A 144,179-nucleotide genomic window follows, 5' to 3' on the forward strand; every position below is an offset into this window, starting at 1 on the left:
TACAAGGCTTAATTCATTGGAATTAGGTTATGACGCCTTCAATGTTTACGTTTTGCCTCACCCGTATGGCAAAATCGCGTCCACACGTACATTCAATGCTCGCCCGAGGCGCCTTTGAGCACGCCAAAATACCGACAGGGTTCCGGTTCGCCCACATGCCTCAGTGAACAGTGTCCACACGTGCGAATGCAAGCCCATACACGTATGCTCACCCAATAATGGCAAACGTACGTGTGTACACCGTTTAATATGCTACCTCCATCTGTGCGTCATTTGAGTGACAGTGAGTTCAAGAGGAGACTAAAGTCCTGGCTGCGTGCCAGACCATACTAGCCCTACTCCTTGAGTGAATTTTTTCAGGAGTCTATAGTTGACATTTAGCGGTCATCACCGTGTTTAGCCATCTATGCCATTATGTTTTATTTTTTGACGTGACAGTGTTGTCACAAACTTTTGTGTGAAATTGTATATTGACGTGATGACCTACCCAGCTCATCTGGCTGGTTAGTTAATGGTCCTACAAATGAAGATTGAAGATTGATACGCACCTTTAAAGGAGATTAGCTTTTGATGCTACACAAACTAGAACAAAGTAGCTTTCTTCTCTGTGGAGGCTATAGTGAGGTCCACGTTATAATGGCAGTATTTGATCAACTTTGGTTTTGCTATCCTTGTCTATCATTTGACAAAGACGGTGGTACTATCCTTTTCTAGGTCCTCAACGATGACAATTATGTTTTTGACAGTGTAGAAATATAATTAGTTAATGCAGAGAATGGGCATCGCTATTCTTCCATCTTTATCCACTGCCATTATAACGTGGACCACACTATAGCATTTTTGATACACCAACCCCAACAGCCATTAGCCGTTTTCACTAATATTTATGCACTAATTCTAATAAATGAACTATAGATTGCATGCAATAACACATGGTAAAAAACCTAAAATAACATAGTATTGTCTCTCGACCTTTCTCTGCTTTGAAGTTGGGCTGACCTGTTGCCAGTATGTCTTGATTTTTTGTTCTATTTTTCTTGAGCATTTTTGATACACTAACCCCAACAGCCATTAGCTGTTTTCACACCGATATCTCGTCGACACGACATACAGACAGGATTTACTCTGATGGACAGTATAAGAGGAAGCTGTGGCTTATAACTGCGCGAGGTCTACTGTTCACAGAACTGCTAGTAGAAATAAAAATAGAAATCTCAGTACCCTTTTTTGAATTATTTTATCACAACATGTTACAACATTGATGCCATTTTCAAGTGATATGAAGTAGTGCGTTTTTACTTGATAATGGCATCAATGTTGAAACATGTTGTGATAAAATTATTCAAAAAAGGCTGGTTGCCTGTAAAGTCGGTATACGGGCGAAAGTTTTACGTGACAACCACTTAGAGTGGTAAAATAATTTTAATGTGAATATTCATTCGTATAGTAGGAAGAAGGATGAAGTAATAGTAACAATTTAAAACATTTATTTATACAAAGAATTATATTTAAAACATCAATTTATACAAAGAATCTCGCACTGAATTCCATATTCGTGGCGCAAGTAGTGGCGCAGTCGCAGGAGATTGCTTGCGGCGCCTGCGCAGGTTGACAGCTCCGTTTCACTCTCTCTCCAGGTGAATGCTTCGGGTCGCTGCTGGTTGGTGGTTGCTCGCCACTGCTCCTATTCGTGCTCTTTCCAGACGACCGTAAACCGAAACGAACGCTCTCACTCGCTCTCATTGTGAGCGCATAACGTGGGAACGTAACACAGTTTCTTGAAGTGTCACCCGGCAAACCAATTTATAAGACGTTGTCACGTCAAAAAGGCTACTGAGATTTCTATTTATAGAAGTAGCCTTATACAGAGAAGAGACTACTAGTAGGTTATGTTACAAGTTTTGATTTTGATAAAGAGGTTATGTTGTGTTTTCTTACATTGGTGAATCAGTTGCAGTTCCACTGAATGCCAGTCACAGCTCAGAAACAGATATCACAGTGAACGGAACTGCTCTAACAAATAAGTTAATAGCACATGCGCAAACTTCTCTATGCTAGAGGAGAATTCCTACAGCGAGACGCGCGTCTACGCACCTGGTTAGTAAAGAATTCAGTGCCTGGCATTGCGCATTGAAGTTCTTTGTGTTTCTGTTTCTGTTTCTCATGTTATTCAAATTTCAACGTGATGAAATGAAATGAATGTAAAGAGTGTAGTGTGTTAGCGGTTTTGATTAAATTTGTGTAACAAACTTTTGCTGCAGTATTATTTGATTCACATTTCATCTCTTTTGATTAATTCATTTCATAAAGTGTATGTTTATGTTTTTGTGATAGAATGCTGTAACAATATCATAATACATTACAATAGTAGGCTATATTATAAATCCTTCATTGGGTTTTTTAAAAGTTGGCTTAAACTAACAATGTTTCCGAGCGAGAAAGTGTTTGTTCAGTTTGTAGATGTTCAGGAGCAATACTTCTTGGATAAGATGTATTTGCCTATTAATTATGTTCTTGACAAAGAGGTAAGAAATAAAATAATACAAAACATTTAAGCTTCTATTGTGATAAAAAACTACCTAGGCTAGTTTGAATCAGTTGAATCTACTAAACAGCATCAAAGACACAAGAAGGCCAAATTTAAATTTGAAATTGAAAATTTTAAGTCCTAATGTTGAACTTGCAATAATATTTTACTTACCAATTCAAAAAGCATCCCATACTTTGGTACTTCTGTTAGCCTATTACATTTTTTCATAGCACCCCATATTGATAAATAACGTAAAATTAATTTTTGCTTGTAACCCTAAACTAAAACTACTTACAATACCGTAAACATGCTCCGCGCCCCTAACTTTAGTCAGTGCTTAAACCTTTCATTTAATTTTTATATTTGTTTATTGTGTTGAATTGTTTTTAAAACATAAAATTATTTAGTTAGTTTTATTTTGAAAGTTATCTGACATTTCTGCAATCGGTGATTTATAGTGAGGTCCATGTTATAATGGCAGTTGATAAAGATAGAAGAATAGTTGAATAGTGATGCCGATTCTCTGCATTAATTACTTAATTATATTTCTACACAGTCAAAAACATAATTGGCATCGTTGTGGACATAGAAAAGGATAGTACCACCGGTTTTTTCGAATGATAGACAAGGATAGCAAAACCAAAGTTGATCAAATACTGTCATTATAACGTGGACCTCACTACAGTAGCGTTGAAGTTTTGTTCTCTCTGTTATTTACCTGTTATCAATTAATTTGTAATACAGTTTATAATAGAAAATACATTAATTATTTTTAAAAATAAATATAATGAGTTGGTGCTTCGTGTCTTCATAGAAGGATGCATAAAATTGTAGCGTATTCAAGCAAAATGCAGAAAAAATGAGGCATTTTTGCTGTATTAATCGTATGTGTTCCATTTTACTTTCCTTGCCCTATTACCATACGTAAGGAAAGTAGCCTATTGCTTTCCGAAAAAATTAAGCTACACCAATTTCCAAATTTATATACGTTTCAAGGTCCCCTGAGTCCAAAAAAGTGGTTTTTGGGTATTGGTCTGTATCTGTGTGTGTGTATGAGTGTATGTGCGTTTGTGTACAATATATCTCATCTCCCAATTAACGGAATGACTTGAAATTTGGAACTTAAGGTCCTTACAATATAAGGATCCAACACGAACAATTTCGATCAAATGCAATTCAAGATGGCGGTTAAAATGGTGAAAATGTTGTCAAAAACAGGGTTTTTCGCGATTTTCTCGAAAACGGCTCCAACGATTTTGATCAAATTTATACCTAAAATAGTCATTGATAAGCTCTATCAATTGCCACAAGTCCCATATCTGTAAAAATTTCAGGAGCTCCGCCCCATCTATGCAAAGTTTGATTTTAGATTCCCAATTATCAGGCTTCAGATACAATTTAAACAAAAAATTCCAAGTGGAAAAGATTGAGCATGAAAATCTCTTTAATTAATGTTTAGTAACATTTTCAACTAAAATTGAAAATAAGCTCGGATTCGAGAAAATGTTATTATTTCAATTACAAACTGTTGGCAACTGTTGATTCTATTAAATCATTCACTATGAAGAGATACAGACTTCGTGTGGCTCCAGCCTTATTGTCCTGTCACCAGCTGGATTGCTTCCACGTTCACATGTTGATCAAGTCGTTTCTCATGTTTTTCTGCAAATCTTTGGATTTCACTGATGACTGTCGCCACTCCCAGGTCGCGGTGGAGATCAGAGTTCCTGATGTACCAAGGAGCGTCTACACAACTTCTGAGTACTTTATTCTGGAAGCGCTGGATGATGTCGATATTGGATGGTCGGGTGCAGCCCCAGAGTTGAATTCCATAGGTCCACACCGGCTTGAGAATCTGCTTGTAGAGAAGCAATTTCTTATAATTTGACAACTTCGATGTCCTCTCAAGTAGCCAGTACATTTTCTTGAATTTTATGCCAAGTTGTTCTCTTTTCTTCTTCTTCACACGCTCCTTCCACCTAAGCTTGGCATCCAGCGTCATGCCTAGAAACTTTGCAGTGTTGGACTAGGGTACAATATCCCTATTGAGTGTTAAGGGGATATATAGAACTCGTTTGTTTGTAAAGTTGTCTTGAACTGACTCTGCTTCATTCAATTTTATAAGCCAGAGCTTTGTCCAAACATTGATTCTGTTGACTGCCATCTGCAATTTCTCTGTAGAAACGTCAACAGTTTCAAACTGCTGTGTCATCAGCAAATGTTGCTACTGTTACGTTTACGGGTTGAGGTATATCAGATGTGTAGAGGAGGTACAAGAGGGGACTTAGCACACTTCCTTGAGGAACTCCTGCCCTGATTTCTCTAAGAGATGAAAAAGCATCATCTTGTTTTATTCTGAAATAACGGTCTTGAAGATATGATTTCAGTATCAGACTGTATTATGTTGGTAAGAGCTGGTTCATTTTGTAGAACAATCCTGAATGTCATACTTTATCGAAAGCCTGTGCAACGTCAAGGAAAATTGCAAAGCAAACTTTCTTTTTCTCCAATGTATTTTCAATAATATTTGTTATTCTGTGCACCTGATCTATTGTACTATGTTTATCTCGAAAACCAAATTGATGGGTTGGAATTAATTCATTATCGTCCAGATAAGGCAATCAAGATTGCTGGGCAAGGAGCAATAAAGAGAAAGCCGATTTGCTTGCTGATCATCTGGAAAAGGTTTTCTCACCTCATGAGGAAAGAATTATAGATGAGAATCCTCATCATCTTGAGCAGGAGTCATCACTCCAAAATCGCCAAGGGAGAATATGAGATTAAAAATTTGAGCAGAAAGAAAACGCCAGGTTTCGCCATTAATCTTTTCAGTAGAAGTTTCTCAAATAATTTTGATATTACTGGCAGTAGTGAAATTGGCCTATATGAGGTTACATCATGTGGTGACTTTCCAGTATCATGATGACATCGGCTACCTTCCAGAAACTTGGCACATATTTCAATCGGAATGAAGCGTTGAAGAGATGGCATAGCTTCACAATTGCTTTTCTTGGGAGCTCCTGTAGAATCTCTCCAGTTATTAAGTCGAAACCTGGCGTTTTCTTTCTGCTCAAATTTTTAATCTCATATTCTCCCTTGGCGATTTTGGAGTGATGACTCCTGCTCCAAGATGATGAGGATTCTCATCTATAATTCTTTCCTCATGAGGTGAGAAAACCTTTTCCAGATGATCAGCAAACAAATCGGCTTTCTCTTTATTGCTCCTTGCCCAGCAATCTTGATTCTTCCTTATTGGTGTAACTTGTTCAAGAGGTCTCTTCAGTTTCCTGGTTGATCTCCATAATGAAAAATTTGTAGTAGACTCATTGGTTAACTCTTCTAAGTATTTATTGATATCATGTTTTCCAGTTTTTCTAACCTACTTAAAATTAACCTAGATTTAAAACTAACCTAGATTTATTGAGGCCTTGATTCTATTGATTCTTGCACAACTAGTTTCTCAAGAATCAATTCAAGTTGAGTTGTAATGCTCAGTTCCAAATCTTTACTCAAGTTGAAATCTTGAAGACTTGACTTTTCGTTATTGTTGATAGGTACTTCATTTTTTAGCTTATCAGCATAACTCTGGTTCTCCTTAACTCTACTGTCATTTATTACAGCTCTCTGTGGCACAATAGGATCGTCTCTTTTGTTGGCTGTCGAAGTAGATTCTATTGCTTTTTTCTTATTTCGAAGTGCCTGCAACTCTTGTGCTACAATACATCCTCTATAATTAGCAGGTTGCTCCATCCCACAATTGTAGCATTTAGGCTTAACTTCTTTACTCTCAGTACAGTTGATAGTGATGTGGGGACAAGCGCATTTCACGCACCTAGGGTCCTTCTGGCAGTATTTTTTAGTGTGTCCCCAGGTTTGACAATTTTTACATTGCGGTAGAAATTTCGATTTTTTCAGGGGGACTACTTCAACCTTCATACCCATAATTACACATATTTCATAAATTCTATTTATGCTCTCTGTGTTTTCAAAGGTTAACATGAATATTGGGAGTGGCTCTTTTGTTTTCCATTTAAGAATGTTTACCACATCCAAAATTTTAAATCCTTTTTCCTGAAGTTCCTGTTTTATTTCCTGTGGATTGCAAGTGCTGTGTAACTTCTTCACAATTACTCTAATGGGTCTCGTTTGCTTGTTTTCAAACGAAGACCAATTCATTTTTTTTCATTCAGCAATGATGTAGCTAGTCTATAATTATCCTCAGATTCGCCCCCTGTGGGTTGGGGGAGCTTTGATTCGATCATCGTACTCAAGAATGTGTTGAAAACCAGAATTCACCCACAGTATCCATGCTTGTCGTAGGAAGCGACTAAAATGGACCTCAAGGCAACTCCAGAAGTTGCCTTGCCGTCAAACCCACGGGATCTGCCCCATCAGGGCAGTTTCGGAGGGGCAAAAAGAAAAACCCAAGACACCAGAGATGGGTGAAACTCCAGGCACAAATGTAGGTGAAGAGGCTAATTCGAGGGTGGCCAGGTGCCCTAGAGGCAATTTGGCGACCCCTCCTTCAGCGGAAGGACCTACAAAGAAGTCAGGAGTGGAACTCACGTAGGTCACGAGTTTGTGGGTGGAGAGACCAAAACTCACCACTGCTCAGAGAAGGGCGGCCATTCAGGCAATACTTCTTGGTAGAGGTGAGGCTTTACACCCTGCAGAGTTTTGGAGGGGCAAAAAGAAAAACCCAAGAGACCAGAGATGGGTGAAACTCCAGGCACAAATGTATGTGAAGAGGCTAAGTCGAGGGTGGCCAGGTGCCATAGAGGCAATTTGGTGACAGCTCCTTCAGCGGAAGGACCTACAAAAAGACCAGTAGTGGAACTCACGTAGGTCAAGAGTTTGTGAGTGGAAAGACCAAAACTCACCACTGTTCAGAGAAGGGCGGCCATTCAGGCAAAACTTCTTGGAAGAGGTGAGGCTTTTCACCCTGCAGAGTTTTGGAGGGGCAAAAGCAAAAACCGGAACAGGAAGGGGTGGCCGGGTGCCCTAGAGGCAACTTGGCCACCCCTTCCTCAGCGGTAGGACCTTCAAAGAAAGCCAGGAGTGGAACTAATCAGTCTGAAGAGACTGTCAGCATATCGCACTGGATTGCAACAAGCAACCTGGTGATGAATGGGATGTTAGTATAGGGAAAAACTCCTGGTTCTTGTAAGGAACACAGGTATTGGTTTACCTAACTAACATACTACTTGGGAACACAATAAGCTTCGGTTGACGTGTGGGGTTCTTTGAACCTTTGGATCCTTGAATCCGTCCCTTCAAAACAATAAACAATAATAAACAATCCTCAGATTCAACGTTTAGTTTTAAGCTACCAATAGTGTGATCTTATAAGAGTCTTTTATTTTTTCATTCAAAATCTTATACACTACTTGATAGTCTTGAGTTATACCCATTGTTATCGTATAGTAGCAGATACAGCACTTAGAATAGTATATAAGCTCTAGTAATTAAGATTCTTTGTCTCATTTCTGTATTTTGGGCAGTCACTATGCCGGTTTGTTTCTTGAATAAATATTTTTATAAAGGATGTCACGTGTTCCGTTTACTTAACTGGCGCCCGAACAAACGGGACCGCAGACGTTTCGGTAAAGTTCAATTAACTTTTTTTTCGCGACCAACTGTCTCGAATCCAAAACGCGAGTATAACTCCTCATCTGCGACCTACCCTCATCACTCTGGAACCAAGTGCACAGCCTTTCATCCTGGCAGAAAGAAACAAACCGGCATAGTGACTGCCCAAAATACAGAAATGAGACAAAGAATCTTAATTACTAGAGCTTATATACTATTGTAAGTGCTGTATCAGTTACTATACGATAACAATAATTTTGGATGTTGTAGAGTATAATTGGAGGAGGTCTCTTAACTTGCTTGATACTAGGAGTATTTTTTGGCTCAAAATTCTCTTGTAGTTCAGTTTCTCTACGTGAATTAACTTTCTGCTTATTGGATGATTGTGTTGGAGGTGAGTCAGATTGTTCTCTCTTCCTCTTTCTTTGCTTTTGACGAATCCATTCTGTTTCAGTAGATAATTCTTCTTCATCGGTATGATAATTATCCGTATTTTTTTCTTCATTCTTAGATTTAGTCTCTAACGCTGATAATCTAGTTTGAAGCTGCTCAAGTTGAATTTTAAGTTTTGAACTTATTTTTTCTGATTGCTGGAATTTTTTATTAGCTTCGTTCCAAGCTTTAAATAAAAGTTTTTCGCATTTTGATTGAAATTTTATCAGTTCGAACCTTGTAGGAGACAGGTTTATTATCTTCAGTTATAGTAATAATAGTCGTATTATCGTCACCGTTCATAGTTACGATAGTTCAGTTCTCAATAGAATTACCGATTCAGCACTCACCGAAGCAGCAATATCCGAACTCGGCTACAGTCATAGTTGCTGACAACGCGCGCGTGCGCACACACACACACACACTCACACTCACTCTCACTCACAATTCGGCAATGCCGTTTTCACTGACACAACAGTTTGATGGTATACTTTTTGAATAATAATTACATGAATTTCTCAAAACACGTCTACTCGCTTCGGCTTCTGAAAGCAGACTGATCATCTAGATATGTTTCAAAAATAAATATTTTTTGAAATCTGATCTTGAGTTTTATGCATTGAATAGAAGTAGTTTTTCAATCATCCTTTTTAAAGTGATTTTGTGTTGAAGCACAACTAAAACATTGAACACTGATGTGTCATCACAAGTCGGTCATAAACTAGTCATCTAAAATATAGTTAGGCCTACAGTATATTCAATAAATAATTTATCAGTTGAAACAATCAAACATCTTGTCTTTGCTAAAAAAATAGCCTAGGTACCTACATTTTCAATTGTGGAAAGTGTCTATGGTAACTTTCGTTTTCTATTTATGTTACTTCAATTATCGGAGTGGTCGTAGTCGAGTGGATTTAGATGCTGGCTTTATAACTCAGAGGCCCGGGTTCAAATCTCAGCCCGGGCAAGATATTTTATTGGGCCACTCCCGGGTTTCGGATTGGCATTTTAAGACGTCGGTCCCGGCTGCCTAAAAAGCAGTCGTTAGTTCATGTCAGAGGCTCTGAAGTTGATCAGTGGTGACCTGAAAACTCTGACACCAGACCTCTGCTCAGCTCACTCATTATAATTATTATTATTATTACTATTATGATTATTACTTTAATTATGACCAGTTTCTTTTGCTCACAGTACAAACCCACCTCCAAGGACTTTATTGGAATTTTTCCTAGAGGTTGGAGAGAATTCGATCAGATGATTTTAGGCGACTACATCCATCCAAGATCAATCGGATCAAAGGATACTAAGATAAGTTATCAGTTGCCCTTCAGTTTTTCAGAGAATAGAATGACTTGCTTCAATGCAGATTATCAGCTTGTATATGTCAATTCTGACCGCCAGGTAAGTTCCAGAATAACTCATCAATATTGATCATATGCATTAGCAATTATTAGCCTCTAGGCTGATTTTGGCTTGTAACCTAAATTAATTGTGGCTATTTTATCACACGCTGTAATACTTTATTTAATCTGCTACTCCTAGTACCTTTCAGATGATGGAACAGAAACAAGCTCTTTACACAATCACCGTATAAATTAATAATATGCATGTCCAGTGTTTAGGGAACTTATCACTGTTGCTTTCTTATCCCACACTTGTTCATAAGTGTCTCTACTTGCGCCTTGCAACGTGCAATGTGCTTAGCATAAATTTATGCTCCCATTAAAATTGTTCTTATAAGTCACATGTGCATGGATTTCAACACTCGCCAAACTTTAGACTGTCCTCCAACTAACTTATTCAATACTTTTCTCAGTTATATCAGAGAAAACTTCTATACTTCTAGATTGTTTATTCTTTGCCTATATATTCAATCTACTGTATTTTTTGACCTGTGATTCTACCTATGGATCTCAATTTGAGTTAATAACCATCTAGTACTTTTTGCTGGGTCGCACATAGCTAGATAATTTTATCTTAAATGATCTCTATGCCAAGCGAGATTTGCTGATTAAAGCTGGTTAATCCGTGTTGTTGCAATCCAGCATTATAATGGTTATGCGCCGGTTTCACAAAAGCCGGTTAAATTTTAACCGTGATTAATTCCACGAGAAAAAATCAGAAGAACCGTCTTTTTCAAAAACACCTCTCTGATTGGTTTTCGTGAAAATAATCACGGCTTTTGTGTAGCCGGGCCTTTGTGTAAGTTCCAATCTGTCACGCTGCGTTTACACCAAAGTTATTAACAAAATGTTAATAAGTTAATCCTTATTGATTGAACATAACTTATCATACACATGATGAACATAATTATGAGTTTGTCAATTTCCGTTCAATCTAATAGAGTCTATAAGGATTAAGTTATTAACATTTTGTTAATAGCTTTGGTGTAATCGCGGCTTTATGAAGTTTTTTCTTTCCTAGGTACTGGGTAGAAGTCCCTATTTTAAAATCTACAGAACTAGTGAGGATAGAAACGTTGTTTATGAGGGGCAGGGAAGTGCTAATGTTAATCATGCTGCGATCTCCAAGAGTATTGAGTCTGAATTAACAAAGATGGTATCAAAGATGTCGGTTGAAGTTAGAAATCACAGGGAAAAGTGGGAAGAAAAGGCCAAAGAGCAGCCAGTATTTAGACCAGCCATAAACTACGGCGGAAAGGTAAATATGCAGTCACATTTCTATGCATTTAGTACAAAGATTACGCTACGAATACATGCAAGCTTGAGAATCCTTACATTTTACTGAAAAGCTATTCCTATTTATTGACTGGCGATTCCATCATCTTAAATTTGAATAATAATAATATTCATTAATTTATCTCCTTGGTTGTGGATAAGCCTATATCACTAGAGAAATCTATTTTAAAATCAAGTTACACTATTATAATCTTTATTCTTAAATAAATACTCACTTGATAATTGTAGAAATCCCACTAGTATCGCGACAGCGCCGTGGTCGTCACTGGTTGGCCCTGCGGCTGCGGAACACACCGTCATCATAGAATTGCTGCAGGATATAGTATGGCTTTTGTTGTAGGTGTCTCTTCAGGAGGTTCTTGGAGGCGCCTATGCTTTCAAATAGTGAATAAATAGTTTTAATTCTGCATTAAGCATCTCATATTATCTTCATAAATGTAGGTCGAGCCATGCATTCATGTTAACTAGTGTGTTTAATGATTAAAACTATCTTTGTTTCAAAACAATTGTTATATTGAATTATTCTTTATTCAATTATTAGTCGAGTAAAACAGCAATCTTTTAATAAATTATAATTTTATTGAAATTAAAAAAATAACTGAATTATTCAGACTTACTGAAAATTCAAAAATTATAAGACGTCTAAAAAGCTATACTGTAATATCAAAAAATAATTTAGAAAAGAATAAACAAAAATTCAACTGAACTATTACTAATTTTCAGACACCTAGTCCATTCAAGAACCGTAGGCCGTTGGGTGATAGCTCTCCGCAAACGTCTCCTGCTGGATTTTCTCCGAATTTTCGCAAAAATTACACGGCCCCTCGCTGCGAGTTCTGCCAGCGAACGGGCGAACTAACCAACGAGAATCGCAAGCTAATCGAACAGGTCAGAACTACATTACATGTAATCTAATCTCGTCAAATGCATAATGAGCTCACTTGATTTCGGTCAAGCTCAAATCGGGCGATTTTGGACAATTTCTGGCAACGCCTCCACGAATGCTCAGCGAGAGGACGTAATTTTCAATAAATGAACCGTATTGTAAATTAATGAAATAATTATTTTTTCTTTGCAGATTACGGTGATACGAATTAAATTTTTGTTAAAAACTTTATCGATTTTTAACAGTTGTTTCAAAATGGCCCGATTCACTGCTGGGACCTATATTTAAAAACTACCAAATCTATCAATAGATTGAAGCCAAAGAAAACTCACGCACATACATAGAGATTAAGTAATCATTTTACTCTGGAAATCTATCAAATAAAATATAGATGGATCCATCATGGTAGATGTGCCTATTTTATGCATAAATGGGGAAGGCCCATTATCTGGCCCAGACTGTGAGGCACATCGTGGAGGAGTGCCCTATGCCCGAGAACAGCTAATGAGGGTGCACGGGAAGATTTCCAAATGGCTAAACCTCCATCAATAGCCTACAGTCGAACCTCTGTATAACGAAGTCGATTATCCCGAGGAAAAATTCGATGCAGAGAGGTATTCGTTATTGAGAGGTTATTCTGTCAAGAAAACTGCCACGATCTTATGGATCGATATTACAAATCGTATCATGGCGGTGAATAAATAAATATGGTGCATAAAACATATCATCGCGAACTTAGGTAGGGTACCTATTAGGCCAATATTTATATGGAAATTTGAAAATTCATGCTGTTTAAAATAAAAAAACATGTTTTTTTGAATTTTTATAAGATGTAATAAGTAAGTAAACATACCAATTTATTTCCAGAAAGCTTGATTTGTACTATTAGTAGAGTTTAATCAAAGTAGCAATATTTTTCAACTCTATTCACCAAAGTTATTTTACTACTTTTTACACTACTATTAGATTGAACGCAAAATACGGTAATTTTGTCAATAACTTCACTATAAAAACCATAATAACTCAACTTTCCCATTTTTCATGTTTTATTTGAAAAAGTGAGTAATTTTTTGTTTAATTTTGCATTTGAATAAAACATTATGTTCAATAAATGACTCACATCTATTCATGTTGTTTGGTACACTATTTTTCAGTTTTAATCCTTGCCTGGTAATTTTGAAAGCTTCTATTGCTCTTACAGATTCTTCTCAGGTTTGTCACAGCCATCATCATCATAGTCAGCTCAAAGAATTGAAATGTGTGTCAAAAGCAAGAATGGGAAAGTCCAGTCGTTCACTTGAAAATTCTGTATCGAAATCATGTATCTCATGACCACCTTCCCATTTAAAAAAATAAAGTTGCATTCAACATGGCGGATCCAAGATGGCGGACCATATTTTCAAACTCATAGTAAAGTAGTATTTTCAATCTGAGTAGGATCCCCGGTCAAATTATCTTAGTGTATGAGATATTAAGCTGCTCTCGGACCCACCACCGTTCACCCACCCTGAATGCTAAATAAATATGTATCCACAAACTAAAAAATAATAAAATTTTGATTCTTCGATATGAGTGAAAGCATAATTTGGATTCTTGAAGACAGATTGTTGGTTGAATATTGATGAATAATGAACAAGTGAGATTCTATAAATAAATTAGGTAAGCTGAAATGAAAATCTAGAAGAAATGAGAAAAAATAGAACCGGTAAACGCATGTGCTCTTCATGAATGCTAATCACGCTCACACTAATTTTGAAAATCCAAAATTTTTGTATTAATCGTTTGTGGTTTGATATAGGTTTCATCATAGGTTTTGTTTGATAAATTGTCCTGAGAAGAATGCCCACTTTATCTGATAAAAAGGTTTAGAAGGAATAGGATGATTTGAGAAAAAGATGAAAACAACATTTAGATAAAATCTGGACACATGTGATTGTAATATGTGTTGAGCTGAGATTGATTTTTTTCAAGATTAATAAAACTCATTCTATTATCAGATCAATTTGGATCTATTTGCATGCATGACACTTTCAATGAATGATATTGATTGTGTCGGTTCGATCATCGTTTTTTTGTTGATATGATCGTTAAGGGGCGTTTTCATTAGTCAGGTTCCCTTGAATTCTAGTTTTATTCACTTCAATAAAACTTGAAACAGTAATTTTTGCAAAATGTACGACTTTTGCAAACTTGAATTCAAGTTTTCATAATCTCAAAAGTCTACAAAGTAATAATAATAATAATAATATCGAGTGACCTGGCTGGCTCAGGTCTGGTGTCAGAGTTTCCAGGTCGCAACTGATCAATTTCAGGGCCTCTGACATGACCTAACGACTACTTTTTAGGCAGCCGGGACCGACGGCTTAACGTGTCCATCCGATACACGGGAGTGGCCCGAGATAAATATCTTGCCCGGGCCGGGATTTGAACCCGGGCCTCTGAATCACAAAGCCAGCATCTGATCCACTCGGCTACGGCCACTCCCAAGTCTACAAAGTGAAAAGTTGTTAATCCAAGAATATAAATCGAATTTATTTTAAAGTTAAGTATTCTTCATCTGCATTGAACTTTTATATTCAGTTGCTCTTATGCATTCTACATTGATTGACAACTGTTTTTATCTCATTCTCCGATTATAAGTTGGATTGTACCTTCAAGTTGAATGCAATACTCAAGTTTTGTTGACTCAAATAGATGATGAACTTGTTTGAGTTTTGCATGTTTTGTCGATTCAAAACTTGAAGAAGAGTTTGCATTGGTATAGTGAATTCAAGTTTCTGTAGTTTCCTTTATTTCAAGGGAACTTAACTATGTAAACCCTACTTTAGATAATGATAACGTTTATTATCATAGAGATTTGTGAGATTTCATTGAGGTTTCTGGCTTCGTTTTTTGTAATTATTGTATTATTGTCAGATTGAAAACGTGTTATTTTTAGTTCAAGAATTTATGTTTTGATTGGAATATTAGTGAGTATTTTTTACTTATAATGTATAAATTATGATTACACAAGTGTATGTACGATATTGTATTAATGTAGTGTATTGTTTTCAATTTGGTGAAATAAATTTGAATTTGAATTGTGATGTTTCAGGTTAAGAACCTGGCTGAATGCAACTACGATCTGAGAAAGAAATTGCATGATATCCAGAATGAGCTGGAGTTGTCCTATGCCAGCCAGAAGTACCAGAGGCTTCAGCTTTGTCGCCTCTTGTTCCAAGTCGAGTCTTATGAAAACGTTACCAAAAATCTGGTCAAAAATTTGCAGGGCTATTCCACTGTGTGTATTGATGATTCAGGGAAAGAGGTACTCTTTAAATTATCAACTTTTCTTTTGATATAATTTCGTGATTAATATTGTGAGAATAATAATGTTTTATTGTAGAAATTTGTGAGGTCATTAGAAGCAGTACCTCCTTGTATATTGGATAGTATCCCCCAAATTGGGGTAGAATTTGAGCTTCTTTGGAAGTGATCAAGATTGGAACTATGAGATTCAATTTATAAATAATTTCAAGATTGATCATATTTGCTCTGGAACTGCAGTTCACCGTCGAGAAAACGATTTCATATTCTGTCTTTCTATGTGTGAATAGTCAGGAAATTTTTTTAATGGAAACTCGTAATTGAACGAACATTGAAATTGAAATTGAAATTTATTGCCAAAACAAAATTACAATATTACAATATATTAAGTTACAAAGTGTTAAACAAATAAGCAAAACTCAAACTTAATTATTAGATCAAAACTTAATTTATCTTTATTTTGGCGACTGCTGGCATAAGTAAGAACTTGAATAACTTTGCATAATAACATGAACATATTAATGAGCTTGACATTCAAACTCCTCAAGTACAATACAGCAAGCTAGTGAAATTCAAATTTTTCATTCAACTTGAACTGCAGTTAAACAATAATGGCCAGGTTGCTCAAACGTCTGTTAAGTTTCAATTATGATTAAATGCCACTAGAACCAATCAGAGACAGCTGTTTTGAAAATAAGAATGATTTGATTGATTCTCGTGTAATTTAATCACGGTTAAAATTTAACAGACATTTGTGCAACCAAGTCTATTGTTTTGTCATGAAATATTCCTCTTGCTGTTACTGAATGAATAAATTGACAATGATTAAAATCATGATGAAGTTCAGTATCGTTTCTACTCCATGTGAATATTAATAAATACACATACACCTATAAGAATAGATTTCAATAAATTCTAATGCATAGCTTGACGTGATGAACCCTAAATCAAGCGTTATGTCCTATCTGACGATGACTCCTTCATCTATTGGATTATAAGTTGGCTGGAGAATTAACTCACACGATCTCTGTTGGCAAAATTGTATCCTCTCCTAGCAGAACAAATCTGTTCTGTTATGACAAGAATATGAGATATTGTTATTAAAATTTAATTTTAGAATAACAATTTTAATTCTCAAGAGTTTCCATACTTGAATAAGAGGAAGAATCTTTCAGAAAGCATGCATGCTTTTTATTTGGATAAGTGAGAATGAATAAAGAAGGAAGGCAGATGTAAGGAACTGTAGTTTGCATCATCTATAGAACGAATAATGGAGGTGGATTCCATTTAAACAAATCTCGATATCATAATGCTCGTATATCTAAAAGTGACTTTATGAATTCTATTTGTATGCCTATTTCATACTCAGATTACTTCTGTGCAAAAAATGTGATAGAAGTATTTGTTAGGACAGTGATAGAAGTATTCGTTGAATATTTTTAATAAAGCATTTAATTCACTTGAAGCATTGATTGTTACAAGTTGCCATAATATAATATAAAAATAGCATTGTCGGTATCCCTGTCCCATTGTACAGAGCGGGTGAAAAATTTGAAAACTTCCATATGTTTCAATATGCAAGCTAACAAGGATTATTTTAGGATTCTATCATTGGGGAACTTACTCAAATTAAAAATACTAATTTTCTTAATAAGATGGTTTTGCGACACATCATTTCAATAGAAAATTAAAACAAAACACCAATGCTAACTAAAACACATTGATATGGTTATCTCAAATTGTTTAGAAGATATTCATGTTATTGTAAATACCAATAAATCAAACAAAAATGAAATATTAATGCATGAATGAACAAGACATTGTGAATTTCACATTTTGATTTTACAATATCTTGTTCATTCATCACCTGGAGATGAAACAGCTCTGCAACATGTCTGTTAACTAATGTATATTTCATAATTATGATGAGCTGTTCAAAGTTTAAAAACAACACTCATTGTTACATTTCTCCACATTGTTAAGACTTGCATAGTTGAATTTATAGTACAAATTTTTAATGTACTTATTTATTTTTGCTCTCAAAAGCAAATATCGCAAAATGGTTTGAGATATACCAAAAGGAAGCATATAATAGAGTTTTTAATGCAAATCACGTTTCAAATTCTTTCTTTTGGTCTCCAGTATCTTGTGAAGAAGTAGAATTATTTATAAAGGAGGTACAGCGACAGGTGATGATGGTATTTCTACAACTCTGGTCACGACAATTTCACATGTTATTTCTCCTCTGCTGGCTTACATTTTCAACAAATCATTCGCAGAGGGCATTTTTCCACAAAATATGAAAATCGCTTGAGTTATTCCCATCTTCAAGAAGGGTCAAGCTACTTCGATTGGCAATAAATTACCGACCAATATCTTTGTTGTCAGTTTTTTCAAAGGTGTTTGAAAAGATTGTAAAGTTTAGATTGATTAATTTCATGGATAAGCTGAATGTGATTTCTGATGTCCAATTTGGTTTTAGGGAAGGTCTGAGCACTGAGATGGCAGTTCGGAGGTTCATGATGCTGGTTCATAATAGTTTGAATTCTAATGATAAAAACCGAGTCACAGGTGTCTTCCTTGATATAAGAAAGGCATTTGACACGGTTAATCATGATATTCTTCTCAGGAAGATTGAAAGGGTTGGAATAAAAGGACTGGTACATAAGTGGTTTGCATCGTATCTGGAAGAAAGGCATCAATATGTTTCCTCAATAGTCAAAAAAGCTCAGTGAGGAAAATTAATAGTGGCGTACCACAAGGTTCGGTCCTTGGGCCAATATTGTTTCTTATCTTCATCAATGATCTGTACTCTTCATCATTCAAAGGCGAGTTTACAGAATTTGCGGATGATACGGCCCTAACCTACGGTGAAAAACAACCCAATTGCTGATGGAGAGTGTTACTCACGATGTTGAAATGCTGTCATTGTGGTTCACGTGTAATAGGCTGAGTCTGAATATTGAAAAGTCTGCTATTGTTAATTTTTCACTGTCTCAAGGTTTTCAAATGCTCTCTCCCATTAAATATCATTCAATTGATTGTCAGGGGCGGCATTCAAATGATTGTCCTTGTAGCAGTTTTCCACAAACGGATGTTGTGAGATATTTAGGTTTAATGGTCGATGAAAAGCTCAGTTTTAAGCAGCACATCCTATTTCTTAAAAACTATACATGTTCAAGCGCAGATTCTATTTTTTGAGGTCTCTGTGTCTATTGAGTGTCATGAGGCAGATTTTTTTGCATTTGTGCACTCCAGACTAAACTATATAGTTTAGTTTATGCTATTACTTGCTGGGGTAGTACTTATCATACTCATGTGAAGCCGCTATCTGGATTACAGAAGTCTTTTGTAAGAATAATGATGAAAAAAAACAAGATTGCATGAATCCTTTCCTCTCTTTTTAAATTTAAATATTCTGCCACTTACATAATTATATGTACGTTTTTAGAGTTTTGCAGTTATTCTTTAATAGGAGTGGCAATGCTGGCGCAGTTGTGTATACTATTCGATCATCATCACGACATGGTAATAGAGCTCAATTGCCAAGACCAAGATCCACCATGTTCCAAAAATCTTTCTTGTTCTTAGGTCCAAAATTTTTCAATAGTTTGCCTGACAATGTAAGATCTTTCCAATCGTACCCCTTGTTCAGTAGATTGATCAGAGAGTGGCTATTCGGTCTTCTTCCAGAGGCGGTCGAAGCTATGTTTTTTGTTGTTCAGTGAGAGATCACATTTCTCAAATTCTAAAAGTTATTTTACTTACTATTTTTTCTGTTGATAGCCTTCATCTTATTCTTTATTTGTTGTATGACTTTTATTTTTTGTTTCTCAAAGACTTGTAATTCATTTCCTAGTTCCAATTACTGGATACATTATGTAAGGAATTCTATGATCAAATTGATTTTTTTACTATAAGTGAGTTTCTAAGATCTGCAGCAACTCCTCCATGCGTACAGGGAAGCTTCACTTGCATGAGAGTATTTATTGTCAAGAGAATTAAATATCGATGTGTGGCTTTCACCACTCATTTTTCCTTTGAACTTTGTATTAGAACTATGTATCTCAGGACCACCTTCTCATTAGAGGCTCCATCTGCATCTTTTCCCAGGTTTGGTCTTGAACCTACCGTACAATAATGATCCACTAATATCATTTTTATTACAATATAGCGCAGAATCCAATAATTAGCAATAGTTTTCTGTCCTAAATTACTAAGTTAAATTGGATTGCACTTTCATCTTGTTGGCTACTATATTTTCTTATTGAAATGCTTTGAATTGCTTACATCGTTTTGTATAGAAATGTTCTTCTTTCTTCAGATATGGCTCAACATTATTTGTTCCATTGCTATATTGTATTATTGCATTTGTTTTTACAGATCATGGTGCAAAGAGTGAATCCTGATATGGAACGAAAACTGATGGTTTACACAGGGAGACCGTCTCATCAGAATGAGCGATTCTTGAAAGCCATTATTGGCAATCAGGAACAGAGAATCCAGGAGCTCACCAATAGACTCTTGGAAGTAAGGTGTAGATCTGGTTTAGTAGTGTTTTCATTCATAATTCTATCATAATTATACTCTATTCGTTCGCTTCATTGATTAGTACATTTGATTGTGTAAAGTTTATATTATAATTTCTTGAAAGTATCATCATTATCGTATTGCAACTGTTGTATTGGTGGTTTGTTTTACCTCTTCCATTCAACTATTTAATAAAAATCATTATGAATATTATTCATAACATATATTTAATATAGAGTGTTAGGAAAATCACTGTGTACTTGACTTATGGAAATGAAATGAATTACTAAAAAAATCAATATGTTTCTTTATTTTTATTGTTATGATTATATGGGTTGTCAATTATGCTGGGAATGGCCTCCGTTCACTTCAATACAGCACTGCATTTGTTTGTTTTTTTTTTCAAATACTTTACGCAACTCTACAGCAGTGATTCCTCGAATGTATTCTCTTATCACGGTTCCAAGTTCAATGGTGTGTGATAGGTTGCGATACACAGCTTGTTTACCGCACCCCATTAATAGTAATCTAGGGCGTCAGATCCGGAGTTCGGTCACCAAGTGAATAGAGGGGATAATTCCAGTTGAAAACGAGGGCAGTGATGTAACCAAATGCCATAACCCATATAATTATAATTATGTAAGTGACGAAACAAATTAAATTAATTTTATGTTAGAAATTTTCAGTTATTCAGTTCATTTTCATAATTCAAGTGCACAGTGACTTTCCGAACACTTTGTTTAATGCCAGTAACCCCAATATTTGATTCCCTCGATAAACATGCAAGTCAAACTCCCATTGTAACCGGTGTTTTTTTTTAGTTGTATTGAACTTTAAATTGCAATAAAACAGCAATGGGTTATTTGATGACATAATTTGTTTTTTAATCGAGAGTTAATCTTGTGGCAATACATTTTGAATATGATCTCTGGCATCTGACTGCCACGGCTAGCTCGGATGTAGTCCAATCTGGACGTACAATTTTCTACTGTTTTTCCAACATTTGTGTCCATATATTGGCGAATGTTGTCTTCTAAATGGTCAAGCGTTTGTGAACTTTGCAATATTTTTGGAACTCAATCTAAAATGGTTGGGAAAGGTGTAACACTCACAAGTTTGAAAGTGAGACAATTAAAAGCCGAACTCGAAGAGCGTGATTTGGATACAAATGGCTCAAAATCGTCTTTGCGAAGCATTACTGACTCAGGGTGAGGACTCACATACCTTCTTAGTCAAAATAGATTCCGGAGCCCTGATGTTGAGTAAATTAGAAGAAAATAAATCATCATTTGCATCATTCGAAAGTAAAATAGAAGAAAATAAATCATCATTGGAAAGTAAATTGGAATAAAATAAATCATCATTGGGAAGTAAATTAGAAGAAAATAAATCATCAGTCAATAACTACAATGGGCCTATATTTATGCCAACTCAGCACAGTGGACTATCAACTTTTGATGGTAAAATGCCATGGGAGGATTACTGCGCCTTGTTTGATACAGCTGCAGGTATACATGGATGGACACCGGTGGTGAAGGCTGCAATGTTGGGGCGCATGGAAATGAGATTCGGCCACCGACATAAGGATCAACTGTACCATTCCCAATTAAATAACAGAGTTCAGAAGCCAAATGAATCACTCCAAGAATTTGAAACCGACATAGCTTGCCTCGGGAGGAATGCTTACCCATCTGTGGACGATGAAGTTTATGAGAGCTTGGCAGTTGGAAGATTCCTGGAGGGTCTTCGTGAGGTAGAAACTCGATGAGTTGTTGAACTTGCTCGTCCTCAGACCCTCAGTGAGGCACTCACTCACGCTTTGGAATATGAAGCAGTGACGCAATCGGTAAGGGGCCATGCACGTGTTTGAGCAGTAACTGTGGAAGATAATAATGATGAGTTCATGAAGGAAATAATAAAGAGGATATTGGAGAAGCTCAGGACCGAGGAGAAGGAGACAAGGTGTTGGGGTTGTGGAGAGAGAGGTCATCTTCGAAACAAGTGACCAAAGAAGTCAATGTTTGACAATAAGCAGGAAAACTAAAAGGGTTGATGGAAAGGGGCAACCATCAACCTGTAGGCAGAAGGCCCCAGGTTCATGAGTAGTTGCAATGGGCTGTCAGTGTTCTTGGGGAGATGGTGTCCAGTTTCGAGATTGGTAGAGCCTGTTTCACACATCAAGTGCTAATAGCAAAAATCGGTGAGGACATCATACTGGGCTTGGATTTTCTCTCTAATTTTGGACTAGTGCTGGATTTAATGAAGAAGACAGTGACCATTGGTGAAGAAGAAGTCATTCTACAGCCTAAAGAATACTGTACAGCACAGGTGCGTCTAGTGGAGGAAATCACCATACCAGCAAGGAGCCAGATTGTGACTCAGGCGAGGACAACAGAGAAAGTTCCTGGAGGGATGAATGCAATTTTAGAACCAGTAGTTCTTGAAGAAGAGCTTGGTCATAATGTCCTAGTGGCCAGAATTCTGTTTCTCACCAGCTCAGCATTCCCAGTTCACCTGATGAATGTGAATAACTATGGAGTCACCTTGAAGAAAGGAAGTGTGTTGGGACATTGTTCACCTGTGAAATCAGTAGTGCATCAAGTACAATCAGCACAGTCAAAGAAGAAGAAGCTTTGTGAGACTACAGAACTTTTTAGATGAATCTTGTCGGGACTTCAACCAGGATCACAAAAAGGATGTGAAGAATTTAATAACCTCCCACCAGGATATCTTCAACACTGGAGAAGGAACAAAAGGAAGAACCAACATTTTCCAGTGTACAATAGACACAGGAGATGTCAAATCTATTCAGAACCCAGAAGACTTCCATTTGCCAAACGAGAAGAAGCCAGGAAAATAATCAAGGAGATGAGAGTGAAGGGATAATTGAACCATCAAATAGCCCTCGGACATCACCAGTGGTGTTCGTGCAGAAGAATGATGACACACTTTGGTCTGCATGAACTACCGTCTTCTGAACAATATCACCAAGAAGGACAGCTACCCTCTTCCTCAAATTGATGGCACACTGGATAGCCTGGAAGGTTGCAAGTTGTTTTCAACTGGATTTGAAAAGTGGATACTGGCAAGTTGGGCTTGAAGACAAAGCAAAGGTTAGGTTAGAAGACTGCATTTTTAATTGTTCAATTGGGGAGGAACTTTGGCAATCTACTGTGATGCCTTTTGGGTTATGTAATGCTCCGGCCACTTTTGAAAGACTTATGGAAAGTGTGTTGAAGGGACTGTCATGAGAAACACGTTTGGTTTACCTGGATGACATCATTGTTCTGGGTAAGTCTTTCCAAAATCACATGAAAAATCTGGAGGAAGTATTCCAGAGACTGAGAGAGGCGAACTTGAAACTGAACCCAAAGAAGTGCAACCTGTTCAAGAGACAACTGAATTATCTGGGACATATGTGGTTTCTGATAAAGGAGTGTCAATGGATCTTGAAAAATTAGCCTGTACCCAAAGACAAATCAGAAGCACAGAGTTTCCTTGGTCTTTGCACATATTACCGGCAATTTGTGATGGGTTTCTCTGGGATAGCCAAGCCATTAACAAATTTGACAGAGGAGAAGTGCAGAAGGATGGAGGAATATAGAGGAGTAAAGCAAGTGGTGGAGGCCAGGAGAGAGGGAAAAAGAAGGAAAGGTAGACCGATAATGAATTGGGAGAGTTATCTTGAAAGTCTGGGTCGCGAGAGAGGGAGTTCCATGAGGAAAATGAGGAGAATGGCTGAGGACCGGGAGGTGTGGAAGAGGTGGACCGAGGCTGGGACCCCTAAGCTGTAGCGGCAGAAGGGGAAAAGAAAAAGAAGAAGAAGAAGTGCGGTTTTCCACTATTGGTAGAATACTTTTACAGGAACAAGATTGGGAAGAAAAGGTCATCAGATATTTGAGTAAAGTGCTATCAAAACCAGAGCACAACTACTGTGTCACCAGAAGAGAATTGTTGGCAGTAGTGAAGTCAATTAGCCACTTCCATAAGTACCTATATGGATGTCACTTCCTGCTAAGGACTGATCATGCATCCTTGACTTGGCTTCAAATCTCCTGAAGGACAAGTTGGCAGATGGATCTAACACCTGCAAGAATATGACTTCAAATCTGTTCACCGAGCTAGAAAAAGTCATCAAAATACTGATGCTCTCTCCCGGAGACCCTGTGACAAGGACTGCAAGCACTGCTCATGCCAGGAGGGAAAGGACGCAGCTGTGAACAGGACAACTGTAGCTACAGATTACTGGGGAGGAGAAATGCTGAAGGACCTCTGGGTGCAATTGGATTCGATTGTGGAAGATGTAGGAATCTTGAAGAGGGTGATGGAAAATGCAGCAGGTGATCAGAGACGACTACAAGTCATTGTCCCAAGAAAGAGAATTCCAGAAGTATTGAGACAGCTACATGATGGAGTTTCTGGTGGGATTTTGAAGTGCACAAGACCCTGGAAAAGGTACGAGAGAGGTTCTACTGGCCTAATTCAAAAGAGGATGTCAAGAACTTGTGCCGAAATTGTGCATAAGTATATCTTCCAATGCCCCTATGCAGAAGTACAATGTAGAAGCTCCATTTGAGTGGATAGCAATTGACATTGCTGGACCGTTTCCAATTACTGATGATGAAAGCAAATATATCTCGGTTGCAATGGATTACTTCAGCAAGTGGCTAGAAGCCTATGCCCTGCCAAATCAGGAGGCAGTTACTGTAGCTGATGTTTTGGTGAAGGAGTTCAGTCATATTGGTATTCCATTGGAGTTACATTCAGACCAAGGGAGAAACTTCGAATCTGCTGTGTTTTCTCGGATGTCTGAAGTATTGGGCATCAACAAGGCCAGGACAACAACATCACTGATTCCTCAATCTAATGGAATAGTGGAGAGGATGAACAGGACCATGGGAAAATATCTGTCAAATGTTGTATCCAGGTATCAACAAGACTGGGATCAACATCTCCATTTCTTCCTGATTGCATACCGAAGTTCAATGAGACTATGAGAATGGCACCAGCAAATATAGTTTTTAGGCGAGATATACAACTACCCTGTAACCTGGAGTATAGATGCAAGCCTGGAGAGGACCTGGAACCGGAAGAATACATCACCAACCTCCGGAAACGGATGGATGAAATCCATGAGACCGTCTGCACAAACACCCAGGATGCCAGTGACATGATGAAGCAAGGCTATGACATCAAAGCAGACCATGGAGGATACCAGGCTGGTGACAAGGTTTGGTTGTACAACCCTCAATGACGTCGTGGATACTCTCCCAAGTTGCAGACTTCCTATAATGGACCTTATGGAGTGGTTACAAGGATCAATGATGTGGTCTCTGGATCAAGAAGCCACGAGGCGCTCCACGAATTGTCCACTTCAACCGGCCTGCACCCTATCATGGAGACGATACTGCAAGGGAAGCTCAAGAAGTGCAGGTTCTTCAACCAGCCAGCAATGACTTTAAAGATTTCGTAGCCAATCTGGAGATGTCACTGGAAGAAGGGAATGTCACCGACATTCGCCGGGACCTGTTTACCCTGCCAAAGAGCTATGCATTGACCCATTGTATAGGTACGGATGAGGGAGCATCACGAGGGATTGCTACAGTCTTCAGGAGGAAGATTGGATGAGATGAATCTCATTGGATGAGAATCCAACAGTGGGGAAAGCATTTCTTCTCCAGGATGAGAACCAAAATTTGTTCTATTTTGTAACAAAGGACCAACCCCAGGAAGAATCCACATATCAGGCTTTGTGACAAAGTCTAATGCACCTGCGGACTCTCCAATTCCTGGGAGTGGAGCAGCTTGGGATCCCCAGATTCGGCTGTGGCTATGATGGATTGGACTGGAAGATTGTGAGACCGAATGAATGGAAGAATTTTCAAGGACACTGGAATCAGCGTCACCTGTTGTGTTTACAATCTATGGACAGCCACCCCAGCGGATCCATCGAAACCAGCTTCCGCTTGCCACACTTTCAGGATGGATCTCGACTGTTCCGGTTTTTAGTGCAGGTCCATTGACCAATGGTAAGCGCGTTCTCGAACTTCTGGCGGTTTCCATGCACTATGATTGGTTGGACGTTTCGCCATACCTTTCTAGATAGTTTTGCTCGCCTTATATTAAGGCTGTTTGGTACACTTTTTTCAATTGGATAATCTTTTTCAAGATAATTGTTAAGATCATTATAAGAGTTAGAAAAAGTGGCAACTGAAATTTTTAAGTGGTCTAATAAGCGAGTTATGGGTTGTTGAAGTGCTAACTCCAATTTCTTTCCAGATCATGAACGTTTTCGACTATATTAACAGAACTTCTCTTAAAAATTGAAGAAAAGGAATCTTTCCAAACTAAAACATTTTATTCTCCATATCGTTCATAAATAAAAAGTAGCATTTCTTGTGAATTCGATAACTTGTTTATTTTGGCATTAATCGCGAAAAAAGCATTTTAGAACAAAACAATGATATACTGAATGTATTAAAAAAAGCTCCAATGGAAAATTTGAAACCGTTTATGATCTGGAAAGAAAAAGGATTTAGCACTTCAACAACCCATAACTCGCTTATTAGACCACTTGAAAATTTCAGTTGCCACTTTTTCTCACTCTTATAATTATCGTAACAATTATATTGGAAAAGATTATCCAATTTAAATAAAAAAAGTGTACCGAACAGCGTTAATGGGGCGGGGCGTATCTCAGTAGGCAAGTCAGTTGACAGACTACAGTCGTATTGTTCGCTTCTTCTAATCGTGACAGACTAGTGATAGTCATAATAGACTTTTGGTGACTTTTGTAGTTGTTTATACAGTTATTATTCTTGGTGACAGTTATTCTTATACATTTAATTCTACTAGTTAACGTATGCTTGTGATAATTCTGTGTAATTCATTAGATGTAAATCATTATCAGTTTATAGTTGTTTCTAGTTTACCTCCGTGTGTTTTAGCGTTATAAGTAATAGATCCAATTTGTATAAATCGCCTCAAGAGTTTTATTAGTGTAGAAACCCGCAACAGAATTATTTATAATTAATCAGCTGTCAAGTAGATTATTAATTGCATGCAATTAATAACTCAATGTAGCTTAGCACACCATCCTCAACCTTTCTCTACTTTCAACTCGGGCTGAACAGTTGCCAGTATGTCTTGTAGGAAATTAGCTTTAGATGATAGTAGTTGTTTATAACAGATGATTAGCATTGTCGATACACCAACCCAAACAAAACAGTCATTAGCCGTTTTCACGCCGATATCTCTCCAACAAGACAAGACAGACTTTACTCTGATGGACATTATTAGAGGAGGCTGTGGTTTACAACTGCGCGTGGTCTACTGTTCTCAGAACTGCTAGTAATGAATAATTCTATAGTCTGATTTTTACAGTTATATTGGATAATGGAGGAAATTCCTTTTCCTTTTATGTTATCCTTACAATACAACATTTCAAAAAACCCACTAAGTTATATACGTCGACGCGCGATTCAAAATATTCCAGTCAAGGAAAGGTTATAGAGGGAAAAGTTTGCAAGACAATTTTTGACCCCGTAGTTCTGTTTAGGGTAGTAAGGAGGTAAACATATCAAAAGTCCCCAACCATACCCCTTGTGCTTAGGGGGTGGGGGTGGTTAAAAGGTACCATTTTTTGGTTTCTCGCATATAACACGAAAACTATATATCTTACGGACATAACTGTTATATACAAAATTAAAGCTTACATAATTTCCTACAATAGTCATTTTACAACTTTTTCTATATCTTATCTAGTTTTCGAAATATCCGACATTTTGGAAAAAACCCTGTTCGCCCACAATATTTTTATATTTTTACTCTTGTAACTTTTCAAAAATCGATGAGAAAAATCCATGGTGATTATGAGCTTATAGAGCATTTAATTTTAAATTATGTCCGTAAGATACATAGTTTTCGTGTTATATGCGAGAAACCAAAAAATTGTATCTTTGAACCACCCCCACCCACTAAGCACAAGGGGTAGGGGTGGAGACTTTTGATATGTTTACCTACTTCCCTTACCTACCCTAAACAGAACTGCGGGGTCAAAAATTGTCTCCCAAACTTTTCCCTCTATACCCTTTTTGAGCATTGATTGCCTGGACTAAAAAGGAACATACCTGTCAAATTTTATTGCCGCGTTTTGCCGTAAATGCGGAACATAAATATAATCATAAATACATGAAGAGAAATGCAAAACTGTCGACTTGAATCGTATACCTCACTTCGCTCGGTCAATAATGATATTTCTTTCTTCTGACTGTACAAAAATTTCAATTGTTACTTAGCATTTTTAGTTGTTCTAGCTATAGACATTGCACTGCTATTTTGCTTGATAACAGTATTTTTTCCAGCTGGAACTACCATTTAATGCTTCGGAGAGCTGCAATGATTCAAATGTATGTGAGGGCAGAGTTAGAGAAGAAGATACCGAGGACAATTGAACAAGAACGAGGAGAGTTTGAACCACAAGACTGATGTCTCATCTCTTTACTCTACCACCGATATCTGATCAATCAGATCAGATTGGTAGTTCAATCTACCGTTAGTTTATAGTGTTTCATAAACATGCAATTTAAATTACCTTTGTTGAATTCATTCTTATTAGCAGTAATACGGTTTTGTTTACTTTTTCATATAATGTTTATGAAATCAGATATTCTATCCAAAGTCATAGATTAATCTAGTCTAGACTAGTTTTTGTTCTGTATTGGAAGTTCTACCAGAACTTCACGAGCTTTCGATTGTTCTACGGGAGTTATAATTTTAGTTCATAGTACAAATTGTTTAATCCACTTAATCGTGGAATTTATTATGTTTTCATTAATCGATAAATAGTAGAGAGCTCATATTATCAATAATCAATTTATTATATGAACTACTTATCAATTATTTTCTGAACTTCTACAACATTCCATTATTTGTATCGTGTTGAAGGGAATTTTCAGGGTCAAGGTATAGTTATTGCAGTTTCTTCCTTGAAGCAATTTTTCTGCATATATGTACTTTGAGAAGGAAATGCAATAGTCAATGCAAATGAAAGGCTGTGAATTATGTGCCTTGAGATACCGAACAATATTATAAAATTTAGAGGTGGCTATTACGATTAACATTGTGAAAATGAATTATTCTCTTGATATCACATTCAATATTAATTCTTACCATTCAAATATTGATTTGGTATTAGTAACTCATTTAATGTCACTCAGAATACAAAAATACAGTATTTTATTAATGCTTCTTGTAGTTATATTGTTCATGCATATTCCCAAATTAAGCATTGTATGGGAATCATAAAACATTTGCTGTTTCCATTGGTGCAATTACATCATTTATCCGGTATTAACAGTTTAGTATTGTTCATTATTACTTTCAAAAGTATTGAAGTATTACGCTTGTAAGATTTATTTGTTCCTCTAATTGAAAATTTATTAGAGCATTAGCAGTATTAGTGTAAAAAAAGGAACTTTTATAAATCAATTGAAAATAAAATTAAAATAAGTTTATTTTAATAGTATAAATTGAAAATTATCATTTGAGTACCGTAACCGGAATAGTTATTGATTACAATCAATGAAATAGTTGCAATTTTTAATCAAAACTATAAATTACCGATATGATTTTCATTTCACATTAATTTTGTTTTGTGTCATCTCCATGCATAGTTCAATCATTTTTCAGAGCCTGACAACTGAACTCTGAAAAGAAATTGCAAAAGAATCTGTTGGAAATTCGCTTTTATAATCGGTTCTTCAAAAATCACAAACTATGATGATTACCTTATACGCTGATCAAAAACTTCCATAATTATAAATGCATTCAAGTATCTTAAGGCCAATTTGTAAATTGTAATCAAATCATAGATTATTTATGTTTGTTTGATGTAATAATGGTGTCTGTTATTCCACAAGATTGTGAAGAATTTTTCTTTTCTCATTTATTTTATCATCCAGATTGGATTTTATGTTTTTCTTTGATACTCATTTTATATTAAAAACCAGAAAAATAAATATTTTGATATTTTTCAATTTATGTTTTATTCTCTCGCCTTCTGTGATTCCTAGAATTAAAGACAGGTCTTCTATTAGATCAGTCTAACTTTCGAATCAGTTACAATTTTTCAAGTAGGCCTACTGTGATAGAGGATAGACTGATCCTTTGTTATTATCAGAGTTATGGTAGACAACATTCAACTTAATTACTTACTGCCATGGCCATACATATCTAAGTAGATATTTAGCCGCACCAACAAAGCCCCTCCACCTCTCTTGATTCTCCGCGTCCTCCTCGGTTGCTCCAATTCTCTCCATATCGGCCTTCACTTGACTCCACCATTTCCGTCGTGGTCTTCCTCTCGGTCGTCGTCCTTCTGGATTTCTTTTCAACACTTGATTGAGATTGCTGTCCTCTTTTCTTCTCAAAACATGCCCAGCCCATCTAATCCTTCTACACTTGAACTCGCATACTACATGTGGCTCCCTATAAAGGTCTCGAAGTTCTCTGTTGTGTCGCTTCCTCCACTCTCCTCCCTCATGCCTGTTACCTTTTCCTACTAAAATCATGTTAGTTAAAACATTGATATTCCCCTTTTTTCTACTGTGACTTAGTGACTATGGACATGAATGTTCAACTTACTCAGAGATTGCAGCGCGCTCAGAATTACTGTGTGCGCTTCATCTTTGGTTTACGACGTGACGAACATATTACTCAATACTTTGGACAGCTCAAACTTCTAAGACTGCACGAATACAGGAGTCTCCATGCACTCATGTTCCTCTTCAAACTCTTGAAATCTCGGTCTCCCAATTACTTGGCAGCGGGGTTTCGCTTCATGGGTGATGTTGGCAGGGGTGGGACGCGTCATGGAGCTTGCTCATTGTCCGTTCCAATTCACAGAACTGAGCTATATAATAAGTCATTCCATGTTAGTGCGATTAGATTATGGAACTCACTGCCAGCTCATATTAGGCTGCTCGACAGTCAACGCCGGTTCAGTGCGGCTGTCGTGGCCTGGATCAGGGGGGAGGGCTTAACTAGGTGGTTTTACTCTATGTTCTTTAGAGGTGTAAGTGTGATTGTGTGTGTGTGTGTGTGTGTGTGTGTGAATGTTTTGTGTGATTGAGATTTATTCACTATTAAGATTTCTTGCTTTTAGTTTTCTCTTTTTTTCCTCTTAATTTATTCAATTTGTAGCAAATTGATTATTAGTTTCCTTATAATTTTTAATTATCATTTAATTTCAAATTGTAATGTATATTATTATTTTTATGTAACTCATCATCGTGGGTTAAATGGAAGAGGGGGCTTCTATTGCCTCAATTTCGCCCACATCACTTTTATTGTAAAGTGTAAATAAAAGTCATTTATCTATCTATCATGTATAGGTCCCTAGATTTTTCTAAGGACCTAGACAACATTCGAGTATAGACAAAATCCATAAAAAAAACTGAAGTCATTGAAAATTGAAGAAAAAAATCTGATCAGGTGGGGAATTCAACTTCCTTATTATCTTCAAAATGTTACTCAAATTGGCGATCTTTTCACGTATATATTTAGAAATTATTATTTTTCTACAAATATGAATTGAGTAATTAACTCATCCCAGGTTGAAATGAAAAAATAGGTTCACGACGTTTGTAAGATGATATTAGTATAATAGTTGATGATATACAGTATCTTAATTATTGTTGACAATTACTTCACATCTCAATTACTTCTATTTCTATCTCTCAATTAGTTTACACTTTTATGATGATAAATAGTCAGAAAAGATGACTAGTGCTATGTTTCAGTGTTCTTGAACGTGCAGGGTACAGATTTGTATTGTCTCAGATCTCAGAAATGAGACATTAGTTTTGTTAGTTTAAGTTCTATGCTCTATTTTTTATTATTCCTATAATCTCAAATTTGATTATTTTAGTTTCGGAGGCTTGTACATTTTCGAGATTCTTGGTGCTGGGACCAAAGCTAGTAATCATCATTTCAATAAATCAATGGTAAAGACAGCAGTGAAGTTTTGTCACTTATCAGCCTATTAAAAATATTTTTAGTGAACAGTAAAGTGATTTTTTGTAAATATTTACTAGATTATTGATATAGATTTAAAATTGTATAAAACTTATTGGAAGACTATCCAAAGGAAGGACATAAAACTTATTAAAGTCTTAAAAATGAATAATCAACTCTATTCTATTCGATTATTTATCACATTCTAATATTAACTTATTACAAATAAATATGTAACTATTGCAACCGTACCTATTCCATATTTTTGTGTTGAAGAATAGGCTATACAGTAGTATATCATAATAAAAATGCTTTAAGGTAAATCAACCAATTGAGTTCATTTGAAATTCGTTGCTTCAAATTTTTCTTGAGGAGCTTATATTTCAAGTTATATAAAAAAACTTATGCGTCAAACTTATATTTTTATATTCAAGATTCAACCATTTTCAAAGAAGTTATTCGAGAGCTATAAATATTGCAATTTCCATTTGCATAGTAGTTCATTTCTGCTGTCACATATTTATTCAAATTGACCCTCCACTTATTATTTCCAGGAATGCCATTGATGGAGGTATGCTACCGAGATGATCCAAATCTCAATAAGTGCATAAAAGATATAATACAACACCTAGTCCCAAATGTGAAATCAGGTATGATTGCCATAATACATGCTGTTTTATTATTTTGTAAATCACTATAAATTATCAAACGATTCACGTTTAAAACTGATTGATAAATATTTTTCCTATTGCAAATATTTAAAATCTGTGAACCTCACTTAACACTGATATTTAATCAAGTAGCATATTTTATCTATCTACCTTGCTTTGATAGAGCTACTTGAGGATTTAAGGCTGTGCAAAGGCTAAAATTGAACTTTCTACTGGTGATATTTTTCAAAGCTTTTGATCAAGCTATCAAAATTAAAAAGTTTTCTCACGAAAACTTTTTTTTGATCGTTACTTTTTGAGATATGAGCGCCTAAAGTTCAAATTTTTGTGCCAGAACATTTCAAGTTTGGTGAAAGATAAAACCATGATATTTTAAGGATATATTCTTCATTATATTGTTGATCTAATAAAACAAACATCTTCTGAAAATATCAATTTTTGATAAAGTTATTCAATTTACCGAAAATAACTCGACTAAAAGTTATTTCTGGTCATTTTTAGAAAATTGACTTTATCAAAAATTTATATTTTCAGAAAATTTTTGTTTTATTAGATCAACAATACCATGGAGAATCTATCCTTAAAATCTCATGGTTTTATCTTTCACCGAACTTAAAATGTTCTGGCACAAAAATTTGAACTTTAGGCGCTCATATCTCAAAAAGTAATGATCGAAAAAAATGTTTTCCTGAGAAAACTTTTCAATTTTGATAGCTTGAGAGTATACAAATCGAAAAACTTTGAAAAATATCACCAGTAGAAAGTTTATTTTTAGCCTTTGCACAACATTAATTATAGAGAATTGCTAGTTCCTTTATTATATTTTGCCCCAGTGTATTATATTCCACTATATTGTAGTATTTCATTTTAATGTTTAAAATGAAATAATAATGATAAGGATCTTGCAATTCTTTACATTCGAACACAATTGGAGGTACCTATCATTAGTTCAATATATTACTGATTCAAATCTCTTGTCAATTTATCAAGCAATATTAATTTTTATTTGACAATTTTTGAGCTTGAATACAATAATCATTACCGGTACCTTACTAGGCAAATTTTCTGTCAAGTCCTAAAGCATTTCCTTTGTTAAATTCACATTGAGAAGGCAATTATTGCATTCTTGGCCAATTTTCTCTTAAATCCTAAAACATTTTCCTTCGCAATTTTCACATTGCAAAGCCAATTATTGTATTATTCCCATACATATAGACCTACAGAGTTCCCATAGTCACTTTTATATTTTTTGTTGAAATATAAAAGCGTTCTGAATGATATTTTTATTCTACTTCAATACAGTATTCATGTTTGCAGTTTTAAATTTTTTAGATATTATGGTATTTAATAGGTATTCCTGAATTGGGACTGCCATCATTAGACCCCATGGAGATGGATGACATGGAGTTCACATACAAGAGCAGCATGGTTAGTGGGGATACCAAGGTCAAGGATGTCAAGATTTACAAATTATCAAACATCAAAGTTGTGGATGCCAGGTAATTCATTACAATAAATTACAAGTTTCTAGTCATTCATCTAAGTATTAAAAAATAAAATTGAAACCACTACCACCAGTCTCTAGTATCCTCTTATTTATTGATATGTCCAAAGCTCCGCCAATTTATGTAGATTCATAACAATATTATCTATAGTTATTCCAAATTGTTCTTTCCTTATACGTTATATCATATACAGTAATAATTATTTTCTTGGTTTATTATATTATGTAAATTCATCTAAAACTTTGCTGTATTGTAAGCTATTGTATATAAGTGCATAAGCCAGAATATATATTAATCTACAAAAATGAAGTATAGGTACTCAATCAATCTTTTTTTTTATTTAGTTAAAATCAATGGTACATGGTTTTTAATCTTTGTTGCTAGGTTCTTTTGAAGATTTCTTTCATTGCGGTTATATATTGCTAGTGTAGAGAATATTAATTAGCCCTTCCAATATTTTAATCAGAATATATTTATTTCAAATATAAAACTGAACGAAGAAAGAAAAAGCTGCTCATGCTACGTCAATTTTTTGTTTTTAACAAAGCTGTTCAGTGTTCATCTTTATTCTGAGTAATAAAATTCCACTAGCAATAAAAATGGGATTTAAACACACCAATAAATTGTTATTTGTTGAATTCTAATAAGATGAATGATTTTTTTTCTATAGGGCAAAAGTCAATGATCCCACCAAGCTTATTTTGGAATTTGAAGCTCACTACGATCGCTTGGAATCTATTGGCAAATATGAATTAGTGGGAAATATAGCCAGGATACCCATCAATACACAAGGACTTTTCAACCTTACTCTTTGTAAGTAAAAAAACAATCAAATAGAATATTTTTCTATTTTGGCAAAATTGAAATATTATCCTTTACAAGAAAAAGTAATCAAATAATTACAAGATAACATTTTTGATAATCAGAACCAACTACCCGCAACAGATTCCATTCTTCATAGATAAGCAAAACTGTATTTTATAGCCTAATAAAAGTAAAGATAGAAAATTTAATTCATTCATTGGATTCACATTCCAAATTCACGAAGAACATGGCTACGGTACTTTCTATAATACAATGATAATAATAGGGAAAAGGTGTGATTTATTATTTTAATTTAACTAGTCTCGTTATCTGCCATTGAAAAATAAAATTATTCCAAAATCAGATCTATGAAAATCTAATCTAATCTCTCTCTCCAAAATTAGTTGATGCTCTTGAAGTTTTGTGCTCTGTTTAGTAGGCCTACTAGTATATCTAGTCTAATATATTCTATCAAGTGAACTTTTTATTCAACCCTTTCCAAAGTCATGAATGCCTTCAGACATATTTTATTTTCAATATTATTGTTTTGAGTATTTTTTATTTATTTATTTGTTTCTGCTGAGGGTGATGCTCACATGAGCTTTAGGCTTTTGCGTGGGTAATGAGACAGATGATGAAGAGAGATGAGTTGACCTACAGCTTGATGAGCTTGAGGTGGGTTCCGAACCCTCTCCAAGAGGAAGGAGAGGGAGAGAAAGGAAGAGAGGGTTCACTTCAAGAGGTCACCCTTACAACAGGAATAACAGGCGCATGGATCTTAACTTATCTTCAGGGTCAGTTATTATTGTTTGATTGGAGAAACAGCAGAAGAATGTGATATATTAGAAGTGTGATAATGTGAATATAAGCAAAGGTGATGAAAATAATCTATTCCTCCAATCTACATCTAATACTAGTAGTTCTGTGAACAGTAGACCTCACGCAGTATTCTCATCCACAAGTACCAGATGTCAACTGTTTTAAATGTTAACAAACTCAGTTCACGTTTGAATTTGTATTCCATATGATATAATTCATCCAGTTCCGTGATGATCTTTCTATCTGATAAAAATTGATTTTTTAGAATCAAAAATATTATAGTTCTCCAGCGTTCATTTGTTTATTTTTATTCACCTATTAAATTAGTTTTTTCGGATGCGAGAATATTGATACTGATGGGCACGCATAATAATACCATGACTGCAAACAAAATATTGAAACCAAAGACCTCAAAGCTGCGATTAGACCAAATTTATTTAAAAAAATGTTAATAACTCAATCCTTTTAGATTATATTAGATTGAACATAACTTATCATACACATGATAAACATATGTGTTTGTCAACTTTTGTTCAATCTAATAGAATCTATAAGGATTAAGTTATAACCATTTTGTTAATAACTTTGGTGTAAACCCAGCTTAACACGTTGACTGCCAAACAATTTTTCATGACACTTCCATTCATGCCACAGCATTTTTTTCTCAATTTCTTAATTTATTCCTTTGAATTTAGCTTTTTCCACATTCAAATTTTGCTAAAATGATAAAATTCACCAATTTCATCAAAAAAAGTGTGGGACACTTTTGGTGCACATGGCCTGATAGACTGATTGGTACACTCCAAAGCCATGTGTACCAAAATTGTGCCACACATTGTATAGTAGAATAATATTGGAATTTGATCTGTTACTACCTCAGAATTGAATGTATTTTATTTTATTTAAATCAGTGATTGATTAAGATAAATAGGCAAATGAATAATAAATATAATTGTTACTAAGTCAAGTCATAATTCATTTTGGAAATCCATCACAAAATTGATTCTGCTAGGTAGTGTAAATGAAGTGAGAAATTAGACTCAAAATAGCTTGAAACATTATAATTATGGAATTTTTATGCTACAAAAAATATATAAAAAAGTGATAAATGTAAAAAAATGTATGAAAATAATTTATTAAAGAAAGAAAAAATCAAGTGAATAAAATATATGGAAACGTCTATGCATATTCAAATGTTTGATTTGTGCAGTTTAAAAAACAGTCTTTGCACATTGTTTGATTGCAAATGTTGCATTTTGATGCAACTCTTTTTGTCTTGTTCACAGCAACCGCTCTCCCGAAAGTAGTCGTTATATTGTTGTAGCAGCTTTTGCAGCGTCCTCTTGTGGTTGCTATGAGTTTGTGGGTTGCAGTAGATTGAGGTGGTATTGGTTCAGGATTTTCTTCTGCTATTCCTCCTCTGTGTTGCAGCCACTGATCAAGCCAGCTGTTGACGATTGCCTCCTTGAAATCCGTTGAATTTATTTTTTTTGTCACTGTCTTGTAAATTGACCATGCATTTACACAAGATGTGTTTATGAGCAGGTCGAATACAATTTTCACATACCATTTTACACTCTTCCTGAGGCAACCAGAGTGATATGCACTCATTTGGTCCGATAGGTCAATAAAATACTTTCCTTGATTATAGTCTACTACAATCTGTGGCTTGGTAGTCTCCTTCCCATTCTTCACTGTTGTCACCAAGTCATCAACATGCTTTGTGCTGAGCATGAGTACTTTTCTTCTATCCTTCCACTTCAAAACAACCACATTCTTATCATTTTTTTGGGCCACAACTTCACCTTTCCTCAATTTTTTATCAATCACATTTTTGGGATTGAACTTACGATTTTTTCTCAATGTTCCCACAACATGACTTTCATTTTGGAGTAGGGTTTCAGCTAGTTTAACACTGGTATACCAGTTATCGATATAAATTGTCCTTCCAAAGTTCAAATAAGGGGCACTCAACTCTAATACCACTTTTGAAGAGACTTCTAATCCTGGTGTTGCCTCTTTTCCAGCATATATTTTGTATGCTATTGTGTAGCAATCTTTCACACATAGCTTGAAGATTTTAATTCCATAAGCATGTGCTTTGGATTTGTTGTATTGGCGAAATATGATTCGCCCTCTAAATGGTACCATACTTTCATCTATGCACATGGATCTTTCTGGGGTCATAACAAGAGTGAAATTTTCAGACACCAAATCAATCAGACCCTGGATTTTATGCAAACGATAACCTACTGGAGCTTCATCATTGTTAGCACAGTGGAAGTTTGACATCAACAATTCAAACCCATTACGAGACAAGTATTTGGGTAGCACAGATATAAATTTGCCTTTTGTCCTCCAATAATGTCCTATGGTTGGCATTTTATTTAGTCCCATAAACATCACAAACACTTCATCTCATGCCTGTTTGTGTCTGTCCATTTCCTTATCCTAGCATACTTGTTAAGGCCTGGTTTAGCTTTACGAGCATTGGCATACCTATTAGTTTCACACACAACAAATCAGTATCATCTATAAATAGTTCAAGGAAATCTTTTGGTTCACAGTTCATTATTGTTTCAATCATATCACTATTTACACCTACATCTTCATTGTTTGGGTTGTAAACAAATTTCGTAAGATGATTTGACTCACCCACAGGGCCCCAAACACCCCTCTGTTGTCCCCTGTCTTCTTCTGCACGAGGTTCTTTGTTATTGACAATCAAATGTCCATCCTGTACAACTCTTCAACTTCCATGTCATGATCTGAATGTGCACAAAGTTCATTGTCAATCAAATGTCCATCTTGTTCAACTTTGATGTCATGATCTGAATCACTAAATGCACTATTGTCAGGTTCATAAGCAGGATCATTATCACTGTCATAATCTAAGTCGAAATCTTCGTCTTCATCTTCACTGTTATTCAATATTCTGTACAGTTCTTCATCGGTAATTGAATTATCCATCTTTTCTAGGCTATTATTTACACAAAAAAACTTTACATAAAAAATCAGATAAGTTAATAAGTTCACTATAACACAAAATTATTCCATCTTTTCTAGGCTATTATTTACACAAAAAACTTTACATAAAACATCAGATAAGTTAATAAGTTCACTAAAACACAAAATTATATTACTATTCAATCACATAACTTCATTCAATGTTAACATAACCGTAAAACATTTTGCATTTTGCTCAAGAAAGACAATGCCATGTGTCATGCCAGGGCAATTGGTCAATGCCTTTCAAATTATGCATTATATGTAATTATATTCACAAGAAAAAGGCTATAAATATGATGAGTGTTTAATATCAACAATGAGAACAAATATTTGAAATAAAAAATCCAAGTTTTAAAGAAAAATAGCATGGATTATAATTTTTCTTCAAAAATCATATAATAATTGCAACATAACCTAATAGCACAGGCTAAGCGCATTTTGTTACTCTCTGAGGCCATGACTATCGATTCATATGGAGAAAACCAATGAAATGTGGACCATTTTTATACCACGCAGCTTTACACATAAGATAGTCATGTGTTCAGTTTTTGGTACACACGGCATGGTGGTAAAGTTCACTGTGGCACAAACATGGTACACATGGCAGTCAACGTGATGCATACCTCTTTAATGTCTTTGATTGAAACTATAGACCTTACTAGACGTCAGGCTCGCTTCGCTCGCCATATACGTCTAGCCAGGGGGCTCCGCCCCCTGGACCCCCGACTAGATCGTCCAAGAATGAGATCAGCTGGCTCGCTTCGCTCGCCTGCATTTTTCATTTGAGCATTTTTATCATATGTTAGGACAATCCAGTCGGGGGTTCAGACTAAACGTCTGGCTAAACGGATATGGCGAGCGAAGCGAGCCTGACGGCTAGTAATATAATATTCCCAGGATTGAAGTAGCAGTGCCCAATCAATTATTTTTCCGCCATAAATGCATTTAAATCTTCAACTTGGTGCCAACCTAACAAAGTCAACTCAACTTAATACCAACCTGACAAAATTATTAATTTAGTTGCCAGTTAACAACTGTTTCGAAGAGGTACTCTATCTAGATTATAGTTCTATAGTAACATATGATATGGAAATTTCAATTATAATTAAGAGATTGGGAGGAAAAGAAAATACATGCTAAAAGACGAACTTTAAACCCTTAAAAACAACCTTAGAGTTAAAATATTGCCAAAAGATTTCTTAGTGCGCCTCTAAAGGGCCAACTGAACATACCTACCAAATTTGAACGTTTTTGGTCCGGTAGATTTTTAGTTATGCGAGTGAGTGAGTGAGTGAGTCAGTCAGTCAGTCAGTCAGTCAGTCAGTGAGTGCCATTTCGCTTTTATATTATACTAGCCGTCAGGCTCGCTTCGCTCGCCATATCCGTCTAGCCAGGGGGCTCCGCCCCCTGGATCCCCGACTGGATCGTCCAAGAATGAGATCAGCAGGCTCGCTTCGCTCGCCTGCATTTTACATTTGAGCATTTTTATCATATGTTAGGACAATCCAGTCGGGGGTCCAGACTAAACGTCTGGCTAAACGGATATGGCGAGCGAAGCGAGCCTGACGGCTAGTAATATATTCCCAGGATTGGAGTAGCAGTGCCCAATCAATTTTTCCGCGATAAATGCATTTAAATCTTCAACTTGGTGCCAACCTAACAAAGTCAACTCAACTTAATACCAACCTGACAAAATTATTAATTTAGTTGCCAGTTAACAACTGTTTCGAAGAGGTACTCTATCTAGATTATAGTTCTATAGTAACATATGATATGGAAATTTCAATTATAATTAAGAGATTGGGAGGAAAAGAAAATACATGCTAAAAGACGAACTTTAAACCCTTAAAACAACCCTTAGAGTTAAAATATTGCCAAAAGATTTCTTAGTGCGCCTCTAAAGGGCCAACTGAACATACCTACCAAATTTGAACGATTTTGGTCCGGTAGATTTTTAGTTATGCGAGTGAGTGAGTGAGTGAGTGAGTGAGTCAGTCAGTCAGTCAGTGCCATTTCGCTTTTATATATATAGATAGATAGATAGAAGATAGATATAGATACAAATAATAGACTGGCTTCTCCACACATCTGTGTAATCACTTGTCAGCTGATTTATGATAAATAATTCTATAGTCTGATTTTTACTTTCCTTGCCCTATTACCATAGGTAAGGAGAGTATTGCTTTCCGAAAAAAATTAAGGTACCCCAATTTCTAAATTTCTATACGTTTCAAGGTCCCCTGAGTCCAAAAAACTGGTTTTTGGGTATTGGACTGTATGTGTGTGTGTGTGTGTGTGTGTATGAGTGTATGTGCGTCTGTGTACACGATATCTCATCTCCCAATTAACGGAATGACTTGAAATTTGGAACTTAAGGTCCTTTCACTATGAGGATCCGACACGAACAATCTCGATCAAATGCAATTTAAGATGGCGGCTAAAATGTCGAAAATGTTGTCAAAAACAGGGTTTTTCGTGATTTTCTCGGAAACGGCTCCAACGATTTTGATCAAATTCATACCTAAAATAGTCATCGATAAGCTCTATCAACTGCCACAACTCCAATATCTGTAAAAATTTCAGGAGCTCCGCCCCATCAATGCAGATAGATTCCCAATTATCAGGCTTCAGATACAATTGAAACAAAAAAAATCAAGTGGAGTAGATTGAGCATGAAAATCTCTACAATTAATGTTCAGTAACATTTTCACCTAAAATTGAAAATAAGCTTTAAATTCGAGAAAATGTGATTATTCAATTGCAAATTATTGTTGATTCTATTAAATCATTCACTATGAAGAGATAGCAGACCTCATGATTATGTCTCCAGTGTTATTGCCCTGTCACCAGCTGGCTCAAATCTTTGAATAGTAGACTTGAGATGCGCGGGAACACTAGCGTCAGGTGATCAATTTTCATAACGGCAAGGAAAGTTGTGTGAGTGCGCCACATCATATTTTTTCAACTCAACTCGTTTGTATGAGGAGCATAATGTGCTTGAAACAAATAAATGTATTTATAATTTTTGCAGATGATGTAACATTCATGTACACAGTGAAAGGAGACCTGATCACAGGTCGGGACGGGGAGGAGTACATGGAGCTCAAGCACTTCCAGTATCTGCACAGCAACAAGGGAATTGGCAATCTCAAACTACATGCTACAAATCTTGTCGAAAAGAATGCCTTTCTAAGTGAGTTTTTATTCTTTTATTCTACAACGCCCATTTTTTTCTTCCTTGATTGTCAGCGAATATTGCGTTTTCAATTGTTTACTTGTATTATGTGTTAAGAGAGCAATTAATTTATTTATTCATTGTAAAAATACTACAATCATAATATAATTATGACATTGAAGGAAAAAATAGGCTGAGTCTGTTAATTGTGGGATATTATTCTTGTGCTCTCATATGTATCTCAAATAAATGAATAAATAAATTATCAAAATCATATATATTAGTCAGCCAATAAACTGTACCAACTACCGTACTCTTATTCACAATCCAGATGAATATTTATTCCATTTTTTCTATTTTTATTCATATGAATGTGTTTGATCGTGCAGTATTGAATAAACCTTCAATATAATTATCACATCAACTGTCTGTTGGCAAGTTAATGTCAAAATAATTTACAATTATCATTCTGATTAGTTGTTGATCTGTTTCTGATTGGTCGAAAGCAGTTAACCGTTACACCAATTTTAATTCTAGAAGAGCTGAACCACTTGAATATTTATTTATTCATTCAATGACACTCAAAACACAATTCATTAGAATGATTGAGGAAGGGCCAACAAGCACAGCCCAAAACTGTTCCTTCCCCGAATTTCGATTCATACACTAGTCCAAAAAGTTGGCTATGTTTCTTTCACTTTTGAATTTAAGTTCAATTGAAATAAAAACGCTCTACGCTGATCTTAAACCCATAATGGAATTTCTCTGTACTTTCTTTTCATACATTTCTTACAATAATTTACCATTTAATAACTTAAGCTGTGCTTCTGAAGAACCTACCGTCCATCATTATGTATCAACCTGCTTTCTATACAATCAAGCACCGTCTGTTTTGATACTTGGATTAATAAAGGATATTATTCGGAATCAATGCATTCAGGTAACAATATCATGACTACCATATTTTTCAATTTCTTCATTCAATTATTTTCTTAGGGGTGAAGCTAGGGTGCAACTACGGCCGGCCCTTTCCATAATTGACTCCAATGCGGTACCTTGTTTATTTACTAGGCGTATGGCACAACCCATATTACACACATAAGTAAATAAAATCTCATTTATCAAAAAAAGTGTTTTACATGTACCCACATTCTGAGTACTGAAAAATGCATTCACGCACAAATTTAAGTCTAGCAAGCCAAGTCCACCTTTTGTGGGACTATCCATTCCTGACTTAGGAGCCCAGTTATGTAGTAGGCGTTCGACAATTTCCGTTTTGATATTAACTGATTCTGTGAAAACGGCAATTGTAGTGCGTCCTCCGACATTGCCACACTCTCAACACTGGATGCATACCCACTAAATTGCCTAGTGTTCTCCAAAAGTAAATCTGGAATCCTCACAGAGAGAAAATGCTTCAGTCTACTCATGGTATATGCCATCTGGAGGTACAGATAGTCTACATCCCCCCACCTTTGTGAGTCACTTTGGACAGTAGGATCTCTCCTTTCCTCCCCAGAAATCCCATTCACATTCTGAACTACAACACAGACTGGACTAGCAAATGATGGTTATCACACAAACTTATGTTCTCCTCACCAAACAGAACACACGTCAAATAAATGGAGCACCTCCAATGGGTACATATTTTAACTTGAAATACGAATAACAATTTTATTATTTAATAATACGCTTCATTACAATAAAAGCAAGTTGAATACAAATTATACAATTCACATTATATATAAAATGGATAATACTCTCTATGATATGGATAAAATGTATCTACTCTTTCCATATTTTTAATTTAAAAAAATGATAATATATCAAACTATCCTATTCTGTTGCAGATATGTTTGCTATCAGATTCCTGAACCAATTCTGGAAGCCGATTTCGAGGGAACTGATTCCTATTATTGACCCAATGATTGATCGATTCACCACCAGATTTTTCAACAATATTTTCTTGAGGATACCATACAACATGCTGTTTCCACAATCAAGGGATTGGATGCCTGGTTATGACTGAAAATTTTATTATTTATATCTTTTGTTTCTACTAATTTATTTTTTCATTCTATGAATCACATAGAATAAATTACTATTCAGCTTATGAGAGCTCTATTTACCTCACTTGAACATGGAAAGCTGTTATAACTTCTACTGTTGATTTACTGATGGTCTTTATTCATAATGATCTATGAAAGATCATTTATTATTGGTCTTTATTCATAATGATGTATGCAAGATCATTTATTATTACTTATTTTCTATTCGAGTTTATTTGGCTAAATCAATTTCAAGCTTCCAACCTATTATTGGCTTTGCAATTGTATTATAATTTGAAGTTAATTACGACTTGTTTATTAATAATGTATTCAAATTGTAATCATAAATGAAGTATTCATAATCCATTCTAGGGAGACTAAATTATAAACATGAATTGATTTTTTAAATGATCGAGCGAATTCTCCCTTGACAGTTTCGTCAAATAATACAATATATTATAAAACTAGAAGTAAAGAATTAATTTTCTTAAATATGAGAACTGTTTCTTCTATCAAATTGATAGAGTTTTTTTTCTGTCCTCTTTCAATTTTTTACTGTTTGCTGTCCTCCTAGACTCATAGATATTGAATAAATTTTCAGAAAGATGTGTTAATTTGTTGTTAGTAAAATATCTTATTGTATTTCTTTTATACGTCTCATTTCAATTTTAAAATGTTTAAGCTCTGGAGCTTTTTACAGGAGTTTCTGCACCAAAATCTCGGATTTTCAGTTCCTTTTCCAGTTTTCTGTTATTTTCGCCATATAAAGCCATCGGACTTGGAAAGATCACTCTCGTCTTTTTTTTAGATTTTCAATAAAAATTCGAATAAAATGAAATAACTCTGATATCTTCTCGGAATTCTTCTCGGCACGTCAAGGCGGTTCAAAATCACTTATCATAATTCAAATTAGGTTGAAAAATGGAAAATATATCCTTCATTGTATACAATATAAATCTAACCTACATTTCCATATATATAAGAAAGGGCTGATTTCTCTATTCAAAGGTGCTTATTTTGGAAACCCCTAATTATAAAAAAATCTACATTGTAAATTGAATTTTAGAGCAGAATCTTTTCTTTCATGTGAAGTAAATAATTAACAAAATAGTAGGTTGTGCAACTAGTGCGCAAAGTGGCACTTTTCTGCACCGAGAGAAACGTTTACGCATGAGCCGTAGGTGAGTGCGGAATGGTTTCTTGAGTTCAGCAAAGGAACTTTGCACACGTATTTCACATTAAATGTTTCCTACAGTTACCATTAAATATGAAAAGTGAGTAATTGTTATGAGTAGAATGTCCTGTAATCCATCAAATGTTTGTCTGTTTGATTTTGTAATTAATAAAAAAATTAATTAATAATTGAATTAATTCAATCGATTTGAGAATTTAATGAATTTCAAATCATTTCTAATTTTTAAATCTTTACATTTTTGAATTTTCAAATTGAAATATTTAAATTTTTAATCTTTTGATTTTAATTTTTTTTTCTATCCATTTTTTCGTTGTCATCTGAGTCTATACTATTTCAATTCATTCAGGCGAACGGGTTAGAGTCAGGAAAACTACAATAAGTTTTTGCCATGCCTGATTTAATCGCAATTCACTATTTTAACACTACAATATTCTAAAACAAACAAAATATCAACAATACTGACACAAAAGAGAATAAGAATCATATTAAATTTAACACGTTACATTACCTTTATTCTCTGATCTGGGGGCGCATTACTATCCTTACGTTAGATATTAATACGTCTCCAAACCAAATAATACCAGTTGCAAATATTAAAATTTCAGAACAAAACTCAAAACAGAAAAATCCAAAGAACCCATACACCAATTTCAAACCCGCACTTTGATTGACATTTTTTTATGACCCTTTGTTTCACTGAACTGCACTTTGTTGATGGTTTCCGTCGTGTTTCCTTTCGATGTTATTTTGTTATTTCGGCGTTTTCTTCTAAGAGTTGAGTTGATGATGTCGGGAAGTCATCTTGCGATGCGGAACCTCCGTCTCCCGAAACGGCCTTACGTCAATTCTGGTCAGGTATCATCCTCGGGACCTCTTACGACATGCCTTGCTCGTGGAGTCCATGATGGTATGAAGTTGTGTCTTAAAGCTGGATTTTGAAGGGGTGAAACATGAAGTTGGTTTGGGGTCACACATGAACCGCTGTAAATAAATGTATTACAGCATTAATTTCTAACTCTTCCTACAATTCATCAAAAGCTTAAAAAGGAGTTATCTATTAATTACAGATTATTTGAATCCTCATTTTATATAGATTTTTATCTTTAAACTACTGATTCTCTGTATCAGAACTAATGGATCTTCCTTCACAAATAATTCAAAAGTTCTGGTATAATTTAATAAATTAGCGTTCAGTTAAAAGCCTTAACGCCATGATAAAAAACAGTCAGAAAAATATAAAACTTTAGGAAGTCTCAAACTCAACATAATATTCAAAATAACATTCCAATTTAAAGACTATCTTACTGACTTTCAGCAATACTCTACAATAATACAGGGTGATTCATAATTATGGTAAAATATTTTAATAGGTGATAGTAGAGGTAAAAATAAGAAAAAAAGTTCATATAAACATATATCCATAAACGCTTCATTAGCGAGCTATACAGAGTGAAAGATTTCGCCCGGAATTCAGTTCCTCTGGTGAAATACACCGATGCTGAATTGTTTGGGGACTAGTTTTTTAAAAACTTATGCTGGATTCATATGGAAAAATATCTGAAAAATTGAATAAAACTAGTCTGGAAGCTGTAGTGTGAGTAGATTTTGAGGAAAAAGTTGAAATATGCAAAAAATCCAAGTAGAAAAACACAGACTTCTACGTTTGATGCCCAATAACTTTCTTTAATAACCAGTGAACAAATAATTTTTCGCAATAAAAATTGTAGAGAATTTAATTCTGAAAAGAATTATGTAAGCTGTGTAAACTAAATTTAAATAAAAGTTGAATAAAATGTATTCTTATGTAGTACATTACACCACAAAAATTTGCTGTTTTATGAGGAGAGAACTAATAACTCATAGGTTGTAGCTGATTGCAAATAAAACATGGATTTCAATAATAGCTGTTCCAAAACAGCTGATTTATTATGTTTTAAATAAGAAAATATTTAAAATAAATTATCAGCTGAAAATTATTTTCAGAAATATTTTAGTTCACTGTTGAACAAAAAAAAAAAACTGTAAGTTAGGGCTACTGTAACCACGCTGTGTTTTTTGTTCAATCTATTAACCAGTTATTTGTAACCATTCCACTCTGCTTTTGTGTTAAGTGCTAACTTTTAAAAAATGGCAGGTAATCTTAGACATTATTCATACTCCGAATAAGCTGACATGCATTTAATGTATGGAATGGGACACTACTGTAATAGTACTGAAGCAAGACGTTTGTATCAAGAGAACTTTCCCAACCGAGTATGTCCAAGTTCAAGGTTTTTTGCCACTATTCATCAACGTCTGTCTGAAACAGATTCTTTGATATCCAAAGAGCACATTTATGCAGGCAGACCCCGATCTACTATGACTGTTGAGTTAGAAGAACAAGTTCTTAATGAAATTTATGAACATCCAGAGAAGAGCACAAAAGAATTGTCAGTGCAGTTTAATGTCCATCAATCTATTATTTGGAGGAAACTAAAATAGCAACAATTACATCCATACCACCTCCAGAAAGTTCATACTCTATTGCCACGAGACTGTATTCCCTGTGCTGGTATTTGCCGATGGTTTTTAGTAAAATTTGTTTACCCAAACTTTTTAACAACCGTTTTATTTACCGACGAGGCACACTCTCCAAGAACAGCTATCGTTAACGTCAACAACCAACATATTTGGGCAGCTGAGAATCCTCATTCCATCAATCCCAATCTTCCACAACATCAGTTTTCAGTAAACATTTGGGCAGGAATCATAGGAGATCATCTACTTCTGTTCGAGCTTCCTCCCAGGCTTAATGGCATAATCTACTAGTCTTTTGGTATAAGTTTAATGTCATTTAGATATGCTACTTTCATATGAAAAAACTTTTCATAAAAAACCGAATATTCTATTTGCAATCAGCTACAACTTAGGAGTTATTAGTTCTGTCCTCTTTCAATTTTTTACTGTTTGCTGTCCTCCTAGACTCATAGATATTGAATAAATTTTCAGAAAGATGTGTTAATTTGTTGTTAGTAAAATATCTTATTGTATTTATTTTATACGTCTCATTTCAATTTTAAAATGTTTAAGCTCTGGAGCTTTTTACAAGAGTTTCTGCACCAAAATCTCGGATTTTCAGTTCCTTTTCCAGTTTTCTGTTATTTTCGCCATATAAAGCCATCGGACGTGGAAAGATCACTCTCGTCTTTTTTTAGATTTTCAATAAAAATTCGAATAAAATGAAATAATTCTGATATCTTCTCGGAATTCTTCTCGGCACGTCAAGGCGGTTCAAAATCACTTATCATAATTCAAATTAGGTTGAAAAATGGAAAATAATATCCTTCATTGTATACAATATAAATCTAACCTACATTTCCATATATATATAAGAAAGGGCTGATTTCTGTATTCAAAGGTGCTTATTTTGGAAATCCCTAATTACAAAAAAATCTACATTGTAAATTGAATTGTAGAGCAGAATCTTTTCTTTCATGTGAAGTAAATAATTAACAAAATAGTGGGTTGTGCAACTAGTGCGCAAAGTGGCACTTTTCTGCACCGAAAGAAACGTTTACGCATGAGCCGTAGGTGAGTGCGGAATGGTTTCTTGAGTTTAGCAAAGGAACTTTGCACACGTATTTCACATTAAATGTTTCCTACAGTTACCATTGAATATGAAAAGTGAGTAATTGTTATGAGTAGAATGTCCTGTAATCCATCAAATGTTTGTCTGTTTGATTTTGTAATTAATAAAAAAATTAATTAATAAGTGAATTAATTCAATCGATTTGAGAATTTAATGAATTTCAAATCATTTCTAATTTATAAATAATTCATCAATTAATTGATTCAAGAGATATCATTTAATATAGGATGTATAATTGAAAAATATTTTTATGAATAATATTTTAAATACACTATAAGTATTTATTATTAATCAATAATAATTCAACCAAATTGAATTTTTAAATCTTTACATTTTGAATTTTCAAATTGAAATATTTAAATTTTTAATCTTTTGATTTTAATTTTTTTTTCTAACCATTTTTCCTTGTCATCTGAGTCTATACTATTTCAATTCATTCAGGCGAACGGGTTAGAGTCAGGAAAACTATAATAAGTTTTTGCCATGCCTGATTTAATCGCAATTCACTATTTTAACACTACAATATTCTAAAACAAACAAAATATCAACAAGTAAAATTATCGGCTCCAGGTGTTGCTTTATTTTTTAATTGACCAATATTTTTTTTTGTATTTCGGTGGCGTTAGTAGGACTGAGGAAGATACTTTTATCACATGGGTTTGAGATTGAGGAATGGGTATATTATTTATGTCATCAGAAATTTTCCTGGCAAAAGTCTCTCCTACCTCGGCAAAGTATTTGTTAAGTACTTTGGCATATTGATTGATTTGGTATTTTTTTAGTATCTAAGAGCTCGTTGATATATTGCCAAGTTTTTTGGAATTATTTTTGTGTTCGTCAAATTTTTTATTGAAGTAATCAGTTTTGGATTGTTTTATTAAATTATTCAGAATATTCCTATATGTTTTGTACTGGTTGTTTAATTGAATATTATTTGGCTGCTTTATTAGCTTCTTTTGCAGCTTATCTCTTACACGAATAGAATTTACTAAGCTGGGCTTAATCCATTTTTAAGAGGCCTTTTATTATTACTTAATTGATTTTTTTTGTTCTTTTATGTGTCAAGTAATTTAATTTTTCAACTAAAAGATCCACCATAATGTCTCTATTTGAAAGGAAAAAATAGTTATGATAGCTCTAGTATCAATTCCAAACTAATTGCTCTAATGCCAATGTCAATCTTGTAACCTATTGACATTATTTCTTCACGAAGAACAAACAGCTATGCAATCCAGACTACTTGTAAATGAATACCTTGAGGTCTAGTCATATAAGGGGCAGCATTGACTGCTGCAGTAAGAGTGAGTGAGATAAATATGTGAAATTATGATTAATGCGAAAAAGAATCAGGTGCAATTACAAAAAATATAATAAATTGTTCAAACACACTTCCAAGCATGATCAAAGAGAGGCTTGTTCGAAAACGGCGGTTGCCATGTAAATTCCAGAGCAAGTTTTTGACTGATGGTTCATCACGTCACGTGTCGTCCTATAATAATTACTGCGTTCCAATGTATGCGTGAACGCACGTGCGCCTGGAGGAGTGAGAGAGATAGAGAAAGAGTGAAATAGAGTGAGCGAGAGAGACAGAAACTAATGACATGAAGGCCTGCAGCCTCCTCTCAAGCTACCGGTTCCTCAAAGCAGAGCCTGTGTTATAGTCACATTCACTTCAATCTGTCAGCATTGGTTGAATGGCAAACATAGATCTTATTCATAAGGAATGCTGACAGTTGAAAGTGAACCTCACTGTTGTCGACCACAATAAGCTCAGTGCATTAAAATCTAATCTCCATAGGCAAGGATCGATCTTTAAAAGAAGTGGAAAGATTTTTTTTAATTAATATTTTTTTCTTTTTAGAGAAATAATGTACCGTGGCGCGAGTAGGCTAACAGAATGTCAGCCTATTGTTGTCGATTTTCTTCACTTCAGTTCGAAATTATGTTTTATGATTTCTACAGTAGGCTAAAATTCATTGCTGGTTTCCAATTCTATTATTCCATTTCTAAGTTCAGATAGAACTCGCTACAGGATAGTAGCATAGAGAAAAGAAGTACCGTGAAGAAAAGAAATAGTTATTTGTGCAACTAGTGCGCAAAGTGACAGTTTTCTGCACCGAAAGAAACGTTTACGCACGATCCGTAGGCGAGGGCGGAATGGTTTCTTGAGTGCAGCAGAGGAACTTTGCGCACATATTTCACATTAAATTTTTCATACAGTTACCATTGAATATGAGAAGTGGTTGATTATGGGTAAAATGATGGCTGAAATCCATCAAATGTTTGTATAGTTTTGTTATTAATAACAACTTTAATCTATTTTAAACTTGATAATCCAATTGAAAATTAATAATCGATAATTTATTCAAATTAAAAATTAAATTAATCCATTTAATTTGAAAATTTGAATAATTTTTAGTAAATTTCAATTCCAGAATAATTTTTCAACCAATCAATTTATGAATGAACAAATATTTGAAATAATGAATAATTAATAATATTAAAAATGTATGATTTAAGGAGCTCTCATTTTTATTTGAAAATCAGAAAAAATATAGATACAACAAATTCGCATTCAAAATACACGCCAACAATGTCAACAGCTGATTGGGATGGCTGCAAGATAATACGCAAAGTATTAAGAGTACGCAAAGTAATACTTTGCGCACTAGAGCGGAAAAGTGATTCTTTGCGTTCTGTAATCAGTGCAGGAATGGTCACAATCGTCGCTGTTAGTGTGTGTAATTAATTTTGTGGTACTTTCCAATCTTCTACAATTTCTCCCTTTTAGTAGGAAGGCTGAAGCATAGAAAACGATAGCATAAGTGTTTAAGCATAGAATAGGCCTAAGTGCACTATTGTTTCTCAAGGCTGAAGTTTATGAAAAATCAGTATTCACCACGCCTTGTATAAAAAATATATCCTATGACCCTCGAGAAGATGAAGTGATAACTTGACTTGTGATAACAAATCAGCATTAGGCTCCCTCATCCATCAGCTGTGCTCATAGCTGTGACAATGATAACTTATGTTTTCTAAAGTGCAGGCAACGAATGCTCAAATAAAGGTATAGAGGGAAAAGTTTGGAACACAATTTTCAACTCCACAGCTCTTCTAAGGATAGTAAGAGGGTTAACATATCAAAAGTCCTCACCCCCACCCTCTGTGCTAAAGGGGTGGGGGTGGTTTGAAAGTACCATTTCTTCATTTTTCGCATATATCACGGAAACTATGCATCTTATGAACATTTTGTATTCTGTGCAAAATTGAAGCTTACAAAATTACCAGCAAGTTTTGTCCTTTATATTTTTTCCATATCTTTCATAGTTTCTGAGATATCAGCTCTTGGAAGTGAGACATTTTTTGAAAAACACTTCTGCCTCAAATTTTTTTCATATTATCGGCTTTATAATTTTTGAACGATTGATGGAAAAAATCCGTGCTGATCGTGAGCTTGTAGAGCATCAAATTATCTTCAACTTTATGTATATTTTCACTATTTTACGCATTTCCCTACGACTGTTGCAGCAGTTTTAGTGTTTAGAGTGAAATTTTCTGTTCAGCAACAATAGATCAGTTGATAATCAAATTTGGAGGGAACGTTTGGAACACAATTTTCGACTTCGAACACAATTTTCGACTTTGTTGAGACTAGTTTGGAGGTGAGCATATCAAAAATCCCAACCCCTACATCATATGCTGAAGGGATGAGGGTGGTTTGAAATTTGCATTTCCACTTATTTCTTACATGCTTATATCTACATCTTGGCAACAATATGTTCTATTGACATAATCACCTGCATAAAAATGAAGCTTGATCAATTTCCTTCAAGTATTGTTTAGTAAAGATTTTTGATAAATCCGATACTTTTCGAGATATTTTTGTTCTAGTGATGCATTTTCGAAAAAAATATTTTTTCGCTCTTTCAAGTCTTAAAACTTTTCAAGAATTGATGAAATAAGAATGTGATTATTACGAGATTGTAGAGCATCAAATTATCTTCCATTTCATGTATAATTCATCTATTCCACGCATTCTCATAAGACTGTTACAGCAGTTTTAGTTTTGAGTGTCAAATCTCAAGATTTGCAGCAATTGACTTTCTTCGAATATCACACTATTCTGTCATCATAAATTGGCAGTGTGCTCTAGTATGAATATTCATATTGAGTACCTATTCGAACGTCTGCGGAACTAAACATAGGGGGTGTTTCTAAACTTCCAACCAAACAAAGACTCTCAAAACTGCAGTCTGCAACAAAAATCTGCAGTCAAAACTGCAACAGTCTTATGGGAATGCGTGAAATAGTCGAATTATACATGAAATGGAAGATAATTTTTGATGCTCTACAATCTCGTAATGAGCACATTCTTGTTTCATCAATTGTTAAAAAGTTATAAGACTTGAAAGAGCGGAAAAATATTTTTTTCGAAAATGCATCACTAGAACAAAAATATCTCGGAAAGTATCGGATTTATCAAAAATCTTTACCAAACAATACTTGAAGGAAATTGATCAAGCTTCATTTTTATGCAGTTGATTATGTCAATAGAACACATTGTTGCCAAGATTTGAGCATGAAAGAAATAAGTGGAATAATTGTGTTCCAAACTTTTCCCTCTATAATCTTTCGTTGACTGGACTATACAAGAATTTATATCTTTCTATACTCTCTATTAGTGCAGTCTCTATTCTTCTATATTTTCTATATTCTCTACTGCTCTAGTTAGTTATCTCCTATACTTTGCATTCTTTTTTCTGCAGGCGATCTATATTTTTCATCAGTGTGTATGAAGTGCACTGTAGCCTATTGAGAGTGTTTACCGGTACTAACTGTGTAAAGGTTATACTTGCAATACAGTTTTTTTTAAATATATACATCTTCCAGATCTATATCTCCTATGGCTGAAAAGTGTACAGTGTAATAACTTACTATGATATCATTACAGACAGTATATCCAGTTCTATTTCTGAAGATGACCTATTCTTTGTATGTATTGCCCATATAGCAGTTATGCATACTGTGTGCAATTTAGTATAATATGTGTAAATTAGTGTACTCAGTCAGTTGATTCAACCGAACTCATTCTAGTATCAGATCAAATACAGACCATATTCAGCCTACAAATACCGTTGCTAACTTCCAACATTTATTTTATTGCCCACCCATTGCTGGCTTGCTGCCGACCTAACCCATTATGAATATGGATTACGACCAAATAAACCCGAGAAGCTGTTCTTGAATGTGTATGGGTCGCACTTTTGGCACTCTCCTTCAACTCTATCTTACTCTATCCTCATCTTGAGATAAAGGGGTTGAAGGGAGAGAGAGATAGAGAGAGAGGAGCTCCCGAAGAGTCCAGTTGTAGAACCTGGAGTGGTCACCGAGCTTGCCTGACCTCCACACCTTCGCGGCGATTGTTTTTTTGCGCGAACTGTAGACTTGACCATCTGTTCTCTCAAAAATCGAATCTCTTCTCGCGTACTGATCGATTTCCAATCTGATCGGGCAGTTGGTGCACGTAGAGTGGCAGGAATGACTGCATTCCAACTGGAGCACCAACAATTGGCAAAAGAAGTGCATTTTTCGCTCCTGTTAAGGTCGCTTCTCTTTGCCCCATTGTTTGTTCCAGCTGCGAGCTCTGCTTTTAAGCTGACAGAGAAATGAGACGGAAAAACAATTTTGTTGCCAAATTGGAAAGGAGGTTTTAGGAGAATAGCCTCTAAAGAGCATAACCGCAATCAGATGTATTTGATGCACATTCAAAAATGGTGTTGTAGTCAGGATAGGAATTGAAGGGTTCAGCCGCAATCATAACGAATATAGACCTGCATATGATGCAAATTTGAAATCAGTTTTGTTATGTCTTCGAAAATGAATGTTTTAGAAATACACATTACAGGATATGACCCTTATAAAAATATCTTAATTCAGAATGGTACCGGTACTTGTTATAGTTTGCAGAATTACTGCAATACATTATCTTCAATCAAAAAAATATAAATGATGCTTGATGCACATTCAATAGCAAGCTATAATAGCGGTAAAGTAATTCTAAAATTAGTCTATCTCTATCACAGATTAGAGTCACATCCAAGGTCTAGTTCTATAAGTCCAAATTCCTTGTTGCCTACGACATGTAGGTAGGCTACCTTACTTCACAGTAAATTTTGTGTGAACAGGAATTTCAGTTCAATCACGCTAGTGCCTTGTCTATATTAGGTTGACGAAGCTCCTCATCAGAAGTGAAATTTATTTGTATAACATTTGCAATATTTGCAATAGCAATGTGTTCTACATTTTGTGAGGAATAGTCTCTCATGTAGAAGATGATTGAAGTGATATTTTTCTTCATCATTCCTTCATTTTACAAATGATGAATAAGCAGTAGGCTACAGTTTTGGGCACGTACTGTTCATCAATGCTATTTTAAAGAATAACAACACTAGCTATTCCAAATTTAGTTGTAAATAATAAACAGATGTTTTTAACAGTCAAGGCAAACTTTCTGATTATTTTGATGCTCTTCTTGGTTCGGAATGTATTATGATAAACAATAACACTTCTTCCTTGATATGCATAAAATCAAACTTAGTCTGATTTGCCCTTGAGGTATTAAAAATTGCTCTCTGGTTGGGCACATAGTGAGTTTTAAAGAATATTTGGAGCAGAGTGGTTCTTTTGAGAGAGTATGCTAGTCATTTTTGAGAGTTTGTTCTTTACTAGGAACTGAGCATTGTTTTCGCCAACACAAACCATGCAGTTGGGTTATAGTCTGAAATTGTGTTGACGAGAATTTTGTCCTTTAGAAAGGAAAAGGTCTTGCTTTCGAAAATTGCGAAGCTCTCTTGCAATCCAAAAAATGAATACGGTAATTTAAAAATATTCACTGTGAAATATAATATGTCGTAATCTATGATAGAATTTCAAGTAGTAAATCGTCAAGGAAAAAGCATCAAATTCCATAAATTTACAATTTCTCCTTCACATTAGCTTTTAATAATTGAAATAAAAACGCTTTCTGCTTCCAATGAAGTGAAATACATGTGATGTTTCATGTCTTTATCAACATAAAAATCATTTGACCATTGGAAGTCACTCAGTTGCAATCGTTTTGTAATTTTTTATGTCATTCATCCGGAAATGTGATTCATTCAATAAAAAACAAGGTTGCCCATTAAAATTTCATTGATTGTTCAATAGTTTAGGAAAATACAATAAATAATTTGCCCGGAAACTTTATTTGACACTATTCTAAGATAACAGAATAGAGTACTTTGAATATTTTGGTTAAATATGATACAGAGTTACAAATTTATGGATAACTTCTATTGAGATTTTCCCAATACAATGATAGGCCTAATCATTAGAGTAGCTTGTTCCGATATAAAGCATGAACGAACGTAGCTGCAATTTATATGGAGTACAATATCTACATCTACACCTTCTTTATCCAATCGTACTATATTGATAAGCAATGTGAGAACTGCTCCAATTGATAATGTCTAACCACATTTGACTTGTTTGAACATGATTCACCACAGTTTCACACAAGAAAAAATACGAAACACTTCTCAAGTCTGTGAATGCATGAGAGTGGATTATGAAAACCGACTCTCAGGAAGTGGTACGTATTCTATAAACGACGGTGGCAATAATAATAAATTGCTTTGAATAGTTATTTTATTTTATTAATTGGATTGAATATATTTATTGGGTAAAAGCGTCTATGAGGTGAGGGAGAGAAGTTTTGAAGGAGAGTAGTTGATTTTAATTGCTCTAATAATAATGAATCCCTTTCATATGTTAGCATATTGAATTTTCAGAAATGACGAATACTTGATATTCTGTTAACAAACATTGCATATTCATTGATCATGAAATAAGTTGATTTTCTCTAATAATATTGGCCTAATTTATAGTTACAGTATAATACAGTCTTGCGTTAAAAATGAAGTAATCAAATGATCCAATTTGACGCAATCAAATAATGAACTGCTTCATGAACTCGACGGAGTTCCAAGTGCCGAAGATTAAATTATTAATTCCTCACAGTTATAACTTCTCTAAATTCGAGGCAACTCAAAATATATTTCAAATTTATATTTTGACTTATATTAAAACTAAATATGAAGTAAGAATGATTTCACAGAGGATATATAGTATGGATGGGTTATTTATTCCAGAACAATAGGAATAGGCAGGCCTACAAAGTATGTTTTTTCACTTCTGATTAAAGACGAATATACATCAAAGGCACAAAACCCCAGTTTTTCTATAGTATATTATTCATTTGGCGGGAAATAATTCTAGTAATTTCAAATCCTAGTTCAGGTGGGAGAGAAGTGAATAATAATAGAACAGTTTTATAAAATACAAATTTATTTGAGATCAAACAAATATTGCTAGAATAACATTTCACTTTCAACAAAAAATAAGGCTTATATTTCAAATAAGAATAATACAATCTATTGCTATTAATGGAATAATTATAGATGTAGTCTGCTATTTCATTTGTTACTATTGTTTTAAAATAAGAGGAAAGCAATTTCGGAATAAATATCTGAAATAAATAGATAAATGTATAAAATATTCAATCTGATGATAACATCATATATATTAAAATAGAAACCTTTTCAAATAGAAAACGGCAATGTTGATAAAAATGAGACAAGACACAAACATATATATTGTATAAATATTTTCTAATGACAATAATATTGTGAATAATAATCTATTGATTTGATTAAAAATGTTTCTGTGAAAAAACATAAATTCGTCAGGTTTACAGTTTGACAATTAGATTCACTGGATTTTCTCTATTCCGAAAATTAGTAAAATTCTGTAATATTAATAATACATGGATTTATCATTTTACTAAGGTTGATATGAAAATAATTTTTGAAGTTTAGTAGAACATTTTCAAAGTATCTTTTAAGTATATCTAATTTCTCTCATCTTACAAGTCAAGATGAACATAATGGCACAATAGAATAAAATCAACATAGCCTGAATGGTTCTTTTGAAAATTAGGTTAATGATATATTAAAAAAATCAGAATGGGTTCAAATTCACAGGAGATTCCAAGTGACTATTGTTTTACTATTTGGGAATAGTCATTCTCAATTGATTGTAGGTGATTATTGATAATTGAAATACAATACTTCTTCTTCTAAGAAATTAATTTCAAGTACCGATACACCACAATACTGCAAGAATTGGATTCTCAATATTATTGATTGTTAATAGAGTTCAATTGGCATCAAATAGAGATTGATATGCATGTATACAGATATGCAGACTACTTATACTCTCTCAAGCTTTTCCAAACAGCATGATTCTTATGGAGTGTTACTAATTGAAGTAGTGCTTGTACAATGGTCTCTTTTCAAATGCAGCATTTGCAGTCTCGGACTCCCATAAATGGTACAGCCATATGGCCTGACTGCAGTCCATGTCTGCATAAGGGGTTAGCGTGTGTTCTCTGGAAAGAGTGATGAGAAATGCTATTCCTCTTTGGGGCAAGATGAGTAGAGTGTAGGAGCAACAGAGAAGGAAACACATTTAGAAAGAAAGGAATCCTGCAGAAAGTCATCTTACAAGCACATTACAATGGAAGGATAAGTTGGGTATCCAAGGTTCATGAATAAAATATCAAGAGGCCGGGCTGTTCGGTTTTCTATTGTAAAGAAATGTGGAGTGATGACGTGAGTGAACCTTTAGAAATGATAGAGCAAGGAACATGGCTGTATTTGTAAGTACAAACTTGAACGCTAATCATTGAGCAATAATTATCCTTTCATTCATGTGTTATGTTTAAGAACCTATTCGATTCACAAAAAATAATGATTATCATTTTTATTCTATTCTTATAAATTGATACTTTCGATACAAGGGCTCTTTGGATTTAATCTGATAATGCATATTTGACCTGCTTCATGAGTTTTATCAATTACATCTCATGTGAACTTGAATGAAAATTGGATTTAGATTAGCATTGAAATCTCAAAAAATATTTTTTGAGAAATTAATAACAAATTAAAATTTAAATGAAAATAGTAATTATCTAAATGTGAGAAACAAAGAAATAGACTGTATCAATGATATATCTATGACTGAAAGATGTATCATTCATAGATCCATATAATATTAAAATGTTTTATTCCAATAGCATTAACATTGAAGTCTTCAATGAGCAACTTAAATTTATTTATGCTCAACTCTATCTAAAAAACTCAACTGATCTTATATTCCTAATATATATACTTCACCTATTATTTACATACGTACACGTGTATATTTTATATACATAGATGATTTTTCGTTTTTATTTACACCAAAAATACATAGTCAAAGCTCAATAATTTTTCTATTTATTATTTGATTAAAAGGTTTTTTCAAAAGGCCAAAGTTGAAAGTAATCTATTTTGAGATACTCAATTACTGAATTATTATGGCAGCAGAAAATAGTATTCTTTATAACATCTAGCTTCATAAACTAACAAAGTACAACAAAATATAATAATCAACAACATTTCAAAGAGAAAAGAGTTCAAAGTTGATAGTTCTCTAGAGAAAGATAACTGATTTGGCACTATGAATTCACTAAAACAGAGAATAAAATAAAACATATAAAGAGAATTACAACTAATAAACCATAGGCTATACTTATGTTAAAGAAATTAGTGTGTTGTTTGACCATTCTTGTCAACTATTAATTGAAACTTTGGATTAAAAAAGCACTTTTGAAGTAAAAATACTCACTTTTTAGCAGTGTCTGTAGATGACCCACAAGTCGAAACGTCGTAACTGCTGAAAAGTAAGTTTTTCTACTTCAAAAGTGTTTTTTATATTCAACGTTCATATAAATTATTATCACGAGTTGAAGGGAAAACAATGAACAATCAAGATACTTAGTAATACTGCACTAAATACACTTTAAAGTTCAAAAACCTATCTATCTGAAAATAATCAAAAGATTACACAAATAAATAAAATATTGTTGATATAAGATATTTTTCTGTCTGTACAAAAACAAGAAGTATCCACCAACAAAATTAATAACAAGCATAAAAACTTTACAATGCATAGAGAATATCCTGAAATAATATGAGAAAAATGTTTTCAAAGACTTATTTAATAAACAATTGAAAACCTTAATAAGATGGTAGATTGCACATAATATTGGAAATAACACACCCTGGCATTGCTCTCCAAATATTCAATTCAAATAAGTTATCTACATTATAATGTGGAATGTAGCATTTCCTTTACTGTCCACTTATTTTTATACAGTAATTTACAAATTTACAAGGAAAATATGTACACCCTTGATATTATATAAAATTATTAAAAGTAGATGACTTAATCAATTTGTAAAGAATGGAGGAGTATATTAATAAATTGAGCAATAAATCAAATTTGACGCAGATTCCAGAATAAGAAATGGTCTGTATCTCAATTGTGTTGATTTTAATATTATAAAAGAGGAAGATACCTTATTTTCAAAAATAAATATTGACAGTATGGCACCAAATTAACAGAATAGGTATACTATTTTAACAACCTTGATTTTTATTAATGACCTCTCAGGCCATCCAGGATTCAGGATTGTAACAAGGGGGTAGGTACCAAAAGAACCAGTGTTCACCTCCCAGAATATGAATGTCATCTTTTATTGGAAGTATCATCTTATCTAATGTCAATATTGAGCATGCAAGAGAACTAAATCCAAGTTCCAAGGTATTGGAAAACAAACTGAGTTCCACTAATAATTTATAGGGATTGAATCTAATGAATTCCAGCTTACTTTCAAAGTAATTACCGTTGTTAACCATTCCATAAGTATTGTTTTTATAAGTTTTTTGAGATGATAGCACCCTAATAATGTACAAAAAATGTACACACAACTGAATGCACAATACGGTAGTGTGTTCTTTAAAAAAATGAATACATGGTAATCAAGGTATGGGTAATAATAAGTCATGCAACAAATCAACTATACAACAAACAATGCGCGCTGCCTTTAGCGTTCTCACTCCGCACCACATCAATCCAGTCCTCTAGTCTTGGTGCACAACGTAGCACCAAGTCACCAAGTTTTCTACGCGCCATGAAAACAAATTCACCAGCTCCGTGCCTGGCCCCGCAGTGCTGTGGCACCTGTAGGCGAACTGTGACATTATGTTTGTCGGTGTCGGACGTTGACTGTGTCCTGTCTTTGTGTTTGTCGCCGTCCGTCGTTGACTGAGTCCTGTCTATCTCGTTGCTGGCTAGATCCTCGGCCAGGGAGCTCAGCTCGTCGGGCGTCGACTCCCGCAGGTGCTTGGTCACTTTCACGGTGATCTCAGACACTTTCAGATCATCGAGATTCTCCACGCCTCGTATGATGCCTCTTGTAACTGTTGATGAAAAGGAGAATATATTACAAAATGGACAACATGCTGGAAAAAAATTATTAATAACATACCCACTACTAGTAGGTATGGTAATAATATAGGTATTACTACTATAGGTATGATAGTACCTACTACTATAGTTATGGTTAATAACATACCTACTACTACTAGTAGGTAGGCCTACTTTAATTGAAGTGATATAATTCATATCTTTCCTTCCCTTGCTCCACTTGCATAGGTAAGTTGGGTACGGTACCGTAGCGTTTTAGATCACAAAACAATATTTGAGGTATCCAGACTTTATAATTTCTATAATATAAGACTCTATTAGTTTCATCAATGATTGTTGAAACAAGAATGAAAATTGGAGAATAGATAGTTTGGAATAGGAATGCTGAGAAGAAATATCAAAGAGAGATATTATAACAATATTAACAATTCATTACTAAAAAATACCAAAATATGGATCATAGTGGCATAGAGCATAACATGAAGAAATACAAAAGAATTCAGGTGAAGTTCAAGGATAACTTTATAACCCCAGTCAAGTAAAAGTTGTTCGCTGGCTGTTAGTACTGGGTTCACTTGGAATTGAGGGCTCTTAGAACTAATATTATCCCTCCGACTTATAAAAGTGTGTTTATCTGCTGGGATGACAGAGATGCCCTTTATGCTCTCCTTGACTGCACAACCAGATGACGCACCTTGTCACTAAATAAGGAGATGAAGAAGAAAGAGAAAGCGAAATGATTGAGAGGAATAGAGATATGACAAGGAGGAAGCGAGAGGAGAATATCAGGTCATGTACTGGTGCTGGTGGTAAGTTTGAGAGGGAAAAGTCTCCCCAGCACAAGCAGCTGTGATAATACGGTGGCTCTTGACTTGAGATCTTGAGAATCAGGCAGTTTAGAAAAAACTCCTTATCTATGTCCAGAAAGGCTGCAGTGAACGATAATGTGGTTCAACTGCAGTATACCTATATACTACACATAAAAACTACATGTTTTTATTCGAAGCGTATTTCTAGAATTCTCTCTTTTGTATAAAGTTACAAATAAGTAATGTCTTTTCGAATAATGATATTCAACAAATCACTTCACTTGTATGGGTTTTCTATTATTGAAAAACACAATATAAAAACCTATTGAATAATATCATTCTTTAATATTATCTTTTACAATTAAATTTCCATAGACCTAATCAATTTGTAATTTTTATTATTCCTATGCAAAATATAGGCTACAGTGAATTTCTTTTTTCCTTACATTACAGTATTTCTTTTTATTTCTTATTTTTTTCTTTACATTACTCTAATTTCTTTACAGTACAGTATATACAGTATTTAGATATACAGGCTTTGTTATACATTATATAGTAGTAGACTTTTAAATTTTATCAAAACTAATTTTTATGTTCACTCCGTATTATTTGACTTCAGCGTGATTTTGAACTAACACATTACCATAGAGAAAAGATAGCATAAGAAGATAACCCATGGTATAGGGTGTTCCAAATTTCCCTGTTAATTCAAGTAGTTATTGAGAAATTTCTTAACTTTTAGTATAGTTATTTTTTAAATTAATTTGTAAAACTTGAATTATAAACTTACCTAGATCACTCGAACAGAACGCATGCGTCATTTCTTCGTTTGTACACGGTCTGCATTCTGGAAAAAAATAAAAAATAAATAAACTTGTGCAACAAAAGTTGCCCTGCTGTAAACCGTACTTATTTGAGCCACAAACATATCTTATGGTTATTCGCGCCTATATTAATATTACATAGTGCCTCGCTAACCACTAATGTTCAGACTTTAAACAGAGAAGACACTGAATTGTAAGATTTATTTGGAAGCTTGTAATGAGTTTTACAAAAACGGTTAGAACTGGGAGCTATTATTCATACCACAAAAACAAATCTCTATGTTGAACAGTGCGTTGTCATAAATAATCCAGCAGAGAAGCCGTATTGGCGGTGCATAAACTGAAATTGAAAGGCCAGAAATGTAAATCCAATACAAATTACTAATTTATGCATGGGAGACAAGAGGTATGGTTTTCTGGAGGCGACTTTTGAAATGAAAAGCAGGGAGAGAGAAAACAGTGAGAAATAGAGAATAGACTGGATGAAGAGAGAAGGATTCATTACAAAGTCAACTACTATTCTATGCAATACTACACCTAACCGTGATAAATTGGGGAGAACTAGAATTGAATATACAACCCACGTGTATTGTATCGTGAAAACAAGACGCTCATTAGAAGAGATCAGGTTATGAATGGAATGGAACAAATTTCGACCGATGAAGAAGTTTTAGACGCGCTACAAGAATTTGTAGTTCTTGAAGGCCTTGAGTTTTTTCCACTTTCGACTCTCTGTATCACCTAAATGAAAAACGAACACTGCTCGTTTCCAAGCAATTTGGGCACCGAATTGGAATATTATATGGTGATTGGATGCTGCATCAATTCTGGGCTATTTCATCTCTACGGCACCTACTACCCTGTTAAAGGAATTTGAGGAACGTGATGTAGCCACATCTTAATTATTTCTTAGTAGCAATTTCTCAGAGCTTAAAACTGCATGTATTCAGAAGTTTGTCTGTTGGATCGTAAATACTGTAGACGTGTAGACCAATAGAAACTCTTTGTTATGGGTTGGATTAAATTGTGCTCTAAATCGATTTAATTGGTTAAAAATGCATGTTTTTCTAAATTTCAAGTTCTATCAACTTTTCCAGGTTTAAAATAAGGTCTTCCAGACAAATCATACTTCTATCGGAAAATCTCCATTATTATTTTCCAAAAAGGTTCACATATATTTTACTTAATAGAGAGGGATTTTCTCTGTATTGGATGACCTTGGCATTATTTGTCTTGAATAATCTTTTGTGAAGTCGGGAAGATATTTTTTAATGATAATGCTAAATAAAGAGTTATAGCTGATTGACTCCTAATCAATTCACATTTTGATTGGATTCATTCAAATCAAAATGAGAAACATCATGAATGTACTAGAGAGGAACATCACGAAGAAAATAGACTAAGTATAACAAAACAGAGGTAGAGAGAGTGCTTGAGAGAGAAACAGAGAAGTTGGAGTACTAAACTAAATGCGGAAGGACGGACAAACATCTTAATTGGCGACTATGGGAGGCTAGAGCAAACTACTGGAGAAATATGACAAGCTGTTACGGTTCCAGTCTCAAAAATTTAATTGGACTTCGACTCCTCGAAATTAGTGGAGGGTGCTTTGTCTATATTTAGGACAACAAGCTGGACAAGGGCTTGGTTATTTCTTCTCTCTCTACATTATATACTATTATATCTTCTTTCTATTCCTATTCTTCCTTCTAATATGCCCTACTAACTCATATCTTACTGTTGATATACTGAGTGTCTCACTTGTCAACCACCTGTTACAGTGAGAGTTGGAAACCCAATGAAGGTTACCAGTTTTGCGAAAAATGATCACTTTCTAGACAGAGACATACAGTACCCTGAAGGAAAGTTTCTAATTGGAATTATTCAATAGTGTTATAGCGTTGTTAGACTTGTAAAACATTTCACAAATACTACAGAATGTCAACAGCTAGCAAGATCAATTATTTTTAGCATCGATCAATGCAATGACAATGATCTTGTGATTATACTACTGTATACTTGAAATATGATTAATACAAACTGAAATAAAACGAGCCCTCTCTATTGCACGGTTCAACAACAGGTGAATAATATCTTTCATTATATCTGTATATTATTATCATTGACTAAGTCCAGTTGAACTGATATGTGATATCCAGATACCAACTCAATACCAAAAGATATTACTTGTTGCATGATGAAGATTGGAATACTTCTCATCGAACCTTAAAAATGGTCAATGGTTTCCTCCACAGACTTTGAATCAAAACTTTAAAAAGTTCTCCTACCAATCATAAATGTTCTCCGGAAAGTATCATCGACTGAATTGAATCAATAAAGTGAAATTACACTTTGGATAATAGTTCATGTATCACGTTCGCCTATGACTTGAATTGAGCCTCAAAACCTTAATATGAATGGTTAAGCTCATTATAGTATTGACAGAATCAAATCATAACCTCAACCGGATTTTGTTGAATGGTTACACACACGTAATGATTGACAGAGCTGAATCACAACCTTAAATATCGTACTACGCACATTGAGACGACATGAATACATGATAATATGAGTACCGGTATTTATGATGTGATGGAGGATGACGGGAAGCTGAGCTGAGATGATTCAAGTGGCATATGCCAACAACCAATAGTTGGTTTCCTGTGACCGACTATGAGCAGAGTAGGCCTAAAGAGTTAAGCCCTTCACTTCTCATCTTTGTTTTTTAGTTTTTACAGCTCTCGAGAAGGAGGCGTTGATTTGATACACATAGATATAGCATAATATACACAAACTATAATTCATTATATTGGCTGCGTTGAAACTCGTTTAAATTGGGATTAGAAGTCAATGATGACAAATGATCGTTCGATTTTGAATTCGGTTTCGAAAGAATGCTTGCAAAGGCTTATGTATGAATTATATTGTACACGATATGAAACTTTGCTTTATTACGATGAGGCCTTCATTGCAAGGCCTAAATTTCATCCGATCACTTAATTTCTCACTTTTCTTCAATTATTATATTATATTTTACTAACTCAACCATCTATGAACCAACTTTTCACCATCTCAATTCATCTTTGCATTTACTTGAAGGACTTCATCTAAAATTTTAGCGTTCAACTCAATCATGTAATTTTCAAATTTGAATTTTATTTTGGAAAACTTGGTACTCTACAACAATGAGGTGAGATTTGAATTAGCTGGTGCATGTTACATTAATATCCCTCCCTGACACATTATTACAAATCATTACCGAAGATTAACAATTACTTACACTACTATAAACATTATTGAGATGATGAAGTGAACATGGTTTTTTATAAAAAGACGTTATTTTTAGTTGTTAAGTTCATTTTAAGCTATCTATTATTTTAAATGTTCAGAAAAATAGTATTACTCGTATAATAGACGAGTATTTCTTTCTTTTATAAAATATAGTATATATTTATTAATAGATGGTACGGTTTTTTTCGAATAATAGTACAAATAATAATATTCTATGAATTTACAGTAAAAATAATATCACAGTCTACCTTTTAAAAAGTAAGAACTTAAGGTAGGTGTAACAAGTAAAACTCAATTCCAACAGGATAGAGTGAAGTTTTTAAGTCCAGAATGAAGTTAGAAATTATTTGTTGATGCTCATTCGTAAGATTTCGGCAATTTTTGTCTATGACAATGCTATTTTCGTATGTCCTATAACTTGTAAAAATAAATGGTAATTGAGAAAAGTGTGACGTTGCTGACCTTGTGTGTGATCGTAGTAGGAGGGGCTGGGGGAGCGAGGCTGCGCCTCCAGGTCATAGTCGAATTGAGCCACTTGTCGCGGAAAGGTGGCCGGCGACTTGTGTAGCGCCTCCATGTACAGCGCCACTTGGCCGTGTCGCGAATAGAAACACTGCACTCTGTCAAAACAAATGAGAATGGCATAACAAGAGTTTTATCCGGTCTTTAAACAAATGCAAAAAGCTTACAATATCATCAATTCACAAACAGATTCAATAATATCGTTGTTATTATTCACGTATGAAGTCTCATTTCAAACTTTTAAGTCTCTTCATCTTTTCTCACTTGGTATTCGAAAGTGTTTCTCACTTCTGGTGTTTTTTTTGGCACTATCTTTTCTAACTATTTCTCAATATTGACAAATAGAACTACGCCATCTTATAGAGCATTCGTTTCATTAGAAATTTTATAGAGCATACTCGAACCATTTCAAGACGTAAATATTATATAAACATGTTTAAAATTTATTTTTTTCATCATTCAACTTTTTAATGTGTTATTATCATTTTTGCGCTTTCAATTATAATTAGCCTAAAAAGCCCAATGACTCCAGATTACCCTGATTAATACATGGAATTGCACAAAGAACGATGGTGAAGATTAAGCTGATTGGATTCTCATATGAAAAAAATACTTGGGGGTGAGAAGAACTGAGCTAAACTGCAACCGTCCTTGCATCGCATACTAAAATTTAGAGAATAATAATCTAGATCAGATTCAATTCATTAATTCTTGTTGATTACTATGATGATAAGTATGAGTATGCAGATTTTCAATGAGAGTTGTGGTATATGAATAATTGAGAATATGTTGAACTCACCTAGGACTAGGATGAGGATCTAGTAGAGGCACCAGTCCCCTGGGACCCTCGAGGAATAAGCGAGCTCCCGCGAAATCGGGGGACGCCTTGATGCAGCCTCTGAACTGGCGTCCGGATGACCCCAGCCTCAGCAGCACCCTCAGAGCCCCTCCCGGGTAGACCCACGACACCCGCCCCATGCCACAGCGCAGGTAGACCGGAGTCACCCCTCGCTCCGCGTTGTGGCCGAGCCCACTGCGAAAAACACAAGCAAATCCAGTTAGAACAGTAGATTACAATCTTAAAGTTGTAACACAATCCCATAACGCAAGTGTTAAAAGTGTAACTTCAAGTGTAAAGTTCAGCACAGTATTTGCAAGTTTCGTAAATTCGGAAAAGATAATAAGGGAGGGGGGTAGCAAAAGAAAAATACTAACACGTCTTGTAGATTCGGAGAAGAGAATAGAGGTTAAAAAACGTGAGAAAAGAGGAAAAGGAAGATGGGAGAGGAGAAACAGAAGAGAGGATGAAAAAGAAGAAGCATGTGAAGAGAACAAGATTTATGATAAAAAAGAGTGTAAAGAGGAGAGTATGAGAGAGGAATGTGGAGACGAGTGGGAAGACTTTACAAATAAACGAGAGAAGAGATAGAAACGAGTGGAGAGAAGTATAGGAAAAACAGGGAGAAGAAGGAAAATAATGAATAAGGGCAATTAGAACGATGCTTCGATTTGTAGGTTACCTAGCTAATAAATAAAACCAACATCTTAAATCTCTTTAATGTGTTCATATTCTTCATGAATTGTTTATAATCAAGTTGATGATTAGTTCATTATTCAAAGTTTAAATTTGTTATGCACTGGTATTTATATTTTATGTAATGTGTATATTATTGAAAATAAAATTAAATACAATTTTCACATTGAAAACAATTCTCACATGCTTCATGAATCTTTACTGTTTTGAATGTAAAAATTTGGTATTATATCAGTTCGATCATTTTCGAAGAGATTTCAAGTGATTGTATATCTTTTTCGTACTGCTTTTGAAATCATACAATACAAATTATTGGGAACCTTGATTAGGATGAAGAGAAACTCATGTTATAATAAGATGAATATCAGCAATATTGAACGGTCAGTAATCCATTAAAAATATTATTTCTTTACGCCTACTCTAGTAATTTTATTCTATGTGGATGAAAGAATTATCTAATAGAAAATCTATTAATGGGCAGACTCCATCATTTCTATCACAGTTATACTGAACCAAGACATGATTCTGATCCCTTCACTCTTCAATATCCTCTCAGCTGCAATAATCCAGTACATCAATTTCGATTCGAATGTTGCAACAAATCAGACTAGTTGGCTACGAATCAAGTCGATAACGATCATCAATCTTATCTATACGAGTAGTTGATTCGAAAAGAAATAGGAAATCTAAGATACGGAGATGACATTTTATTCGCTATGCCTTCCCATTATCCTTGTCTTTCAAACACACCGACCGTAAATTGGAACTATTAATTGAATTCGTGACTATTTTCACTACAAGCTTGAAGTGAAAGTCCAGAACGGTGAATAGTTAGTTGTAGTGACATAAACTGTCCAATTATAATCTCAATATAAACACAAACATGATTGTAGCAGGCCGCTAAACCTATTTAATTATGTTATAGGTAGACATTGACTATCAATTAAATAAACCTGAAGCTTAAAGTTGACCTAGTTGCACAGTAATAATATTGTTTTCTATTCTCTGAATTTAGATTTCATAGAATGAGATAATTAAACCAATTATCAGCTATTTTCTAAATATTTGGTGAAACATTTTCAGTTACTACCGTATTAGTGAGTTACTACTTGTATTCTACAGCTTGAAACTCCAACATCTCCTACTTTCGAAGCGATCTAATGCTTTATTGTTCAGACAACTTTCTTTCAAGTCACTTATCCTATACTATTAAACGAGCAACTTCTGTTTATATGTTTAGATGTTCAGATGTTTAGACGTTTGGATGTTTAGATGTTTGGATGTTTAGATGTTTATATGTTTGTATTTCACCGGATCTCGAAAACGGCTCTAACGATTCTCACGAAATTCAGAACATTGTAGGTTTATAATATAAAGATTCGATTGCAATAGGTCTCATCCCTGGGAAAACTCGCTGAAGGACATTAAAAGGATAATTATTTTCATCCTTGGAGAAACAGCTGATAATAATTCGTCGTCTGTTGGTGATGGAAGTGAGTGAGCGAGTTCTTGTGTGTGGGACTGTGTCAAAATTATGACTCAGCTGTTGAACTTTTATAATCATTCAATCAGGTGCCGGTTACAAAAAAGCCGGGTTATTTTAAATCCTTATTAATTCCAGTAGATCCATCTTTTTGAAATTGTCTTCTCTGATTTGGTTCACGTGAAGTTAATCAGGATTAAAATTTAACCCGCTTCTGTGCAACCGGGCCTTTGTGAGGGAAATTTTTGCATTCCTCTGGGAATCAATCTCAATTTACTGTGATTAGATAGAACATTTCTGTGTGAATGTTATTATAATTTCTTCTTTCGTAATAATTTTTTTATGTTTTTGTACTCCAGAGCGAAGCTCGGTCCCTGATATTTCTAATAATAATAATAATAACATTTCCAATTGAAATATATCAATAATATTGTATTTTGAAGAAAAGATACACTACATATTCGTTCTAAAACGAACTTTGAGAGCCTGTGTCCATTAAATGGTTTGGATGATAATTATGCAGAAATTTGTTGATAGTCTTGTCATGCTACAGATTCTCAACTGTGAAGTTACAACCACTAGATTCGCCTCTATAAGTGGACCTTTCAAGAGTGGACCAGTCACTCAGATTGCCTTTAAAAATGTCGTCCACCATATGTTAGCAGAGTAATCTGAGACAATAGGGAGTGCCACACACGCTGCTCTATTTTAAATAGACGATGAACAAAGTTTAAATAACTACATGATAATCCGTCTTACCAAACCTATATTGTTCTTTGTCGTTATTACAACCTGTTTTTCAAGAAGTTTTCCTTCAAATTGAACTAATTTTAGAAATTTACTCTGAAATAGATTTATGGAAATAGCTACAACATTCCAAATTTGTTTACTAGTTTCAAACTCTTAATGGAACTATTTTTCTGATACATTTTCCTTAATTATGACATTCCTAATTGATGAATTGATAAGAATTTATGATATACCAAATTACTTACCGGTACTTTTATAGAGTAAATTACGAGTAATTCCAGAGTATAATTTCCTGGTAACTCTATAACAAGAGGTAATTTTGTGTAAAACGTCTGCTTACAATTTATAGTACAATACTGTAAATTGCTTAACATTTTTAGCACAACAATGTAAACTGTAAAAGGAAACAATTACATCGATTGAATCTTATTACACAGACCGTAAACACAAATGAGCTCTTGTAGAATGTGTTCTGTTATCATAATTCAAGTGGTACAAGTTTATCAGTTTTTCTTTAAAATCCATTAAATACGATTTTGGCAATCTTAAACTTCATCAACACGAGTTCATTTTGATTGACCGCAAACTGTTACCACAATCACCCGAATAACCTGCCTCAAGCAACGCCACAAAAATCTTATAATTTTCCTGCTCTTCAATAATACGTAATTATGTTGAATTCTTTCCAAGTCCCCCTCTCACTCTCTCCTTGTTGTTTTCTCTCTTATTATAGTAGCACTTCTCTTTCCTGCATCCATTTAGCATTGTAGTCTTGACGGACTCCTTGGATATCACTGGTAGCTCGACTCTGTAAGTGGCAATCATTTTTCTTGGCGTCCAGTCATTTTCGAAATGATATTTTATCGTTGTTTCCTCTTCGTCTCTCTGCCCTGCATCCTCCTCCTCCTCCTCCTCCTCCTCCTACTCCACCACCTCCTCCTCCTTCAACTTCTCCACCCCTAGCTCCTTTTTCGGCTCCATCTTTTTAATGCCAACATACAAAACTGGTCAGCAGCCTATGAAGCATTTTCGAAGCACGGAGCTCGCCTTTTAAACATCGGTTTCGAGTCCTTTATTCAGTGTGTTGATGTTGCGAGAAGCTAATAAAATATGTTGGCCGAAATCAGCAGCATTGAAATTGATCTGCCAGATCGGGACGATAATTAAATAATGATTACATCTTACGCTCTCTCAGTTACCCTGGTAACAGGTTGCATTGGATAACTGGTCGCTTTTCAACTCTCTACGAAAAAGTTATCCTTCTATTTGTTTCTCTCACTTTTTTCATCCAGTTGTTTCGTAATTGCACGCTGTTTGGTCGGTCTTATTGCTAAGCTTCCAGAAAACAACCAATCCCGAACTGTGTTGAAACCAATTATTTTTTCAATAGCCGGACACTGATCGTGTGCTAACGTTTCTTGGTAGATAGGATTCGGCATTCTTAGATTTTACTCAGTAATTATTGCGAACGACATATTTCGCGAGGATGGTTTTGGAGGATGTGAAGTGACTGTTAAGAAAACAAGAATATTGCTGTAAAGACGCTATGATAGAATAATGTGTTAGTTATTGTTCATGAAACTTAATATGAATTTGTTTATTATTACTTTCTATACCATTTTGCATTTTTGAGAGTGTTGCGTATGATTCATTTTCAATGGAGAAGCTTACGCGTTTCTGAGTCTTGAAAATCTCTGTAATCTTTCAAATCTGAATAATAAAAGTTACAAGCACAATTTACAAGTTCAAGGAAAGTAACAAGCACAATGTAATATAGTGAAACAATATTTGAGTAGATCTCAGCTTTTGATTCCGGTATTATCAATCTCCTATCACGTAGCTCTTGTGGTCCACAAACCCAACCACTGAAAACTACTCCATCAATGACTGTATGATGCAGACACAAAACATTCCTATTGAATAAATTATTATAGTTGCATCTGGACAAAGAAATGCCACCAGATGCTCTTTCATAGATATTTTACATGTCCGCAGACAATAATTCAGATCTATAGAAGGGTAGGAGGGCGATTCTAGGACGGATTTCAATAAAAGCGATTCGTGGTCAGGTGGTGGTTGAAAAATTATGCATTTCATTCATCCTTTCAGACGCTGGATGATATAAAAAGTGGTGAGGAAATTTCTATAAAAAATAAAAAGGCAGTATTCGAGATGAGGGTAGTTTTTAAAAGGTTTCCTCCGATTGAGAGGGATGGTATTTAGCCAAGTGACCATTGAGTTTTGGAGGTTTTATTGTGCATACTACAAAGCGTTTTCTACTCCATAATCCTCGGGCCCATTTTCAATATTTTTGGGCCAGGTTGAAAGATCCAATGGTTGGTGAAGGGGATTCAGTATTCGTCTCATGTTTCAGATTTTGTCTCCGTTAAAAATCTGTTCCTGTTCGACCCTCTCTCTCCCAGCTCACTCTTTCTCCTGCCTCCAACTATCTCTCACTTACTCTCAAACGCGCTCTCTTCAGTGGAAATGGATGATGATGATGATGATGATGATGATGATAATGAAGAGAGAACGAATATGATTTGACCAAGCGGAAGAGCTGATCTCCGGTTTCTCTTTCTGTACACGTCTCTTCATTCTTCTATATCTCATTCCCAACGAAACTCCTGAAATAGGGGAGGTAAACGACTGAAGGGGAGAGTTTTGAGTTTTCGAAAAAGAGTAAATAACAAACAACATGTGCAGACATGGGTCTCTCCACCTCCACTTGACGGGTTAGAATTCTCATGTGTCTATTCTGGGCCGAGATTACACCTGCTTAGCTCAATGTTTTTGCAAAATATTTTAGAAATCATAGAACAAATCTATGAAGTAGTACCACCTATCTGGTGGTGTGGCACATAAATCCATCAATCAAGTAAAAACCACATCACTCTTAAATTGGAATTGTTTTATCGACTCTGCAACAATCGATAATTATAGCATTGATTTTCAAAATTCTCTATAAAATAAAACTTCTAATTTTCCAATCTCTCTCCTATAAGAATATTGAACTGAAATACTGAAACATATTCAAAACCTCATTCTTATTTAGTCAGAAATAATATTTGATTTTCATTATACACTCTTTCTTCCACAACAACTATCATATCAAACAACTTAATGCTATTCTCCTGTGATAATCGAGCAATTCTTATTCCATTTTTCCACCTTCTCAAGTAATTTGACGACTATTCTGTTTCTCCAGCCAGCCCACCACGGAATATTACCAACGCAGCAGATAATGCAACTAATTTTAGAAACCGACGAATCTGTTATCGCTCGGAGACTTCTTATTCTCTCACGAACTCTGAATTCCTTCGCGGCGTTCAGTAATGAAGTCGAAAGGTCGCTCGGGGATACGATGACCCTTGTGGTGAGCTTAGGACAGCAGAGGACATCATTGTAGATTCACTTCAAACTGGCAGCTTTCCTTACGAGCAGCTTCAATGCTTCCCATTCAATCAATGCTGACAGTGCGTAGTGAATCTCACTATACCCAAACTATAGACAGTTTTACTGAGCACTGGCAGTGTTGTCATTGGACTGGAAAGTATTGATGTTGCTAATGAGAAATGCTGACAGTTTGGAGTGAATCTCTCTGGCCCAGCCTTGGTTTGTCGTGACTGTCCTTAATTCGTTTCCATTACCCGGAGAAGTCGCCGTCTCGCGAGTAATGACAGTAATGGCGCAGTTATTAAGGAACTCTGTGGCCAGTCAACACTCAACAGTCAACAGTCAACACTACTGCAGAGCAGAGGCTCAACTCTGAATGGGATAACAGCTGTAATGTTTGGCCTGCCTTTCCGGTACCGCACCGCAAGTATGAATAACTTGGGTTTTAGCGAGTTGACTGGCCAGTAGCAGTAGTCTGATCCAGTATTGTGTTTTGTTGTTCTAGATGGGAGCTGATTAGCTGGACAACTGGAGTAGTGATGCGCCAAATGACTTACTGGAGCAACGGTCAGACAATGTGTGACTGGGGCAAAATGGGAAAATTGTAGGTAGTAGCACAAATAGACAATAATTTCTCGGATGGTCATGTAGAAGCGTCTTTGCTTTTGGGAATGATGGAAAAAGTGTCAAACTGGATCAATAATTGGACAATCGTTCTAGGTTCTAGTCGAATTGATTTCTAGGTAGCAGCATATATATTTATAATACAATAATTTGTTGGTTTGCACATGTTTGCAGCTTTCCAACTAAACCAACAGAATTTATTATTCTAGTAAATATCATGCGATTCAGCTTCAGATACAGTCTTTGGTGAGATGTAGTGATATTTTTCCATGATGAAACACTAGGATGTTTTCTTGAAATATCACGAATTTATTATTCAATTTATTTTAGAATATCACAAAATTACATACATGTTTCAACACCAATGGTGTCATTTTCAGTTCTATCTCCCTTTTATCATTAAGTATTCATTCATTTAACTGCTGCAAAAATAAGTTGATTCACGGGGAAATTGCAGTGACCAAACTTTAAGATTGTGACTTTTCAACTACAGTAGTCTTCCTCCTTACCTAGAGTCTTCTCTTGGATAAAAACTCCTTTTTGGTGAATGAGTACTGTATACTATTTTCTTCTGACTATCTTTACATGCAATCAGTCTTCTGGGTGTATGAGGATGAAAGAACAAATTACTATAAGTTGAAATTCCCTCTTACCTTCAATTCAATTTTCTTGGGTGAGAAACGACATGTAGAATCCATTGATTCAAAATTTTTTACATAAAATTTAAAATAATTTATTTTCAAGATTTTCATCCTATTCCTTCTTGGTTAACCTTTTTTCCATACTTACTCCAGTTCTCCACCCCTATTTCTTAATAATACACCACATCTCTTGCAGTTAGTTAATTAATTCTCTATCTCTGTGTTTCAAGTCTTCCAGGCAGACACTCATCTCTTGTCATTAATCAGTTTTCTATCTGTGTTCAAAGTATTCCAATATAAGATGGCCAATGGTGTATTTTGAGCGACTTTCAATTGAATTAATTGAGCGTCTAGAGCGTAAAGATGTTACGGCGCCACGGCAGGATCGCTGAACGACGATTACAGGAATGGCTAATGGCGTTACTCAACCAAATAATTGCTTGTTCCGATTTTATCAGGCTCGTGGAATGTTGAGCACACTGCCATTACTCCTATCAACATTCTCTTTCACTCTCACTCACACCTGATCCACACTCCATCATCACTCTTCACTCTTATCAAGGATACCTTGTGTCAAAAAGCTCCCATACTCATACTAGAAGCTCCAATTGGTGTTTCCATTGCCACAAAAAAGAGACAATTCGTTTATCACTTTGTGGTATTACACCTACGTTCGCTTCAATTTTTTCCACGTTGAAAACTTTGAACACTTTATTGAAATAGTGAAGGGGATATTATTTTTTGAAGTACACTATCGATAAAATTGCGAAAGGTGATAATTGAGGTTAATTGTACTTTTAATGTAGCTTCACATATATGAAGCTATATGATGCTAGAAGAGATATGAGTAAGAGAGTTGGATGGACCACTTTCTTATTGAAAGTGTGTTCCGAACTAGTAGTCGACTCAACTTGAGTTAGTACCCACTCAAGCATTGAGACTGGATTCCAAGAATTTTAGCGCCAAATTTCAACACAATCCTCTTGGAAGCCGAATCCTTCTCTCATTCTGATCACTTATGCTTCTCTTCACACACCCTCACTGACCCTTACCCGGCTATCCCTACTCTTTTGGAAGGTTCGCTTATCTGGGGACACCGCAGAATCAACCAAGCATGGAGGCTTTGAGTTTTGAATGATCAGTTGGTAATTTTGGGGGAAATTCGAAAAAGGAAGCCGCGGTACCATTTAAGAAAAGGATAAGGAGGAAGAGGAGCAGAAGATGACAACCATGTAATAAAGGGGTTGAAACTTCTCAAAAAATTTAAGGGTGAGTAGCTTGATGTTGAGATAGAGGAAACTGGTAGAACTATGATGAGGAGAAGGTCTATAAAGATGGAACATTAAATAAAAATGAAGAGAAAAGTGACAAGCAATAGAAAAAGAAGCATTGTAGAGAGGAAAAGAGAACGAGGATGTAAAGAGATGGAAGGAGACGAGCAAGAAAAACAATAGAGGACAAGAGGATAAATGAGAAAATGAGAAGAATATACAAAAAAGGAGAAAGAGAAGAAGGAAATGTGTTCAGGACAAGGAGGGTGGAGAGAGGAAAAAAGAAGGAAGAGGAGGAGAAAGGAAGAATGAAAAAGAAAAGTAGGTAGAGTGAAAGAGAACATGAAGAAAGCAAAAAGAGGTTCAGAGAGGGAGGGGGAAAGAAGAATGATAGAATGACATTTGGAAGAGGAAGAGCAGTGTGAGGAGATGCATGAAGGGAAGTTGTGGAAGAAGAAGAAAAAAGTAAGTAAGGAGGAAATTGAGAGAACGAAGAGATGATGTGGCGCAAAGGGAGAAGGAGAAAGATTTCGTGTCCAAGCTTACCTCCAGCTGTCCGCATCCATTATCCCTCTGAATGATTTTTGAAAGGGTCCCGAATTTCAGTTCGGGTTGCTCTTCAATAATATTGCCCGATCGACCGACCCTTCATGCTTGATGGAGACCAAACCGCCAATCATCATTATCAACATAATAGATTCCCAAGTTGCGCTCCATTAAACCCTGCAATAGTTTATAGTTTCATAGTCTGATTATGACTTTTCACTCCAAAAAGGACCCCAGCATAATTGCTTGGAGATGGAGTGCATCAAAAACAGTAATTGATCTTTAACAGATTTTATGTTGTCAAAACTACAGCTATTATAAATTATTGTGGTTTGATGTGAACAATCAGACCAAACTTTGATGCGAAAAATGAGTCCCATCTTTGGTTCGAGCAATCTGATTCCTAAACTCTCAAAATAATCAAAAACTGTTGTGTCCCTAGAAGGAAGTAATGGGCCAAAAAATTACCAAGTGGGTAACAACTCAGTCTGGATCCTGTATTTGAAAAAGTTGTAATCTTTTAAACATCCATGAAGGTACTTCAAGATGTATTACGAGCAACTTCTTTTCTTCTTCTTCAACTTTTTTCTCTTGCGATTTTTTCTTCATAAAACATACAAAATTTAAATCATTTGAAAACTCACATCATACAATCAATTTTGACAATTACAACGAAAGTGTATGATTTGGAATATCACCTTACCGAAAAGAATAGAGCAGAGTATCGCTTTGAAACGAATTGTTATGTATTACTGGACTTGGAATTATACTACTTGAATCAATCGAACGTCAATTTTCCAGTCAATGGCAAAATGCAAATACAATACTCCTGCTACAAGGACTTCTACTTATTTCCAATAAAAAAATTCAACATCTTGTCGTTACCTCTTGGTTATCAAATTTACAATACAATCGGACTGTGAATCAACATAATGACAAACGTTACTCAAGTTTGAAGTAACCGTTTATTTCAAGATATTAAAAAGCTAAGATTGTTATCAGTTGTATACATAATAAAGTAACAACAACGAAATGGAGAAAAATTATCAAAAGACGTACAATAATGGCAGTGATAAAGCTTGTTTAAAATGACGAATAAATTTCCCGAGATTTAAAACTTTATATGCCTGCTCCAAGTATTGTAATCGTTAAGGCTGTGATATTATGACAGTTGTTTTTATCTGTCGAGGGACATGTGTTTATACATTTATATATATGAGAGGAGAGACAAAATGAATTCCTAGAGTTTTGTGTTCGTGTAAAAGATGGAAAACGTTAGATAAATACGTGAAGATGTTGGCGAGAGAGAGAAAAAAAAAAGAGAGGCTGATGGACATCCCGGTTTTATTGCTCAAGCCTTGCCTGCTTGGAAGAAAAATGTTTTTAAAAGATGAGAAGGTGCTTGGTGTGAGTTGGGATTTGGGATTGAGTCGAAACAAAGACAAAATGTTGGTGGAGGAGCTAAGAGCACGTGTTTGAAATCCTATATGTCTTGAAAATAACCAGAATTCGCCACAATGTAACCTGATAGGAGTCCCACCAGAAGTTTTCCCCTTGCTTGGACACAACCCTGCGTCCTCCTCACTCCCATCTCATCCTCCACCACCAACTCCCCATCTTTCTTCTTCTTCTCCGCCCCTTCCTCTCCATCCTCTTATCCCAATCAGGTCCACTCATCCATCTTGAGAGACCCGTTCACAACCCTCAGTAACAACTCATCCTTGTCAGTAGGTTAAGCTGCTTACTTGGAACCGACTCAAGTTTTATGGTCGATTTTTTTTTTTTTTTTTTTTTGGTGAAGCGCCATCCATCGGATGTTGCCATTATTTATGCAAATTTTGAGAAAAATATCAATTCTCCACATCAGACAATGGATTATGACTCGAAATGACCCTGTAAAATATTAGCGTTCCACTCAATGACTGTGAATTCAGCAGTGGATGTGAAAACTTGGATGAACTGGATGGGATTCATCCAGTATAATATCAATGAGTATATTGGGACTCCAGTCTAATATTATAAAATCAAATATATAATTCATCAATATGAAAGCAATATGAACATTCATCACACATGGCATCAGGAAATACTACAAAATTTGGGAGAAGGAATGAGTTGGAGGATTCCTTTTCCAGCAATATTTAACAGCTAGTATCCTCAAACTAATTCATTATTCACCGCTATGTTCTTGTATATTATTTTGTATGCTCAAGTTCTCTTGTCTATCTCCTTCGAATTCGTTTAGAAGTGATAAAAGTGTAATGTTCGGATTGAAATATTCCCAGTATTTCATTCAAATTGAAATACCAGGGAGCAATCACATAATTTGTTATTGTTTTCTAAATGTTTATCTTGATCTTCGCATTAGACCTACAGATATTGAAACCAAAAATAGTCAAATAGATTATAATCAAGATAATGACAGGATTAGATTAGACATTCAATATTGAGAGCGAATAATGAATTGCAGATCCATAGTTTATATTCAGTGATTCAGAAAATTTAGATTAGTCAGTCGCTCATCTCTTTATATTGCATCAATGTCTATTGCTATTTTCCAGTTCTAACTAAGAAATCTTTCAATTGACCAAATGAAAAAATATTATTTCGACTACTGAAGTTGAGAGAAAGATGAACTGTGCAGGTATGTGGAACCACATTCTCAAGTTTTGAAGTTCTAAACTCAATTTAAAGTTTTGAAGCTCTGAAGTAGAATAAGTTTCAACTTTGCTAATCCAGATTTTGTTTTTTGCTTACCTTTGAAAACTAAATACATCCCTCATTCAGAATCTTCCGATGAAGATCATTCATCTCATCGAGCAACTGTCACTCAGTAGAAACATAGAAACGATTTATGGTATTTGTTTCCAAGTAGTCTTTTGAAGCTGTACGGTTTGTTTCCCCAGTTCTTCTGAGTAACCGGATGCTTTACAAATTACGGCATTTTTTGTTGGAACCGGCTTCCCTTCAGGGGCCCTCTCTCAACTCAACTAAACCCCAGGCTTTCTCCTCCAACAAAGACAAAAATCATCTTTGGGTCATGATGGGAGGAGTTGATTAGTCCCTGCAAAAGCTCTAGATCACCAGATCTAGAGGGAAACTCTGTAAAATCATATTTAATAAATCTACAAATAAATATCATAATTTGAAAAACTACTCACTAATACTACTGCATTATACGTATTGTGAATAAATATTAACAGCAATTGTACTGTGAAGTACAAAATTGACCAATTCACCTCAAAGTATACATAAACTTTCGTGTAACAAATCACTGAACTCCTCTTTAAGTACAAGTTTCGCTCAACAAATTGAGAGATTAAAGTCCCTTAAACTAGGTTAATAATCTACTATCACGGCAGTTCAACAGAACATTGCATTTCGAAGATCTTATATCCATAATAGATTATAGGAATAAGGCTAAATCATAGCGTCAGTAACTTGTTCAAAAATCAGTGGAAGTACGCATTATGGATGAAATATCTTCTAATCACGCCAACAATCTCTCTTCAAATCACAACAACATTTCCCAATGATCCAGTTGCTTGTCACTACTTCACTTCTTATTTTTAGTAGCGGTTCCCGTGTTTGTGCTCCATCAATTCCAAAACTGTTCTGATTTTTCGATTAGAAAGCATAAAGTAGCTCCTAAATGGATGCATCATTTCGATCAACTTATAAGTTATCAAAATGATCAAAATGATGGAATTCAATGAAATAGTTTACGGAGTATAAGCATCAAACTGGTATAAAACATTTGTACAAAATCATAAAATCCTGGGGATCTCCATGTAATTAGAGGTTTTGAAGAATAATGGAGAGTAGAGAGAATGTAGAAGTGGTGTTTTAAAAATTAACCATTTCGCATGAATTTGGAATCTCATTACAATAATCATATCTTATTATTCATAAAATGGTCAGGTCATATCAATAACTGATAGTACGATAAATAGCAGTCTGGACTACAGTAACTATATAGCCTATAGTAACTATATTTTTTATTGGACTGCAGTCTGGACTAATGGATTAATCATGTCATTATTCACAGTGAATTATTTTTTATTGGACGTTATGAAATCATAAGCTTCTTCGCAGCCATATTAAACCAAAATGAACTCCCAATAAAAATAGCAATAGAGTGACAAAACAGTTAAAGTACTCACTTATCCTTGAACCTATTGATCGAATGACGTTTTTTTAGAATATGTATACTCTATACAACTTCAATATATGAATAAGTTCAAACTATTAATAATTGTTCATACCAAACTACAAATACAGGAAACAGATGTCTCGTATACATTAAGGAATCATGAATTATATGATAATAGACAATAACCGTGGACAATAATAATTTATTCAATGTTCAAACTTCCTTGATATGGTTATGTTCCTCCGTAATGAATATAACACCCATCATTGAACATAATTTATTTAATCAACTCCATCAATAATTAACAAAATCGTCCAGAGAATGCAAGTGGCTTCCGACTCTTTACCATGTATATCGTGTCAGCTTGATAAAAGTTATACACATTTCTCAACCTCATATTTTGAACAGAACCTTAATGCATTATTCATCATTGTCAACTAAAAATAATGAAGGCTATACTCATTGGTTGTTGATACCAATCAAAGTAATTTAGAGAAAAAAATTAATTTTTTTCTGTCATTTGAAAATTCCATATCAGTGTCCTCTATTCTATGCAATCAAAGGCAAAAGAAGGCCTTCTAATGTTCTTGAAGCTGGCGGAAAGTGAACTACATTTTGCAGCAGATGTATCACTAATTTCGTGTTTTTTATCGTGGATTTGAGTCCATTGAATCCTCAAAATTATAATACCTAATTGATTTCTGAGCATTAAAACAGTGATAGTCATTGCAATCTATAAGGGAGGGATCATAGACAAAGTATTAGGCTATGTTGTTCTCTCAATAAAAAACTCCCCATAAATATCGATATAATTGACATTTATTTAGCCGTAAATCTTGTAACGTAGCAACAATGTTCAAGATAGTATCTCCTCGAAAACTAGAGGGGAATTTTGGATTACTCTCTCCAACAAAGATAAGATTGAAAAATGAAAAATGAAGCGGTTTCATTCAACAAATCCCGAGACAGGATCGTAAAACTGAAAACATAAAAACATGTTTGTCTACCCCTTGGCTCACTTTCTTGTCTATCATCTTCTCCCTCACACTCGTTATCAACTCCTCTCCCTCCAAGTTCTTGTCCTCAGAATACCACAAAGTTAGGGTCATTCAGGTTGGTTTCTGAAGACTATGGTAAATAGTGCACCAACCATACACGCCCTACCCTCTCCTTAGATAAATATGTACATATCAATCCTCATCTCATGTACATAACAAACATTAAAGTCCCTCTTTTATAGTTGTATGTGTTTTGACCGCACCTACAATGGATTCTTCACAGACTCTCACTATCCTTCTTCAAATCTTTACAGTGAACCATCCCACATTTCCATTAGCCATCTACGTACTTCTTCCATTCGAATTCAGTTTGTTCAATTCATAAAAACTGTAAAAGCTAAAAGTTAGTTTACCTCCTGTGTTAAAGTCATGTTTACACAGGTGGGATGTTCCTGAAATACTTGTATCTTCAGTTTATTGCTTGAATATGATGTTTGTTGAACGTTATGTCTTGAAATTGTAAGATTTAGTACCGAGGTCCAACAGTATTTGAAGTTGCATGATGGGATAGAATCGAAGGAAACCTACAGGAAAGTTGGTTGAAAAAATTAGAGAACACTACTTCATGGCCACCCTTCAACTAAATGTTATACTACATTTTCCCTCTCGTTTTTCTCTACTTTTCTTGGAAATTCTCCATTTTAGACACGATTTTATTACATCAACAGTCTTTACTCTTTTCATATATCATTCTTCTACTCCATGTTATTGAAAATATACCAAGCAAAACAGTAGAATGTGAAACTTCTCTTCCTTAGTTCCAACCCAAACAAGCATAATAAGATTTCAACTGAACTCTTTCAGTTTCCAAAGTTCCAACTCAGACAAACATCATAAGAAGCTACTTTCATTTTCCTCCCGAACACAAACACTACCACCCCCTCAAATAGTTTTTGGAAGCTGTTTCAACCCTTCTGACACCACAACACCACCACTCCTCATCATTACTCAGCACTCAGCACTCACCACCAACTGCCCGTGCGGCCCGTGCGGCACTCAAAACTGCCGCGCCCTTTGTCTTCGAGACACACTTGGGGTGGTCCTACATCTCACAAGAAAGACTCTCACTATGCTCGTCGCTCTCATTTTCCTTTTACATTTGCCTTGTCTCTCATATTCTCATCTTTTCAATTCCTCCCTCTCTATCCTTCTCGTTCCTTATTCAAAGCCATCCATCACCGCGTCATGGAGCAGCCATGATCTGAATACTTAATCATCGTACCTTTGTGGACCCTCATTTTATTTTCTTGTGTGTTTGAAAGTGCCAATCATACACATTATGTTTATGATACAGGCTAATACGTTCATTTGTAGCTTACGAAACTGTTATAAAGGTAATTTCTTCATTGTTGCGAGTGTATAGTAATAAATTGTTTATGGAAAAAATTATATTCAAAGTTGTGCTATTAGAGTAGAACTATTTCAAATGAGAATGTCTCTATTGTTTCAAGCACGGACAATTACTTACATTGCAGCAAAATCAACTCAATAATTCTATTTAATTTCAATCGAGGTACAGTTCTCTAAAAGGTAAGGATTTTGAATTTTGATACGACAACCTCATGAGCCACCCACATCGATCTTAATACACAACTACATGATCCCGATTTTGGAATGTTTCTTTCAAGTAGATTCTATGATACTATTATACTGTATGATAGTATAATTATTGTATACTATTATACTGTACTATTTTACTGCCTCTATTTTCAAAGAAAGTATTCAAGCAAATTTATTGGTGATTCAGTCTAATTGTGCCTTCAGGGACCTTCATCTTCATTTCAGTTCCATAAATTGATTGAATGTTAGAGAATTCACAATATTGACAATCAGAAGAGAGAGAAAATATTGATAGCATTCTGATTGAATATCTAATTTCTCATGATTAATTTCCAAGTTCTCTTCTCAAACTCTATACTAAATCCATAAATGTATATTGAATAAATAAATTTAAATAATTGATTAATCCTTGCTTTATCTTCTATATACTTCTTCTATGATACTTCTACTTCTAAAAGATTCCCGTTTTTAAAGTCAATATTGACAAGTATTGTCATTGAATTATAGAAAATACATGTTCATAAAATATATCAGCAGAACAACTGAAAACGATTTCAAGAATGATGTTCTTCAATCTTCAATGCAGAAGATCATATCACTCCTACAACTTTCATGGAGTTACTTCTACGCTATTACAACATGAATGTTACAACGTGTGCCATGAAGTTTATTATCATCTTTGGCATAAGAAACAAGTCACCAGAGATTCAAGTTCATTTCTTTGCTACCTCATAACTTACCTGACGCCTACATGGATGATAGATGATACGACTAGTTCAGAAGAGAACTGTTTTGGCGAGAGTTCAAAAGAAGAAAATTAAATTTTCATATTTTGCCGCCGCCAAAGGTTCATAGCAGACACCAGTAGATGCGGATGGATTGATAAGATTATCATCAACCGGCGTCGTACTGTAGCTTCACCGTCCTCACCTCTTTAGAGCCAAATGAGGGGAGCCAAATATAGAGAAGCTGGTTTTTTAACACTTTTTCGAGTACAAGAAATCATTTATCTACCATCTGTCACACGTGTTCAACTTGTTGGATGCACCATGAAATAGAGCCAATTTTCCCATGACTTTTGCGTCATATACATCCACACATGGTTGGCCTCCTCTCTCTCACTTCATACATAATTTATCTTTCCTATCATGACGATAATAATGCATCATACAAGATATCATTGACTCCTTTATTTTTCATATCCTGTAGTGTGTCTCGCCCTCAAACTCACAATGAAGGACTCTTGTGTAATGACATTTTCCACTGTTGATATTACAGAATTGGTGATGTTTACAATATTTGAGCTCAACTAATAGCGGAAAGTTTGTTAACAGCTACGAGAGCGTTATATGGAGCAGTAATACCGACTAACTTTATTGACCAACGCAACATATGTGAAACGTTAAAAAAATCATATCAGAATTGAAATTTATGCTATGTTCAAAACCCGAATGTTTAATAGTCAGAGTCAGTCGTTCAAACAAAACTTTATAAATGTTGATGTAGGAAAACCAAACGTCTTATACCTTAACTACTTCGTAATGAATACATGAAAGTATTGAAATCTATTTTCTAGATTAATACAGAATATAAAATAATTTAATGATGAGAGAAATACAGGGGTAAAACATCAAATGACTGGCTCGAAAATGTGTGTTGTTTGATGATAAGACACACTAACACTCTTCAAAAATTAAAAAGACACAATTGAAAATTGTTCTAGAATACCATTTTCATATTGAAGCAGGGTACTTGATTTATTAGTATCTTATTTATTCACCTCCTCAGGTAAGAGAGATAATAATCCAAATGCGAGGAGAACTTACAGAATATGGCTCGCAGCTTAGATTTTATAACACGGATACAGTTAGTTGCACCGCCTATGTATCACTTCAGTGTGCTATGTAACATTCTCACATCTATGTAATATTCTGTATAAACTATGGATGGTGCTATTTTCGACATTGTAATACTGTTGCTTCAGGCCTATTGCTTCCTACTCTTTCAACTCATTTTCTCTCTTTTCTCTGTTGAGTTTTATGCATGAGTAGACAACGATTAAGAAAGATAGAATAAGGATTTGAGTATGTAATAGTGAGGCGGACTGAAAGAGCAAAAGAAAGAGAGAAGAATAAGTTAAAATGAGAGAGGATAGCAGTTTGACGACACGATAAGTGATTTAATAGAAAAAAGGAAATAACAGTAAAAACGTAGGTGTTACGAAGGAAAGAATAGACTGCAGAGAAAGAGAATAAATGAGAGTGAGTAGGAGTTGTGGAGGAAGAAGAAGGAGAAAGGGTTGCAATTCCAGCACATATATTATTGCAGATCGTGTTTTGCTTTGGGCTTCTGGATCGAATTTATCTAGTAAGATTCTATGTGTCAGAGATTTAAAGATCTTCAATATTTTATCTTATTTGGTTCTCTCTTTTTGCACCTATGCTGCTCTCTATCTCAACCTTCTTATTTTAATTCACCCTTGTATCTTATTTCTTCGAAGAGCTGCAGCACATCCAAAAACAACTAACAATACTTGGACAATGAATCCTGGTAGGATATGTCTCGATGAAAAAAAGGAAAGATCTACTCAGAACAAGAATCATTGGATGTGCAATGTTATAAACGGTGTCTTGATACGCGAACTGTATACTTTGAATTTCACTGTTGTATACGGTTGGAAGAACTCCTCTGAAATAATGTGAACTAATCACTCCATTCATTTCATAGGAAATACGAATCAAAAGAGAAGATTTTTGGAAGATAGAATGGGGCTTTGAATCCACGCCATTTGCTAGAATGTGAACCAGGCCTACTGTATATTTTAGTTATTGAGCTATGGATTGTCACACATCTGTTGCTAATCAAAAGGATCTATTCAAACCTCATCTTTACTAATTCTATTCAATCATAAATTGAATTGTATCAGAAGACTTGGATCTACGTTTGCGGCTGAGTAGGAATATTATTAAAAAGGAACAAGAAGGGATAATTTTCTGATCACGCACTACCCAGCATCTGGTCTTGAAAGTTAATTATTGAAGAACCTCTTTTTGATCAATGCGTGATTTAATTGCCATAATAGATATCCCGAAACACACCTGAGACTAGACAAAGAGTTGGGTGTATTATGTTCACTTTTTATAACTGGGCCACTTCTTTAATAACAGGCCTCACTAGTTACGAAACCTGCTACTGGGAGTTTCGAATTTGTTTATAAAAGAAGTCATCAATGGAAAGAGATTGCTGCCGTTTGGAAATGGGAACTGAATCGACCGCCAATTATTATGATTCAGGTAGAAAATCATAAAATCCAAACTTCAAGAATTTTTGAGTACCAAGTACCTAAAATATTCATAAATGAGCAGGAGAACTCAAATTCTTCATTTGACTGTAGTTATCTATTTGTTATACTTCTAAAACAAACTTCAAACCACCATTCATCATTCAGTTTGATTTCAGCTTCACCATATTCTCATACTTAGAACTCTATCAACACTTTAGAGAGCCTCAAAAAAAAATTACAATACAATCAAGAATTTAATTTTTAAACACAACCCCAATTTCAAACCAAGTTACGTATTTATCAAAAAACTGAGGTACAGATTTGGGTAGAACCTCATGTTCTTCTGCAAATCAGTCTATTAACTTGTACCTCTGTGAATATCATTTGATACATTTCGTCCTAATTACTTATAATCAGAGAGAAGACATATTTTTCCAAAATAAATCAATGGTCAGGCCTTACAGTATCAAATCTGCGAGTCTAGCCCAGAAAAAGAAGAGAAAAATTACAGAGGCTTAGCAACGCAAAGGAACACGATCCATTCAGATAAAATGGACAGAAGAATGGAAATATTCCAATAGTGTTCAAGAAGAAATAATGTAAGCAAGAATTGGGATTTGGGAAGATTGAGGAGGGAGGAAAAGGGAGGTGTAGAAGAGAACAAAGTAAGGAGGAGAATATAAAAGTTTACTCTGGACTTCACAGAACTTACTCTGGACTTCAGGAGAAATAGGATGAAAATAAGAATGCTGTAAGAATATAAGAAGGAAGGGACAGAAGGAGGAAAAGTAAGGAGTAACGAAGTCCAGTCGTAGGAAAGGACAAGCTTAGCCTTGTCCGCCGGTCTTTCGTCTTTCGCCCAGCAGAAAAGGAACTGGATTGTATTATTATTATGTATTGCATTGCCCTCTATGAATAATTCAGAGCAAGCCATTTTAAACTGTTCCACCTCCGCACTCTGTGCTCCGTTTAGTTGTCTGCCTCTTTGTCACTCCTGAACTCAGCCGATCTCTTTCTCTCACTCTGGTGGCGGACCGCCTCAGACTGATTTACATAACCATCAGCCTCTCTCGGACTATCTTCTGTTGTAGTACCAGGTTCGGCCCAGCCACTCCCTGCCTTCTCCTTACTCTATATACTTATCTATATGTATATAGTACTTTCAAAGTATCTACTTACTGTATGCAGTCGCGGCGGCGACCCACAGACTTGAACTTTTTTATAGCTCCAGTTCAAAATGACTAACAATTGAACACGAGGTTCTAGAGACCTCTACTCACTTCTCGCGGCACACACCCACTTTTCATCATTGTTCCAGCTGCATAATACTCTATTCGGCACACTCTTCTCATAACTTCTTGTCCGTTCTCTAGAATAGTAACACCAGAGAAAATATATACTCATATTTTCTCTCTGTTAACACATACGTCATTTTGAAAGAGCTGGATTCCAGTGGACGTTTACAGCCTCGATTTTATAATAATAATATTGCAATTTGAGTTGATAATACACAATTTGAGGTCCTTCACTCTTCGACAATATTCTCTTGAATATAAATCATAATTGGAATGAATTTTCAGCACCTACCAGGATGTTGAATCAGATTCACCTGTGGACCCACTGTTCATAGTGTTTATGAGTTCAAAGATGCTGTAAAACGTTCCAGAATCAGGGTTTATTGGAATACAACATTGGAAAAATGAACCTTTATTTGAAATAATTATGAAGGAATGTGAAGCATCACATTTTAAAGGGTTTGAATCATTTATGTTTTGAGGAAAATCTTATTTTCTTGGCAGATCTATTCCTCTTTTTTTGACTCATACTAAAGTTTTCTTCAAGCGACATTTCAATTGTGCTAAAATAAAACATTGATAAATTTGATGAAGTCTTCACGATCTGGCGCTGTAATATTCAGGAGCTTGAAAACGATGTTATTCATTTGTATACACTATATAAAATTGAAAGTTCTGTTGAAAACTTTAAAGAGCATTTTAAAAAGTATATTTCAGTTCAAAAGTTGTAATTTTAGTAAAAATTCATCACACTTCGATAGAATTCGATGTTTTGAAGTACAGTACTGGCACGAGAAGAGGAACTCAAAGTTGTTAAAAAGGGTAGAAGGCTGTCGCCAGCCCCATAAGTTCAGCCCTTTTAGATTCAACACCACCAACAACCCTCAACAACAGGTAGACAACCGATACAGATTGCGCCATATATTTTCTGCCCCTAAAGCTATTATCCCCTATTTTATCGCATCCAGCACTTTGAAAATTACCATAACCCCACCGAAACGATGGTTTGAAACCGATCGAGAGTGCCTAGACAAAAAACTTACGTGAGGATTCGACGTTCCGAACATTATTTTCATGCTCAGACACTTTTTTCCTAATGTTTTCGGACCTATTTTGTCCCAAAACTATCAACAACTTTTGAACGTCGTCAAAACATAAACGTAAACTCGGTTACCTGAGCGGACCTAATGCCTAATAGTGCTACACAGGATCCAGTCATTGAGAGCAGAAAGTATATTGATTGTAGACAGATACTAAATATAGTCCACTTACCCACTACATAAATTCCTCCAATCTCAATTGTGGCTTTCCTTCGATATGATATATTGTTATAATAGTTTTAGCTCAGTAGATTATGCCCAGCCGTATACCGTACATACTATTTATTTCTTAAAATAATTAAGCAATATGTTCAGGACTGGACTGCATCATACACATCATCAATTTTAAATAATTATGATCAAAGACCAGGATAATTGAACATTATTGGGTTTGTTGAGGACGATGATCTGCTGAGTAATCTGCTCTTGGAAAACGATCCTGTCATATTTATAAAAATCTTCAATTTTAGAATATTGTCTAGTCTGTTTGAATATAGTGTCAGCCTGTATGGAATTGGAAAAAATATGGACCTCACAAGATGAACAATCACTCCGATTCTTGAAATTTGTAGTAGGCCTAGCTAGATTAACAATAACAAGGTTCAAGCACGTCCCTTCTAGGAGCTATTCCTTCTTCGAAGCCACGAGCAATACGAGCAATGTGTTTCACAATTGACGGATCAATGATATATATTGCTTTTATACTTGAGAAAAATAGAATTGTATAATATCCAGTGTATGTAAGTAGGAAATAAAATCAAGTTCTTCAAGTATTTCATGTATTGGAGTCTTCATCAATCAGGGAGGGATCATCCACTGACCCACAGAGTTCATGAGCGCAGTATCCAGATCATCATTTTTGCGTACATGTCCCAATTATTCAGAAACATATGGTTAGCTACAAACAGAAAAATATATCTGGCGTTTCTACAAACATTTCGAGATGTGGAAAACGTTTAAAAAAACAGGTCAAGAGCTCGTGTGTTGAATATTAAAAAGATAAATTTGTTCAAGATTTGACTCCTTTTTCTGTTCATGTGAGCACAGAGTAGAGAAACACTACTGGTTTATTTATTCCGTGATGTGAGCCAAAAGACGTTTATTCAACCTTATTCACTAAAACATTATTCACTACTACAAGCAAGAGGCTTCGTAGAACTATAATAATAATATTATTATCCTATTCTATTAACGAGCTGCTTCTGTTTTCATGTTTAGATGTTTATATGTTTGTATTTCACCGTATTATCTCGAAAACGGCTCCAACGATTCTCACGAAATTCAGAACATAGTAGGTTTATAATATAAAGATTCGATTGCACTAGGTTTCATCACTGAGAAAACTCGCTGGAGGACATTTAAATAATAATTATTATTCATCCTTGGAAAAACAGCTGATAATAATTATTTCGTCGTCTGTTGGTGATGAAAGTGAGTGAGCGAGTTCATGTGTGTGGGACTGTGTCAAAATTATGACTCAGCTGTTGAACTTTTGTAATCATTCAATCAGGTACTTAGTGCCGGTTACAAAAAAGCCGGGTTATTTTAAATCCTTATTAATTCCAGTAGATTCATCTTTTTGAAATGATCTTCTCTGATTTGGTTCACGTGAAGTTAATCAGGATTGAAATTTAACCCGCTTTTGTGCAACCGGGCCTTTGTGAGGGAAATTTTTGCATTCCTCTGGGAATTAATCTCAATTTACTGTGATTAGATGGAACATTTCTGTGTGAATGATATTATAATTTCTTCTTTCGTAATAATTTTTTTACGTTTTTGTACTTCAGAGCGAAGCTCGGTCCCCGATATTTATTATTATCGTAGAACTGAAATATGGTATATATGTACTTTACAGTAAAGTGGCTTGTAGTAAGCTTTTTATCAGTGGAGACAACCAATTCCGAACACTTTGCCCAGCAAATAAAACTAAAAAGATGAATAATTTGGCATGACAGTCAGGTACGAAGCACGAGCGGAAAATGGAAATAACAAAGCGTTTAGTTTTGTTTTGTTTGTACTTTGTTCGTCACTCACGGTCATCAGCTGTTGCTGTTCTTCCATTCTTCTCCTCCACACACCATAATTTACCATTCTTTTCGTGTTGTCCTCTGCGTTGATCATTTTTGCATGAAGAATAGCCAAAGGACAATAGAGGACAATAGAGCCACAAAGTGTTTCCAAACAAAATGGAAAACATTTTCTGATGTGATGCAAAAGAAAAATAAATGAGAGACTGAATTATTTTGGCCTGAGCTTACACAGAAGATTGACTGAAATGTTTGAGTGCTGTAGAAGTCGTCAACATGTTGTTGAATATAATGCAAATTTTATTAAAAAGAACAATATCTTATAATAATACATTTTCTATACAGTCGCATTCATGTTTCAAGACGGAAAAGGAATACTCCTCCATAACACCAGTTGCATCCTATGGTAATGGTAAAATAATACATTTCCCTTATCCTTCCCTACTTATTTCAACCCTTAAATTCCCTATCCTCTTTCCTCTTTCTCTCCCTTCTTTCCTCTTTCTCTTACCCTACCCTTTCCCTTCACATCATCTCATTTCTTGTGAACTGCTCCTAAAGCTCCTAGTGATTCTTCTTGTAAACTCCTCTTGCTCACCTCTACCTACTTCTGATCATCCTACTGGAGTGGCCGTAGTCGAGTGGATTAGATGCTGGCTTTATAATCCACAGGACCGGGTAAGAATCTCAGCCCGGGCAGGATGTTTTTCTCGGACCACTCCCGTTTTTTGGATGGACACGTTAAGTCGTCGGTCCCGGCTGCCTAAAAAACAGTCGTTAGGTCATGTTGGGCCCAGAAATTGATCAGCTGCGACCCGAAAACTCTGACTCCAGACCTGAGCCAGCAAGGTCACTCGATATCATTATTATTATCATCCTTTTATATCACCTCTTCTTCTATTTGATTGCCATCCTCTTTCTCAATCTTCTTCCTTCTGCTACAACTCATCCTCCCCCACCTCAGGTTTCCTCTCCATCATCTGTTTATCCTGTTTGTACACATTCTCCTCCAGCTCCTCATTCACCACCACTTCTTTTTCATTTCATCTTCTCGAGTTTTTCTATCGTGAAATTCCTCTTTCTATCCAATACCTATCCCTTTCAACATTCCATATGAAAATTTTGATGAATTAATATTACTTTGAGAATATTATTTGTGAAAGAAGATAGTGACTTTCGAATTGACATCAAGACATCGGTGCTTACAACTTACGATTCACATTATTACCTACCCTACCACATGCAATAATCTCAACTGCACGCCTATCTACTACTCTAGGAAACAATCACAAATACTGTATTCTGCACCTAGTGCATCCAATCATTGATGCCTTTGCACCTGGTGGAGAGAGCCCAAGTATTGCTAGAGTTTTATGCCTGCATAACTTATTGAAGAAATCGTTTGGATACGCTTGAACAGTTGGTGGGGGCGGAAAAGCGAACTACGACCGTAAAGAAAGGAGGATAGGTGAACAAGTAGCAGAAGAAGGATGGGAAGAGGAGAGAAAAGGAGTAGAAGAAAGAGCACTAAAGGCTCACTCACTGGCCATAACAACAAGCTATCAGTCAAGAGGTTGTCGGTCTGTCATGTTTTATTGCCGAGCCAATCGGCTAAGATTGCTTGTAGCGTAAACTCACAACGAAAAAACACGACTTTTTCCAGTAATTTGAACAAAGGTGGAGTATGTTTACGGAGCGCAGTAGTAAAACCTCTCGTTAAATTTACAATAGCTGTAAGAAACGTGTTGCTCCTGCCAAAGGCGTAATATTGCTTTCAATTGCAAGTTATTGAACTCGCTAATAGAAGTGGCTACCGGGGCCTCATCACCTGGCCCCTGATAACCGAGGTATTACTTGAAGAAAATCATCAAAGATAAAGATAAAGACAAAGATGGAAGAAACAAGATTGCCAACTTATCTAAATGAGCGATGCCTTTAATATTATTGAAAGTTGATGCAATTAGAATGCTAAGAGAAGATGACCAAAGATATAGCAAACTTATTCAACTAAGCAATCTCTCCAGGATAGTTGAATATTGATACAAATAAAATGTATAGATCTATTGCAAGTCAGGTCCAAATTTTTCTCTTTTATAGGTGGTGTCTACAAGTAGTCCTACAAATGTGTTGAGATTTAGTTAACTTATTCTTATTTGGTACGCAAATATTTTAAATATCGGAGTGTATTTCCCGGAACGGAGCATTGGTGAGAGTAATAGCACTACTCCAGTTACAGTATTGTTAGGCATACATTGATTGATAAGTGATAGGCATATACTTGATGTTTTTGTGAATAAATCTTTCGAACTGATGTGCAATCTTTGAAGAATAAAGTACTATTTCTCCATAAACTGATTGAAATATTTATTCAAATTCGGGATGAGAAAACTTTTGAGTCAGGTCTATAGTTCTCTTTTCCTATTGGATTCATTTGATGAATAAATTGTTTAGTCAGCTCAATATGAACATGGCCATTCAAAAACCGTATTGTGCAATAATCCCAAGACTGCTTGATTCCATAATTTATTTTCATTTCTTAGCATCTCTTGTCTTCACATCTCCTTTTGAGATGAAACTTTCAACGCAAATTCTCCAGTTTACGATATAACAAAAAACTGAGTTTCTAGCAAACAAAATGTTGTAAAAGCGTACTTGGAGCTTTTCTGCACATAGAACTATTCACAGTGGAGTAATTGGCAGGCTTACGTGCGTTTATGCTCTAACTTTCTCTCTATACTTCGCTGGATAATCACCAATTCAAGTGTACATCTCGAGCGTAACAAACTTTATCGATGAAAATTACGGTACCTCAAGCTATTATTAATTCCTCTGCACATGAGTAGACCTCGAGCAAACAAATTTCCGACTGAAAAAGTCGATTATTATACAACACCGAAACTGGTTTCGCTCAGAGAAAAAGACCGTATCACACAAATTGTCAAACATCAGCATCACTAAGATGCAATAAAACTTTTTTCTCATCGTTGCTTTACAACTGGAGAAAGTTTGAAAGGTTACTGCCAAATTATCGCCCAAATTTCTTCCGTGCCCGCTCGGCTCGTTAGATGTACATCAAGCCAAAGACCATAAGCTGCCAAAACAGCCGCGAACTGTGGAGAGTTGATTCTCCACGCATTCCGCTGTTATTTATTCATCTCAGCGAACAAGCTATAAATCAAAATATTTTAGTGAGCTATGAATCAAATTCACCAATTCCAGATCCCAGAAACTTGGGAATTATCAGACTTTGACCACCGAGACTGCTCTCTGCTCTCGACTCATGTTCCACTAACAAGTTCATAAAAAGAGAAGATCTTGCCATTTTTCAGACAGTAAAATCATTCAGTTGGAAAAATTTTATTCAACATCTACTTACAGGGTTCCTATTGCTCATATAGTCACTTGTCATGTAAGCACTTAACTTCATGCACCAACTTACCTAGAAACAGAAAAAACAAATATTTCAGTAATCACTATTAAAAATCATAGCACATAATGTAGATTTAAAAATATTGCTCATTATAACATAATGCTCATTAAAAATAATTATTAAAAAATCATTAAATAATTATCATTTAAATCATTAAAAATAATTATCAATAACAATAATTATCATGAAAATTATGAGCTCTCTATTATCAATCATTATTGTATCAAGTATATAGTATATTTCTTGTAAAAAATACTTTTTCATTAATTGAAAAAACCTAATGAATACTATAGACACATTCCAAATGAACTCGAAATTTTATAAATTCATGTTTTATTGTATGTGTACAGTCATTTGATAGCTAGTTTTCTCCATTCGGTCTTGCCTGGATCTCTTCACTATATTACTTTATTATTGAAAAATTCGAGTGGTGTAACTTGTAAAAGATATTAATAGAAATATTACCAAGTTTGACGATAGTATAATTCTATACAAAGTAGACGACTGCAATTTTAAAGTATATAGTCTGGAATCTGTGATGCTACACGATACCATCATAGAATAGAGTGGACCCAATCATTCAATGACAAAGAGGTAGGGTATAGTAGTTATTTATTTATTTATTAGATAGAGCGAACAATACAATAGTCGGAAAAGAAAAAACAGGCTATTGCCCAAAACTTCTTCAATTTCCTGATTTTGTCACAAATCGTCCAAATATTATGTAGGTTATGTCCACTTCAATTTCAACACCAAATCTTCAATCTGAAACTACGAATCAGAATAAAACAAAGAATTTCGAATTTAGATAGATTGATAATGAAACTTCCGTTAAAACAAAAACCAAACTTCAAATATTCACAAAATATAGAATAAAATCACTTAAATTTTGAGCTCGAAAATATCACTTTCACCATAACTACATAGTTATGTGACAAAGAGGATGAACATGTCATCGTTAGTTCATTGACACTAAATCTTATCAAATGGTTTGCTTGCTCTGCTCTCCTATTTACAAAATGCATGATACTCTGACGTATTCTTGATGAATGTAGCTTATGGTTGCGTCTTGTTTATTCATGAGTAAGCTAAACTAGATTGATAGGTCGATGATATTATATCATGAGCTGTTACAACAAGAATGTAAGAATAGAAGCTCTAGTATCTGTTTTCACAGATGGAGAATCCTCCTCTATAATAAGTTCATTTTCAATTATTGCTGTGCGTTCATTCTTAACTACTTGTTTTTAATTTTCAATTGATGATAACATTATTTTCAGGCTAACATCCTCCCCTGCTCTTCAAAAATATAATTTTTCATTCTACAAGAGGAGGAGAAAAAATTGTAGAAACTAATTTCAAGCAATTTTACAGAAGCATTGAACTTTTTTCCACATGAAGTCCATCAGGAAATCATCTTTTTTAAATAGTCGCACTAAAAACGTTTAAAGACGCCTTGCTATTGCATTGGGTGTACATTGGGTCCATTATTTGTCAATAAAACAATATAAAATCTTATAGCACCCTTTATTTTTGAAAAACTTTAAAATAGTTAAAATATTTAACTAGTTTTTAAATAATTGAACTATTTTAAATCTTTTTTTTTTCTAAATAGAGGGTGCTAAGAGATTTTATATTGTTTTATTAATTTAAAAAGTAGCCCATGTCAATGAAGTGTTTTTAGATTATTTTTTTTTTACTACATTTGTCTCTTAATCATTTAGTTGCCATACAATGAATACATATTCAAAACAAATAAAAGAAAATACATAATTTTATAATCAAAAGTATAAAAGAATAAAATAAAAAATTAAGCATAAATAATACCAAAATCATATATTATATACTTTTCATGTTTAATTTGGCATCACCAGAAAAAGGAATTAAGCCTTGCCCGCTGGTGAGAGTTGCAATCAGTTAGTTACCGTAAAACCGGCTAGCTTGGGACAGTTTTCAACTTTGACTTGAAATTCAGTTCCATTATCATTTTAATAGTTTATTTCTCCTGTGCTCAAAACTTAGGTCTTTAATACTTCAAATATATACATTCAATTTCATTATTATTCCAACCTTTTCTGAAAAAAAATATGGTGTACCAAGTTACCCACAGAGGTTGGGTAACTTAGGACACCAATATGATTTGCCTAAATTGAGACAATTGAGTGGTTGAAGGCTAGCTTGGGCTTGGGACATTAGATTTTGAATAATATGTTTTATATTCATAATACAAATACCTTAACTGTAAAATAATTTAATAATTATTGATAAAATAATTGTGTGTAATAATTTAGTGTTCACAATAGAAGTTAATAAAGGCTCAATTTCTGAGTTAGAGATAGTAGATTGTTATGACTGTTAAAAAAGTATCTTAGCTGTTGATCAGTTGTTCAAAACGTTATTAGATATTTTCAATGATGTGTTCCCAAAAAATCCACAATGCCAGAACTCGGAATGAATTGCACAGACAGCTGGTAATTTGGAATTAGAGGGAAGGGGTTAAACTGTCCCAAGTTAGCCGGTTTTACGGTATGCTTGAATGAATTTGTCACATTGGTTGTTTCCTGGTTTTATACAATAATAGAGAAAAAACAAAAATAAATAATCCACGCTTTAAAATATGTTTTTAAAATAAGATAGTGCTTTCAATTGAAAAGAAATAGCTCTCTATTATCCAATTTTTTAGTATTTTGTAATTAATTCTTGCTTTCAGATCAAAAGGCGATTCATTTATGAATCTTGTACATATATTATAAATGAGCTGTCTTCTAACTACTGTTAGTTTTGTTTTATACATTTTGTATTTAAAGGTTGTATTTGGTCTAAAATCATGATAAAGTAATGTTAATTACGATGATAGTGATTAAAAGATGGAGTAAAAACCACTGCGACTACAAGAGAACTTAAATTGATGTAATTTATTGATGGCAAACAAAAAATATAGACCATGTCGTTCGCATTCAAAAATTAACAACTGCTTCTGAGTAATGACATACAATCAAATCTGGATCAAATAATGCCGTATTACGTCTTCAGCTCACACACATTCAAAAGCTTTGAGAACAAGTTCTAATTGCGATTGCGTGTCTCAGTAATCAGAAATGTACATGCAAAACCCTACAGCAGTTAATCGCGCAGCTCAAGTTGATTACCTCACAAATCAAGACAGGATTTGCACTGATACAGAAAAAAGTGAATCATTAATGAAATATTGCATTGAATATTAATGAGATTTGCTTGTTTAAAGACAAGGAAAAATATAATGAATGCCTCGAAGGTTAAATAATATTCACCTGATTATAGAGTATGATTTTCCTCTTTGAATTTTTTTGGGAAACTAGTTACTTTGTTGCTACGGGGATGGTTTGACATTATTCGGAGCTTCATTTCCTGGAGGGAGACTGTAGAATGTGTATTCAATATTCTATATTTTGCTATTACATTTATAACGATTTTATTCTGATAGAATTTTAAAGCTGCAGGAGCACTTCAAGATTTGCACGCCAAATGCCAACTAGACTTCGAACTGAATTTCTTCAATGTATAAATTCTATCAATACAAAGATGCAGGATAACTAGGAAATATTACGAAATACTCAATAAACATCATGCTACACACAGTTACATACAGAGATTTTAGATGAAGTATTGTCATGTCAGGTTATTGATTCCAAATTTGACCTGACTAATGCAACAATGATGTAAGTTATTGGTTTCATATTCAATCTTTTTGCCACCATTTTTTTATTATATTTTAGTGATTATATTTTATTGTATTTTTATTCAGTGATTATGAGAGCTTGTAGTACAAAACTCGAAATAGGCTCCTGTATTTTTCAAAACAACAAAATCATTGGGAGAAGTCAAATTACATTTATGATTTTACAGGAATAATTCGTGGAAATTGGGTTATCTCATTGAATTTAATGAAAATATTATTTTACTTCTCAAGAAAATACAGAAATATACAAATTATTTGAACCGATTCCACTCTTCCCACACTCCAATAAAAGACATTATAGTTAAGAAATAATACGTCAATTATTAGTTTTTTGGCACACGACTATAGCCTCATTTATGTTTGAACCGATTTGGGCTGTAGACAATAACAATTTTTGTGCCTACATTGAAACGAAATTTGGCTGACACTTTAGTGCTCCTACAATAAATTTGCTTTGTCTACTCAATCAATTTTACTGACTCAGAGTTTATTGAATGCAACAGCCTAATTCATCAATTAATCAAAACGGAACAATAGACGAACAGTGTTGTCTAGATTGAGGCTTGTGGGAAGACAAGAGTGGGTGGGTTTTTATAGTAGACGTCGGATTATAACGGGAAACTGACTCTGCTAAAAAATTTAACAAATTTGAAAAATGAATTTCAGACGTTCTTTGTATTCGTGGTCATGGATTATCAAATGTGGAGACGTCGTTGAGGATTCTATAAAAGGACAGAAACCGTATATTGAACTTCCTATACAGTGAACTCGGAAATAATCTCTTGCCAATTCTCTAGTATCGCATATCTCGAATAGAATCAATCCTTACCTGCGTTACATTCACTTTTGAATCATGAGATAAACCATTATTTATTCATATTCTACTGTAATGATAAATGATATACAAGTGTTTTCCTTACCACGTGAGATAGATAGCATTGAAACTTGAATCCTCTTTAAAAATGGAACAATGAAATAAATTAGAGTATTTTCTACAATGCACATTATTTATTTCAACAAGGATTGTTGAATGCTCAATAATGCTACAAATTTTACAGAATGAGGAAGTATTTGCTTTCTATGTGAAATGAATCAAGATACATTCTTGATGTAAATTTAGATAGTTTATACATAAACACTATAAAACAATAATAAATAAGGAGAATGGTGCAGAGAAAATTGAAATAGAAAGAATGATTACCAGAAGCAAAATGTACTTGGTTTTGTCAACAGTTATATTGATTATATTTTATTGATTGACTTCAAACCAGAAGACACTACTAAATCTATGTCAACGAAGATTTCCAGGACCTTCCAATTCATGCGGTAGTTAAAGCTTCCAACATTAAGCTCCCCTTTTGTATCAAGCTGTATCTTGCAAGACAAAAAGAATTCAATTCAGATTTGTATAGCCAAATACAAAAACCAGCCCGTGAGCGAATCGTAGCATTGTCTTCTGGCTCGCATGTCAGAAGATTGCAGGCCATAGCACAGAACAATAGGAACAATACATGAATCAGCTCGAGGTGTGATAACTTATTCATGTACAGATTATTCATTCGCGACGTTCGACGTCTTCTCAGGTCTCTAATTATCTCGAACCGCGCACTGCCATAATGCAGAACTGGAGCAGTCCTTCAAGTGCAGCTTTGTTTTGAGGTTTGGAGCTGGGAATGTATGGTCGACTCAACAAAAGTTACCAAATTATTGAGTACTCGAACACTTTGTGTGTCTAGTGAATGCATGCTTTGTTGGGCTTATTCAAAAGATTGTCAAAAATTAGAAATTGAGTTGTTGGTCTTTTTTCAATTCCTTTACTTATTATATTGTATGAACGAATTAATGATTAGATATACTTGAAATCGTAGACTATTATATAATGTGTAATTGGGATATAATTGAACCGAATTGAATTTCTCAAGAAACTTCAATGAGCTCACAAATTATACAGATCGTGATCGAAAAAATGTTCTGCAGAGAATATATTTTCCTCTAATTAAGTTGTATGTTGTAGAATTGATCTGATATCCTTGACATCAAAGCCAAAAGAAGCAAAGAAACGCAAAGCACTCGATTCCTGTTTAGGATCACACTCATACAAACCCCAGGCTTGTGAGTGGGAAGCCAAGAAAAGCAATGAATGAATGATTTCGCTTTTGAGGTGGATATCATACTCAGTAATCACCGTCGTGCAATAATATCCACCTCATTTATATGATATCAACATCATTATCATCTTTCCCATCACTCACGCAAAAGCCTGGGGTTAATATGTGAGTCATCCTGTAAAAGTAATTGAATCCTTGGCGCTTTTTACCTGTTCATTGAAACAACAAGTAGTGATTTTGAATATAATAAAATTAGGGAAACTGTTCTTAAGGCTGTGCAAAGGCTAAAAATAAACTTTCTACTCGTGATGTTTTTCAAAGTTCTTCGATTTGTATAACATCAACCTATCAAAATGGAAAAGTTTTCTCAGGAAAATATTTTTTTCCGATCATTACTTTTTGAGATATGAGCGCCCGAAGTTTGAATTTTTGGGACAGAACATTTCATGTTCGGTAAGATATAAATCCATGAGATTTGGAGGATAGATTCTTCATGGTATTGTTGATCTAGTGGAACAAACATTTTCTGTAAAGTTATTCAATTTACCAAAAATAACTCAACTAAAAGTTATTTCTGGTTATTTTAAGTAAATTGAATAACTATCTTAAAAATTTATATTTTCAGAAAATTTTTGTTTTACTAGATCAACAATACCATGAAAAATCTATCCTCTGAATCTCATGGATTTATATCTTACCGAATTTGAAATGTTCTGTCCCAAAAATTCAAACTTCAGGCGCTCATATCTCAAAAAGTAATGATCGGAAAAAATATTTTCCTGAGAAAACTTTTTCATTTTGATAGCTTGATGATATACGAATCGAAGAACTTTGAAAAATATGACGAGTAGAAAGTTTATTTTTAGCCTTTGCACAGCCTTAAGTGCACACCCTTCCAGAGGTAGTACGGGGAGCATGTCACTACCTGAACGGATATTTTGAGAGGCATGCTAACCGCAAGGCGAAAAAGAACAACCAACTACCCAATCATGTCCTCAATTCCAGAATGTTATCATTCACTTATGATAGTAAAATAAATTCAACATTTTCTTACCCTGCAATAGCAACAAAGAAATATTCGGAACTATCCATCATAGCCGGAGAGAAATGACTTATCAACCTCAATTCGAGAGTTTTGTTGTATATCTCATTAGAAGTAATGTTTTAGGGAGGGGCAGCAACAGTTACAGAATAAAGAAAGCCTTGATTGAAATAAAAACAAGACTCCTCAGCTTGAGAGAGGCAGCGGCGAGTATTGTGGTCTTGGACTCAGCGCTCAAAACACAACAAGAATAGAGGTCGCCCAAGATTGATGGTCAAGCTATCTCTCACTCACTCACTCACTCCCTTCCTCTTTCTGTATTTGGGATCCAGCTCCTTTGCTCCTTACTTTTTATTATCTTTCTCGATTCCTTACATCGTCAATTATTGTCTCTCTCGCTTACTCCTCATCAAGCCTTGTTTGCTTTCATTTATATTACAGTCCGATTCGAACTCTGCCAATCAAGGCTGGGTGCTGGCTGAAAAACACAAGCGGTAGTTGCGGCTATTCTACACCCCAAATGAACTTGGAACTGCGTGTGGGATCATTCACTCATTGTTTTAATTTTATATACTGTTCAAACAGGATCATTAAATATGAAGAAGTGATTGGGAAGGTGCATTCAGCTTTTTGAAATTATTTCTGAAGTCAAAGACAATGACTTACTTTTATTATTGTGATTGATAATCCTCTATTAATTATATCTAACTGTCTAAGGTGGAGTAATAATTTGAACTCGTTCTATTATTCATTAAATGAGCCCCACAACTCATAAATTTTGTTCAAGGCTCTTATTGACGATCTGAAAGTCTTAGCTTTGTCTATTGTTCCAATTGCGAATTATTTATCGTACATTTCAAGGCAGCGATTAGAAGTGAAGGCAGGAAAGCCAAGAAAAGATTTATTTTCTCAATGGAATCAGTATGATCAACCCAAAGGTTTTCTCCGAGGTATCGTTCCAATCTTGTCAATAAATACAGTCTGAATCATATTTCTACTCAGAAAGTGCAGAGAAATATAAAAGGCTTGTTCCGAACAATAATACATATTAAGATAAGACTCATTTCTTTCAAATGGCAACATCAAAATCCAATGAACCCAGTCATTCTTACTTTCTACATCACTCATTGATTCATTTAGCCTACAATAATAGCCTATTCTCTAGATTGGAAAGAATATGAAGAGGGGAAAAAATGAGTGGCTGGGTTTGAATTCTCGTATAGTAGGTATCCTATCACCTTTCATCTTCCAAGCACAGTATCCAACATTTTGTAGAGTAGCCTTTCTTTTTTAGTAAGTCCGTCAGAGTATTGTAGAAATAGTAATATTTCTTATCCTCATCAAATTTATCATTCGATAAAGACTTATCATTTTCGACTGATTATCAAAGTTCCATGGTTAATACATATTATATTATTACCACATTCTTGATGATTCTTTTACTGTAGAATGATACATTAGTAAAGAATTAAATGACGGCTGAATTCAGATTCAGCCTTAGACAATGTTCTGTCAATAGAAAGTTTTAAGTGGAGTCATAGACTAACTAAGCAGGTTAGATCAGTGGTGAAATGTAACACATCTATTTTTGATTATCAATGATCGCTGTTGTGAAATATATCACTGAGTCTTTCGATGGATTGATATGAGATAAAAACTTGATAGACCATATGAAGAAGTTCTACTTGAGGAGCCCAGAACACTCGTCCAAATCAAGTTCTCGCCCATAACGGCATCTAACTGGAAACATTTGGAGCTGGTAATCTGATTGTAGTGCAGCCCACTTGTTGGTGCAATTTTTTCAAAAGGTGTCCAATTTTCCGGTTCTACATTTTAGTAGGCACAACACACGAAATATACATTTTTTACACGAATGTCCAACTGAAAAACCGCGTATCTCGTTTTGTATTCGAGGTCCGATAATTGTTTCGGGTTCCTACCATATGTTTTGTGGTGCCTAAAATATTCAATTAGCGAGGCATTCCGGGAGAGAGAGCGAGTGAGAGACCAGTCGGGCTACTTGTAGAGAGAGATAGAGTGAGAGAGTAGGTTGGTAGGTCCGGTTGGACACGGGACCGAGAACTGCCCCCGGGGGTACGCCATGCCACCAAACAATCCAACCTCTCCCTGGCTGAGTCGCTGCACCCAACGTAGATAAATTTCCTCCTCAGTTCGCCCTTCCCCCAGCCCTCACCAAACCAGCCTTTCTAGTTAGTCAGTCCAGACTCCACTACCGCCAGAGGCTACTTTATTCCATACTCTGACAGAAAACAGGGCCCCTGCTCCTTATATTGCGTCACCGCAAAAGTACATCGACTTTGCGGCTCTAATTGGAATCCCGGCTTCGACTTAATTTTGTTTTTCAACTTGAACCCCTCCCCTCCTTTCAACCATCATACTACCCTTGGGTGCACCATTAGTCATTTCCCCTTCCCCCTCACTACTACTGCCAACTGCATCAACAAACTGCAATAACATAAGATTCGTTAAAGCTTGTACCACATTTATCAGCCACTTTATTGTTAGCACATGATATTTTCAATACTTTATACTCGAGACTCATATCCAATGAAGCCAATAGAAAAATTTATGGTTCAGTTTTTGAAATTTACATCGATTCAGAAGAGACGAGAAACTGAAACGGAGGTAGCTATTGAAAGTGTTACGGAAATTTCTGTAAAAATTGTCCAATGTTGGAAAAGTTTTTGAGGAAGATAGTAAGTTTTCGAATGGATTCAAATTGAAATTAAAACGTGGAAAATTTACCAAATTGTTAGCTAAGTGAGTGATTTGATTCTTAACTGATTTACTATAGATTACAAACTAAGGAACAGGAGATGAAGATGAAAAGAATGGAATGGAAGAGATCATTTAGACAGCAGAGACAAGATCATAGCAATCTACCTTTTTTTCAAAATCAGAACGCTCAAACTCAATCAGCCTACAACTCAACTGACAATTCCACATCGATACTTTCCAATTCCAATACTTCAAATTCTCTACATATTATCCAATTTAGGACTTTATTTCTGGGTTTTTAAAAGGGAAAAGCATGATCCAGTGTTTTGGAAAGAATTAAAACATACCAGAAATACTGTTCAAAAGACTCCAAAAGCATACATCCCCTCAAAGGCCTAGCCATTCTATTGAAAGCTTTATCAGTAAAATATGTCATTCCCATCAATATATTCAAAAACGATCAAAATACGTTTTTCATGGTGAACTAATATAAAGCTATTTTGTTGAATTCATTTTTTATTGCCAGTTCGAAGCAGACAATTTTCTAGCCGATGTTCTATTTTATTTTATTCTTCGAACAGGCCTCACTTATTTCGAAGCACAACAATTGTGTTACGGTCTCCAACCGAGAAAGAACAATGCAACCTTGTAACAATGGATCCTTGTATCAGTGCCTTGTGCTGTATAATATATTATAAGAGAACGCCATCCAATGACGTAGAACCGCCCCAGAATTTGCAATATTCACAGCTGAAGCGTCGAAACAATAGGATTATTAAAGTCGAAGGGAGCAGGGATTGCTCTTGTTCTGGATGGAAAACAACTCGGATGCCGGGGGGAGTTTTATCTGCTGTGGAGAATCGAGCTACATGAAGGTAGAATAGCACCGAAATAGCAGCAAATTATTGTTACTGTGAACATTATTTTGTGATAAGAATTATTGTTCACTCGCATAAATATACTGTTCTCTAAAGGGGCATATTATAACCAAGGTAATTGAGAAGCACAATGGAACAGGACACGAAGGCTATTATAAGGTTATGGTCATCAATTTTGTTCATTCGAGTGCAATTTTTTCCATACTCCCTCCAAAAATTGATTTTCACTAGGTTGATGTTTTGGAGTGAAAAAAATAACAATGTAGGCCTACTGAAGATTTCCCAACAAAAATTTCAAATGGTTTTGGCATTATTTGTTAACCTGATAAAAAACTACTACATTGAAGAAGCACTCTTACCGTAATACTGACATTATTAAATTTTGTATGAAACATTGAGTTTTTTCAATTTGATTATGCGTACCTCATTGTTTATAATTGAGTTATGTTCCAATATTCTTGTACTTGCCTAGAACTATTCTATAATACAAATTATCATCTATTGCTCGAATAAATTTTAATATTTTCAAATTGCAGTGTCAACCTTTATACCTCAATAAACTTCCATTATTCTTCTACGAATCTGTTGATTATTAGAAGGCTTCAGTCAAAGATAGAATGACTGATAAAACAAATGAGTGACTGACAAATAAATTGATGATAGAGCATTGCATACCAACTTCAAAACCAGACTATGATTCATGTACATTCCTTCAGCTAAGAAACTAGTTTCATTATCGAACTACAATTCATAACCGTACGCAAGCTTACTGTAGCCAACAGCTATTATATATATATATACTATTGAACATAATAATCGGATGAATACTAATCTCTTCATAATCTAGAATCCAGGTCATGGATACCTAGATACTGCAGTTTATACAAAATATTCACAATATCTATAGACTGGTGAATAGCATCATAGAAATAGAATATTTATATTGATTTCAATATTTGGGTTTGGGTTGACTATTTGTTATCTTTGAGGATTATTTGGTTCCTAGATAAACACATCATGAATATATATATATATCATCATCATCAACATATCTGTGAGGTCGAACCCACAATCGCCATTTTCAGATCTAAGATAAATCTCATTGTTATTATCTTGACTTGATAATCAACACATATAGTCAACACAATAGACAAGACTTGATAGTCAATACAATCAAGTCTGTGCAGTTTGCACTATTAGATTGGGTGATTGAGACGACTCCAGTTCTAAAGCTTGAAGAAACTTTGAAGTATTATTCCTTGATTTCGGACCATTGGCTCTATCCCTTGGTATACTGTACCCTAGCATGTATTTCATCTAATTCAATTTAATTTCACATCAGCTAAATTAAAAACTATACAATTAAAGAGAAATTCAATTTTAGAACTTGATTAAGGTAATGTATGAAAAGTTGCTAAACCGTTCAGAACAGACGCTGGAGATAAACTTACAGTAACTTCTAGTTCTCCATCGTAACATAATCTAATAATATTATAGTTGAAGGATGTAAAAATAATAGAAGGTCATGTGAAGGCTACTATTGTATTACTCACGCTGACCTTATCGAATGTTTAAATGCCACAAGTCGAAGTTAATAAATGCATAAAACAAGAAAGGTAGAGGGTACCCCATGGCGATACAAAAATGGCTGGCCTTCTCACTTCTATTATAAATGTCTAGTACCACTACATACAAGGGTATTGCCTTTGCCATAGCCTAGGGACCAGCGCTTGCTTAGCTTTCACCTCAATAGCAGTCACGATTTTATTTATCGCAATACTTGGGCCCAGAGCCTCAGAGCCTGCCAGTTTGACTGTTAAAAATACATGTAGCACATGTCAATTGATGTTGTTACTGAACGAATATAAATGGTGGAGCTTGTAATAGATATGAAGCTATCACAATTATTAACGCTTACTTCATCATGTAAAGATAAGATCTAAATAGCGTTAGAGTTTTATTCACTCTGACAATATTGTGTATTGTGCTGTTGTGAGATTCCATGATTCCAACATTAATGTAAGCCAAACATTCTATAGGCCTGTTAGAGCTCCTTCTTCATGTTTTGTTCTTATGTGAGAACTCTTTTGAAGAAAGTTGATTTGATGTATTGATGATAAAATTGTCGGTTTTTTTTTTAATTGTCAGAACTCTGATCTTATTGTGGTTAATCCACAGAAGTCAGTGGATTTTGTGGATCAGAATATTACATCCATATATTTGAGAATAATTCATTAAACATTTTTCATCTCATCAACTGGACAAAACATTCAACTTTGGTAAGATTTAAAATCAATGGATTTCTCTACATGCGCGACTGAATTCAGTACGAGTAGGCAGGCCTACCTGAGAATATTTTCACTTCCACTAAGTTCTCTTCAATTTTTGTGACGGTGAAAATTGAATTACTAAAAGAATCGTACGAATTTCATTTGTACCTCACATTATTTCAAATAGATGTACTAAATTTGTTTAAAATATTTTTCTTGAGGACATGCAACAACAATGCATTCATCTTATCTATTTTTCTACAAGTATAAAAGACCGAATATAATTATGTGGAAAGATGTAAGAGCAGCGTAGAAAGCCAGCCAGCTTGAGTAGTTTTTCATTAGCCGCCTAATCAAGTCTCCTGCGTACTTCAAACAACAATGAGACTTTGAAGACATCATGTTTTATGTATGATGAAAGATTAAGGAGCGAGATTGAGGATCGTGCATGACAGTAAGTGTCCTTAAGCCGATGAAAGGTGCTGGTGGGTCTGAGTCCCGGTGATATGAAGAAAAATTATTAGGGATTATACAGAATTCTGTAGGCGGCAAAAAGGAAGAGTGATAGCTACGAGAGAGAGATAGAGAGATATGACCAAATGAGGAGGAGACGTGTGTGAAGGTGACAGAGAGAGAGGGGGGACAAGAGAATGAATGAGGAGAGGAGGACGAGAGGGTGAAGAAGGAGAGGTCGAACTTCAATGATATGAAGGAAAACAGAAGATTTTACAGATTTTATAGGCGGAGAAGAGTAGGGGTGATCTCTACAAAATCACGAGTAAAAAATGCGGAAGGACGTGTGTGAAGAGGGAGAGAGAGGTGATGAGGATTAGAAGAAGGTAGAAGAGAAGAATTCCAGAGATAGTGGAGAATTTGTAGAATAGAACTCTGTGATGATGAATATACAAGAAGGAAAACGAGAAAAGGGAGGAGGATATAGAGGAGGAATAGAAGAGGATATAAGAAAGATGTGGAAGTGGTAGGAAAAGGATGAGATAAGAAGTGGTGGACGAGGAGACAAAGGAAAGGGAAGAAAAGGACAAGAAATGGAAGTGGAGAAAAAAGAGGAAGAAGAAAAGATGGAGAAGAAAAAGTGGAGGAGCAAGAGGAAGAGGCAATTCGTGATTTCTCTGTAAATAACATGGAGAAGAAGAGAAATAAGAAGAATGTGGAGAAGGAACAAGAAGAACAGAAGATGCAGTAAGAGCAGTAGGGAAGGAAGGAAGTGGAAAAGGAAGAATTTTGGGATGAGATCGAGGAGTAGAAAACACAAGAGGAGAAAGAGAGGCAGGAGTAGAAGAAAGGGATTTGAATGAGGAGGAGAAGCAGTACGATTTTAGAAAGAAACAAGAGGTGATAAAGAATGTGTAAAATAGCTTTATGATGATGGAGGATCGAGTAGGATAGAAAAGGAAACGATCCTACTGATAGAGATGAAGAAATATCGAAAAAGAACCATATTAAAATAGTTGTATGAGCTGAAAGGACGATTGAATGGAAGAAGTTGGAGATTATAGGAAGGTCGGCGATCCTCCGATAATGAAAGAAACCTTTCTGCGTCAGCATTGGAAACTGAAAGAAGGATTCTGACGCGTCGGTCGGCTGCTAATGGACTGCATTAAGCCCATGGACCTAACACCGATTATTGTTTTATTGTGAATGCGTGATTTCGACTCGACAAAAAATCAAACAAAGCATTAGATTTTAATGCGACGTCCGACACTGGAACGGCGTCAGGCGTCACCCTTTTAATGCATCTGTAAATTGACATACAGCTGTGGCATTACTACTAGCGAGCGAGCAAGTACTGTAATTAGACAAGTACTAATTATTTAGATGCTGGTGTTAAGTATGTCTGTAAATCGAATTGTGCGTTTCCATTTCCGGAATTTAAAAAGGAAACTAAAATCTCTAATTTTCGAGTGTCAATCATATTAGCATTCACAATTTCGGAACTTCAAAATTGAATAAATATAACTCCTCTTACAATCGCCAGGAATTGAAATTCCTGAAATTGAAATTTTGAGTCGAGTTTAGAGTAGTTAATTTCTTTTGACAGAGTAACAAGTAGCAATGATTTAAAGCACAGTATTTGTAGTTAATTTCTTTTGTCATAGTAAGAAGTAGCAATGATTCAAAGCACAGTATTTGTAATGTTTGTTTCTCCAACAAACTTGAAGTTGATTATAAACTTATTTAGTGATGGTAGATACGAGAGTTTGATGCAGTTGGGGAGAGAAAAATCAATTCTTCAGCTTCCACATTACCCAAGCAGCAGTTGGGGCCATAAATGTGCAGCCGATGCAATAAAAGGCGCCCCTTTTCTTGTGATGGCACATTTAATCTGTCCGAAAATTGAGTCAATAACTCATGTGGCGGCTCGTTAGACATATCAGCTGTTTTAAACTACTAATTTCTGTTAATTTCTTCAACCACCAACCACCCCTTTAACAAAAAAACCCTTGAGGGATAGGAACTTAATTTTAATTGAGTGCAGTTTTTGAGGGTTTAGGATTTCTCGAAGCGTTGCCTCGAGGGGACTAAAGGATTTGCTCTGTTGAAATTGTTTTATTCATATTATTTTATGGTTTTATTTTTAGTATTAGATTGCATTTGTTTTCCATGCTTATAAGATAATTAATTTCAAGTATTTATCAGAACATTCGTGTACTCATCCTTACTGCTATTCTTTTTCTACTAACCGTCTAGCTTTTCTCTCCTCCTTTTCCCATTATCTTCTTCCACCCATCTTGATAATTCACCTTCAATTCCATTGTTAAAGTTCTTCTTCTTCTCATCTTCCCAACTTTCCTCCTCAGTATGCTACTATCACAATATCCAACATAGCCTTCCTTCAAATTGATTTCTTCCCCCCTAGTTTTTCTAGTTTACCATTTTACCGACTCCTTCCTCTTTTTCTTCTACTTCCTAATCATCACTCGTTCCATTTCTCTTCTTCAGACTTTTTGTTTCTTCATTTACTATTCCTTTTTCAGCAACATCATTGAAATCCTTTTCTTAATTCCTCCTCATTTTGTCCCATCACCACCTTTTTTCCCACCTACTCCTTTCTACTTCTTACTCATTTTCCCTTCCTTCTACATCCAATGTTCTGTCATATTTCTGTGAGAATGCATCACTGCTTGAGATCTCATAGTACAAGAACAGACGTATAACGGTAGGTAGGAAAAAGTCAGTGTTTCTCCAATCTTACCACTCACCAGTACTTACTCCAACCACTCATTTCAAGTCTTTTATCTCTCTCTCTCTCTCTCTCTCTCTCACTCTCTCTCACTCCTCCATTTCCCTTCTTCTTCACCCATCTTCTCATCTTTGGGAACCACTTATGCTGACGCTCACATTTTGAAACCCTCATTATACAGGAGTACCCATCGGCTGATTATTTTAATGACGCACTCTTTACTGCTGTGTGTTACACTATACCTATATTACATTATTATACATATAGTACGATGAAGCACCATCTCTTCAAGTGGTTCGATTATTGTTTTGAGAACTAGATGTTCTACATTATCCAGATCAGATTGAAGGATCCGATAGTATTTCAGATGTGAGCCAGCACTCATAAAACTCTTCAATGGTTCTGTTGTACTAGGATCGATCATGTTGGAACGCAACTTGATTGAAAACACTTGATTTGATAATGATGTAATGATGGTCTTGTGAATCAACCCATTTATTCATAATATTTGATGAAGTTTACTACCATGATGAGGTGGAAAATCTCTTCCACATATCATTTTAGGACTCAAAGATTATATGAATGAGAACATAGGCTATATCTATATTTTAATTCCTCTCTCAAATTCAAATATTCTTTATTCCATGAATATGCATTTGTACAATAATAAATACAATTACAATAATGTAATGAAGAAATGGATCGTCGAATACCCCTACAGAGACTATACATCTGTGAGTAGGGGTAAGAGGCGTTTTCTACGGATTGATGTGAAGTAGGCCCAATACATTCACTTATGAATTAGTAATTAATAAAGGTATCTTATTCCCTCAAAGGAATCAAGTTCGCCCCTACAAAATTCAAAGAGGTATACTTAATTAATGATAGGCCTACATTTGCAATTAATAATACTGTCATGTTTGAAAAGCTTCAACTTGTGGAGGAAGAAGTTTAAAGAAAATGAAAGAAAACTTCTGATAGAAGGTTGACTCCCATCAATGATTGATTTTCACAGTATGATACGACTGATCTCCCCATTTTTTTAGGAGAAAATAGGGTACAGTCTACTTAATAAGATAAGGCTAATATGTACTTCAGAATGGAAATATAGTAGGGCTCTTATACGAATAAGATGTAATAAAATTGTAGTTAAGCCAGTCTCATACATCAAATTAGTTAATTAATCAAGCAGTTGAGTGAAGGGTTTCCACAATCCTAAATGGAGGCTGCTCCACACTTTTTTAAATTTATTTCTCCGAACGGCATGGTAATGAAAAATAAGTAATAAAATGTAATGTGATACTCAAACCACTTCAACTAATTAGAAAAGTGACATTCTCAAGTCCTAGTAGTTGGAATAGAGAAGCAGAGATCTGTGCAGTGATCAAGCACTGTAATGAATTATTGTATCAACTATTCCCATTTCCCACGCCATGTTGAACGTTCAAACTAATATTATAACAATTCTCTCAAGGAACATTCCTCTCAGCTCAAATATTAAAGGAGTATTCATCAAAGTTGTTTGTGATGATCTAATTCTTCTCATAACACCCTGATAAGAGTCCTTGAGAATTATGTTAAGCTACTGATTACGCAACAGTGTTAACAACTCAACGTTTGGTAACATTTTATCGTGTGAATCGTAATATAAATCCAGTAGCAAGGTTGGATTATCTATTCAGTAATTCTGACAGCAATTCATTTCCAGCAATGATGACTACAACTATTTTCTTGATTCTACATTTGGAATGACAATGATACAATACTAATCCGTAAATTTCAATATAAGTATTAGGATAAATTCATCCATTTCTAGAGTGCCTCGAGGAGACAATTTTATCAATTGCTAAATCTTGAAATCTGGAGACTATTGATGCAAAAGCTACTGAATTAGTTTACTCGTATAACAACTAAACGCTTTAGGTGTTTATAAATAGTAAATGAACTGGTTATCCGACTTTGGGAAGAACGGTTTCAATCGAAGGAAACGTAGAAAAATAGGAATATGAGGAAATAGCTTCACTTTCTCAATCATGAAACTTTTGATAAAATTCATTTCGATCATTTCAAGAATTAGTGACAACGAGGAAGAGCTCTCGGTGCACCTGGGTATATTAGAAATTCACAAAAGTGAATTCAATCAAAGAAAACCTAGCTCATACCAACTGTGTTATCTGCGATTTAATTTGAAATGTTGCTTGTTATCTGATAGTTGGAGCAATATTCATTCATCAACCTTTAATTGAATGCATCAATACATACAAGCCTACCAGCATCATTCGGGCACAAAAAATCAATCTCAGAGTTCAATCAACTCAAGGGTCAGAGACACAAATTGTTGATTTTTAGAAAGTTTGTTTTTAAAATAAGTTTGATTCCCCCTATCACAGGTCCATTATTATTCAAAACTTGCCACCTATCCTATTTATAGTAGCAAGTCACCTCTATATCACAGCTAGGCAACAACTGGCCTATTAAACTAGTAGGGGTCTATCTCCCTTCCTCCGGTTATTTAGCCGGACATGCGGGCTATCTATCAACTGCATGTGTGTGTGTGTGCTTGTGTATGTGCAGTTAAAGAGATCAGTTGCATGTGTGAGGAGGGGGACCATGCCACTGAGCGTGGATAAGGATAAGCCTGAATCATTGCGAAACTACTGACTACTGATCTCTTCATATCTGTAGTACAGTATGTAGTATGGTACTGCATTTTCATACATCAAATATCGGTGTTGAAAAATAAATTGAAAAATACTATCGTGATGAACGATTGAAAAAGTTGAAGATTGAAAATATTTAAAGATTTTGAAGATATTATCTTGATAGTGAAGCTTGATAAAATAGACTTGATGTTTTGAATAAAATGCACCGTACTATTCAGAAATAAATTGATTGAGAACATCCCCAAATTTGATAATAAAGCTTCAAAAAATAATTAAGATTCATTCAAATCATAGAAAAATTCGTTGGATAACATCCAACTCTCAGCTCATGCTCAAGACTCAACTATAAAGGACAGATAAAATAGAAGAATATTGTTATATTATGTGTGTACTAATTAACGAATCACTAATTGACGAATAACTTAGCAGCAATCAAGTTTGGTGTTTGAATGAAGCAGTTCCACACAGCATTCAATATTGTCATTACTCTCATCAATAATGAGAGAGGTACTGTCGACAATGTAACGTTTTCAACAAGTTGATGAGTGTACTTTTAAGAAAACGATCAGTTATAGTAATAACGAGAAAAGATCTCACTATCCCGCTGATTATTTTTCTGCAAGTCATACAGGATTGGAGCTCTGACATTGGTAACAGGTGTAGTGGATAGTGGAGTGATTGTAAACAACTGTTGGCGAAGCGCAGAAAGCATGAAACCATAACTGACGAGAGGATGAGCTAGATTAGTGGGCAAGGTGGTAAAGAATGGGGCCAGATATCAATAATAACGCGGTGTGGCGTGAAGAAAGGCCATTCCATTCCCACTGATATTTGGCTATTACCTACCTCCTGGTCAGAGCACTATCGAAAATGGGCATGCTGGAAATTGTTTGTTTGTATGGCTCAGAAGTGGCTCAATTGATTAGGCATGAACGTGAGAATGCTTGTTCTATTAGTTTTGGGTGCTACAATCTGCGATTCGTCACTTAATTAACTGCCGTGATCTCTACAGTCACGACGAATGCACCTGTTTTTAAGTGTGATCCAAACCACGAAACACGGCTCAATGATAATTATTATAATTCTCCTCTTCCTCTTCTTCATCATCCTTCTCCTATGTAGCATTCTCTTCCTTCTTTCCATGTTCTCCATTCTTCTCCTGCTTCTTTTCTTCATCCACCCTTCTTTTCTTCACCTATTCTTCTCGCTAGTCCTCCTCCTTCAACATTCCACTAAACACATTCTCCTCTTCTTCATCCAGATTCACCACTTCATCACTATTAGGAATTTGTCATGACTGCACCCTACATTTGCCTTATTCGTCTTCTTCCTCTCCCTTCATACTCACAGCCTACTCTTTTAAGCAGCTTAAGCCTGTCGTACTTCTCTGAAAGTTGTGTAATACTGAATAATTCAAATAAATAATTACATTTATATACTTTTCATGAACAGTAATACATACAATATCAGTTATACAATGCGTTCACTCCTGCTCCTCCTTCTTCCCCTAATCATTATCTACACCTCGTGTTATCCAAGCATGCGCATGCCTCAGTGAGAACTTATATCAACACTACGTTCTGGTTCTTTCTGCTGGTGTTATTATCATGATCTCCTTCCTCAACTTTTAAGCATTTATTTATTTCATGCATTTGTCATTAGGAGAGGAACAACGTGGAGGAACAAAACTATTTTTATACCAATTTCTAATAATTAAAACGCAGTACAAAATAGAGTTATACGCTCTTATTGATGAATATACTCGTAATAGAGTATAAAAGTATTGAATACTTCAATATCAAATCTATTATGGTAGAAAAAACGTGTAAAACTCACCTTCCAGACCAATCGCACTCCTCTCCCAAGACGAACGACATGACAGGCGTCAATATCAGTAGAACGATCACAGATACAATTATTTGGAAGGCACCCGGACTTGACCCACGTCCTCCAAAGTTTAATGTAGTAAACACCATGGTAATAACAAATAACGCGACACTAACTTCAAAAAAAGCATGTCACAAAGTCACAGAGATGGTCATTTTTGTTGCTAGAAATGCAAGGAAATTATCACTCATTTCCAATGTCACTTGTAACAACACAAGTAAATTTGAAAAGGAAAAAATAATCCAGAAGGTGTAGAAGAGATTCTTAATAAATGTGGAATGTATGAAAGGCCTATGTCAGGTCTGAATCTATCCTATAATTCAGTCCTTGAGGTACTGGCCAAATCCTATTTTCACGTCCCTCTATACTACACAACATTGTTAAAAATCATAAACAAATATTCAAGTCAGTAACACAAGAAAACACTCACATCTGGTAGATTATCACTTAATATTTGTAAAACATCCACAGAAACGGTTGAATAAAACAGTTGTAAATTAACAAAGCACCAAAAATCTCCGTTTACATTGCACTGAAGTAAAAGAAAGTCAGTGGAATTTGTGAAAATCGCAGTCTGACAGATGAAAACTGTGATTTAGTGAGCGATTCACAGAGCGGACAGCTACATGTTTACTTCAGGAAGGTTGAAGCGAAACTGGATTGAAAACATCTGTGGCGGGCCGACCACTCGAATTCAACAAGTGGTGCCACTACCACGCGTTCATCCGACGCAGTGGTACCACCTTTCAAAAGGAATCAAAGTTGTTTATCCTTCTACACTTTTAGTCCGTTCAGAAGTGGAATTTATTGATGAAGGGTGAGGGGTTGTCTGGGTGAAACTGAAAACAATTGATTGAATGAGAAGATTCAGAAATTGAAATTTCAATGATAGAGTTGAATTATTATAGGTGACTGACTATTTTTAAAATGTTCAACACAGGTTTACATATTTTAATGCAAGAGATGATAGAAAAACGTTGTGAACTCATGATTTAGAAATTTGCTGCTCATCAGTTTTTGGTTGAAAATATAACGAAATTCATAAAAAAGTATCTAAGAAAAATTGTTATCAAAATGTGTAGGAGTAAAACTTTTAGTAGCTAGCATTAGCCTAATAATATTGAGCAATTCTCGTGAGTCAAAACAGTATGAGATTAAATAAGTACAATAAGTTTAGGTAATATTTCTCAAATTTCCTAACTTTTAGGATTGATGTTAATTTGAATTTTTCCAATGGAAAACAACTTTTTCCAGTGTTCTTTCTTTCAAAGGTGCAAATATATTGGATGAGATGAAATGTTATTCACTTTGTGATGATTTTTTCAGAGTTAGCCAAGTCGAGGCAACTTGGTCAACAAACACTTTTTCTTGTAATGATTGCATTACACACCTTTGTATCTTATTCTAATAAACTCCATTTAGATTCAACACTTCAACAGGTATAAATGAGCTCCAGAAAGTCAATCAGATCATAACATGCAAATTGATTGACGGTTATTCTAATAGCTGCAAGCACAAACTTCCGAGCGTCATTCAAGATAAGAAAATATTTTGAAGGCAGATAGTCGGCAATTAAACATTTGAAAGCAATCAACTCTTCAAATCGATTGTGTAAGCTAGTTTGACAGACAGCAATCGAGCTAAAAATTTGAATTCATATTGCGAAGTGAGATATTTAATTTATGCAACTTTTGACATTTGAAGGGTGAAAGGAAAGTTCAGTACCACAGACCTGCTTCTTAAAAAGACGTCTGACCTTGTAAGATTGTATCCTGTCATACAAAGCAAAATACATTAGTCATTTTTTTAGTGTTACTCAATACTTCATAGTAGCGTCCACTCTGTAGAAATGGCGACTAGCCCCTTTTGGACAATCTACAAGGTTATTTCCATGATCAAGTTGAAACTGAGTACGATTCATAAATTGCACTCGTGTTGTCAATTCATGAGGTTGTAAGAACAAACACATACTACTTTACAGGATTGGGGTACAGAATGTTAGGATTCGATCATTATTTATTAATAATTAATTATCGTCTCTAATTGCAATCCAACTCGGATCAACGATGATAATTGATGCTCAACAACTGATTACTATCTCAAACGTAATACTGGCAAGTACCCGTAAAAATTTTGAATTTAATAAGAGCTATAGAAGTGATAAAGTCATCAATGATTTCTAACTGAATCAATAAATGAATAATTAAAGGTAGTAGAAAATGATCATAATTGACCAATATTAAAATCAATCTTCACATTGGTGAGAATGCATTATTATTATTATTACTATTATTATTATTATTATTATATTATTATTATTATTATTATTATTATTATTGATATTATTTTTATGATTATTATTATTGTACATTACATTCAACCTAAGAAACTGGAATTACTGGATATTTTCAGCTGCAAGACCTGTCAGCTTCCTACACAAGTTGGTTGATTGGTGACAAGCCACTAGTTATTGAGCCAATAATACCATTCTTGGCTATTAGTCTCTAGACTATCATGAATGAACAACTAACTATTCTAGCATACGCTAACGTACTCCTCCCTGCTTCATTCACGTACAGTTTCCCAATTATTATTATTATATGTTAAATGGATAGAAACATTCAGCATGAGAATCTTAAAAGGAAACACAACTTGGATTCCTCCTCCAAAAACTGCACTTCCTCAATTATTGCATCTTGAATGAATGGAATAATTTTGGATGAATGAACATTTTTAAGCACAGCTTGAAGTTCCCCTCCAAAACCAAATTCCATTGATCTTTCCCTCGTAACTGTCCAGATTATTTGTATATGTTAGTATTCATATCTATAGATTCATGTTGTATACATGTTTGTGGAGTATGGGTTCTTGGAAATACAAAAGTTTGTTCCAGTAGAGTAGGCCGAAGAAGAGCGAGCAGGTGAAAGAGTTCACTGAAGAGTGCGTCTTCAGCTCGTTAGTTGAATAGCCTAACCTTTTGAAAGTTATGGATTTGTGGATTTCTATTATGAAGGTTGTGGAAGGGGTAGACTAATTGACACTATTGTTGATTATGTCTTTGAAGCTACCACACACAGACACACGTCGAATAGTGAAAATTACCAACAACTGTTAACATGATGTGTTGTCATAGTTGAGGATTTTGCTCCATTCTCCCTTGACCATTCATTCATAAATTCGATGTAGTTTTGCTGTCACTCTGAATTGTGGCATTCAATTAAATGTCATAGTTGTACAAGTAGTAACGATGAATTTCAGTGATTACATGAATATGTCTCGATCATTCTGTGAAGAATACACATTCATTCATATGATGTCTCTTCCAATAATGTACTTTTTTATGGTGAATTAATAATAAAATAACATGTTTCTTCTCAAACATTGATTTTGTCCATTGTGATTGGAGTTGGTTACCTTTAGTTCAGTTCCAGTTTCATCAGAAAATAGAGGATACTGAATATAAATATGAACATATTATAGGTAGTACAATATTAATAACATTTTAAAAAATTTTGTTTTAAATTTTTTCTTCCTAGATCGTTGATAAAATTGACTCCACAGAAGAGCGACATTACATTTTTATGATGACTTGAAGATCGCTTTTGAAGTTATTACACTCCTTTTTACTGAATTACCAATCATTCTAGCTCTTGAGATTTATTCAAGTTAGATAAAGAATGATTGATAAATCATGAATTACCAGAATAACAAAGGAATAACCTGACAAACTTTGAGATGAGTTCAATTGAATATCCAAAATATCATCCTCAGCTTCTTCAAAACAGATTGAATAACGCCCACATAGCAAGCTACTTGACAATATGCAAAATATCCAATAGTATTATGGAACCAGTAGAAAAATTCATTACTTATTTTTTATGTATTTTTTTCATGTTAAAAGCTGGAATTTGAAATTTTTCAGTTTAAAGTCCTCTACATCAGATGTAAGAAAGTTGTGATTCTGTTTTTTGAGTTCTCAATATATAAACAACTTTACCCGGTAAGCGTCGCTTGTAAAAGTTATTTAAAACTAGCTGGACCGGCGAACTTCGTACCGCCATGCATCTCATTGACCGAGCGATGTGAGGTCCAAGATTCAAGTCGACGGTTTGCCATTTCTCTTAATGTTTAAATGTTTATATGCTTATACGTTGCGCATTTACGACAAAACGCGGTAATAGATTTTCATGAAATTTGACAGGTATGTTCCTTTTTTAATTGCGCGTCGACGTATATACAAGGTTTTTGGAAATTTTGCATTCCAAGGATAATATAAAAGGGAGAAGGAGCCTCCTTCATACGCCAATATTAGAGTAGAAATCAGACTATAGAATTATTCATCACTAGCCGATACATCACTTTTAGTTCTGCGAGTGAGTGAGTGAGTGAGTGAGTGAGTGAGTGAGTGAGTCAGTCAGTCAGTCAGTGAGTGAGTGCCATTTCGCTTTTATATATATAGATAAATCAGCTGACAAGTGATTACACAGATGTGTGGAGAAGCCAGTCTATTGCTGTATTTCCATAAGGTCTATAGTTTCAATAAGGTACTTGTGGATGAGAATACTGCGTGAGGTCTACTGTTCACAGAACTACTAGTGTAAAACTTCAGCTGGATGCACACATGAGGAGGCGCGATGCGCGATGCGGCATTTTGCATCCAGCTGCTTCTTGTTTATTGGTTTGAATGGAAGAACTCACACACACACTGAATGGGGATACACTGGCGTGGAACGGTATGATAAGGCAATCTCCATAAGATCAACACTTTGTATCACCAAACAGCGCCTCCTCAGGTGTACTTGGCCTTAGCTTAATCTGATGCACTATATTTTTATGAAAATTATGCAACAATCAGTATTAACTTTTATATCTCAATATGGACTTCCAATGTGCTATACAAGATGTGCAGCAGTTTGTATTTTCAGATATAGTTGAATGCAGCTTGCTAGGAATTGAATGGTATAATCTCCTTGCTGCTGATTTTCCCGTGCATATTCTAAATTTACAGCATTTCGAGTTCTATGACCCAAGTTTGGACGTCTTTCTTACCGCGGCATTATTAAGAATTAAGATTTTGTGAATCAGTGGAAAGAAAATAGAAAATCAAATCTACCGACGGCTGTTGGGTGACGCAATGATTATAACAGCTGATTTTTATTTCTGTGTGTGGTCAGCTCACAAATCTTCTCCCATAAGGATCACATGTAAACTTTGAAGGACCGTAGGAAAGAGTCCTGAAGTCGGATCATAAGATTAATAGGCCATAAACCTGCTCCTGAACATAACAAATACAACTAAAAAAAATCATCAAATTCGGTGCACACATGAAAAAGTTATTGAATGTCAAAATTTGAGGTTTGATTTTTATTTATACAGTATAGATTGACGCCAAAGACGGATAAATCCGAATATATATATATGAACTTTTCTGAGCCACAAAGATCAGAGAACTTTCATTTGATTTGAATATTTAGAGTGAAATGACTATTATTTGAATGATAGCTGGAAGTGTGAGGATTTCAATGAAATTTTTACGAGTCAGTAAATATTCTTGTAATCATTATAGTTACATGCTCACATCAGTTGAGACAAACAGAAACATTACAGCATCAATTACTGAGAAAACAAACTTGGACAGACATGATTTCTCAAGTTCTACACTTCCAGATTTCTCTACTAAGTTTTTCCACACTTTATCGGCTATTCATTGAAACAGAACGATTCCCACGTTTCCTCAATTTTATCTAGCTGATTACGGCTGTTGTTAACCGACGATTATATCGCGCTAATCGTGGATTAAGTTTCTCTCAGCGCTATGCCCCTCGTGACGAGCGTGATTCACCATCAATCACGACTCTAAACCCGGTTGGCTTTCTGTTTCGTTCGGTGGTAAACGTAAACTCTGGTAAAAACGTAAACAGTTAACTGAGTACGATTGCGTAAGCGATTTAGCATCAGCTGTTCGCAACGTGACCCCACTTTCGCGCCAAAACTAGTCACGATCGCGCGGGAAATTCAGTTTACTAGAATTACAGCTACTTGGTTGACTAGTGGAGGGAATTACTTATGCTGGTTGAGACAGGTAGGCTGGTTGAAAGAAAGAGCGGACGAGATTTTGTTATGGAATGAGATGAGAATTCTGATTGAGTAATCAAGGAATACAGGTTGTTTCGTTGTGACTGGTAGAGATACGTAGCGTTACCTTCTGGAAACTCACTCCATACAAGTTTTAGTGGGAGTATTTTGGAAAATGGGCATATCATCATATCAAACATAGCTGTAGTTGTCAATTTGAGAAATAGATTGAAATCCATGGAAATAATGAAATAGATACTTAATCTATTTCTAATTTCTGTCACAATATAAACATATTTTATGAATTAGAATGCATTCAATTTCTACCTTGGAAAACGAGTATCGAATGAAAATGTGCACGTCTAGGGAGATCTTACAGTAAAGTCCGATATATTTCGAAAATTCTTTTTTAAATGAAAATTGAAACAAATCTATTCCAATCAAGAAGGTCAGAATGTTTCCCATGGAGAATTATCAATATTATCACTTTCGGCAATTTCAGTATGTAGATCCGATCTGCATTTCAGATATATTTTTTGCATTCATAAAACTAAATCAACTTCAGTTTTATATCAACTATATACAGCTATAAGAACTGGGAATATTGAAATATCTAATATAGATATTTGCCACACGTACTATACAAATGAGTCCTCTCTCGCCAATCAATATGTTTTCCACTTCCACTTGTCATCACTTCACTCGACAAAGTCGGATCTTGTACTATGTAGTATATTCTACATTGAACGCCGTACAGTGCTCTATTTGACAGCATCATTTATTTAAAGTGTCAATCATTGAAATTTATTGATGACGTTCAGTAGACTTACGTCAAACCGTATATAGGATAGAAGAATGAGAAGAGAGATACGAGGAGGAGAGAAAGGAGGAGGAGTGGGAGGAGGAGAAGAAGAAGAGAGAGAAGAAAAAGAGCCAGGAGTCACAGGACACAAACCATATGTCCCCATTTAGTATAGACCACAAGTTAGTCTTTTAACTCAGCCTGATAGTTTTTAAACTATAGCGTTACAACATCTATAAAAATACTTAATAGACTTTGTAGTGGGTTTTTTCAATACACATTTCGATGTTGTACATCGAAGTGCGTGCGTCATTGATCCTTGGTGTGGGCATGGCCGCATGGCACATGATGTAAAACTCAAAATTCGAATTTTCCCACGTAGCCCACTAGTGGGATATATTTCAGACTGTCAGCATTGGTTGATTGGCAAGCATTGATGTTTTATGTAGGGAATGCTGACAGTTTGAAGTGGATCTCACTATACGTGCACACTCTCACACTGCCGTACTAGTGTCGAAACAGTGCAGCATTAACACACCAATTCACACTTTGTGTTTAACCACTAGAAAGCAGAAGAAACAACTATTAACAGACGATAATAGTTGCCAGGGAAATTCGAATTCGAAAAGTTCACATGGTGGATACAATGATAGCAAGTGGACTATTTCCGACAGGATTTGTGATCAATAATTAGATCGGAGTTACCAGTTACCAGAAGGGGTGTAGGATGTCCCAATATCTCCCAAGATGACTGCAAATTTATAATGTACAAACAAAAACAAGAACATCATTTTCGGTGAAACAATATAATGGAAAGCAGTTTATTGAAATTCCAGTATCTTCATTATTTTAAAATTGAGTTTTTAATTTTCATTGGACTACTCTCTCAATAGTTACTTGAATAACATCATGAACAACTCACCAATTATTATTCTTGTAACTTGTGAGTTGGCTTTGCCAAAAATAAATTTTATAAAGTGAAGAAAACATAACCTATTTTCTGGAGTATTTCAATGAATCGAAATTCGCTGGGGAACAGTTTTGGGCTGTGCCTGTTGATCCTACCCCAAATTATTTTACGTAATAATTGTTTATTGTTGAATCAATAAAATAATAATATGGGCCAAGATATTTCCAATAAATGATAACAATATATTTGTTTGAAAGAAGTGAATGCTGTATTCCAAGTCCAATCAGTACATTACTGCATCTCCTTTTTAAACTTTATTTATTTGTCAACTTTTCAACATCTTAAACCCTATAGCCTATACATCTGCTCCTCAGTGATTATGACATTGAAGTTGAGCTCAATGATAAATGTTACAGGCTACAATCATAGAATCGTCAGTCATTGCCGGTATTATCCGTAAATTCACGCCTGTTCACGGCTATTCAATCAATGAAGTGCCACGCTCGTGCGTGTAGCGTGATCGATTCACGCTGGAAAAGGATTTGGATTCGGCTCAGACGATCTATGAAATAAGAATCTCCTTGACACGTACATCAATCGTCAGTCATGGGAGACTCACTAGTATCATGCTCGGATCTCCACTGTGTAATACAGATAATAACTTATTCCTATCAAGGCTTGAGAGCTGAACAGAAGATGTGTTTCTATTCGTAATAAAATATTGGATAGTGTTTCTGATTCGTTTATCATGGTGCAATATGAATATAATATGTGCTTTTGAGCTGGCAAGGACAAATCAAGGACTGATATTGTGTCTGAGTGAAAATTTTGTTTCAAATCTAAGAATTATTTGGAGATGGGTTCTGTGATAAAATCGATTGGTTGATAGTCTAATATCAATTATCTTATAACCTCTCTGTAAATTGGGATATTCTGTATAGTCCCTAGTTTATCTAGTTTATTTACTTCTGAGTTCAGACACAGAAATGCTAAAACAGTTCGAGAGTTTGCAATTGTCTAGTTTTAGAATTTGATTGATGATAAGAGGAGTACTTCAAAGAGACATTGATTATGATCGATTGGAATCCTGTATAAAAATATTGGCATTGAGTTTTAAATAAGGCTGTCAGTGACAGGATTGCATTCTATAGATCCTTTTTAATGTTGTGTTTATAGCTTTAGATGGAAATTACTGAAATATTGCAATTAACTACTGCTCCTCTACGACAATGTTTCTGTGAGTAGTCTACATTTTTTGTTTGCTAATTGTATTTTTTTCAATAGCTTGATACTTTACTGTACTTCTTATACCTTATGTCTTGCTTTCTCGAAAAAGCAGAAGAAAAATAGTCACAAAATTATTAGGTTTTTATTGTTCGGAAATTTTTTAAAGTCCCTGAAAACATTGTTGTGGTTAGCAGGAAAATTCCACAAACACAAATATTTTCCAACCAAATATGTTTATGTTTATCCAATATGTACACACGATTAGAAAAATATGTTGATATTTACATGTTGAACTCGTGAATAAAATAGATTTGTAGTCATTTAATTTGACAGCATATGTGAGAAAAGTCAACATTATTAGAATCAAACAAATTCTTTGAACAGTGATAAGAGATTATCATGTTAGATGATGGGAAGCGCCGAATACTTGTTTCTCATGGAAAGTGTTGACTTTTTCGAGCCCAATCTATTAGAACTCAATCTATACCTTGACTCTGGGAGTATTTTGAAATAATCATTAGAACAGTATGGTGTTCTCAGTAGCGTTTTCAACTTCTGGTGATGAAAAAAGATGTTGATTTTTTCAAACCCGTAAAACAGATTCAACTTTTGCATGAGATAAAAAAACGGCAAGTTTGGGAATGACTGTGGACTAAAATATTATGTCTATAGCAAGATTCACTCTAAACTGTCAGCTTTCCTCATAAGAAAGGTGACGCTTCACATTCAACCAATTCTGAATGTTTGCAATGAATCTCGCAATAGAAGCTTTACATCTCATTCCCACGGTAAAAGTGTTGTGAAGCTACCGGGCATCTTCAAAACAGACTCAACTTTTTACTAATCTATAATAAAGCACACGTGTTCCAGTGATGAGGAGGGGTGGGTGGTGAAGGGGGAGGATTCGCTGTTTCTCATCTGGGTTAGAAGGTTAAATGAAGATTGCTTGTCAGACTTTTTCAGCTGTTTCCTAGGAAGTCTTCATAGTCTCCCACATAAATTGCAACTTTGTTGCTTTGGATTAGTGAAGGATTTAAATAAATATTGTGCTGTATGTGTTACAGCAACTCCCCTGTTTTCAATATCACAATCACAATAGTTGATAGACAACTCCCTGGGTTTCTTAATTAATTAAATTATCAACTCTCTGGGTTTTTGCAGGCTATTTCTAAGGTATATTCATAAAGTTACGTTGGTCCGCTTCCGCTACATTAATTTGATAGAACGTACAGGGAAGAACAGAAAACTGTTTTCATACAAAGAAAATAGCAAAAATATATTGATTGTGAACAACATAAATTTACGAGAATTGATGAACCAGTATTATACAGTATTATACTGTATATTGAGAATCAGTGCTTTCAAGCCTCATGGAATGAGAAATATTTTCATAATTCCCCTATAAACGCCATTTAACTCGTGGTAACTATTCTCCTCATACCCAAAATATAATTTAAGTAGCATCAACATAACTACCATATTGGAATTTTGAAACTATCAATTTGGAAAATGAGAGGAAATCAATTTTTTCAACACATTAGTCCAGCTCATCCTACCAACTCATTAATATTTGACTTGAACAGTTAGGTCATTAAACTCAGGACTCACCAATCAGTGTAGTAGTTACACATCATATGTTCGTAAACTAAAGTAGGCTGACATTGTATTGACGAATTGGGCTACCGTCCATCCAAACAAGAATCATAGCCTCATGAGCCTAATTGGCTCTATAGACAGATACACTGTTGAAACTCTTCTAGTTGTATTGTAATAAATAATGTACTATTCTATAGTAAGCATCACTTTAAAGTACCAGCATTCCTTATGGATAGTAGTCTATCAATACTTCCCATACAACCTATGCTGATAGTTCAAAGTGAATCTCACGATAGAGCTCATCAATTTTTGTGTGCAGAGGAAAGCCGACCAGTAGTAACATCAGCCTCATGTCCGGAATTCAAAGCAGGCTGGACCGACGTTACAACCACCAAGCAATGGCAATTAACCGATATATTGTCCGGTCAGGAGATTTATGACTATAATGAGATTCACTTTAACCAGTCAGCGTTACTTGTGGATAACATCAATGCTTCCCATGTTGCCATCGCTGCCTGTTGAGAGTGCATCTCACTTGGGCCTCGGCGCGTACCAACCCACATCTCTCAAGAAAAGGTTAGGCCTATAGCTCCGTGTGGTGAATTGTATTAGCCATTGAAGGAGAGAGCGTTTTTTAAATGTGGACAATGCGGTAAAATGTCTGGAGGTCTCGTCAGTCCGTTTTTGGTGAAGTAAGTACCGGAGAACCGGAGTAAAGTCTACACCTCGACAAACTTTGAACTTCGATTTGAACAAAGCTTCGTACTCTCTAAGCTTCGACACTTTGATTTGAACAAAGTACACCGGACGTTCAATTGTTGAAAGTAAGAAGGTCATCGATCATTGTTTCTTCTGCAGTTTTTTGGTGGATTTTAGTTCGAATTTTGGTGGAAGAAAACCCAAACAATCGCACAAACTGAACTGTAGAAGCTCAAAGAGTGAAGTGTGTTTTGTGAACAGCAGTTTATTATTCCATCCTTGTTTGTTTCGCCTTTTTCGATGAAATTCCTTCCTTCCGAATGCTTTCATCGCTCATTAATATTTATACCCGCACTCATTGACTTTGACTTCTTTCGTTTTCTCTATTTATTCCCTACCTTTTATTATTTGAGATCCCTCCACTCTTCACTTTTTCCTTGCCTCTCTTACAAACTTGTAATTTGTGAATGATATGCTTTTGCTACTTGTGAGTGATTGTTGATCGTCAGAACGCCTGGGGCAGTAATATCCTCCTATCTGTAGGTTGATGAGGAAAAGGTCCATGATAGTGATGGATGCAGGATGATAGGGGCCTCGATCATCATCATCATCATCATCACAATGGCACAACTGGTTGCCATGACAACGGGGCGAGCGGCGCACGTGACAACTCAACTACAATGGCATGCTATTCGCTACTATAGTAATACACTATAATTCCAAAGTAGCAACATGGATACAATATAGTTATATACTTGCCAATGCTCACCTTCTTATTCTTCTTTACTACAAGGATTTTGCCACTGTTAATGATGCTCTTATCATATGTGTGTGTATTGAGATTCACTTCAATCTGTCATCGTTGTTTAAATAGAGAGCATTGATGCTATTTATATGATCGAACTGTCAGCATTCCTTATCAATAACATAAATGTTCCTTGGTCAATCGATGCTGAAGATTTCGAGTTAATTTCACTAGGTGCTGGTCATGTTTGCCTTTCAATATGGATGCTTTTTAGAACCAAGGGGTTTCAGGGATTTCTTATCAACCTAAGCTGTTAAATTAAAATCGTATGAGTTTGATGACATGATGATGTAAAATAGAAATTGCATTTTTATTACGCTATTGAGAAAATAAAGTGAAAGGAAGGACTCCTTGCCAGTGGCAATAACTCAGGAACCACTCAATCAACTTGACAAGAAACATGCCAAGAGAAAACTTAAAAGATTGAAAAAATTGATTCATTAGTCTGCGACTCGTTTGAATTCATTCTAATCGCACCAATATTGGATATGATATTAAATAAATCAATAGAATATTAGACCGATGCTAAGACCAATACTTACTATAAGTAGTAATAGTAGGTATTGCCAAGACTCTACTCATGACGCCATTGGAATTGAGAATTTCGCGTCAGTTTTATTTTATCTATGATCAATATCTATGATTATGAAAAATCAGATGACATATTTTGGTGAGGGTGTCATCAAAATAACGGAAAATAACCTAGAAAATCAGCCTTCCTTTTCCAATTTTCAAAATGTAGGAATTGAAATAAAATTGGAGGAATATATAAAAGTTCCTTGACCACATGAAAAAATACAAAGAAACAGAAAGCCATTCTGAAGAATATTATTTTCCAGTTATCAATCAAAATAGTATCAGTAAATAGAATGAGCAACACAAAGTTTCAAGAAATTCATTCCACGGGTTTTGAAAACAGCGAAGGTTTTATCAATGTTGATGTCGGTGATAAAGTCTTTGTAAGTATTATTAAGACTACAATATTTCGGGAGAAGTTATTATTTTTTTAATATTATTTAAGAGTGATTATTAATTAACAGAACAAATTCATATGAATAAGAGAATTTTATAACCAATTTTACAAACTGAAATTAGGTAGTAAAAAAATCGCTTATATATAGGCCTACTCATTTTCTATTTTAACAATATAGGTTTTTTCATATTTTTCTTATTTAATCGATTCTTCTTTGTAATAATTTATAATAATTTTCCTTTTCAGCTTCGGGGAAGAGAACTGAACAAATCACAACAGGAGGCATATCAATTTTTAAAAGAAAAAAGGGTAGAAGAGATTTTCAACTTTTTGATTGAGCATTTATTGGTGAACACTCCAAGTAAATTTAGTATTCCTTCTTCATTATCAATAAATAAAAATTCAATCAACTTGAAAAAATAAATATATCAAGTTTAAAAAAATATTTTATCATATTATTGTAAGGATTCTTATTTTGAGTAAATTTTACTTCCACACAATTAGGGATAACATATCCCTTGGAAGATACTGTACTCATTCTATGGAGAGCTATAGGCCTATCTGATTGTATAATTAGAAATATTTCCTATTGCTATTTACTAGCCAAGTTTTTCTATGAATCTCAAGAATTTGGAGAGAACCTATTGATGTGATCTGTATTGTTTCAGGAGACCCGTTGAATTTCTTAGTCGATCTTCTAGATAAATGTATAAACTTTCGAGATGACCTAAAGGATCCTCCTTTATTGTTCGATCGGTCCCATCAAGAGATTATTTACAAAGCTTTTGATCCAGGAAACAAGGGCTTCGTAACTCAACAACAGTTTTGTACAGGTGGGTTGTTATTGCAGTTAACTGAAACTTAGTTTCATTTAAAACTAAGGTGGGTTATTTTTGCAGTAAAACTTAACTTAAACTTATAGTTTCATCCACAACAAAATTCTCTATTATAAGCACGGTGTTATATGGGAATAAAAATTTCAGTAAATAGTGAAATAATTTAAACTTAAAATGAAATTCATTGTTACAAAAAATTGTTACATTAATTGAATAATAATTTATTTATATATTTATTGATTGATTAATTAATTTATTTATTTTAATGGCTAAGATTGCAGCTTGGTGACAACCACTAACGTTTCTCAAAGCTCTGCTTCTCTATCAGTCACAAAAACAGAGTAAAATACCTATCAAGAATAAACAAACTCACCTATAATGAAACAATCATGACATCTACAACAATTGAACTAACTTTAATAATCAAACAATAAAACTACCTATAATAATAGTATCAAGTTTCTTGTAAAATCAGTTTCCACGCAAAATAGTAAGAATAGAATAATAGCAAATAGAATTCCAATCAACCCCATACGGAGGGGTTTGTAATATTCTGTAACTCATACTATGTTATCGTTTCATAGATATTTGCTTTTTGAATAACAGTATTTGTTCTTGTTCAACTAAAATGTTGATTAATATTCTGCAGATTGGAACACAGAGGTGAGTACAGGAGTTCAGAGATAGCAGTGGCGGCAAGGGCGTAGCCATGGGGGGTGCTGAAAGGGCTTCAGCACCCCCCGAAATCCTACCCGAAATCCTAAAAAATTTACCTTCTCAAAATACCTTAGTTTTGCTACTTCGCTGGTTACTTTAACGAACTATTAAGCAAGGTTATTTGTCGCAAAAACATGCATAGTACGGGCAATTATTAAAGCTCTTCTGTGGCTGACTGTACGTATTCGTCGCTTCTGTGGCTGAATGTACGGACGCGTTGCTACACGAAATGATCAGCTGATCTACTCACAGTCACAGTGACATGTCAGTCAGACAGTCAGTCCTCAGTCGTCATATTATATATTATTTGTTGCGCTTGCAGTTTTGTAGTCTAGTCCATAGTGGTAGTAGTGGAGTACAGAGTAAGGCTAGGCACACACAAGTTAGTCAACAAAAGACAAGACACGTTTAGTCACAATACTTTACATAGTTGCTTATGAAGACATGTCTAATTGCAATGACTAATCGGTGTGTGTTGCTTCATAAGCAACTATGTGAAGTATTGTGGCTAACTGGTGTTAGTATTGTCTTGACTAACTGGTGTGTCCCCGCCCTAAGTAGTTAAGTGGTAGTTATGTAGTGGAGCATGTAAAAATCTTTCATTTTTTATGTGAGAACGAAAATAAATTTTTGATTCCAGCACTGAAAACCGTTGGTCTTGGAGAATCAAGTCTCCTCCCGTCAATGAGTAAAAATAACATAATTTTCAAAAACGAGTTTTTGATTGAGCTGTAAGTGCTTGCATGAATTTCAAAGTTTTGCATAAACAGTTTAGAATAGATTATCACGCTACACGCTTGTCATCAGGAAAATTATCATCCATCATTCCATCAGATCACATCAGAAATCATTCTAATAAGTAGAGAATTTGTAACAAGTTATCCAAAATTTTACATCATCACATTTCAAGAAGTTTACTTGTTATCAAATTAGAAAAAAAAACAGATTATAGCTGCGTAATTCTTCGAGAATGACAATTTGTCATTGACAGATCATGGAACGCGCAGCGCTGTGAAATAAAGAAGCCCCATTTGTTTATCCACATTTTGAAATAAAGTACTTGAGGTATTTTAATTCATTGAGTCCCTCCATATAGTGTTGTTTATCTCCATGTTTTTGTTTGATTTGAACAGTGACAGCGCTTTGATAAATAATTTGTACTCAATGATGGGTGGAGAGAGAGAGGACATGAATATTTCAACAGCAGTAAGAGGCAGCTTACAATACAAAGGCAGACACAGAGGCTCAGATTCCACATCTTTACTACTGGAAAATGGCTCGAAAAAATCTTCAGTTCACTTCTTTTTAGCAATGAATGAAGGCTCAGATGGATTTGAAAGTCCAGCGAGAATCTCTCATTCAGAGTTTTTCGAACATATTTCACGAAAATCACCAGGACAATTAAGTAGTGATCAGGGTACATCAAGTTTAAGCAGCAAGGAACAAGATTTGAATATCGCAGATCGTGGTTTGGAAAGTGCTATTGATTCAAATCATGACGAAACTGAATATTATGTCAACGAACAATTTATGCACAATAAGAGTTTGGAGGAAATTGTAAGTTTGGAAAATTTACCTTTGACAGAAAACAATGAATCAATTGGAAGTTTTCCTGTTGAGAGTGTGAAGACCAGTGCGGGAGGAATATTGTCGGATAGTCTTAATCTGGAAGAAAATAGAAAACTTTCTTCTTGTTCGAGAGATTCAAAAATTGAAAGTAATGAGAAACGTTCGTCTAGTTTGAAAAACTTGGAAGTTCAAAAGAATGATAATAGTTCTTCAAGTTTTCAATACACGGGAGAAGATAATTCAAAATCAGGCGATAATATCAACGATAGTATGTGATTTGAAGGACTTGAAATCGTATAAACAGAATCAAAGAATCCTGGAGGACAAACGAATAATTTCAAAATGGATGAGTCTGAGTGTAGATTTGCATTCTTGAGAGAGTTGGAGGAAAATTTGATTTTCAAATATAAAATTTGATTTTGATGTTCACAATAATTTGTTTATTTATTCACTGTTATATCAAATCGTTCCTATAAAATGCAATATCTCTGCTTCATCTATTTTATATCGAATAATATACTTCATGACAAAAAACATTGGTGTATTATCAAGATTTCCCATTATAAATTTGCATTTTCTGCTTCTTCATTGAATTCTGTGCAGAAGAGGTCGTAACTCGTAAAGTGTATGATCTGGTAAAACATTGATGGTAGAATACGCTAGCTCAAAATGCCAACTCGCTCATTCGCTAGTTCAAAGACTCTCATTATCTTCCTTCTTATTAGACACCGTCTCACGATACCTCACAAAAATCTATGTATTTACGATATCAAGTTGTCTACGTTTAACAACTCACACGATAAATACAAGCTAACCGTTAATGTATCATAGATAATCATGTTTACTAAAGAATAGTTCACAGTGATATTCTGAATAAGCTTCAAACTGAAGCATACACTTCACTCAAATAATATTTTTTCCTGCAAATAATGCTAACAAACTCTTTTATTATTATAATATTATTACTTGTAAATGAGTAGTCAAGGTAAAAAGAGAATCAAACTCTATAGAACTAGATCAATGGAATTCATTCAATCAAAATATTATTAAGCATTATTGTTTGAATCTTGTGGTGGATAATTTATAATACTGGGGCACTGAGCTTCGCTCGTTATTAATTTATTCATAGATAAATAGAACACAATTCTCTAAAATGATCGTGTTTATATTTCACAGCTGGCTATACGTCAGCTTATGAATTACGGGGATGCAATATTTTGATTTTCCACAGAATCACTCGCTCACTTTTTACTATACACAGACGACGAAAGTCTCAGCTGTTTCAGCCAAGGAAGAATTATCCTTTTAATGTCTTTCAGCGAGTTTACCCAAGGATGAGATCTAGTGCAATCGAATTTTTTTATCATAAACCTACTATGTTCCAAATTACATGAAAATCGTTAGAACCGTATCGAGATCAGTTGAACATAAATAACCAGATATAAAATAAAAATATAAAAGATAAAAATATAAAAATAAAAAAATATAAAATATAAAAAGAATAAAAATATAAAAATATAAAAATATAAAATATAAAAATATAAAAATATAAAAATATAAAAATATAAAAATAATAAAATATAAAAATATAAAAATATAAAAATAAAAATATAAAAATATAAAATATAAAAATAAAAATATAAAATATAAAAATATAAAATATAAAATATAAAAATATAAAATATAAAAATATAAAAATATAAAAATATAAAATATAAAAATATAAAAATATAAAAATATAAAAATATAAAAATATAAAAATATAAAAATATAAAATATAAAAATATAAAAATATAAAATATAAAAAATATAAAAATATAAAATATAAAAATATAAAAATATAAAAATATAAAATATAAAAATATAAAAATATAAAAATATAAAAATAAAAAATATAAAAATATAAAAATATAAAAATATAAAATATAAAAATAAAAATATAAAATATAAAATATAAAAATATAAAAATATAAAATATAAAAATATAAAAATATAAAAATATAAAAATATAAAAATATAAAAATATAAAATATAAAAATATAAAAATATAAAAATATAAAAATATAAAATATAAAATATAAAAATATAAAATATAAAATATAAAAATATAAAATATAAAAATATAAAAATATAAAATATAAAAATATAAAAATATAAAAATATAAAAATATAAAAATAAAAAATATAAAAATTAAAAATATAAAAAATATAAAATATAAAAATATAAAAATATAAAAATATAAAAATATAAAAATATAAAAATATAAAAATATAAAAATAAAAATATAAAAATATAAAAATATAAAAATATAAAAATATAAAAATATAAAATATAAAATATAAAAATATAAAAATATAAAAATATAAAAATATAAAAATATAAAAATATAAAAATATAAAATATAAAAATATAAAAATATAAAAATATAAAAATATAAAAATATAAAAATATAAAATATAAAAATATAAAAATATAAAATATAAAAATATAAAAATATAAAAATATAAAAATATAAAAATATAAAAATATAAAAATATAAAATATAAAAATATAAAAATATAAAATATAAAAATAAAAATATAAAAATAAAAATATAAAAATATAAAATATAAAAATATAAAAATATAAAATATAAAAATATAAAAATATAAAAATATAAAATATAAAAATATAAAAATATAAAAATAAAAAATAAAAATATAAAAAATAAAAATATAAAATATAAAAATAAAAATATAAAAATATAAAAATATAAAAATAAAAATATAAAAATATAAAAATATAAAAATATAAAAATATAAAAATATAAAAATATAAAAATATAAAAATATAAAAATATAAAAATATAAAAATATAAAAATATAAAATATAAAATATAAAATATAAAATATAAAAATATAAAAATATAAAAATATAAAAATATAAACATATAAAGATATATATATATATATAATATATATATAAATATATATATATATAAATATATATATATATATATATATATAAATATATAAATATAAAGATATAAAAAATATAAAAATATAGAAATAAATCTCATTTCCATACATTTTCCAAGGTTTAATCTCAGATGCTTTCAGGTAGCTACCTCAAGGAACTCTCAGAGTTATTTCTCTTAATTGTTATATTACTTGGTGTTGTATCTTGTAGTCTAATTTATCTATCCATTCAATTATGTTACTGTTCTGAACGTTAGTCTCATATCCGTGTCAACTTTGATATTTATGACCAATGTTTAGAGCGCTAATGAAGGTGAATGTCGTGGAGGAGAAATACGGCAGCCAGTGAGCCAGCCCGGTTGCCCGCAATAGAGAGGTGCTGACCTTTTAGCGGGGTCAATCCTTTTGTGTAGATGCAGAGATCGGTTGCTCAGTGCTTGGGTCATTTCAGACACGCCGTTCTGACTTTGCTAAACAAGGAGCTCGTTCTTGTGACAACTGTCCCATTAGGGACCGCTATAAGCAACTAAGATAAGCTTCAACTGGCAGCATTGATTGTATGGGAAGCATTCATTTCATTTACAGGGAATTCTGACAATTTAAAGTAAATCTCATCACTGCATCAGCCATACTTCTGGCTGGCTGTTTCTATTGTAAAATACAATAAGAACAGCTGTTCCGGTTAGATACAAATCAGTAGTGGTACAGGTCAAGCTTGATGCTGGAATTAGAATGTGCTCAACACTGACTATATACTTCACGAGGAAACCCAGGACAATTTATAGTCATGTATGGCGTTAATTGGCAGATATATGTAACACCTTTGGAAAGTGTCATATTGAAAAGTTCCATGCGAATGTTCGAGTCATTTGAACATTTCAAGGTTTTGCTACCTCTTAATACATCATCAAACTCATCTCAAACGTTCTTTTGATTATTCTCATAATAATATTCTCATATTATTTCATGTATACTTTTTATTGCAGAAATAATTATTTTTATAGATTGAATTTCAATAAAGCAAGCCAAGCAGAACTTATTCATATTTGAATTTGAATAACATGGACATTTTTACTTCAATTCTCAACTCCAAGGTGTAAAAATTCAATATTTTCCAATAGGAGAGTAACTTCATTAATCTATGTTATTCTTTCCTATTCTGTTCTGTTACAGAAATGTAGAGTGGTACTTTCAAGTCTGCCTGATTAAGGATATTTTCATTCCAATTCAAATACTTTAAAAAAGTTGTTCGCCTCTTCAACAATATCTCAACCCAGATTCTGCACCGAAATCTTGAAAAACCGCATCTTCTCTCGACATCTGCACCAGCTACTCAAATTATTTTATCTCTTCATATTGCATCAACATCTCCTTATTTCTTTTATGTTTGTGAACAATCATCCGCCGAGTGCTTGCTTTCACATGAATAATGGACTCTTCACTTGCGTGTAGAGTTGATGGTCGTTGAATGAACAAAAGTTGAGTGAAACGGGAAAAAACAGATAAAAAATGGAGCAGGTAGAGCAATTTTGTTCCAGATGCACCTCTCAAATCAGGAACGATGCACCTGCGATACTTTGCGCATTATTGGTGTTTCATCGCTCTCTCACTCCATCACTCTCTCTCAATCTATCTCTCTCCATCTTTCATTCTCTCTCGTTCACTCTTGCTCTATTTCTCTCGCTGTATGACACTGTCTCTCTACTCACTTCAACAAAATATTCCTCATAAACACATTCATAAGCTCTCATTCTATGTGTCTGAAACCATCTCTCATCTCATTCTCTTCTCCTACCCACCACGCTCACTCTCTCTCTCTCTCTCCCCAACTCTCTCTGACACTCACCCCTCTATCCCTTACTCACTCTTCTCTTTCTACTCTACTTTTTTCGCTGTATTTGTCTGTTCGCATCTCTTCGATTCCCGCACATCTAATAGGACACCCAGCTGTTAAATATCTTCAATTTTCTTGCCTAATCCGACGACTCCCAGAATGCGTGCTCTTCATTGATTCCCTTCTCAACATCCGGTCCTTCTCAAACTTATCATTTGGCCAAATCAACTGTTCGAAATCAAAGACAACTGTGCCGTCTCCTGGGATCATTTTGTTTAACTTCCTCAACACTCCAAAAACATCCCCACTTTATTTCTTTGAGAAGTACCGTTTTCTTTGAATCTTCGTCACTATATAAATTGGGGTGTATACTTAATTCTATATCCTACAAATTATAGTGTGTGTATTTTGATACAGTGCCCATATTGTTTGATATCTATTGTGGTAAATTATCTACTTCCAGAACCCATTGAGTTAATTGTAATAGTCAAAAGCAACCAAACTGGGACAAGGAAGTGATAGTTTGATGTCAAAAGAAGATGGGAAAAAATAAGGAATCACCTTTGAAAAAAGTGCCGATATTAGAGATCAATCTCAACTCAAAATTATCAAATTTATTTTATATAACGAGCCTGTTATGCTTATTCCTGTAAGATCCAGCTGGGAGAAGCTAGCCTCCCGGCTTTTCAAAGAATACTCTCTATAACATCATAAAAAATAGGTTGGAAAGGAAATTCTTGTATATTCATTATCTATTCATACTTGGAGGTGTGTACAGAATTATAGAAGCAGGTAATACCCCATCTAACATCACTTTTCAGTCTAAAAATGGAGAGGAAGGGCCGATCTGGAGAACAAGGAAAGGATGGAATTGGATTGACTTGCTACAATATCGGGGCAAGAATAATTAATTGAAGAGAATCAAGCTTAATTAGATACAAATGACTCGAAATCTTATTGAAAGTGCTTCGACACACATTACAAGTGCAATCACGATCCCAGAGATGAAATAAAATGTGCATCGGATGTCGGATCATTACATAAACAGGGAGATTGAACGTCCATCACCATCACCATTAAGGGAAACTTTCTTTTGGTATTGGTTATTTAATTATTCAGCCTATCTGAAAACCTTATTGAACTCGGAAGATTTGATATCTTTTAATGATAAAAAACATTAACGCTGAGAACTTTTCACTGGTAAAGCATAATATTTACCTGACTATTTCACATATTATAATACTTCAAATACAGAGTAGAATCTCAAATACAAGAGTCGCAAGTTGAATTTAAAAAATATGGTGTGGCGCATTCACACAACTTTCCTCGCCGTTATGAAAATTGATCACCTGACGCTAGTGTTCCCGCGCATCTCAAGTCTACTATTCAAAGATTTGAGCCAGCTGGTGACAGGGCAATAACGCTGGAGACACACATGAGGTCTCTTCATAGTGAATGATTTAATAGAATCAACAATAATTTGCAATTGAATAATCACATTTTCTCGAATTTAAAGCTTATTTTCAATTTTAGGTGAAAATGTTACTGAACATTAATTGTAGAGATTTTCATGCTCTAAAATGCTCAAATTTCAAGTCATTCCGTTAATTGGGAGATGAGATATCGTGTACACAGACGCACATACACTCATACACACACACACACACACACACACATACACACACACACACAACACACACACACACACACACACACACACACACACACCACACACACACACACACACACACACACACACACACACACACACCACACACACACACACACAACACACACACACACACACACACACACACCACACACACACCACACACACACACACACACACACACCACACACACACACACACATACTGGAACAAGGTAACAAACGGGGAGGTGAGAAATGAACATACATTGCGGGGAGGCTGATTTACACACATTCACACACATGTTGGAGACTTAATTTTTGTTTTAGAAAGTATATTAATATGTGTTCAATACAGTTGTAACTTTTTTTTCTGTTAACTTGAAAAAAAAATTACGCATTAAACCTACAAAAAGGGGAGAAATGTGTGTACACTTTCACTGAACAAACCGAGGAGAAATGTGTGTACACTCCCACTGCACAAAGTGGGGAGAAATGGTGTGTACACTTCAAACCCACATTCCGGGGAGGAATTGTGTGTTTAGTTTAACTTACAAAGCGGGGACAAAACCGGTTCTTAACACAAGTTCTGGCTGCAACACTTATTTCGATATTTACTATTCTATTTGATCATAGAATACAATATCGTATGGGTCTTCGAAAGCCAGTTACATGCACGTTGATTTTTGTACGATTGTTTTTTGCCATCCTTATGAATTCGAATAAGTGCAACTTGTCAAACATCATCTGTTTGATCTAATAGAATTTTATAAGGACGGTAAAAAATCTATGTGTATGTAACTGGCTTTTACTAAACAGGCTTCACGAATTACAATACGATAATAGGATAGTTGATACAATACATGGTTTTAATTCAGATTCATTCATTGATTGAAATAAAAGGAGATTCCGGTGTCGATAGTCGCCAGGCTGGTCTGGATCATTTATGAATTTCTCAGTATGCAGTATCCACTCAGCAGCTCTTATACAAACACAAACATTAGTTTCGTTTTACTTGGAATAGTAAGACATTATTTCATTATGTCCCTTATTACAATAGATCAATTCAGATCCAGTTAGCTGTTAGAGTAATATAATGTAATTACATTCTATACTCACTGTTCAGATCAGCACAATGTTTATAGCCTACTGTATGCAGTGAGTATAGAATGTTACATTCTATACTCACTGACTGCATATTTATACTGTGTAATAGATTTTATGATTGTTGCAAAGATTTTAAGTCAATGATTTAACAGGAAATCCATGGTAATATTCAACGATTTCAACCTAATGAATTAGATTGTTGTATGACAAAATTGAAATCCCGACAACGTAAATAATTCAGTGAAGTTAACTGTACAAGGTTACTTTTTCTCGTATTTTATTGAGTGATAATGGGAAATGATTTCTGATTCCATATTTGGATTCAACCTTTTGAAGTTTGAAACTTTCAAAGCTGGAATTTTTTTTTAAACTAGAACTTTTAGGGCCGGTTTCCGAGCTCAGGATTTAGCTAAGTCCCAGACTCTAAACAGCAATAGTCAGAAAATTGCTTTCCAAAAGGTCAGCTTTTATAACAGAAGTCTTAGTTTTTATTTTCTCATTTCTATAATTGGAAACGTTTTTCCTTGACGGAATTAGACATTCCTGAATAATTCAAAATAGCTGAAACTTTACACTATTTTCTCTTTATTTTATTTTGTGTTCAATTTTCTAGTTTTTCGAGATTTAATTCAAACGTGACTATGACAATGACTGCGACTACGCCCCGTCTTGGAAAACCAAATTTCTGACTCCAGGTGTTTAAAGTCTTGGACTCAGCTAAATCCCGAGCTCGGAAACCGGCCCCTAATGTTTTAAAATGTTCATGTTTGAACTTTTCAAGAGTGTTTAAAAGCTTCTAAAAACCTTTACTTGTGAGGCAGAAGTATTATTATCTTAGTAGGTACATTTTTACTAAACATAACTTTATGATAATGTAAAAGCTATATTAAAAACTGCTGTAACTCCCTTGTTTTTGGGTATTTTCGAAAATGGGACTTACGCTTTAAAAAATTTGGGGTCGCTGAATCCAAATCCGAATATTTTGAGAAAAGTAATGAGTCATACTCTGAGCAAACGCGTCTGAAATTTGAGATCCCCTTGTGAAAGCCTTCGAGCTGCGAAATATGAAATGATCTAAAATATGATCTTCAGGAGACGGTATTCTGCCGTGTGAAACTAGCCTAAGAAAAACACGACGGCCTTGTTCACTCCCCCCACCATGACTTCTCAGTAGCTTGACCCTAACATTTACATGATCCTAGAAAGTAGTCTACACCTATGTTCAAAGAATAATTCAGAATAATGTATCCTATTGAAAAAGTGGATGCATGCAAAAAAAAACAACTTTCAAAGATCCATGTTCATCAAGCCTTCTGTTAACTGCAAGAGATATTCTGTATCTTTGTGAGTATCTTTGGGAGGCTCCTTTTCCTTTTATATTATCTTTGAAATGCAACATTTTGAAAAACTTCGTATATATGTCGACGCACAATTTAAAAAGGAACATACCTGTTAAATTTCATGGAAATATATTGCCGTATATCGCTGTGAATGCGCAACATATAAACATAAAGAGAAATGCACAGCCGTCGACATGAATCTTAGACCTCACTTCGCTCGGTCAATTATATACAGTGATGTCGGAGTAATGAGGGATTCCTTCTCTTTTCATATTATCCTTAAAATGCAAAACTTGAAAAAAACCTTGTGTATTAATACATCGACGCGCAGTTGAAAAAGGAATATTTCTGCCAAATCTCATAGAATTCTATCAACGCGTTACATACATACATACAGACAGACAGACAGACAAAAGAAAATCCGAGTTAAAACATAGACCTCACTACAATAACTAAATTATTATGATGTAACTTCGGTAAGAGTGGTAAAATTGTGCTCTCTTTTTCTAGAGTATCAACCGTGATTAGCGTAGCTTCAATTGGGAAATGATCAGATAAAAATTCTGGCACAATAGAAAATTTTCCAACTATTTGCGCTAATTCGACAGCCATGCAACATAGATCTATTACGGAAGCTCCTCTGCCTATAAAAGTAAAGTCTCCCCACCTATCTCCACTTATCTTCTATTCATAATGATGAAATTAAAAACCTCACAGAACTCCAATATTTTCTTACCTTTCATATTAATCACCTCATCCTTTGACTCTTGCTTATTACTCAGTGCATTTCCCAATTCTATTACATCTGTTAATTCCGACATGTCCTGTTCATTTCCTATTCTACCGTTAAAATCTCCAATTAAAATCATATTATTTCTATTATGCTCTTGCACTATCATAAACTCCCATAATGTATTGAATTCTCTCTCCCATTCCATGTCTCCTCCACCACTCAGGTAAATTGGAACTATATAATATTCATCCCGTTGTCCTGCATTCATGTGAATAACTTTCCTCTCAAGCGCATCGATTACCTTACAAAAACTCTCTATTCTTTTACTAATTTCTATTAACTTTCCTCCCTTTGCTCTACCTCAGTTTGATTCTCCAACTGCGAATTCCCAGTATAAATTGTAATCTGGAAAACAGTTTTCAAAATACAATTGCTTTCCTCTTTCAACAAACGTCTCCAATAGTACAAAAACATCATAATTACAAATAAAATTATATACTTGAACAATCTTACCACTTAATCCAGCCACATTGTACGCTACCATACTCAACTGTCCCTTCTCACACGGACTGACGGCGTTATCTCAGCGGTTGCGGTCTTCGTCCTCGCCGCCTCGCTCCTCCTCATCACACATGCTCCCGCTCACGGCCCGCATCACACTTTCATCGAACATGCTCCCGATCTTCTGCAGCCCATCCTCTCCCTCCGAGACCAGTCCATTCTCCTCATTCAGCGTGAAAACCCGACTATTCACGATTAAACGATCCACTTCAACCGATACTCTCCTCTCACTCCCGGAACTTGTTTCTTCAACTCGCCAAGCACCGGAAAAGCTTCGATCGTCGTTTTCTTGTGTCGAAAGCAAAGTCTTTATGAATCACAAACTGTGTACCCTTCAGCTTCCTACTGTTTCTCGTGATGAAATGGATGTCCTGATCGTCCGGAAAATGCGCAATGATTGGCCGTTATCTATTTTCTTGCCCAATGCATGTGCTCGATTAACCCAGGTACCTGCTCGTGCCCCCAAATGACTCACACAAAAGTCTTTGACAGTTCTCACGTAATCCACTGTTGCACATTCATATTTCAGCCCGCGAAAAATTATATGTTCCTTCTCGATCTATTTTCAAAATTTTCCATCTTCCTGATTATGAGATTATTCTGATTTTTTGAGCAACAATTTGATTTCTTAACTGTTAATTCTCGACAGAGAGTTTATTCACTTTTTCAATTAGACCATTTAAATCCACCTTTGTAGCTAGCAGCGCGAGTTTTTCATCCATAGCCTTACTAAACCGCTTTTCAAAACGGTCAAATAGTGATTCAATAAAGTCTGAGTTCACATTACCGGAAGCTTTAACACTTGGGTCTGGAGCACGCTTTTTCTGTTCCATCTCTTCGAGCTCAGGCGAACTTTTAGCACGAGGACTCTTCTTAGCACTATCGTCCGGTGAAAAGTATTGTTAGATACTGTTCTTATTCATTCAGCTTCGAATATTTCGATTCACTTGAGAACAATTTCACAAATAAAAAACAAATTGATAATTCAATTTATTACGAAAGAACTTTTAGCTCTAGGTCTCTTTTTAGCACTACCGTCTGGTGGAAAGTATTGTTGGATACTGTTTTCATTAATTAAACTTTGAATATTTCGATTCACTTGAAAACAATTTCACAAATAAATAACAAATTGATAATTCAATTTATTACGAAAGAACGTTTTAGGTTAAACATGCACTAAATGAACCGATTAAGCACGACCCGTCCGGAAACTTGAGATAAGAGAGCAAAACTCCTAATTTGAGAACATACGATTTGAAATCGAAAAGTTGTCAGTTGTAATTGGGGAATGATTTTAAAAAACCAATACTTTTATTTTCCATAACTGTACTCATAAAAAATAATATGATAATATATTTTATATTCGAATGAAACGTTTAGTTTTTAAATAAAAAAATATTTTTGAGCCCCAAAATCCAATGGAGAGTTACCGAATTGCTTGATCAAGAGATTCAATTGATTGATGATAAAGTTCAATTGCGCCGTGAACATAGAGAATTTGATCTTCATCAAGTTCAAATGTTTGGAGACAAAAGTCGTGTTGCCAATACATACATAGAAATGATTCTCATTAATCATTCGTGAACAGTACAGGGGAAATAATTGAGGAGTTGGGTGGAAAAACGACCTGAGTCAAAAAATCAAGTTTTGTGTAAATTGAGTTTGAAATATTTAGTACACATCTTCATTATTTCATCAGAATGCAATATTCTTGCAAGTATTTGAACTTTATTGATCTTTTTATACTATTCTCAATGCTATTATTCATAATTAGCCAGTAATCCAAGGCTAACTGATATTAATTGATATAAGGTGTGTTGTCTCAGGTCGTTTTTCCATAACCCTGGTTGTTACATGTTCAGAGGTTCAATAAAATGATGGAAAACCCGTATCAAGAGTAGTGATAATGATAATATATTGCTCATGATATTGGATAATTAATAAGTAGGTAATAAAGATCTAAAAAATGTCATTTAGAAGTGAACAATTGAAGATGATATTTTCTTCTTGAACACGTTTCATCCCATAATCAAGACTCTGGAATGTTACATGGTACTGTTCTGATTTTCGGGAAATTCATACACCCAATGCTTTCAGCATCAGATTCTTCTTCAGGAGCGTCTTCTTCATTATTTTCATCATCTAGAGGATAATTGGTTCCCTTGGATGTGTTAATGATCTTCTTATACCATTCATTTGGTAGAGAGTTAGTTGGGAGGATATTTTTAATATTCTTTCCGAAGAATGGACATTGATATGTCCAAAGCTCCGCCAATTTATGTAGATGCATTACAATATAATCTTGTATAGTTATTCCAAATTGCTTTTTCCATATCATATACAGTTCAATAATTATTTTCTTAGTCTATATTATGTAAATTCATCTATAATTTTGCTGTATTGTAAGCTATTGTATATGAGTGTATAAGCCAGT

At 34.5% G+C, this 144,179-nt stretch overlaps 4 protein-coding genes across 7 annotated transcripts; 3 read left to right on the forward strand and 1 right to left on the reverse strand.

The window, feature by feature from the left end:
* The first annotated feature begins 2,104 nt into the window (after positions 1 to 2,104).
* On the forward strand, positions 2,105 to 30,003 carry LOC111047119 (tax1-binding protein 1 homolog). 4 transcript variants are annotated; one of them, XM_039434369.1, is made up of 7 exons: positions 2,105 to 2,525; positions 9,743 to 9,952; positions 10,976 to 11,212; positions 11,974 to 12,138; positions 15,231 to 15,443; positions 19,826 to 19,972; positions 28,336 to 30,003. In XM_039434369.1, the coding sequence occupies exons 1-7, from the start codon at positions 2,424 to 2,426 to the stop codon at positions 28,423 to 28,425; spliced, it is 1,164 nt and encodes a 387-aa protein (XP_039290303.1). In that variant the 5' UTR covers positions 2,105 to 2,423; the 3' UTR covers positions 28,426 to 30,003. The 4 variants fall into 4 exon arrangements, with proteins under 4 accessions (XP_039290303.1, XP_039290302.1, XP_039290305.1 ...); XM_039434368.1 differs by having other exon boundaries at positions 2,107 to 2,525; positions 19,826 to 19,977; XM_039434371.1 differs by lacking the exon at positions 9,743 to 9,952 and having other exon boundaries at positions 2,109 to 2,525.
* Positions 30,004 to 31,928: 1,925 nt separating this feature from the next.
* On the forward strand, positions 31,929 to 45,321 carry LOC111047114 (circadian clock-controlled protein daywake). Its single transcript, XM_039434374.1, has 5 exons — positions 31,929 to 32,637; positions 34,010 to 34,157; positions 34,834 to 34,976; positions 41,827 to 41,988; positions 43,821 to 45,321. Exons 1-5 carry the CDS (start codon positions 32,544 to 32,546, stop codon positions 43,997 to 43,999), a joined length of 726 nt encoding a protein of 241 aa, XP_039290308.1. The 5' UTR covers positions 31,929 to 32,543; the 3' UTR covers positions 44,000 to 45,321.
* A 12,209-nt stretch (positions 45,322 to 57,530) lies between these two features.
* LOC111047120 (meteorin-like protein) lies at positions 57,531 to 116,018 on the reverse strand. Its single transcript, XM_022332788.2, has 5 exons — positions 115,306 to 116,018; positions 67,498 to 67,731; positions 66,639 to 66,796; positions 62,852 to 62,908; positions 57,531 to 61,245 (listed from the first exon to the last, which is right to left on the reverse strand). Exons 1-5 carry the CDS (start codon positions 115,443 to 115,445, stop codon positions 60,839 to 60,841), a joined length of 996 nt encoding a protein of 331 aa, XP_022188480.2. The 5' UTR covers positions 115,446 to 116,018; the 3' UTR covers positions 57,531 to 60,838.
* Positions 116,019 to 128,125: 12,107 nt separating this feature from the next.
* Positions 128,126 to 132,000, forward strand: LOC111047115. Its single transcript, XM_022332783.2, has 5 exons — positions 128,126 to 128,429; positions 128,690 to 128,804; positions 129,112 to 129,276; positions 130,637 to 130,727; positions 131,130 to 132,000. Exons 1-5 carry the CDS (start codon positions 128,340 to 128,342, stop codon positions 131,839 to 131,841), a joined length of 1,173 nt encoding a protein of 390 aa, XP_022188475.2. The 5' UTR covers positions 128,126 to 128,339; the 3' UTR covers positions 131,842 to 132,000.
* Positions 132,001 to 144,179: the final 12,179 nt, after the last annotated feature.

The sequence above is a fragment of the Nilaparvata lugens genome, chromosome 8 (genome assembly GCF_014356525.2).
Source record: "Nilaparvata lugens isolate BPH chromosome 8, ASM1435652v1, whole genome shotgun sequence".
Classification (NCBI taxonomy): Eukaryota; Metazoa; Arthropoda; class Insecta; order Hemiptera; family Delphacidae; genus Nilaparvata; species Nilaparvata lugens.

Coding starts and splice junctions, on each gene's coding strand:
- LOC111047119 (XM_039434368.1), top strand. CDS start 2,424: ATGTTTCCGAGCGAGAAAGTGTTTGTTCAGTTTGTAGATGTTCAGGAG. Junction 2,526..9,742: donor ATTATGTTCTTGACAAAGAG/GTAAGAAATAAA, acceptor TTTTGCTCACAG/TACAAACCCACCTCCAAGGA. Junction 15,444..19,825: donor TTGATGATTCAGGGAAAGAG/GTACTCTTTAAA, acceptor TTGTTTTTACAG/ATCATGGTGCAAAGAGTGAA.
- LOC111047114 (XM_039434374.1), top strand. CDS start 32,544: ATGCCATTGATGGAGGTATGCTACCGAGATGATCCAAATCTCAATAAG. Junction 32,638..34,009: donor AGTCCCAAATGTGAAATCAG/GTATGATTGCCA, acceptor GGTATTTAATAG/GTATTCCTGAATTGGGACTG. Junction 41,989..43,820: donor CGAAAAGAATGCCTTTCTAA/GTGAGTTTTTAT, acceptor ATTCTGTTGCAG/ATATGTTTGCTATCAGATTC.
- LOC111047120 (XM_022332788.2), bottom strand. CDS start 115,445: ATGGTGTTTACTACATTAAACTTTGGAGGACGTGGGTCAAGTCCGGGT. Junction 67,732..115,305: donor GAGTGCGATTGGTCTGGAAG/GTGAGTTTTACA, acceptor TGTTTTTCGCAG/TGGGCTCGGCCACAACGCGG. Junction 62,909..66,638: donor CTACTACGATCACACACAAG/GTCAGCAACGTC, acceptor ATTTTTTTCCAG/AATGCAGACCGTGTACAAAC.
- LOC111047115 (XM_022332783.2), top strand. CDS start 128,340: ATGAGCAACACAAAGTTTCAAGAAATTCATTCCACGGGTTTTGAAAAC. Junction 128,430..128,689: donor ATGTCGGTGATAAAGTCTTT/GTAAGTATTATT, acceptor TTTCCTTTTCAG/CTTCGGGGAAGAGAACTGAA. Junction 128,805..129,111: donor TTTATTGGTGAACACTCCAA/GTAAATTTAGTA, acceptor GTATTGTTTCAG/GAGACCCGTTGAATTTCTTA.